At 42.7% G+C, this 114,002-nt stretch overlaps 1 protein-coding gene across 1 annotated transcript; it reads right to left on the reverse strand.

The window, feature by feature from the left end:
• Positions 1-13,869: 13,869 nt before the first annotated feature.
• On the reverse strand, positions 13,870-87,116 carry MKX (mohawk homeobox). Its single transcript, XM_054991663.1, has 6 exons — positions 86,886-87,116; positions 80,689-80,848; positions 70,632-70,785; positions 69,164-69,499; positions 17,770-17,803; positions 13,870-16,889 (listed from the first exon to the last, which is right to left on the reverse strand). Exons 1-6 carry the CDS (start codon positions 87,068-87,070, stop codon positions 16,703-16,705), a joined length of 1,056 nt encoding a protein of 351 aa, XP_054847638.1. The 5' UTR covers positions 87,071-87,116; the 3' UTR covers positions 13,870-16,702.
• Positions 87,117-114,002: the final 26,886 nt, after the last annotated feature.

Consider the following 114,002-nt stretch of genomic DNA (forward strand, 5'->3'; position numbering starts at 1 on the left):
ACATCATTGGAGGCTCTGCCCAAATGATAATTTCTTACCCTTACCCTTTTTATTCGAGATCTGGTACATGCCCCGATGTCGTTTACTGTACTGATGGATTTTAATCTGTGGAAGGAAGTAAACAACAAGGATGCTTCTTATTACAGTACATTTCAATAAATCAGTCAGTCCAATTCCACTTTAGATTGCTTCCTTGATGTTCCACTAAAACAAGCTCAAGATATTTTACTTGGCCCATGTGGTCTATGCTACCATTTTGTTGCTGCTGCAGGAAGGCCGCTAAGGGTAACTAAGTATAAGTTTACCTAATAATGTTTCCACATGTCCTTGTTTAATGTCCAGTTGTAAATCCTGGTCCCACTATATGCCACTTTCATGCTGCTACATGTCATGATGAAACAGATACCAGAGCATATTATTCATATTATAAACTGTAGATTGAATTCCCACCTCCGCTGCCTGTGAGGAAACTTTTTTTTTAAAAGGACTTCTGCCTGCATTTTTGTTTCTAAAGTGGCCCAAGTAATGAGTCTATGAGTACTTTCTAATGTTGTGTTTTATTTATGGCTGACTGTGTGGTAAATGCTTTACATTAAACTGTTGTGGTTGAAATAGCATTAGCGGGGAGAAACTGTTTTTCTAGAAACGGAGAACATAATGGAAAGTTTTTATTCAAGAGGTGATACACTGTAAGTAAACATATCTAACAGCTTTATGTGTAACAGATCTCAAATGAAGTGATGAGAGTTTCAGTAAGGCAGAATGTTCTAGAATGACCACACAGGCCTTTCTGTGAGGAAGATCCTTTTTTTACTGAAGAAATCTTGAAGTCAAAATGTATGTGATGATGTAGACTGCTTTTTCTCTTTGCCCATATATTATCCTCTCAGGGGTGTGTGTGTATTTAAAAAGTGAGCTAATTTTTAATGTTTTCAGAATCGCAAGTGCATACTGATTTGGCTACTAAGATACAGTAGAAATGGACTGCCTTCCTTGGTCTTTGTGGTTACCAAGTATGGCAGTAACCAGGGTCAGCTCCAGGATTCTGTGGGCCCTGTGGCTCTGCATATAAGGGGACCCACATAAGTAGACCCCTTATATGCAGAGTCAATCATGCTTTTCAAATCCAGCCCTATCCAAGGCCAACACCATTTGCTTGATTGCTGCACACTGATATGCTTGTTTGCTCCTACAAGACTATTCACAACATACAACACACACACGTAAGTCAGATAAAGGACCGACTATGCTTTGTTAAATGGCATTCTACGTAGAATTTCTGGGTGCTCCCACCAGTTGATGGACTTAGTGTGCAGATGGTGGCATAGAAAGCTACTGATATCCTTGTCCCAAATTTTGATATCCCAGGAAGGTAGCAACCAAAGTGAGGCAAGCGGTAGAAGCTTCTGTGAGTTCCAGTCCATTATTACTGTCCTATGGATCAGTTATGCTCTAGCTTTTGGTTCATTTGTCTTACAGCAGAGAGAACTGATAACAAATTTCACATGAGAATAATGTTTGTTCACATGAGAATAATATTTGTTGTTTATAAATATATTTTACAAATTAAAGCATTAACTTCTGTGGAAGGGAAGAACAATACTTTATTTCTTTTTACTGCTTTTTCACAGAAGTATAACAGTACTCTTCCTTAGCACAAAAGCAAGATCCAGGCCTTTAAATAATATTTTAAATTATTTTTGTGTTGCACAGGAGCATGATGTACTTTCGAACAAAATAAAACTAACGTTTTTGGAGTGTGTGTGTGGAATAGCTGATGAACTATCTGGATTTTGACGAATTAACATATAGTTCAGTAACAGTCCAATAGTTCAGCTCAGAGAATTTAATTAAAAGGGTCCTTTCTCTTGACTAAGAGTTTTTCTGGCTGATTAAAAAATTGTGCTCAGCTTGTATTTTATACTTAGTATTTATGGCACTTATGGCATATTGCCTATGACAATAAAAGGAAAGGAGGAATTGAGAACATCAAAGCCAGCATAGTAAGACTTGGGCTGAACATTCCTCCCTCCCTTTCTGCAGGTCATTTAAAGCCTAGGCGTGGCCAAAGAAGTCATTGGCTTTTAGCCTGTGGCTCATGGCCACTGCCCTGTGTAAGCTGTCATGGAAGAAGTCGCGCAAGCCTCGAGACATATACTTACAGCTTATCACCAGCTTCAAGGGTATTCCCAGAGAGAGGTCTCTTTTGTAGTATGGCTTTGTTTAAATAGTATTTTTTGTGTTTATTTGCACCCCGCCCCCATGTTATCTCTCTACAGAGCAAAGGTTCACATTGGGGAAAAAAAAAACACTCAGTCTCGATGTATGATTGCACAAAGATTTATTTCATGCAGTGTTTTAGTATTACATATAAGTCCTCCTGCATACTGGTAAAACAGAGAACTAAAAGAAGCTTGATTCAGCCGTACAAATAAACACATCAGGATTGCTTTGTGGACTGTTTTATCAATGCAGGTCAATGGGGTAAGAAAGGCATGAAGAATTAAAGGAACAGAAAGGCTGAATCCACATTACCTCGGTGCATCCCAGTGTTGCACTAAATGTTCACTAAACACCCGGAAGTATAGTGTCTTTCTAGGGCGATTCAGAAATCGCACTTGAAAGACGCTATACTTTTGGGTGTTTAGCTAACATTTAGTGCAACACTGGGACGTGCCGAGGTAATGTGGATTCAGCCAAAGCTGCAGCAAATTGTTTGGATACAGTGTTCTGTACAAAATTCAGAAATAAAAATATAGCATAGAGGATTCCTACTGAACTATTTCTACTTTGGAACCCTACAACGTTGGCACTCCTAAAATCCAGGGAGAAACTTGGATTCAAGGGATTTTGGAGGCATCCTTAGATTTTAACTTTTTTACCCTCACCCCCAGCCCCCATATATCTTTTATGCCATATCAGAAACAGTTGCTCTTGTATCAAGTCCAGATTTCCAGGCAGTATGGGGAGATGCTTTTTAGGTTTAGGTTTGGTTTAGGTTTATTTGATTTTTAGCCTGCCCTCCTTGCGAGCGGGCTCAGGGCAGGTTACAGTACTAAGAAAAATACATAATAAAACAATAAAATCACAATCACAAAAACATAATTTCCAGAATTAAACTTTCACCATAATTTACGACATCAATACGACATCCCAAGATGTCATATCGAGAAGTCGTTACTGAGAAATAAAAGCCCCAAACCCCTCAGATGTACAGAATTAGTTGAATGGTTTTTATGTTACTGATGTTGCTTTATTGTAATTTTAACACAGTAACTTTAAGGCACCGATTTTCAGTCCAGGGATCGTGGTCGGGTGGATCAGAGAATCCCACCTTCTGGGTAGGAAACTCCTACAGAGTTGCCACTGTTATGCTGCTTTTGTAAGACATGCTGATTGTGTCCATAGATAAAAAACAAGAGCTCTGCACCTCCTGAGTCTCTCCAGGCCCACAGTTAGAGGAGCAGGAGGGTGACAAGGTGAGGTCACCTAGGTTGTTGGCTCCAGGTTAGGAAATTCCTGGAGATTTAAGAGGTGCCGCCTAGAGAGGGTGGGGTTTAGGGAGCAGAGTGACCTCAGTAGGATGTAATACCATAGAGTCTACCTTCCAAAGCAACCATTTTCTCCAGGGGAACTGACCTCTATAGCCTGGGAGATCTCCAGCCACCATCTGGAGGCCAGCAACCCTGTAATGGAGTTGATTCCATTTTAGTATAGGCACATTCAAAGGCTGCCTCCTCCTCTTCCTGTCACATGTGTTACCAAGCAGCCCCTCCCTCCTGCCTTGAGGCCAGCCACGAACTGTGTCTGAGTTCTACACTAAAAGATTGCCTCCACGTGTGCCTCTAATACACATGTCAGTTTCATATCTGGTGCTGCAACAGACTGTGTCAGTTTCCTGGACAATTGCTTTCAGGTCCCTTGTGTGGCACAGCCCTGCTCAAGCTTATATTTAGACTTTTCTTTGTGATTTTACCCTGCTACCAACCACGGACTGTGTCTTAAACGCTGCTCCCTCACCTGCCATGAGAGCTTGCCTCACCCTGGGCCCCAGCCACGCTGCTAGCAGTCAGGTGCCAGCCAGGGAAAATCTTCAGCGAGCCTGACTAGGCACCCCCTTGGCCAGTCCCCGCCTGGAGCCTTCCACAGGCTGAATGCCAAGCTTGCCCTTGCTACCGGGCAGCCTGCTAGTAAGCCCTAGCTGTGCCCAATTGGCAATCATGTTTCCAGGCAGCCAGGAGACCCAGAGGAATTGCCTGCTTTGGGAAGCCATTTCGAAGAAGCGAGCTGACCACGTACACAGCGACAGAACTCCGCTCTCCTCTGCATATCTTGACAGCTATCCAGAATGGAGATTGAGCACCGGTCAGCCAGAGAAATCAACAAGCGCACATCAAAGCAGCCTCCGCATGCCGGACTTGATGGCACCAGGATGAGCGCTGTTAATGTGCAAACTGCCCGGATCCCCTTCCTTCCCCCGTCCCCTCTCCCAAAAGGTGTCATGATATCAATCAGACTTCAAACAGTGTCCGATCAAGGCTATTCCGATAGCCCCAAATCCTTTGATTTAAGTCATGAGAACCACTGAACGGGGCACCAGCCCCCGGGCACTTTGAAAGTATATAAGCTGGTCTCCCAGCCCACATGGTGCGCGCACCATTCCTGTCCCAACCCCCTTGCTGTCTCTCCGTGGTTCTGGTGCTGGCACTGGACCACGTCGCTGCCATATCTCTGACCTGCCTCGGGATTGTAAGTATGCCCTTGTCATCGTGGGGTTCCTGCTCATGCATCCGTCTCTAATTTTCCTACTCTCTATTTCTTAGCTCTTGTATGTAATCTTGTATGTGTGTGTAAGTTCAGGCATACGCCACACTATTAGAAAATACACTTTATTGATTGAATAATTGTAGTCTGCTTCTTTATCACGTGAGTTTCTGAAGAAAGGACCTTGGTATAGCTGGCTAGATCCACGCTAAATTTAGTTCTGGACTGCTAAGCTAATTCCCCATTCAAATAAAAGGCAGTTCCAGTAACACATGATGGTGATATATGTGACTTGCTACCATGTCCTTCAGTGCAGCAGGTCCTCTGCAGCCATCTGGGATTAAAGGTGGATCCTAGGACTGAAAAGGTTGAAGGCTACAGCTTTAGGGGCCTGGTATTCGAATACACAGCTAAGCGATACTTTAAAAATGTGTCATTATTTTTAACCCCCTCCCCCCAAAAAACCTAACCTGGAAATATTTGTATGAACCTCAAGTAACAGGGTTCCTGTTAGTTCCCAAACTGAGCAGAAGCCGCAATCCTATACATAATTACTTGGAAATAATGAAAAAAGGGGATGGAATCTTAAGATCAAGCTGTTTACATTTTTCATTTCTGTTTTCTACTAGTTCATTTTTCTACTACAAGTATTAATAAAGAACAGTGCTAGAATCAATACAGACTGCATTTCCTTCCAGTCTCCCCACCTCCCACCAGCCCAGCAGTGGTCACTGAGAAATTTAATCTTGTCTTGGAGAAACAGCGACCACCAACAATACTCCATTCAAGCACCTGCAGGAGGGATGAATATGTATTTTTTGAAATTCTTCATGCATGATCAGAAAGACTATTTTCCTCCTGCCTGTTTTGTTTGACAAATTTCCCATTTCCCCCCCCCTTTCATAGTATTTTGTTACAATTTTCATGCCATTTATACCCCACCTAGATGCAAAACCGGGTATCACTATCAAATGACATCAGTAGGATATGAGTCTGGTGGCACCTTAGAGACCTTAGAGATTCTCAGAGTGGAATCTTTTGGAGAAGTATGGAACTTTGACTCTTGAAATGTCATCAGTGTTTGGGGAAGAAGGATTACTGTAGTTTTGTCACAAGGGTGGAAAAACCATAAAGGAAACAAATATTTGAATCAAACGGGTCGCCACAAAATTCATTAACATATCAATGGGGTAAATGATACCCGATGGTATACATGGGTACTGAATTTCCATGATAGATTTGCTGTTAAACAAATCCCAGCAAAATCCAAGTTAGACTTGCAAATAATCCATAAATAATAGAACTCAGATAGGAAATGGCCCCAAGGCCACTGCTACTCTTGACAGCAAAGAACTGTAATAATAACTCCTCCTTGCGACTTGGATAAAAACAGGCCATTGCCAAGTCTTCCAGGGCAGTACTCGCCCCTCAATCCACTTTTCAGGATGAATGTTTAGATTTCGGCACATGTGTCACGGCCAGGCCACTGTCCCAAGCAGAGTTGTGAAACATGCATGAATGGAATATGGGGGCTTTCTAATGCAAGTGGTGGTCTCATTTACATTTACTACATGAGCATCCTCTGTTCTGCCAAGCATTGACCTCTTTTGTAAGCTCACATGGATACTTTGCAAACTTCATAATATAATGTTTGGCATTCAGGCAGTTCCTGAAGGTCAACTAAATGGCCAGGGATGGGCATTTGACCACATTAAATGAAGATCCAGGTTTTTCTTTGTCATTCTGCTGGAAACAGCTACTATGCTTTTGAAAAAGCACCAAGGCTGCTCCGTTTTTGTATAGTCTGTTTTCTACATTACTATCCTTGGCACATTTATGAACACTGCTAATAAGAGAGATGTTGGAAGAAAAGGGGGGAAACTATGCGCAGAGCTGAGAGCCACTCAACTCTCAGGCCTTGATGCAGTCTATTTAGTAGGCAGTGATACTGCTGTTGTTGAATAAGGTTGCTGTTGATGACTAACACACAGGGACACTTTTTTGGGTAGCCCAACAAGAAAGATCATGACTAACATATGAATTGACTCCTCCCCAAATATTCTTCCCAAATTCTTCCATTGTGGGTGATAAAATGCAGAATGTTGCCTTTGAGTTGGCAATGTACCATTTTATACTGTGAGACAGCCATTGTATGGTATACAATGAGAGAGCCAATATAGTATAGAGCTAGAGTGATGGATTAGGATCTGAATGCCCCAGGTTTAATTCCCCATTCTGCCATGGAAGCTTGTTGGGTGACCTTGGGCCAGTCACATGCTCTCAGCCTAACTTACCTCACAAGCTTGTTGTGAGGACAAAATGGAACAGAGGAGAATGATGTAAGCCACTTTGGATGAGACCCTGTTGGGAAGAAAAGTGGGACATAAATGGAATAAAATAAGTAAATAAATTCGAATGGCTTTCATGCTGCCAAAGTAATTTCACAGCAGCCTGACCACCATCAACGTATTTCTAATGCTCCCCCAGCATCTCTGATTCTCATGTGTGCCCCCAGGGCTTTTTTTTCTGCCGGAATGCTCCGGAATGGCAGGGAGGCGAATGGACTCGAATCACCAGAGCTCTCCCAGAGGTGGCCACACCCTGCACGATGACATCACTTCCCGGAAGTGACATTATCACACGGTCCCGGGAGCGCGCACGCATATGGTATCACTGAGTTCCACCATCTCTTTTCTCAGGAAAAGCACTGTTTATGTGCTGGTCATCAGGAAAATACTTGAATAGATTTCTGTTGAGGGCAGGGACTCAAGGGCATTTATATACTATAGATTCATGGCTAGATAGCTGAATAGGAAAACTTTTGACATTTGGCCAGCTGCAAAGTCAGCTGGAGAAGCCAAAACAGAGGCCAACATTTTAGGTTCATTGACTCCACAACATTTCAGACTTGTCTTATTTCTTAGGAACACAGACAACTAAGGAACACAGACAACTAAGGACCCCAGACTTCACTGCATACCACAAACACAGGAGCTATTTCTTTTAAAAAAAATAATAAAGAGCCTTACATAGCCACACTGAAAACTCATAGTAGAAGTGAGAATAGACTCAGAACTTAATGAGAAACCTATCCTTCCACCCTCCCTCCAAATAATGTAACATTTTCTTACCATAAAGGAAAGAGATGTCCCTTATTTGTGGTTATTTGCGGCATCATAAATCAAGCACGTACCATCAAGTGCCAATGAAAATTGCTTAAAAATCAGCCTTAAATAGCTAAACTCTCAGCGGCAGCTCATAAAATGAATCTTGGCAGGTCCTAGGTAGTTATGGTTAGAATGACAGTCCTTTAGGGAGTTAAGATAGCCAAAAGCAGTAGTAGTTAAGTACAGAGTGATAGATGAGGGAGTCTGCTGGTTGAGGCAATCTTGCAGTACGCACTTGAGGTTTTAGCACCTTGAGAGTTGAGTTGTGTTTGTTAACTTCTGCAGCAAGAGAGCTTGACATGGGAGCAGGGAGAAATAATGACAGTCACCTCTTATAACCCTCTCTTTTGCTCCAAAGGAACAGCTGTAGGCCTTGACCTAGGTAAAAGCAGAACTCCCAAAGAAGTAACCGAGTAGGATACTTGCAGTGAGAATGAAGACAAGATACAACATTTTAACAGTAATTGTAACGACAATTTCCAAATGGAAATTTGCAATTTGCTTTTCACACATGTATATTAGCATGGCAACTCCTGGGCCGATTCCAGATGACTAACCTTAAGGCGTTTCATGCCGCCCTCTTCCGGATCGCGACGGGGAAAATGCGAAATATCGCCTTTCCTCGCGCGAGTTTTGCGCGACGACGCGCAAAACTCGCGCGAGGAAACGCAATATTTCGCATTTTCCCCGTCGCGATCCGGAAGAGGGCGGCATGAAACGCCTTAAGGGTTAGTCATCTGGAATCGGCCCTTGTTGAGCGATCAGGTATGCTTCAGGGAGGTTGTGAGCCTTATACAGGTAGTATTTATAGACATATATTTAGGTAAATAAAAGTTTGTCCTCTAATTTAGTAGACATTTTGCAAAAGCAGCTGGACATCTGTTCTAGTTGGTGGGAAGTTGATGACATGGACATTAAACAATAGGCCTTTACAACCCATTTTCCCTTCATCCAACTTGAACCACTCCGAAAAAGGTTCACTACTGGTTTGTCTGAGCTGATTCTGAGATGAAAGAGAAATACATTTGAACTGAATAAAGATATTCTTTCTTTTTTTTATTCTTTAAAAAAAGAAAAAGAATAAGAAACTATTAGCCCTAGAGGGATATAAAAAAATTTTTGGATGGCACGCATACCTATGGCATGACAAAGTAAAGGTCAACTCGATGTTCCTGCATCATTTTGTAAGGAGAAGTCTATTTACAATCTGGAAGAAGTATAGAACTTACCTACAAGAAGGAACCCCCTTGTGGGTGGTTCCATATGAGGTGATAGATCCGAGAGCTGTGGATAATGAACAACAATGTTTAACGTACAAAGAAATAACTAAGATTGAAGTATCTAAACTTAGAATAAAGACGCAAGAGGAACTATCACCTAACTATGATTGGTTTCAGTATAGACAGATTAGAGACTTATACAACTCAGACTTTGCAAAAGGGGGCATACGAACAGAGAACTCGGAACTAGAGCAGACCCTTCTTAAAGAAGACAAGAAAAGAATATCCAAGGTATACCAAGTATTGCTGAAATGGTATACTGAGGATGAGATAGTTAAAACACAGATGGTGAAATGGGCTATAAATTTCAATAAAGAAATAACAATGGAGGCATGGGAATACTTGTGGAAAACTACAATGAAGACAACGACATGTATCAATATTAAAGAGAACATTTTCAAAATGATCTATCGTTGGTACATGACACCAAAGAAGATTGCGCTAGGGAATTTGAATACTTCTAATAAATGCTGGAAATGTAAGAAACATGAGGGCTCCCTCTATCATATGTGGTGGTCGTGTGAGGTAGCCAGGCAGTTCTGGGGGGAAATAATAAGAGAAATGAGTGAAATTTTACAGTTTCAAATAAATAAGAACCCAGAACTCCTGCTGCTAAACTTGGGAATGGAGGGAATCCCAGCCCATCATAGGACGTTGATTTTTTATATGACTGCAGCAGCTAGACTTTTGTATGCGCAGAAATGGAAAGTACAAGAAGTACCAACTATTGAAGATTGGATCTACAAATTGCTGTATATGGCTGAAATGGACAAGATGACAAGAAAACTGAGAGATCTGGACTCAGGGCAGTTCAACACAGACTGGGAGAAGCTGAAACAATACCTGGAGAAGAAATGGGAGGTGGGAGGAAAACTGTGGCAGTTTGAGAACTACTGAAATATAACAAAAGTATAAAAGAGAGGGGTGACTTTACCGGGGGAGGAAGAGAAATGTGAATTTATAAGCAGTTAGATTAATTGATTGAGATATATATAGATATGTATAGGTCAACTGATAGAGAATAATTAATGATAAGGTTTAAACATGAGGATTGACTAACTAACAATATTTTCTTTCTTTGACAAGATTTATATGCACCAAACTGAATGTATAGAAGAGTTAAATTGATTGAGTATCTGAGGAGTTATATAGAATTACCATAAAAAGTTGAAATGAGTAATATATAGAGAACAAATCAAATTGTTTGATTTAAATGTGGGAAATTTTTATGGTTTATGATATATAGGTTTATATAGAATTATTCAAAACTGGAAAATGGGATAAATTGTTTATCTAAAGACGTATAGTTTGGGTGTATAATAATTAAAGGAGTTAATGATGCACTGCTTAATATAACGGAGAATGTATATCTGTTTTAGACAGAGGAATTTAATAGAAGTAAGGGAAAAGGGACAGAGGGTGGGAAAGCTGTTGGAAGTCAACAAAAGGGGGGGAAAGGGAGGGGGTTAGAAACGAAAAATTAGGGGAAAATTGATTGTAATGTAAAAATAAAAATGTTCTAACCCAATAAAAATTTTTCAAAAAAAAAAAAATGAACTGAATAAAGATATTCTCTCAAACCAATACCCGCTGTTCTTGAAAATGTATTTTTGCATTCACACTCAGAGAAAGAAAAATAATCACTTGACAGGAGAAACTATTCAGTGTAATCCTAAGCAGAGTTACGCTCTTCTAAGTTAATCAACATCAATGGGCATTGGGTATAACTCTTCTAGGGTTGCACCATTATAGTCTTATGTGGTCCTGTGATAAAACTGGACAGAATGATATTTGGCCTAAAAGAAATTATATGTCATAAAATGAGGAAGGAAGATGGAGGGGAGTGCAGAAATTCCAGCCAAAAGACTCCAAATGGGAAAGTAAAACTATCTGAAAAAGGGACCAACAAGACAAATAAAAGAGAACATCCATTAAGAAGCCAGAGCCCAGCTGCTTAAAAAGTCAGGTGTGTGAGTTATAGCTCTCTTAACCCAGCCTAACATCCACTGCCAATGAGCACTTCCATTGCCAATAGCCCAAGCTGACATAACAGTTGCTTGCATTAATATACTTTAGAGAGGAGATTGAGGGAGGGGAGTCTATGGCTATTTGCGCCCCCTTCCCTCCCATGTAATCAAGTCCCCCCCCTTTATTTTTCATTATTTCTTCCTTTCCCCATTCTTATTTAGCAAAACCTGTTTAATGATGGGCCCAAATTTGTTTGTTTTAAATTGGCCTTATGGGTGCTGAAGTCTGGGGAAGATCAAAAGTTCACTCCACATCTAAATTTTCCAGTTTTCTACAGACCCCAATCTTGACAATCATCCTTGGCTCAGAGACTTTAATTTATGGAGAAACATCTCCAACCTGAACGTTCAGGGTCAAACCGACTCTGGCAAGTGAATTCATAGCTGCATCTATATATTTCAGCTGATCTTTTCATTCTAGATCTGGCCAGGAATGGGTTGCCAACATCCAGGGCCTGGAGATCTCCTAGAATGACAATTGATTTCCAGACTACAGAAATCAATTCTCTGGAGAAAATGGCTGCTCTGGAGGGGGGTGAACTCTATGGCATTATACTCCTCTGATGTCCCCCCCAACCTTATACTCCCCAGGCTCTGACCTCAAATCTCCAGGAATTTCCCAACCTGGATTTGGCCACCCTACAATTTAGACAAGGTCAAGAAATCTTCGAGTCATCTGAAAAAAGTTGGCTAAAATGTTGTCAGTGCATCGATACCGATTTTATATCATCCTTCACTTAGGTCAGGATGGCTATTACCTCCAGAATGAGACAAGGCCAGGAATGCATCTTGTTCTAAAACTGGTTTTCATCTGCTGCAAGAAGAGCTCTGGGATTCCTCTTTTCAGCCCTGGGAGTTTGGTGCAGGTGCAGTTTTAGCACTGGGGTACTCTGTTTTGCACTCCAGGTTTTTGGAACACAATGAAATATGAACATTTGAAGACGAAGAGAATATTATCTGGCCAGAACCAAAGATATTCAGCTTACAGATCATATGGGCTTTTGAGCAGCCAAGAGATCTGGCATAATATTCCTATACAACAACACAGACTTTTCTCTGTGTTTTTGAACTGTAGACACTTCAGCACAAATCAGATGTGATCTTGCTATGCCTCTGTTATCACAACATTGCAATCAGTGCCAGGTTTCTGCAGCGAGGCCCCCCTCACTGTTCCATCGACACAATTCTGTATTGGCTTCTGCATACACTCCCGAATGACAATCCAAAGCAAAGTTTAGTGTGCTTAAGCCCATTGAAACCAATTGGGTTAAAAGTGCTTAACACTGTTTTGGACTGTAGCCCTGATATTGAGCAACACCAAAGGAACAGAGCATGCGACTGAAAGCTACAGCCTGAGGAATGGATGTTTATGTCCAAAACGGCAAGAATATTTTTTTTAAATCCCACTTACTTATTTTATTAAAATGGTTACATATGTTGAAACAAAGACCAGCAATTCTAATGATGTTTGGTTTTCTACATCATAAAGAACTGAGACTCCATTAGTTGTTGGCTCAACATTGATCATGCTTCTTTTACTGTTTCGAAAACATTAAAATCTGTGTTTCCAGAAACTATTAAAGCAGCAACAAGGAGGATAAATTAGAGAGGGAAAACATAACATGAAACAATAGCGAGTGTTTGTGAAGTTTAAAACCTGACCATTTAATTTGTGTTGCTTTTGTGTGACAGTTGAGCATTTGTCAGAGACTCCAGAAACCTAAAATTGAGGGCCAAGCTAGAAGTGACAAGTTACACTTGAATGGCAAGTGAACAGATTCACGTCACGTGTATTCCTCCCTGTTCACTTGTGCTCCTCCAAGGCACAGAAGGAAACGGACATTTGCAGCATCACATAACCTCTGTGATAATAAACAGGCACTCGCAGCATTGCTTGCTGTAGTTGCAGGGCACTATAGACTGCTCAAGCTTAATATAAATATTAAGAGTCTGGTCTTCTGCCTTTACATGGTCAACTGAGTAGTACACTCTCTATAGTGACTGGCGGACATGCACATATACCCTTCGTTACTAGAAAAAATATTGAGTTGGCAAAATTTGTCCGGAGGTTTGACAATATAATTCAGATTCTGAATTTGGTACATGCTGGATCCGTTCCTCACATCTAATGGCTACTGGGTTTTCCCCTTTTCTTTCCCAAATGGACATAGTAATGTTGATGGAGGAGTTCATGGTGTGTAGCACAGTGGAGGCTCCTTTAAGCTCTACTGCTGTGAACTTGGGCAACACCATCCAGGGCTGTGGGAAGCAAAGGAAACAACTTCCCATTGTTCTCAGAGTACAATCCTGCTGACACACATTCCCATCAGGAGTATAATGGATGCCTTTCCTCCTTCCTCTGCCCTGCTGCTGAATCCATATCCTTGAATCAGGCTCTAGGGATCCTGGGCATCACATTTCCTGGGCTCCCGTTCAGCCTTCGGTGCTGCTCTGTGCGCTTGAAATAGCATCTAACATCTGTAATTCCTTGAAAGAGCACTCGCTGGTTCTCCGGCACCCCTAAAACTCTGCAAACCCCAGTGGCTGCTTAGATCTTTACTCCATGGGACCCTCCCGGAGTTTTGTTATTCACAATTTTGTTATCATTCACTCAAATAAAAACATACGGAAAAAGTTTGGCAGGACAGTTTATTGTCACAAAATAGTTAATAACAGAATAACTTATATAGTATGAACTAGAATGAAGTGTTTACTCTGTCTTTTTTTTAATTTTTAAAAACTCATATTGTTATGACAAAATCCCGTAGCTTGGGTCTCAAAAGTCACTGATGTAGGGAGGTCATTCACATAATGATGCAAATCGATATAAAGTATACTTCAACTGTTCATACAGTCATAACATATATTTCCAGCTTTTATGTCAATGCAAAACAGCCATTTTAAAAAAGTAAAAATATATATATTTATGTACAAAATATTTTTTTCGTATCAAATCATTTTAATTGTACACTTAAAAAAAAACAACCATTGCAAAATGCTATGTTACATCAAGACACATCCTACAAGTTACATTAAGGTTGCTACCTACTACGCGTCTAGATTATATTAGTGCAACTGGAACTGGCTATGCTTGAAGAGCTGTTTGCATACCTGAAAGTCAGCTTCACGAAGGGTTGGGTCCTCATTGCATTATATGGGGAACTGCCATAAATGGGCTAGGAAAGTGGGAAGGTCAGGTTATGGATGCAAAGAAACATATTGAAAGTAGAAAGTTATGAATAAAAATCTAGCAGGTTATCCATTCAAAGAACCAGTTAATGGAAACCTGCTTTATTTTAATCCAGTTGTGTTTTCTAAACTCAGTCTGTGTAAGGCAAACATATGAGCAAACCAGCAAATGTACAAGCATATTAAATTCAGTCTCATGCTGTTCTGAGTATAGAGCTCCCCTGCCACAAACTTCTAATTGGCAACCAAACAATAAAAGAATTCTTTTGCCAACCATTGAGAAAATTCAAAAGATTTGTGTATATCCAAAGGCATGCATAGGAATTGGGCTGCATTGGGTCGCAGGCTTTTTTCTTGATGAGTGAAGTTACACCAATCCTGTACAGTTGTACTTTGCCCTTCTCAAAAAGTCCTCATACAAAAATAAAAGTGGAATGAAGCAGGATTAGCAGCTTTTCTGAACCAAGAACCATTTACAGACCAGATTTAATCCATTTACTGTAATTTTTTAGACACAACATTCAATCCAGTTTAAGGAAAATAAACCAAGTTTCAACTTTGCTCTGAACTGAACTATGGACAACCACCTCTTTCCTTCCTCCAAATTCAATATACATTTCATTTGGATTTATTGCTTATTCAAGAGGTGAACTTGATTATAATATTTTTGCATGATTAAATGAAAATGCAGTCTATCTCCCCCAACCCCCTGATTGCATGCAATGAGCTTCTCTCAATGGCAGCCAACTGTAAAGATTTAACATGTTGTTTAGCACCCCCCTTTGACTTCAAATTGCTTCAGTGTGACACATTTGTTCAGTATTTCCAACCTAGTTCAGGCTTTTCACTCAAATCTATATATTATATAGGATTATATAGATTTCCACTATGCCTTTTTATAAAGTGAGAATTGTCTGATACATTCTGTACCAAAATAAAAACATCTTGGATGCATTTGGGCAATAAAAGTTTCTGTCATGTGAAGTTATTGAGATCTAGTCCCAGAATAAATAATAAACGGATGCACAAGTTCATTTGGTACCAGAAACAGAGATCTGCTTTGTTTACTTACGAAACAGTTTCAAATAAATCAAAATGAGCCTTGAGAAGAAAGAAATCCCTAACTGGATTTTACCAATGGCTTTTTTGCAGTCAGGACTCAGGAGTTCAACAGGTACTTATAATATTTAAACATTTGAATTACATAACAGTTAGGAAATGGAGCATTTTTCATCTGTGAGGCTTCAATATCCTTTGAGCTGCTCTCTTGTAATTTATTGAAGCCTCTGATAGCACAGAAAAAGTAATGTGAACAATTATTTTGGCCAATGTAAATTTTTACAGTAATTGCAAAGCATTTGAAGCAAGAACTGCTTTCAATCTCAGGTGAAACACTCCTTAATATAAATAAGCAGGATGTTCCTTAAATTATTTTAGTTCTTTTCTACAGTATTGCACTTATCAAAGTCGATTATGTTGGTGTTTTTTAAAAAAAATTGCAAATGCAGGCAAAAAACCCAATACATGCATAGCAACTTTTTATTCACGTGAGAGACCTGTGTGCATTGTGGGTGACACGGTGGACTTTTCCTTAATCAGATGTAGTGACTTAATTGCAAAGATGTACTAGCCTCTAATTCATACAAGGCAAATTATGCATCAAACAGTCAAGGGTTTGTTTCTCGCTCCCCTTTCAGAGGTCATCTTTAAACTGATCAGGATGCACTTTGAATTACATGCAAAGGTGAAGCATTATGGCATTGACACTTTGAGGCACAGCTGTCTTGGGCTGAGCCCACGTTCTAGCTTATTGTAAGAAAGCAAGGCACTTAACGTGTTATAGCAATACAGACGCTTAATGTGCAGTTTGATTAATACTATAAAATAAGTTAATAGTTTGGGTTTAAAAAAAATGTGGGGGAGTTCCTCCCCCCCATAATTTACATGCCCTTTATAGAACTGATTTTATACTTGACAAAACAAAACTTGAGCCTGAGGGAGCATTTCTTTATGACCATGATTTGGCAAAATTCCTTAGGAAGCTGTCTAGCCCAAGTGCCACCAAAATGAATGGGAGCCATGCGAGATTGCAGCTCCCATTCATATCAGTGGTGCTTGGGCTGGAGAGCTTCTCATGGGACTGTGCACTTGGATTTTTTCGCTGACCATGAGACAAAAGGAACACTCACTTCAGGTTCCGAATTCTGAGTTTAGGGTGGAAAAAGCTACAGCGTGAAAGAAGTCCTCTTGCAGTAAGAAGAAAAGTGACAGCTCTCTAAAACGGCGGTCCTAGTGGCACTTTGACAGTCTTTACTTCTGATATATGAGACGATTTCTGAATGATGCAGCTAGTTGTCCCCTGCAGTTTGTCTTTCCCTTGTGCAAGGTTTGTTAGGGCCATTGCTGCGTTGATCTCTTTCCAGTATGTTTCATCCCCGTTTGATCTCTTTCCATTAGCTGCACTAGAACCAAGCAACAAGAAACAGTGATCTGTACACATCATTATCCATTATGAAAATTATTATTCACTTGTTTATTATATTGAAAGGAAGGGAAGGTGGCATGGTATAGCCCGATATCAGATTTTGGAAGCTACACAAGGTTGGTACTAATTCGTGACTTGAGGCACTATGTGCACATTATATTGAAAAGCATTAAGTGTGATATCACATGCAACATAAAAAAACAGTATCTAACAAAACCAGATGAAAGAGGATAATGGAAGTCAGAGATAAGGCAAGACCAGACATCCTAAACAATTGGGCTGTTAAAATATGCCCCAAACCAACTTTTCTAGATTCACATATGTTCCTTCCTTCTTCTCCCTTCCTTCTCACATGGAGATGTAGTTAAGTTTGCTATCTGAATGCAGCCCTAATTTTTCAATTTTAACTTTCCAGAAAGAAAAGCAGGAAAAAAGAGTTATTTATTTGCTACAATTGGCTACAGTTTGTGGGGAGGGGGCACACATTTTTAAAACATTGATAAAACAATACCCTGCTTGTTAATTTACCAGGAAAGGGCACTGCAACCAACACTGACACACTTTCCCAAAAAAGTAGCAAAGATGTACATTGTCTAAAGGCAAAGTAGTAAAGTTGGGCAAAAGAAAATGGTACATGAAGGACAGATTGAGCACTCCTTTGTCTGTACCTGAATTAAGCAAGAACCAATTACTTTACAGAGCAAGTGGAACCCAATTGGATACATTTATCACATGATCCCTATTGATCCTGTTCTGTGCTCATCTGCACAGGTTGCAAACAAAGCACCAGGTTGCGTCTTCTAGCTCTTACATTAGTTTCTTGGGATATACAAGTGGCAAAGGCAACATTTACTCACCTTTCACACTTGTTAGAGCCATTCTCCAGAGTTTCTGAAAGGAGAGAATAAACCTGTTAATGTTCTTAAAAATCTTTTAAAAGCAATGTTGGATCATGCTAAACCAGGAATGTATATTCGATGGATGATAGGCTTAATTTATTTTGAATTGCTTTTACATAGGTTTTTAGACGAAAGACCTTAATAAATACCTAGGAATGATCCATTAAAACAGTGTTTACCAATGTGTCAGCCACAGGTATCCTTTTTTAATTTTATTTTTTATTTTTATTTTGAAAATTTTTAAATTATTTTTTATTTATACACACACACACACACACACACACGCACGCACGCACGCACACGCATATTAATTATAATAAAAAGTCATTAGTATCCTGACACTCATTTGCTTCTTCAGCAAAGGCAACGAGCCATTCCTGGCTTTCCTCCACAAAGAAATAGGAGGTATTTCAGAAGAAACCAGGAGGCGTCACTTTCATGTACACAGGAAATTCCCATTCCAAAATACCTGCTGCCATCACAGGAGGATACTTGGCTTACAGCTTCCTAACATGTTGTGATTGGCCCCAACAGGCTATGGCAGCCATTTTGTGGTGACACCCACTCCCCATTCTCAGGTTTCTGAAAATGCCCACTGGGGACCCTGGTATCAAACTTCCGTGGATGTGATACTGTCCTAAAGAAATCAGTTGTGTTTGTTCAGCCCCAAAATGTTAATTTTGAAACATATGAATGCGTGATTCAGGCAGCAGTCCTCAGCACTTAAGTCAATGGGATTTACTTTTTAGTATACATGATTGCTAGGTGCATATTGCCTAGTTTTGTTTGGCTTCCCACAGCCAAGCAATTTCTTCTCCCGCCTGAAAGCTGAGCTACAATCACAGATGAGCTGTAGCCCAGCTGTTTAAAAAAGCCCCGTTAAAGGGCAAATAGATGAGCTGAGTGAACCTCAGTACTGCTACTCTGAAGGTTCATCCCACTCTGTGGACTGGCTCCCCGTAGAGCTTTCAGACGGAGGCCCTGCCTGCAGCTGCCACACCGGCTCCTCTTTTAATCACAGCAAAGAAGGGTTTTTTTGCTCATTCTAAACAGAAAAGCCCTGAGTGCCCCAAGAGTTGTGCTCAGAATGAAAATGAAATTGTGGGCAGTCTCATTTTTTAAAAAAGCATGCTGTTTTCTACCCAGGGAAAAATCCCCATGTGGAAGCTGCCTATACTACACAGGAAAATCTACTTGTGAATAACTCTTGGAACACAGTGCTAGCTAGGTACCCAACAATTTGTGGATGTGGTGGCCCTGTTTTGGAGATTCCATGTTATTGGCTTAAAGACTCTCTGGGCTCTGCAGCACTGGAGAAGGGAATGCACAGTCCTGAATTAATGTTTTTATAAGAGGGCAAATGGAGACCAGGTAAGCTTGTTGATGGGGCTGGGGAGATAAAGCTGAAGAAAGGCAGCTGTGTCCTCCATTCATCAACATGTTCAGTGTAAGCAAACCCAGCTAGGAGGTGGGCAAGAAGGAGCATTAAGGAGCTGCAGCTCAGAGCTCCACCCAACGTCCCACATGTTCTGAGCAGCTGGATGTGACAATAACCCTTGATTCTCACTGACTTCACCACACAAATTAAGTTTCACAGTGTCATGCAAAGCGATTAACAGAGCAAGGCGCATATGGTAACTTAGAGGAATTTCTTCTTTAGTTATTCTGCAGAATGCTACAGTTTAAAGCTAAAAAATATCTACAGAGCTTACGGGGGTCCTTTTTTTAAATATTTTTTTTAAAAAAAGCCATTTTCCTCTCCCTCAAAAAATATGGTTATGCCAACGTTTTCCAAATTTCTGATAGTTAAGCAGCACTTATTTTTTCGTGAATTGAAATCAGAGGGTTCTCTAGCTAGAACTTTCTACATTTCTTTCGGAATGTTGCCATCAGGAGCATTTTCATTTCACCCTCATTCAGTTCATTCATTCAATTCCTTTTCCATCATCTTCACGCCATTTGCACCTTTTGCATCATATACACAACATTTATACACAATTGACGCAAAATTAACATTCAACCCTATATTACTGTAAAGAAGTTTCTTTGTAAGAGATGAACAATAATGAGAAAGAATATTTTATTGAAATACATGTGCTTCAATTCAGATATTTCCTTAATCAAGAACATCGGAGCTGGGTCCTGCCTAAGATTACCACTTGAGCAAGGGTCAGCGATTTTCATTGATCCCCCAGTAGACCTCCAACTCCCTCCCCAAACAATTTGTGGAGGGTCCCCCATCTCCCAGAAGCAACATTGGGGAGGCATTTTAACTCCAGGGGGATGGAAGAATGAAGTTGTACTTTTGGAGATGGAGCTCCTTGCAGAAATTTTAGATGGGATTCTCACCCTGGATGTTACTCATATTTGGCTGTACATCTAAGTTATGGCACTAAACTAGATTGGGGCAATTGAGACTGAAAGAATCGATCTGATACCAGATTTCCAAGACATGCTTCTCTCTGTAGGCCTGTGCATGCATGTTAACCAAATGCAACAATGTGGCTGGGAATCCAGATGTACTGATCACCAAGGTGTTAGAGCGGAACTACAAGTGACAAAAGGGACAGGTTGGACACTTGTCAGCTTCCCTCAAGTTTTGATGGGAAATGTAGGCAGCTTGGCGGAATGTTGGACAAGTGACAGTTGAAAAGCCCATTGGACAGCAGTCAGAGAGTCAAGCTGCAAGACCAGGATGCCTACATTTCCCATCAAAACTTGAGGGAAGCTGACAAGTGTCCAACCTGTGCCTTTTGTCACTTGTAGTTCCGCTCTTAGATTAGTTTTTTTAAGCAAGACAAATTCAGCTTGTAATTCATTGTCATACTCACAGGTTGCTTATTCATTTCAAGAAAAATAAAGGACCTATAAAGGAAAGGCAACCAGTGGGGGGGGGACCCAAAACCACACAACAAATTGCAGCACCAGAAAGGCTTTTCAGGAGGTATAGGGAGGGGTACTACAGATGAAGGGAAAGTAGTAACTATACTACATGTGAGCATGCAATAGGATCTTTGGATCCAACATGTCTGCATTGTAAGTAACCGTTGTGGCCATAAGAAGCCAAATAGGAATAGTCAATATGGGCACCATATTATTATTGGAGAGGCAGCCTTGCAGGATGCAGCCACTTTGAAAGACAGAGAGACCATTCTCTCAGGGTGGTGCCATTCATCCCCAAAGGAGGAAGTGATCTTTTTCTAGAGGCCCTGAGGATCAAAGAACCTGTTATGCAGCAACTGAAAAATGTTGTTGGCTGCAGCATCTCCCTCTCTCCTTGGCTCCAAGAACCTCACTGTTTCATTAACACCAGGGGAGTGCTATTTTTTCCTTGGTTAGGAAGGCCTCATCCTGTTTCCACCATTCACCTAATAAGACTAGAATGCCTGTTCCCTGTTGCTTCCAAGAGGATTATAAATCTCGTACTATTGGAATTCTACACACTATTAATAGAAGTTTGCAGCGTACAACAATATTAAAACTGTAGCATTCAGAGCCAAGACATTAGTCATTGGTCAATGGTAGCTTTAAGTCACCTCATGTCATTTTTCAGTGCCGCATATTTATTATATGCCAATCTCCACTTCAAATGCTGCATAGACACATTAATGTTGCAATGCTACTCTCATATCCAGCGTTTACAAACCAGGAAAATCCTACCAAGGACACCAGAAGAACTTAATTCCTTGTCTTTACAGAGGATGAGTCCAGTTTGGAATAATGCAAGCTTACATGCTTTTTCCTTAGATGTCTGATGGATGTCTGGAAATAATTTTGTAAATCCAGATTGTTTCTGGATCAGGGCTGGTCCACATTAGGCCCATGCTGACGTTTATGACATAGACTTGCCTGTCTTTTTGGGGTGGGGGGTGGAGTTAGGTTGGCCTTGCTTGGACCTTTTTGAAATCCATTCGGTCCCCTGAGAAGCTTGTCCTGATTTGTAGAATCTGCTTCTGGAATTTAGATTGTTCCAGATTTCAGCAGCATCTCTACTTATATGCAGCACTGCAAACGATGCCCCGCTGAACCGTCTCTTTATCATTCTTTATGACTTGCCGTTTCATGTTTCACATTTTAAAAACACTCTTCCCTTCCTGGTTATGGTGAGAAGATTCTCCCAAAGAGAGGGAAATGATCAGCTCGGCTGCACACATAACAGCCTCTTTGTGTGCTGTGTGTACAAAATACAGCAGAAAGGGACAGAGAGAGCACTCTTTTTTTCCTGATGACTTTCCAATATATTTCCTTGAGTAAATAGCACTGCGCAGACTTATCATTCACACTGCCTCCTGGGGACACAGCACCACACTCTCCTTTTGAGAGTTTATGCATTGCACACCACTCCAAGGAATATTAATTGTGCACAAAGAAACAGTGGAATTTTGCAAAAAATTAAACAATGGAATAATGCTGTTTTGAATTATGCCACAGCTGGGTTAAATAATGTAAGTGTTAAATAAGTCACTCATCCACCAATTGTACATCTCTGTGTTAGCCTTGCCAGATGTGTCTTGTTGTTTCTTTCTGTGAAGGGCAGTCCTTTGTAACAGAACAGGATACCCCTTGGTGGGATGCTCTGTCTGGCTCACTGTACCTTTTAAAAAGAGCACTGCAGCTGTATAGAACATTTTTGCTTATTCTGAAATGCGAATCTGCCGGTCTGAAGACTGCATGGTTATTTCAAACTGGCAGAAAAAAATGTGTGTATGATACCCACCATCTGTGGGCACCTTAAGCCTTTTCTATATGGGTGTTCAAAGACTACCTACCATATCAGAACCAAACTTTCACTGAGCTTAAGATTACTCTGGTAAAGCTATTGCTTGAAAATCATTTTTAAAAACTAAAAGCAAGGGTGGGAGGAGTCAGGGACTTGCTCTGTTTATGCTCTGGCTTTAAGGATGCAATCCTATACATGTTTAGCTGGAAGGACGCCTCAGTGAATACAATCTATTGAATCTAGGGATGTGTGTTTGTATAGTTACAGTCTGAATATATATCCAAAAATACCTTATCAATTTTTAAAATATATTTGGGTATATGGATAGAATTCAGGATTTTTAGGGATAATGGTAAATGGATCCCCCAAAATTCTAGAATATTTGGGAATATGTGGGAATATTTAAGGGCAGGATGTTAAAGTGTCCAGGTCTGGTTTTCTTCAGTTTTACAGTGACACAGTGTCTGTGTCAGTGTCTTCTTCCTAGATCTTGGTATCGGCCTGCCAGGTTGGTTTGGCTTGGATTCTCTCATTTGACATTGGCTGCGTTAGGCTTGCCATATTGGTCCATGGCTCTGTTGGGATCCTCTGGTTTGACATTGGTTCTGTTGGTGTTATTGGCTCTGTTTGTATTTGGAAGCTTTGGGCCAGTGGTTGCTCTTGTGTCTTTGGTTATTGGCTTCTTTGTCCTGGAGAAAATATGAAATATTTTCTCCATAGGAAAGAATGAAGAAATCAGATGGCTGGGGGCGTCTTGTTCATGGGTCCATAGATTTGGATCCCTTGCTCTAATCTACTTGAAACCGGGGTGGGGGGGTCTTTAGTGGATAGGTGCCCGGCAATTTTTGTACTATTTGCTTGAAAAGATGCCACTCCAGCACCCCAGAAATATTCCCCCATAGGGAGAATAACCAAATAACTTGGAATATCAGTATTTATACCCAGGGCTTTTTTTTTCTGGGAAGAGAGGTGGTGGAACTCAGTGGGTTGCCCTTGGAGAAAATGGTCACATGGCTGGTGGCTCCACCCCCTTATCTCCAGACAGAGGGGAGTTTAGATTGTGTGGAGGGCAATCTAAACTCCCCTGTGTCTGGAGATCAGGGGGTGGGGCCACCAGTCATGTGACCATTTTCAAGATGTTCCAGAACTCCGTTCCACCATGTTCCAGCTGAAAAAAGCCCTGTGTATACCCTTCCTGAAATAAAAAATAGTACACATTCCTATTTGTGTCTTCCCACTCCTCTCAGATAAACATAAGGCCCTCCTCAAGCAGGAGTCTTTCTTCTGCTGGAGAAAGGCTCTGCATTTAGCTGAGGAGAATAGCAGGATACAACCCAGTCTTACTTCCGAATAAACACGCATAGGATTGGGCTTTATATCATGCCGGGTAGCACAGAATATAGATTCCAGTGGTTGTTTTTTTTTAACAAAACATCAACCTCCATGTTAATTATGTAGTTTTTGGCACTATTTTCCAGAAAATGCAAGTTTCTGTGGCATTCCAAAAAAATGGAGACTGTTGACAATCAGAAGAAAACGTTGACAATTCCGCATGCATCTCATGATGACTGCTGGACATTATGGAATAACTGCTTTGTTGATTTGTGTAAATAACATTGCTACTGTGCTAACAGAGTTCTTCACTGTGTTTATTTGGTTTATTTTCTTCATCCCCTCACGTGTAGTTCACTACCATTTGTGTTGTCTGTTTTCCTGTGAGGGTGCCTCTTTGTTTGTTTGGACATTATGGAATTGTCAGGAAGCCCAACAGGCAGCAGGTGCTAACTTTTTCATACAGGGACAGACACAAACACACAGAGGGAGCTGTGACATCCTTAGGGCCAAGCTACAAGTGACGAATGACACTTGAACGGCAAGGGAACAGACTCACGTGTATTCCTCCCTGTTCACTTGCACTCCACTTGTGCTCCACTTGATCACGTGAGTCTGTTCACTTGCTGTTCAAGTGTCATTCATCACTTGTAGCTTGGCTCTCAGAGAGCTGGAAGCTGGCTTTTCTATCAGGTGTACCACATCTCAGTTCTCCATTTCAGCACTTGCTCATTTCAGAACTGGAGAAGAAACTATTCACCCCTCATTTCTTTTGCCAGGGTTTCCCTAGCCCCTTTTATATCTTCTCCATATCTTCAACAGTGAGAAATAACAGGCTTTACTGCAAGGGCACAGGTTGCTCCATGCTGTCACCTGGTTTCTTCCAGGTCCTCCATCCTGCCATTCCTTGCTTCAGTCTTCTTCAGCTCCACAAAAGTTGTACATACAACACAACCATTTACAATTTTGAAAGCAGCAATGACTTCCTCTGTGATTCCTCTGCAAGCATTTCATGAGAGGCTTGGAACAGCAAGAAGTGGGGCAGTAAAACATGGGTGGAGAACAAACCCCAGACAGGATGATGTTTTATAAGCTTCATGAACATATGAACATATGGCATTAGTCCATGTATCTAAGTATTGATAAATGGACCAATGGCATAAGGCAGCTTCAAATGTTAAAGAGCAATCTTAGCAATTCTGGGGCCCCAGGCAAAAGCCCAGGTTGGAACCCTGCAATCCCTCCTGGACCACCCCAGAATCAAGCAAGGGGCAGCCCTTGCCTATCACAAGGCAGGCACATGGTAGGGTTGCCAGGTCCCCCTGCTCCCCCAGCAGGAGATCAGGGGCCCGGCACTTACTTTGCTGTGTTCCTGTTCACGTGCACACACTCCCGGCTTGCACAATGGCAACACTTCCAGCAAATGCCATCATCATGCAGGTCAAAGGGCAGCCTGGGAGTGCTTCTGCACTCACCAGGGGGCCAAATCGGGCCCACTGCGGGGCGCGATTCAGCTGAATCGGGCTGCTGTGGGCACGGGAGCGCGCTGTGCCACCCAGGGGCATGCTGTGTCAACCAGGGGTGCCCCCCCAGTGCCTTCCCTCTGACCAGGTAAGCAGGGGTAGGGGTGGATGGTGGGAGCAGGGGATCCCTCCTGGGCAGGGGAACGGCACCTCGAGCACATGGTGGTTGCTAAGCTGCCTTCCCCCCAAGCCCTAGAGAGGTTGAAGGTGGGCACATGGCAGCCAGCTGCTTCTTTCCCCCTTTACTGGGCCTGCGCTTGGGGGCCTGCCCAGCCTGGGGCCTCGGGCAGCTGCTCCAGATGTCATGTGGCTATAACTCTCTCTGTTTAGGAAACGTACAGAATGCCACCATGTTTGCAGTTTCTCTTCTACCCATTTTTACCTGCTCCACTCCTGTCTACATTAAGTGGAAACATCTCTCCAGGATTTCAGGTGGGGCCAGGTCTTAGCCCAAACCTGCTACCCTTTAGCTGGAGATTCCAGAGATGGACCTTGGAACCTTCTGCATGCAAAGCATACGTTCGGCTTCCGAGCTGTGTCCACTCCCTTGTGGGCACTCCAGAGCTCATACAAAAATTTCTATTGGCTTCTTCAAGAAGTAAGAGGCTTAAAAGGGAAGTACATCCCAGAAGAAAGAGAATGTAAAGTACATATTGTGTCAGATGTTTGGCAGCTCACTGAGTGGTTCAGATTTTCATATCAAATCTGGCACAAAGTCTCACGACTGTTTCTCTTCCCATCTCGTGTGAACTGGATTTTGTTGCTTTTGGAAATCACTATGTTGACCCAAAGTTTCTAAATAATCTAAAGGAGGAAAAAGAGTGGAAAGAAGAAAACAGTAGGACGTGGCTGAATGACACACAGAATTTACATTGATGATTTAGTGGCGATTTAGTGCAATTTGCTGGGTTACTCACAGTTCTTCCAAACCACAGTTTACAGGCACGCACAAGGTATGCAGTATATCGCTTCATAAAGAGACAGTGAAGGGCAACGTTGAATTAACTTGAGCTCATGCAGTCTTATTGTTTGAATAGAACTGACACAAGGAAAATATGTGTCTGCGGGCTCAAAACACATAGCCCACAGAAAAGGTACAAAAAAGGGCTTTAAAAATAAAACGTTTGAATGAAGGATATGCATTCATTTGTTTTTTTTTATTCAGCCTCAATCCTACCCTCCTGCTGTCTTACCCTGGGCGGCTAAAAGCCAGCCTGAACTTCTAGGACCCTCCAAGAACACAATGTTCTGCATTCAAGGTGGAGCCACTGAGAATTTGCCCCAACACAACTTTTTTGTGGCCCTAATTGGGTAATGAATTTAAGAAGACATTCTTACAGAATGTGATGAGATAGACATTCAGAATAGAAATGAATGACAGAGCATGGTAACCTCCCTGGAATTCAATAATAAATATTGCAGTACTTCAGCCAGTTTCAAAGGGAAGGTCCAGAGAGAAGATGCTGACTTGGAAACTATACATGGATCTGTAGCATAGTGGTTAAGTGGTTGGGCCATGAATTGGCACTCTGCTGGTTTGAATCTCACTGTTGCCATGAACTCAGCAGGTAGTCTTGGGTAAGCCAGTCTTCTCAGTCCCAGCTCCCCCGCTGTATTGTGGGGATAATAATAATAATAATAATAATGTTGTTCAGTGGTGCACTAATCTGTCTAGAAGAGTGGTATATAAATGCACTGATGTTGTAGTTGTTGTAGTTTTTGTTGTTATACTATCATACCAGGACTCAACAGAGACTGGGGTTGGTTAACGCCCTACAAAACTTAAATGTCACTTTTTACAGGTTTATGCAAACTATTCCTATTCATCATATTTTGCTAATTTGGCAACAGTTGGAATTGGTCTTCAAACATTCTGACTGGATCATGTATTCTTTTAACTGGATCATCTGCACCCTCCAACATCATGCAACGGTAACGGAGGGCCTAATGGAGGATCTCACCCACGTCTTCCAGGTTCCTGTCAAGTGATGCATGTTGGGAGTTCCCTGCTGAAACTTTGATCTTCAGGCTTAACAGAGGGATCTAATTGGCCATTGTGGGAAACAGGTTGCTGGACTTGATGGACTTCCGGTCTAATCTATCAGCTCTCTTCTCATGTTATTACAATTGTTTTTGTGACCTGCCCCAACGTATGAAATGGAGCTTTGGTCACTTAAGGTCCTCTCGAAGGGCAGGAACCCTATTTACACTGCCTTGATTTCTCTGATGGAAAAACGGTAAGTTCAAAATGCAACCAACAGAAAAAGCAGCAGGTCCTCAATACAGACTGTACAAAAAACAAGAAAAAGACCAAAGGAAAAACGTAAACATGTCATGCAGCTATTGTTTGGTAAATACCATATACAGAAATATATTAAAACTTCACAAGATTTTTGTATTGTGTACTTGTTCCAGACTTTTATTGGATTTATACCAAAGAACTTTCCAGTTAAGGCAACACAGCATCACAAGACATGGAATTGCCAAGGGAAGCAGATGAACACCAATCCAAGGCCTGAATAGGATGTATAGTAGCCAGAATAATGGATAATTAGATCTTCAAAGATATAAATTTAGCATTGAACCTGCAAGAGGATCAAACTCGGATAATTACAGATTAGAATGTGAAGCAAATCACTCTCTTTTTGCACATGGTATTCATCACAGAGTTTGTACCTTTCTTTTAAATACAGGCTAAACAGGCAACACATAAATAAATATGCCCTCCCTGTATGCACTAACAGATAGGGGAAGACAACTGGAGCCAACATGTCCCATAAGCACAACAGAAACATTAAAAAACAAATATAAATATGAGACAGTCATACTTTGACTCCAAAGAATCCAGCCAAGAGTCACATTCCCTCTTCTGTCTTATTTTAGAAAATGGTGAGAACTTTTACAATCTAAAATAGGCTCTTAAAGAGTATAAAGAGGCAGGATAAGTATGACTATAGGTTCCAATTGTGTTTAGTTTTTTAAAGAATGAGGAGAGAAGGGAGTAGATTTCTTAGCCATATTTTATTGCTAATGCTGACATTATAGCAGTAAACATGATTTACTTCTATCAGCTGGATGTGGGAGCAGATCCTATATTATGCTGAGAACCAGACGATTTAAAAACTTCTTCACACAAAATGTTTCAGAACAAGAGAAACTGCTGCAGTTTTCCTATCCTCCTCCTGCCCCCCCATCCCCATACATCAATAAAATGAAAAACTCGCACTTGCATCTTTCAAATATCAGGGCGACAATCCAGAAGAAAGTTAGGCACATTTTAAACCACCAATATGATTAACTTTCTTTATGCTCAACTCTGTGTTGGATGACAGCCCAGATGTAAAAGTGACTTAAACAAAAAACAGAATGAAATGCAATTTGCAAAGCACTGTGCACATTTAGAGTGTCCATTAAAAAGTACAATATAATGATAATTACAGATGGGGTTCCAGGGGGAGGCAGAGTGCAGGACAGGACAGAGAAGGGAAAAAGACAGCGACATATTTTCTTCCAAAATGTTGCTTTAGAGGTCCGGTTGCCACCATGCATCTTTGTAACTCCATTTTTCAAAAATTGCCACATTTTGTGGTCTAGACAGCTCCCTTTGCAAGCACCTGATGCAATTCTAGTATGTAAACTTCTTTATTCATCTACTAGTCTGATGCTGGGCGAGTAATTTAAAAATGTAGATTTCAGAGGAAGATAATACATGGCATTTGTTATCACCGGGAATCAAGGAATCTGTACACTGTAAATGCTAAATAAGTATATGAGTATCCTGCCTTGGAATCCCTTTTTCACTGTAACGGATGAAAATACTTGCTATAGATGCACAATTCATTTGAATGGTAGAAAATAGGCAAAAGCCCATAACTAAGTGGAATTGAAGGATTTCTCCTTTGGCAAAGTATGTGAAACTGAACACAAATACAGTGCAAATGAGAATCAGAATCACTGAACAAATATTTGCATGGAATGCCTTGTCAGAACTGGCACACCACTGTTAATTTGATCTTCGCTTTTAACGTTAGTCTTTCTGACAAGCAAACAGACTTTGCAGATGTCAGTCAGCTACTCCATCATTCTTTAACAAATGCTGGCGCAAGTCCATATGCCTGAAGAGTCTAATGGAAATGGGCTTTCCTCTCTGTTATAGACCACATTTCTCAGAGACATTCGCTTCTGAAGAGGCAGTGCCTTTGAGGAAGAAGAGTGTGGTGAAACAGGGCAACAGTGGCAAAGGAGAAAGAACCATTCACACACGCTGGGGGTATGTGTAAAATAAAACTAAGATTGTGTGATGATGATGAGTGAAATACTTCTCAGGTCCTTTGTAAAAATATTCAGAATTTTTGAGGTCAAAAGAGCACCACGTTTGTTTTATGAAACATGGACCCTTTTCATCCAAATTTATATTCAACAAGTGGGGAGCCACTCATTCCCCCCTCCCTCATTATCTCCTCTTTCCCTTCCTTGAAAAGCCCCCATAGCCTTTTCCTGCTTCTTTCTCACCTTCCCACTCACTCATAAACCTACCTTTTATCTGCCCCCATCTTCAGCTATATTATTTAATTTATACCCCACCTTTCTCCACAATGGGAACTCAAAGCAGATTATACCATTCTCTTTTCCACTATTTTATCCCCCAACAACCCCATGAGAAGGTTCCATTGAAAGTGAGTGACTGGTCCAGCGTCACCCATTCATGGCAAAGTAGGGGTCCATACCTGGGTCTCCCAGATCCTAGTCTGAAATTCTAACCACTACACCAAATTGGCTTTCGTGAGGTGAATGTTGTTGAACGGTAGCAAGCAGCTAGGCTTCAGTGAATCATGCCAGTCACATGGTAACGAGCTGCCCAGTGGTTCCACAGTGGTTCCTGGCCACAATGAGTCCTCTCTCAAAGGCTAAACTTCCCTAGAAAGGAACCTACCCCATCCCCCTACCTTTTACTAACAGAAACTAAGTCTTGAAGGCTGAGGACATTCGTTTCTTAAAGCTACAGGTGCTGCTTCCATGATGAGGAGGGGAGTTAGTCCCCAGTTTTGTTTTGTTTTTCATTTTTCAGATTTTTCTGTATACCTGGGACATTTTTCAGGTTTGTAGAAAGCTATGTCTTGTCTTTTCATGGCCCAGTGTCTGGATTATGTATCCACAAATCTGGCCGTGTTTGGAATGAGAGAGAGAGAGAGAGAGAGAGAGAGAGAGAGAGAGAGAGAGAGAGAGAGAGAGAGAGAGAGAGAGAGAGAGAGAGAATATATATGTCTCAATATATGACAATATATATATGCAGGGCTTTTTTTCTGGGAAAAGAGGAGGTGGAACTCAGTGGGTTGCCCTTGGAGAAAATGGTCACATGGCTGGTGGTCCCACCCCCTGATCTCCAGACAGAGGGGAGTTGAGATTGCCCTCTGCGCCGCCAAGCGGCGCAGAGGTCAATCTAAACTCCCCTCTGTCTAGAGATCGGGGCAGGGCCACCAGCCATGTGACCATTTTCAAGAGGTTCCGGAACTCCGTTCCCCTGTGTTCCCCCTGAAAAAAGCCCTGTATATATGACAATATATATGTCTCAATATTTGACATGATACAAATATTTGTTCTGGAGAAAATTGGAAACCTTTCCATTTAGACAGATTGTTTTATTTTTATTTTTTTCTATATTATGTATGTTTTGTTATTAATAATAATATAATAATAACATTCGATTTATATACCGCCCTTCAGGACAACTTAATGCCCACTCAGAGCAGTTTACAAAGTATGCCATTATTATCCCCACAACAACACACCCTGTGAGGTGGGTGGGGCTAAGAGAGCTCCAGAGAGCCGTGACCCAAGGTCACCCAGCTGGCTTCAAGTGGAGGAGTGGGGAATCAAACATGGTTCTCCACATTAGAGTCCCGCGCTCTTAACCACTACACCAAACTGGCTCTCATTTGTTGATTAGTTGTTTTTGTTTTATTAGTATGTATGTAATTGTAGTCTTCTTAGGTTTGTTCTTTAATGATATAAAACTCTCAGTTAAAAAAAGAGAATGAGATATACTGATCACACAGATGTTGAGCCCCCATCTAAGTGTGTGAAAATCAGTTGAATAGCAGCAAGTGTTCCAAAACAGGTTGCCCTGATTTAGAATTAAAAATACAGATTTTTCAGGACTTCCTTGATCATTCCTGCTAAGAATGTGCAAGTTTTGCATTTCTAATCCATTTAGAAGATGGTTTCAATTTAGGTTAATCATCAAAATTGTCAAATCCAACGAACAAGTCCCAAACACTTTGGGGGGAGGGGGGGTTGGGGGAGAATGGGAACCCTTTTCGGAGGCTAAGGAATCTATCACCATGACATAGGTGCCATTTCAGAAATAAAATGCATTTTTTTCTTCTGCCATGGTTCACAGGATGGTATCATGGGATGGGATTGTATGTGCATATGGAGTGGCACTTCACTAGTCTGTATAGAGATCACAGAAATAATATTTCCTGGATAAAAGAAGCAGCTAAGTTCCCTGTCATATGAACAGCTGTACAGGAAAAAGAATGGCACATCTTGAGATTCCAAGAGTGATCCTAGAAACATTTTAAAGAACAAACCAAAACAAGTGAATTCATAGGTTAGAATACATGGACAAACTCACACAATGCAAACTTACATCTTTCTAAGTCCACTGACTTAAATGGACTTAAACGGATGTAACTCTGTTTACGATTGCACTGCTAACCATGGATTGGAGTAGGGAAAATGAGCTTGGAGAGACTCTTAGCCAACTACTCAAGCCTTCATAAAAGACAGTCTAAAATACCTGTGGTTCGAGTCATGGGATAGAATCAATATAAGGCAACTTCTTAAATGCTTTTGGTACAGCTAACGAAAAATACTCCAATATCTTCCAGCATGCTTCGATTCAGCGCTGTTGACGTAGTTGTAACTTGACAAAGTCTGCCTCTAATTATACATAGCAGTCATCTGACCACAGATAAATAGATATTACACAAATCTTTGGAGGGAATAATATTTGGCTACTATAACTTTTGGAATTATTCACTCCACATCCTGACCTTAGAACACCAAAAAATGATTCATAATGTTTTTGGATTTGAGCATAAATATTTTTACTGAACAAAGAGATTGGCTTCTTTGACCTCTGTGGATTTTTATGCTGCATGCATTACTGTGAATAATAATGTCTTTATTTTGGGGACATTATACATTTGTTAAAGACCTTGGTAGAAAAAACAACCTCAGATTAACGACTATCAATGGCCGTTTTCCACTGGCTTTCATGGTAACAAGCTCAAAATTTATACAGCAAACAGAATGGAATGTCATAAGGGTGACAACTTCTTAAAAGAAAGTTTCCATATCATACAGGCCCTTGTAACTATAAATGACTTGGCTATCTCTAGAGAACAGAACCTAGAGTAAAATCTATGATCGTGATAAGAGCTGAAGCAACTGCACCTTGTCATGGTTCATAGATGTGTATTTTAAGAACTTATTTACAGTGGAAAAATGTTATTTCTCTTGTACTCTTGGATGATACAACAGAAACCTGACAAAGGGAGCCCGAGTCTCAAAAGCTTATAACATGGGAACCTTTTTTGTCTTTAAGGTGTTACCAGACCCAAATCTTGCTTCTCTTCACACCAAGCAAATGCTGATTCGAAGGCACAATGACATGCATGTTTGCTAGATGCTTCGTCAATGGAAACAGTTCAGTGTTAATTCTTCATACTTTAATTCACAGCAAATACTTATGAGAATGGTAGTATTCTAATACTGCAACTTTCTGAATTTGCAATCCCAGTGGAAAATGGTGGCAGTGACAACCTGATGGGGGGAAATCCACATATGCTGAAATCAAAACCAAGGCTGCCACTGAATGTTGTGGTTCTGGAGTGTACCCAAAGCTCTTTTCCATTTAAAATAATATCTTGATTCTCCAGGATTGGTAAAACACACATACTGAAAGGCAATACAGTTGATTTTGGTCTTGCCTAATTAATTTTTTCTTAGTAACCCCATGACCCACCAATGTGTTTTAAATTTATTTATTTATTTATTTATTTATTTATTTATTAAACTTCTATCCCACCCTCCCCGCAAGCAGGCTCAGGGCAGGCTACAACAGTCAAACAAAAATTTACATTAAAAACTTCAATAAAACCAAAGAATTAAAACCACGTCCAGACAGCGACCTTACACCCCATCCCTGCCAATAATTCACAAAGGGGTGGGCAAAAAGGAGGGGGAACAGGTGTTTCAGTCAGCTGTAACTCATATGGGGGGGCAGATGATCATACGGCCCCCTGACAGGAGGCCAGTTGGGAGGCTTTCCGATGACTATTGGACCCGCCTCAACTATATGCCTGGTGGAACATCTCAGTCTTGCAGACCTGCCGGAATGATAGAAGATCCTGGCGGATCTACGTAAGCAAGAGTGTACACTCAGAACCTATTAAAATGTAAGGCAAGGAATCTTGATCTGGAGCATGCACACTTAAGAAAATATGAAGCGCCAAGGCATACCCACAGTTCAGCATTCTGAGCAAGAATACCAGCAACCAGCAAGTACTAGATGGTCTACCAGAAATGAGACCATGGCCCCTTGGCACACCACAAGCTACATTCCCCTTTGTACAACCATCAGCCACCAACTGCCAGTGTTCACTGGATGAAACTAAGGTCCCTTCTCACCTAGCATTTTGTCTCCAACAAATCCTCACAAGCAGGTTATGACAGGAGATAGCCACCATCTTCAGTCAGAAGCATACTACGAGCCAAGCTACAAGTGATGAATTACACTTGAATGGCAAGTGAACAGACCATGTATTTCTCCCTGTTCACTTACCATTCACTTGCGCTCCACTTGATCACTATGCAATCAAGTGGAGCGCAAGTGAATGGCAAGTAAACAGGGAGGAATAAACGTGAGTCTGTTCACTTGCCATTCAAGTGTAATTCGTCACTTGTAGCTTGGCTGTAAGAGAATTACACTTGTCTGGCAAGTGAACAGACTCACGTTTATTCCTCCCTGTTTACTTGCCATTCACTTGCTCTCCACTTGATCAAGTGGAGCACAAGTGGAGGGCAAGTGAACAGGGAGGAATACATGTGAGTCTGTTCACTTGCCAGGCAAGTGTAATTCGTCACTTGTAGCTTGGCTATAAGTCTCTACAGGGAGAGTGTTCTTCATTATTATAGCTAGCAGATGTATTTTCCATGAATCTACTGGGGGTGGTGGTGGTGGTTTGCCATCAGCGAATCCCTTGGCAATCAGTTCCAAAAGTTGCTTGTTAGTTCTGTGAACTACCATCTTTTCTTTGTTAATAAACTAGTGTCAATCAATTTCATAGGATATTTCACGTTCCAGTGCTTTGCCAAAGAGAAAACAATTTCTCTCTTTCTGTTCACCCTTTGGCCCATTTATAAATTTATACCTTTCTGTCATCTCCCTACAGAATTCACATTTTCCCCACAATCTTTTTAAAAAACAACACTTTTGCATCTTCCACTTCCACTGAGGGCAAGGGACAAGATCCCTCCAGAATTACAGTTCTGTGAATTTTAACACAATTGATAGCCCAACAGAAGTGATCCAATGGAAATGTTCAAACCTCCTGTTTTAAAGTGATCTCAGAGCAATTCCTTAGACTTAAAACAGAAATGAAACGGGTTGTACAGTGCAGTGTAGTAAACAGTAAACTGAGTATAGCCTTGTTTAAAGCAGATTAAAATAATACAGACATGAAACAACCAATACAGTAACGACACAGGAAACATTTTATATGCAGGGCTAAGACTTTCACACACACAAGATAGGCAACCACCCTTTGCCACCAAACTCTGCTCAATGTCTGCTCAGCAGTTACCTATTCCATTCTGAATACCACCTCCCAGTCACTTAGTGTACTCAGAGATACTAATCTCCACTTGACAGGGATCATTATCTAATCTTCAGTAGCTGGGCAACCTGCTGATCAGGTGAATGCTGATCAGCATGGAGGTCTTTCCTTTAAAACTCTTGGCCTATTTGTTTACAGAGTCTATTGGCTCGATCATCATTCACTTCTGTAGCACCTGAGCAGCAAACATTTCCCACAGATGGAAAAACAGCCTTATTAAATCTTTACAGCCGCTCATTTATGTATGGAAAGAATGTCCCACGTCTGTGTCATGAGTCAAAACAGTACGCGATATAGCAAAAGGCCCTAAAATGAAAGAAAGATCCTCATTTTGCTAAGGCGACTACATGACATTCATTTCGTATCTAAGCTTAACACTCCAGATGCCCTGAAAAAAACGCATGTTGCAGTTGGTTTTAAAAGAAATAGATTCATCCACATAAAAAGTTCTTCACAGCCAGGGCCAGCACGCCCACTGAGGCCAGGTAGGCAGTGGCCTCAGGCGCGGGGTGCCGGAGGAGGCGTGGGAGGTGGGAGCGCGCGCCACAGAGCTGCAGCCTCCTATCCCTCCCGCCCCGCGCCGCCGCCGCCATCAGCACACGCCCCCGGCCAGGTGCAGCCGCTGCGGGCAGGCATCTGCGGCGGCGCAGGCAACTGAGTGGGAGAGCTTGGAGGCCACCCGCGCACCGTCACAGCTGCCCGCCATAGCGCTCCCGTGAGGACGTGATGTCATCATGCAGGTCAGTGCGTGTGCGCTTGAGCGTATGTGGGGGGCGCCCAGCCAGCCGGCTGCGAGTGCCGAAAACCCTTGTGCCGCCCCTGTTCACAGCCTTGGTCCAGCATATCTATAAGGTCTCCTCTCTCCTTATGTTCTGCCACAGCAGCTTCATTCATCCGAACAGCGCTTTTTGTAGGAGTCACAATGCACAAGGGCAAAATCGACAGCTGCTCATGCATTATCATTCTCTGTAGTGTCCTCCCCCCGCCCCCACGCTCTTAAAGAATGGCCTACCTGAAGAGGTCAGGAAAGCTCCCACTCTCCTGGCTTTCTACAAATGAGGCAAAACTGAATTATTGAAGAGGGTGTTTTACTCAGATATGAGGGCTGTACTGTAAGGAAGTGGCCTCAGAGAGATGTATCAGTATAGAGATATTACGGATCATAGACTTTACTACTATGTACAGCTATGTACTATTTGTTGCTTGAAGGATGATACTACCAGGTAGTTCTTTGTTTGCTTAATATGTCAGTCTTAGAATTACTTATACTCTCTTTCAACATTTCCTCAACTCTGTATTGGATTTTTGCTGATTTTAAATCTCTGTAAATTTGTATTTATAGACACTATTACATTGTTTATTGAAATTTCCTCGAAACTGACTGTATTAACTCACACTGTGTGATCCATTTAGTCTCAGTGAGAAAGATGGCTTATAAATAATGCAAATAAATAAACGCAATTAATAAAGTTGCCCAGCTATATCCTATCCTTTATGGCTGTAATGAGATTAAGTTCCATTATGAAACATTAAACATAAATAGCAGTGGTCACTGCACGGCCGTATGTTATGAATACAAATTGGATTGAAGCAGGAATTTTTCTATTAGCGCTTTGCAATCAGAGGACTGTGAATATTCTTGAACTGGCAACAATTAATGAGAAGATGAATAGGGGATGTCAAATACGGTTGCAATATTTTATCAGAACTAACATGCAATACAACCCATCATGGCCCATTTTTGGAAGCATTTGTTTAAGGGAAGAAAAACAATTTGGAGAGAGAAAATTGTTTGCACAGTATTGCTTCTCAGTTTTTGCTCAGGCTTAATTCTAAGATGCCAAGATCTTCGTAATCAGGAAAATATTTATAGCCAGGCTTTGACCATGAAGTTCTGGAAATAGGTAAGTATTCACTTTTCTTTACATTTCCAAACTAAAGGCAAGATGGAGAGTGAGCCGGGGGTGGATGGGGAGGAATTATAAAATGGATTAAATCTGTTCCCAAGTGTTTAGAAAAGGGGGAGAAAATTCGATTGAATCTTTTTGAAGTATATAAGTATATGTACATTATATAAGTACATATTATTATATTATAATCTTATATTAATAATACATTTCTATACATTACTATATATGTATTATAAAGAAAGAGTGCAATCCTAAGCAGAGTTACACCCTTCTAAAGTCATTGATTTCAATGGACTCAGAAATGGACTTCTTAGGATTGTACTGCAAGGAAACAAAAATAATGCCAAGAGCATTGGATGAACACAACCATGAACGAAAGGAGGAGGTAAAAAACAGGTTAAAAAAGGAGCATCCCGGTCCTCGTTTCCTTCTATGGCCAGTCCACATGGTTCAGGCAAGTTTTATTTGTCTAGAGATTATTCCAAATTATTCAGTCCTTTTTTCCATCTTTGGCTTTTGGGGGGACATTTTTATCTTTACCCTATTTTTATTTTTATCCTATTTTTCTCTGCTCCCTTCCCATCTTTGCCTTTCACATGTTAATTGTTATTCATTGCCTCTCAAAAGCAAACCTAGCGGAGAGAACCTCTGCATAATTATTTTATGAGCATGACATTTGATCATACACAGGGTTTAAGTAATTCTCGAATAGGACCCAAGGGGAGGAACAACGCCAGAAAAACAACCTTGCTTGTTTGGTTGACTGGCATTCAGAAACTCATTCACTATTGCCCACAGTAACAATTTGCAGTCTGTTTGGCTGAGCAAGGAATCTAACTGCAGTCTCCGTGATTTAAAGAAAATGTATCTAGAGCAGCTTGGACCAGAGTTTGAAAAAAAAAATATTCCATGTTATTTTAGTCCATGTCAAGCCTTTTAAAATTAAAAGAAAACTTTGGTTTTAATTACAGATTATGAAATAAAAAGCCTTTTTAAAAGAATGTGCCATTCTCACACAAAGCTGAACAGTTAACAGAAACTATTTGAAATTTAAAATCCATTCTCGTCTCGCCAGGGACAGACATCTTCCACTCCCTCACTTCTCTCTCTCTCTCTTTTTTCTGAATGCTTTAGAGAAGAATATGTGAAAATCATTCATTTGTGGAACAATATTTTGGATGCTTTTGCCATTGCCGTTGTGGATACTTGGCACAACCAGACATTTTCCAATATTTTAGTAGCAAGGCTGGAATGAAAAGGTGGGGCATCGATACACATTATGCTCTGCTAAGCGCAAGCTCCAGCCGGAAAATTTACTCCATTTGCTGGAGTCAAATGATTCCCCGTAAGGTATGTGCAACGTAGCACATTTCACCACTATGCAAATGAAAATATGGGGCTTGCTCCAGACCCCTACTTTGGCAAGGTGGTGAGGTGCTACAGTAGAAGAAGCGGCTGCTTGTGGGATGATTTTCAGCAGCAATGGGGCCATCTGAAAACCATTATTGCATAGCAGTGGATTTTCCACGTGTTCATGGGCTGGGCAAGCAGGTTGCCCTTGAAGAATTGTTCCCAGGGGGGTGGTGGAGAAGGAAAACCCAAAAGAGAAGTATTCTAATGTCAGATCACTATTTAGCTTAAGCCAGACAAAAATAGGACCAAGCGGACTTTTGGCCAAACTTTACACAGAACTATACAGTGAAAGGAACAGGGGCAACCTCTGAAGCACCAAGCTCTTTAGTGAAGGCAGAAATGGCAAAGGGAAGGAGGGGAGATCCTTCTTTTTTAAAAAACTGCAACAGATAGAACTAACCATAGATATCTCATCTTTTATAGCTTCCAAAGAACTCATGCCCCACTTTTACTTCTTCAAGCTCTCGTTTAGCTAGTGGCAGTTGTTTTGGAAGAAATTATTGGTGAGGGGGAACCTTATTTGAAAAGAAAACACATGCATGACATTTACTAATTGTGCATTGACTGACAATTTGGTTCAAAGAAGGTGAAAAAGGTTTTCAGAAATAAGTGACACAATGGCTTTTTCCAGGATTTTTAAAAAAGGAAATAAAAAATAATTCCTTACAGGAATCACTTATTCAGAAACGCTTTGATTTCAAACGGAAAGGGGGAAAGAAATAGATCTACCGTACTTAACAAAACAGCACGATATAGTGTTTACTTGATTTCCACACATTTTGAGTGGAGAATTTGCTAGATACTCAATTGTCAAGCTACGTTATTATATTATTAATTTATTTATTATTAACAGCTAAGCAGTATTTTCACAAATGTGATGTTGTGTTTTAAACTTGGCTTTGTAGTCCTCTGGATACTGTAATAATATAATGTAATTGTACTGGGCATCACAAAAATCTGATTACAGTGGTTTCTTTTTCCTTGAACTGGGAGAATGTTGTTCTCAAACAATTTACACTGAAGTAAATGATACCATTACCAATGTTTGCCACTTGCAAATAGCAATGTGATGAGATCACAGAGCTAACCATGCTCTTTTAAATAGAAGTAAGAGTAAAACCCTTTTATCATACTGAAATAAGCAAGGACGCTAGTTTAAAAATGAAGATAAAGATGGTATACTTTACAGATTGTCCAATTTCCTTGTGAATCTCAACTTATAAATGAGTTCCCTGCATGATATATGCATCCTTCAGGGAAATGTTCCATCTGTATGAATGTATATGGACAGTGGCTTGGATCCTAAGAATCTCTTCAGGCAATGGAGAAGAAGAAGTGCTTAGTCTTTCTCGTCTCTGTATCTGAGCACTTCTTTTGTCATGGAATCACAGAACTGTAAGTGGTGTATGTACTTCACAAAAGATAGAGCCATGCTATAGAGTTTTGCCATCTCCTGGTCATGGAGTAGGGGGTCACTGGGGATGTGGGGGGAGATAGTTGTGAATGTCCTCCATCGTGTAGGGGGTTGGACTAGATGACCCTGAAGTCCCCTTCCAAACCTATGATTCTATTAGAGTATAAATTACCTACACATCAAAACACAACCCTTCCACGGCAAAGCATAAAATATCAAACCTGTCTTTCTTTTTTGGTAACCTCCCAGGGCCAAACCAGAAGTTATAGCAGCCACAGATCTTACCTATGGCTGTTGACGCCATTTTAGGCACAGATGTAGCCATTTAAAAATGTCAATCCTACAGCGCAGAGGGAACAGGGGGTCTTGTCCCCCTCTCCATGCCTCTTCAAGTGCTAAAACCAAGAGACCAACTAGGTTTCCAAGGTAAGCTCACACCTTGGAAATCTAGTTGGTCTTTAAGGTGCTATTAGGACTCACATCTTGCTCTCAGATGGCAAGTGTCTAATAATGAATGAAAGAAAATAATCCACTAAAGTAATATTCTTCAAACAGCAATCTGGGAAATCCTAGAAGTCTTCAGAAGCTTATGAAGGCTGAAAAGTGCTGAGTATCTGAAAGACATGTTTTCGACTATCATTAAGCTTCCCCAGCAATGTGCAATTTTAGGGCAATGTTCTAAGAGTTATAGGTCTCTTCCACATCTTCCTTTTTTTCAGGCTTTCTCTGTCCCAAAGTCAAGTTTACCTTCCACATTCAGTGTCCTCATGCATATCTTGTGCGTGTTCATAGCGGGGGGGGGGGGGAGGTCCCAAAACAGAAAGCGCGTTCTTTCTGTGCCTCATCACAAGTTACATTGGTGCATTCCTGCCCAACTTTCCTTTCCTTTCTTTCTTTTCTTTTTGAGCACATGCAGGGTTGCGCTATATCGTGCCCTGTTTTTCAGCTTCTGTAGAAACTGGGCATGTGTAGTACTCCGTTTTCTACAGTTGATTCCCCCACAAAGTTTTAAATGCAAAAGTGTTTAATAAATATGCAAACTGTAGAATAGCGCAAACGCATGATTTCATATTCTACTATATAAAAGGTAAACTATGTTCCCTAGCACTCACTCCTTAACCCTGAGGAGGTGCAGTATGCAGGGATAAGAAGTGAGTGAGGGGCAAAATGGTTTGCCTCTCCGCTGCCTCCTGGGGGCCTCCAGAGGCCCAGAAGAGCTCAGCGCGAGCTGCAGGAAGGCTCAGCGTGGCGGCAAGGCCCTCCCAACATCCCACAGCAGTGGGGGTGGTGCTCCCTGCTGCCTCCGTGGGGCCTTGGATGTAGAGGTGGGCACGAATCCAATTACAACCCAAAAAAATGCACAGACCAGGCCAGTTCATGGTCTGCAAACCACGGATCATGGAAGCTCCTTTCTATGAACTTCCATAAACTGGTTACTGGTTCGGGTTCGTTTGGGTCATATTGGGAAAGGGACAGTTTAAATGGACATTTTCCCTGAGGAAATGGCCATTTAAACTTTTCCTGCTGCTTGCAAGCGGCAGGTCCCTTTAAACTATCAGCTGGCAGGCGAGGGGGGATACCCCCCACCTGCCAGCTGATAGTTTAAAGAGACCTGCTGTTTGCAAGGCAGGAAAGGGCCCTTTAAACTGTTAAATGCCCCTTTCCTTGCCACTGCTAAGCAGCAGGAAAGGGGTATTTAAACAAGCAAAGCAAATATTCTACCACTGAGCCCGGCCTCTCCCCAGGGTTCCATGAAGGAAGCAAACTTGAAAACCACTGCACTATTGCTTAAAGAAGAAAAACAAGAACACTTAACTCCAGACTCAGTAGACAATGGCTTTCAAAACCTGTCAATAACTACCAGTTCATATGAGCTAATCTAAGGGCAAATTCCCATATTTAGTTTAGGCCATTATTTTGTGGTTGATGGCCAGTCAGGGATAAGAGGTTCAGGTTAAGAAACAGTCATTAGTCGGTGGTTGATATCCAGTGATGATAAACTTATCACCTCTCCGCTTGGCTCCCATTCTTGGATAATTCTCTGAAGCATTAAGAGGCAATCATCTGGGATGATTCATCATCTGATCATGAAGGAGAGCAGCTTCATGTGTATTGCTGATAGATGTACTTGGTGACCAATACATTTGTCCTTTTCTCCTTTAAATGCTGTTAAGATTCCTGGTGTGGTACCTGCACACTGTAACAAGGAAGAATTAGGGGCTACTGCCAGTTTTTATTTAAAGTAAGCTGTATTTTTAATTTGTGTGCTGTTTTTGCAGCTACACGTTCGCCAGTATATACTGAGCATCTGACCAGTAGCTGAACTTAGTGCATGCTGGAAATCACTGTGATGCACGCACAGGACACAGGACATGATACATTCCCTTGCTTGAAATTTCCAAGCAGAAGTGCAAGAAAACACATCTGCAAAGTATTTGCCATCCAAATCAGGACACTTGATAAAAGTGAGTGGTTTTTTTTCAGAGTTCAAGGATGCTGCTAACATTGTAAGCCAGGCAGATAAGAATTTGCACAGATCTAATTTTCTGTATGTACCAATAGCTCAAGTAAGCTTCATCTTGTCAGATCTTAGCTGCTAAGCAGGATTGGCCTTGGTTAGTAATTGGATGGGACTCCTCTAATGAAGACCAGGGTTGCAGATCCAGGCAATGGCAAAACACCTGTGTTAGTCTTTTGCCATGAAAACCCCACCAGGGTCACCATAAGTCCACTATGACTTGAGAGCACTCTCCTCCACTACCACTGACATCACAGCACACAATAATGTGTAAAGCTTCCAGTCATCTACACTTAGAAAGTTGGTGTGGTTAATGTCACACTAGTTTTTAGGAGACAGGTTCAAAACCCCACTCTGTCATGGAATCTCTCAGGGTAACCTTAGGCCAATTACTTTCACTCAGCCTAACCTACCTCACAGGGTTGTTGTTGTGAGTCCTCATTGAGAAGAAAAGCAGGATGTAAATAAATAAATAAATAAATAATTACATCTGAAAATAGGTTATTCAACTGCATTGCTGGGCAACCATCAATATTAGAGAATGTTGTGCTCTCCTCACACATATAAGTAGAGAGGAATCAGTTTTACACCACATTGGTTATAAAAAGAGTGTGAAATGGTGGCCACTGGTACCAGCTGGAAACGTATTTCTGTTTGAATACATCAATATCACTAATGATTGGTAGATAGATCTGGATGACCCATATGCCTGTCTGTCTCTGGATTCATAAGAGGCACATTTTTAACAGAATGACAGTTTTACTGGTTGATTCTGCACATGCTCAGAAAATATCTAGTAATAAAGTTTAGAAATAAATATTTCTATATTTTTAGTTAATGATATTATTAACTTTTTGGGTGCATGATTCCATTTTACCACCTTCTGTAAAGACAGAATTCTCTCGAGCTCTTTCCATCTAGGTGGAAGAGATCATGTTTTACAGCTTTGGCAATTATTTTGGTTAGAACACAAAGCAGAAGGTAAATAGGGCTAGGACTGCAGGCTTACGGTACAATCCTGATGTATTAAAACCAAGGAGAATTCCATGTCGGCTTCAATGGAATGTAGCTTCTGCCATGAACTCTCCTGTGAAGGTTTACTGATACAACACAATAAAAATGCTATTTTCTGCCAAATGCTTCCATCACCAAGTCTCTCTACTGTTCAAATTATGGACAAATGACTGATTTCAGCAGAACATATAAATCAGGGTTTTTTTAATTATGAGAAGTCAGTCACAAACCACAAACTATAAAGAGAAATGGGATTTGCTGAAACAGAGAAGGCTATTGGTTCATCTGATCTGGCACCATGTAAAACCTTCTGTTTCAGAGAAAAAGTAGACGGAATCCAAAACAGACAGTCATATATTAGTATAACTGCCACGAGGATGAGGAAAATATCATTTCTGAGTCACTGCAAGAATTTTCAAAAGCAGTTTAGGAGGATATATTTCTCAGAAAAGCCTTACTCCATGAAGGAAGATGTTTTAACCACTCACCACAGCCTTTTTCATTAAAAGTGAAATGTGACAAAATGTTTCTTAGGATAAACTACAAAGGTTCAGAATAGTGACTAAACCTTGTAAGAGCACATGTTCCAACAGCCCCCAGAGCTGATCCTGCCACACAGGGGAGATGAGGCTTCAATCAGTGCTTGGAACACAGAGGGTCCCCGTTTCAATCCTTGGCTCCTCCATTTAAAAAAGACCTCACTCATTTTCGGCCATTTCCACACGTCTTTACCATTGCACAAAACCGTGAAAACCTCACGGAACGACGTCATCTTCATGGTGTGATTTCCTGTCATTACTCCGTTTCATGGCACGATGATGTCAGAAATCACGCCATGAAGACGCCATCATTCCATGAGTTTTTCGCAATTTTGCGCAACAGTAAAGACGTGTGGAAACAGCCTTTATCTCGCTTCAAGGATTTCAGGGCAGCATCCTTGTTCTCCCCTTCATTTTATCTTCACAACTACATGAGGTAAGTTGGACTCAGAGTGACTGGGGTCGCACGACAAGTGACAAATGACACTTGCCTGGCAAGTGAGCAGACTCACGTGTATTCCTCCCTGTTCACTTGCCATTCACTTGCTCTCCACTTGATCAAATGGAGCCCAAGTGAATGGCAAGTGAACAGGGAGGAATACACGTGAGTCTGTTCACTTGCCAGGCAAGTGTCATTCGTCACTTGTAGTGTGACCCGGGGACATTTATTTTATTTACAAGTGGGGGATCTGCAAGGACTTTTGAGGGGCATCTTATGTTCCCCTCCTGCACCATGTCCTATTTCCCTTCCCTGTCCCCCGTAGCCTCTCCCCCCTTTCCTGTTTCCTTTTCTCCTTCCCACCTGCTTTTGTCTGTCCCCCTCCTCCCCTGCAGCCTCTACCCTATGGCCCAGTTGCAAGGTACCATCTGAGCCAGGCCCAATTCCGTGGTGGGGAAACTGCAAGGATTTGTGGTGGGGGGAGATACTTCACTTTCCCCTGTATCCTCTTTCTCACGTTATTTTTCCTTTCCCTCCTCCTGGCAACCCCCATAAGCTCACCTTCCCCTACATCCTTCTCTCCTTCAAACCCACTAAACAACTTAGCTTTTACCTGTCCCCCATCCTCATCTATATTTATTAATTTGCTTCATTTACATACTGCCTTTCTCCACAATGGGGACCCAACGCAGCTTACATCATTCTCCTTGCCTCCATATTATCCTCACAACAACCCTGAGAGGTAGGTTAGACTGGGAGTGACTGGATCAAAGTTACCCAGTGAACTTCCACAGCAGAATGGGGAATCCTACCTGGGTCTCCCACATCCTACTCTGAAACTCTAACCACTACACTACACTGGATTGGGGGGGGGCGCTCCTGTTGAACAGTAGCAAGCAGCCAGGCCTGGGTGAGTCATGCAAGTTGTGTGTTACCAAGTTGTCTGTTGTTTGCTTCTGGGCCTAGCTCCAATAAGTCCTCGAAGGCCCAAACAGCACTAGAAAGGGCCCTGCCCATCTCCCTGCCTTTTACTGACAGAAACCAAGCCTGGAATACTGTTATGGTTGCCTAGCAACAGCCACTGAACGCATCTGATTCTTAAAGCTACAGGGACTCCTTTTATAATTTTGGGTTTTTAAACGCCCCCCCCCTACACACACACACACACACACTCCTCCAGGATCTCTTTTTTAGATTTCAGGTTTTCCTGCAAGCCTGGGGCATTTTTCATGTGTGTAGGAAGATTTGTCTTGTCTGTTCATGGCTCCAGTCTCCAGATATAAGTATCCATAGATCAGGGCCACTTGGCTATTAGTATAAAAGATACTTTGTCCCAAAGAAGAACAAAGTGGCTCACATCATTCTCTTCTTCTCCCTTTTATCTTCACAACAGTCCTGTGAGGTAGGTTAAACTGAGAGGGTGTGATTTGCCAAAGATCATTCAGCAAGCATCTATGGCAGATTGGGGATTCAAACCTGAGATTCTCAGATACTAGTCTGACACTCTAACCACTATGCCACACTGGTTTTCATAATAGTTGTCATAAAAGGTCATGGCTGAACAGGAGACTGAAACTTGGATCCCCCCCCAGTCCTACTCTGACAAAACAGCTTCCTTCCAAAAAGCTCAGGTAACAGGTGTTGAGAACAGACTCAGAGGACCTCTGCAGATCAGCACAGACAGCAGACAGACCAGTGGAGTTGGTATAATGTACATGCACAGAGCCAGAGATCTTCCACCAGCACCAGCAGTGGCACAACTAGTTGATGCCTTAAAGGTGCTTTTTCATGGTACACATCTTGATTATGGTGGGTACACACTGGCAAAAAATATTCTTAGCAATCTTTGTATCCACTTAGAAACCTCAAGACAGCAGTTTTTTAAAAAGCTAATACAAATCAATCGTAAAAACAGTGCGCATGTTTAAACCAAACATTAAAGAGTTGGATTGTGATATTTGTTGGATTAAATATGTTGCATCCAAGATGCAAGTCATTGTTTAAAAAACTGAGTGATGGATTTCTCAATATTAAAAATGTTTTTTGCCCCTTTTATTAGCTAAGTTATGGCTCCTTTGATCCAGTGTTAAGTGGTACAATTAAGTTAAGATCTTCAGTATATTAAGAAAGCTCTACTGCTTAAGCATTTTGGATGGGTATGGATTGGTATCCTCATTACCAGTAATGAGAGTGGAGAAACTTTTCTGCAGATCAAGTCTCCTTCAGAAAAATAATTGCATTGCTTTTACTGGCTACCACAGGCAGAGAATAGATGCCTGGAACGAACCCTGATGCTCTCTCATCCTCCTAGCAGATATGCACAGTTGTTTTATAAACCAGATGCACAGTGGAGTTTTTCAGATGAAATACAGGGACAAGAGCCTTGCTAAAAGGGAAAAAGCAAGCACTGTTCAGCATTTCTGACGAGGAAAAAGATAGCAAGCCTAGACATGGAGAGGGTGGTGGTGGCAGGAGTAAGAACAACAACAACAAAGGAGGAGACTGTCGCCCCTTCTGCACTGGGGACATAACTCCTCACTTTCCCTGAGGTCAAGCTGAAAGGCATGGATGAGCTTGTATTGTGGCCGTTCACACCTCTCATCGGAGCAGGGATGAATCGCTGGAAAAGCTCCATTCCTGCCTCCTTCTCCGTTGCCCCAAGCACCTGTTTCTCCACCATGGGACAAAAAGAGAATCTAAAACTCAATTATTTTGGATACCCAGATATTAAGCCCTTATACAATATATATTTTTTAAAGTCATGGTATAAACGCTCCCAGGAAGACCAGGGAAAAGCCGCATCGTGGACAGAGTGACTACTCATGGTGGCAAACTGGTGCAGATGGTCACACAAAAAAATGCTGCAGTATGGAAACTGAACTGGTGAAATAGACCCATGCAGACTCGGCTTTAGTTGGAAGAGCCAGGATTTTGCTTTCATTGAAGATTACAGAAAAACCTGAATTGTTTTAACTGGTTGCTAAGGCTGTACTTTTTTTTTTAAAGCTTTTTAAAAAATTCAATTTTATAGTAAGTTTGCAAGGGAAGTTTTTTTTAAGGTACTTGTAGCCCTTGTAAAGTTCCCCTGGCTTTATTTTCCCTTCAAAGAGGAGATTTGCAAGTACATTAATGCACAGACTGATAGCACTGAGATGTACCTGCTTAAATCCGTTAAGCACAGGCAGGAGACTAAGCTTGTTGCTTTGCCAAGTTTCAACCCAGACTGAATTTTTACAGCTGGGTAATAAAAGCTTGATTTTTTTTTTAAAAAAGGATTTAGTGGAAATAGTGATACAACTTTAAATGCAATGGTATGAACAGCATTGTGATGGCCTAATATTACACCAGGGATGCAGGTTGATCCGACAGTGAGGCAGGCAAAGTTTACCAGATTGTTAGCTGTAGTTGTTTTATTTACATCAAGCAGTGGAAATTGACTGGAACACACAAGAACGCCATTCCAGGTATGAGGTTTCAAGTCAGACATTTTTCCAGAAAGAAATGAAGTTTTTATGGGATCCCCATAACTTTAGCTTCACTGCCAAGAAATACAGTCCCCCCACGTTCCCCTCCTTGCTACTGTAGAATTGACATTCTGGTCTTGCGTTAATCATATTCATGCTTCCTCTTGCACATGGGTGTGCTCGGCTTCAGTTTAACTGAGCACCAATGTTAAAGTGTTAACATATGCTCATGCAGCGCAACTGGTAATCGACTAGGTGACAAAGTTGTCCAGTCCAAAATTCTTTGGTTAAAATGAGTCTGCTAATGACAACTCTATGAGCTGCATGCCAAGTCATCAGAGAGCTGAAACTCATGTACCAAATTATACCTATACAGCTAGAGTTGGATATCACAGCCAAGCTCATCTATAATAACAATTGATTACATGCTGATAGACCTAATACAAGCAGTGATTTCTTATGTGTCTGCTATAAGCAATTCACAACTGCTTAGTTATTTTGAGAAGCTGTGTTCAGTTACATTGAGTACCGAAGGCAAGAATTCAGAGCTTTGTCTCAGAAGATAACAGTACAGGCTAACGTTGTGTGTTTGCCAGATACATCCTGACAGAAAGGAATTCTTGAAAGGTAACATATTCAGACAATAGCTTATTCTGCAGGATTACACGTGCGCAATGTGATATGAGCTGACTTTGCGTGCATACTGAAATTTCTAACTGTGACATAAACCATGAACCAATCATATTGTAATTAGGTACAATGATGTTGTGATGTTAAATTGCTATAAAAACTCTGCTGCTCCTATAACTGCAATTAAAGATCTATAGACCACTCACTCCACTCCAACCCTTTGTGTCTAATTGGGAAGGGTGCAGAGGGTTAGCTGTTTTCAAGCATAACAAGTTCAAAATCACTGCAATTTTAAGAAACTGAAACATCATAAAGCAGCAGGATTGTTAATTTTTAAGTGTTATTGATAGACAAATAAATAATAGTTTAGTTGAGAAAAAGTTTAATATTTTCCATTCATACGCAAAGTTAGAAATATGGGGATTTTTAAGTGTACAATTTCCAGGTTTCTCAAAAAGTCAGACATAAGAAGCTGCTTAACCCTGAATCTGACTAGTTCATGTTGGAAGAAGCAATGTCTGGTGCACAAGGGGCAGCAAGGGCTAGTCAGATAGGAATGCGAGGACAGCACCTAAGACCAATTAAGGGCCTTTCCTGCCATCTGAGAAGGTGGGGAATGACTGCATGCACAGCTTATGTCCTACCATCCAACCACAACTCCTCCCATATAAATTAACCCATGTCTACATGCCTGTTTCTAAGCACACTCCATGCTACTACACATTTTATGCTGCAACCCATTGCTACAGTAAGTTAATAGGGTTGCCTGGTGTCTGATTTTCACTGGGACAGTCTGGTATTTTCTTGGACTTCCAGGCTGAAATTGAGTAAAAATACTGGACCATCTGGCTCTTCCTTTGCAATGATCTGAGGAGGCAGAAGAGGGGCATTACTGTAGAAGAAAAGCAGACAGTTTGCAAAGACCTGAAGAGTTGCAGACCTAGGCTTTCCCCACATCTTAAAAATAGTGCCCCACTCATAGAATGCTGGTGGCTTTTCCGCAAGATTTTTGATGTCACCGTTTCCAAAATGGATGCAGGTAGTTATGATCATAATTGCCTGCATCCGTTCTGGAAACGGTGACATCGGAAATCGTGCGGAAAAGCCACCAGCATTCTATGAGTGGGCCGCTATTTTTAAGATGTGGGGCAATGGCCCTAATCAAGTGCAAGAAAGTAATTTACAAGCCCCATAGTGGTTGTGAGGCAAACAGCTCTCTGTCATGAATCAACCTTCTGCAAAGCATATCTTAGCCATCATAAAGCATGGCTCAGCTCAGCAAGCTCAATTACAACCCATGCAAGCAAGGGGCTCAGGGCTGAAAGAGAAGCCTGTTCAGAAGGGACATTTAAATTCTAGGAGCACCCGAGCAAGTCAAGGCTTTTCTAATTTACAGGGGGTGGGGGGAATGAAGGGGAAAAGAAGGGGGGAGAATGGCAGCTGTCTGCAGTTTGAATTGGCTGAGAGTGGTCTTTGCTCCTTCCTTGCAAGGGTTTGATTGGAAGGGAGAAATGCTATTTCCAGGAAATAATACCAAGAAAAAAAAGTGCTCATGTTGCATGCCTGGTAAGCATTGGAACTTGAAGAGAAAAAAATGGATTTTTTCAGAGGAAGAGGTCCTTATTACAAGTATCTTGAATTTGTGTTACATTCCAGATAATCAAGATGATAATTTGAAACAGCTATTTCTGTATATAGGCCTAAAAATAGCATTCTGCAGACAGACAAGGAAAAGCCCCTTTTGAAAGAAGGTACTCCCCCTATAGGCCAGTCTAGCTAGAGCTTGCTGCCCCCCTGCAAGATCTTTTTCCACTTCTTCTTTGTATATGAGACATTGCTTACTCCAGCATTTCCTTTCACATATGTAAACTGAAAATGTTTTCATTTCAACACAGTTGAGATGAACAATTGTGAACTGTATTGCAGCTTTTGCTCGTAGCAACCACTCCACTGCTAATGTGCAAATGTCTGAAGAGGTGGGGAATGCTGCCATGCAACACCAGGGCAGTGGTATGTATTGTGAAGTAAGTGGGCTAAGTACACACTCATTAGACTCTTTCAAAGTTCTCTCTATAGGGCTGTGCAATTAAAGAGGGGCCTGCTGGGGACTTCCTGTTTGGGATCTATGGAGGTCTAACGCAGCTCCACTTGCGGAGCTGACCGGACTGCCGTTTTAACCGGCCGGCGGGGTGAAAATAGCCCGCGGCCGACTGCTCTCAGGCGGGGAGCAGGCAAAGAACGCTCAAGACCCTAGGGTGAGCTAGATCTCGGACGAGGGGGGGCTTTACACAACGAGTCTCCCCCCGATCCTTGAGGTCCCACCTTGCGACGGGTCGGCTATAATCTCTGCGGCAGTTTTGGGGCCAATTCGGCTGGCATAAGACCTACATACCCAAGCATCGATTGGGGGAAGAAGCTGAGAGGAGAACTTAAAATCGAAACAGCGATTACAACCCGAAAAAAGTGAAGAGAAGGTAAAGATCATTATCTTCTGAGATGGGACAGATTGATAAAAACAGAGAGGAAAAAAAGTAGATTTTTAAACTGCAACAGACTAGTGAAAAGGAGGGGAAGACTCGGCAGGAATCGAATTTAAAAAGAGACTAAGTTTAAAGAAGTTATTAAAGAAATGGGACTATTGTTTTGAATACCTGTGGCTTTGGAGCTGTGAGAAAAAGACACCATCGCGAGATCTGCTGTGGGAAGACGGGAGACAGGAAGTGCGTAATAACAATAGAGTGGCTGGAGAGAAGCGGCCCTTGCTGGAGGGCAGGAAGTAGGGAATCGCCATTTTTGAAAGGGGAAGGGTCGCGGCTTCAGCGGAAGAGGAAGTAGGCCATCTTGGATTACAAAATCATAGAGAAACCATAGAGAAAAGACGCCCGACATTTTGGACTCTTTAAAACTTAATTTCTATAAGAAGACCGGGACATTTAAAATAGAAAAACGTTAAATTTTACGCCACGGAGTTAAGGAAGAGAGCGGATTCGTGGGAGCGAGCTAAAGCAAGCCCCACGATGTCAAAAAAAGAGTGGCAATCGGCAATAGAAAACCTGGATAAAAACCTGGACAAAAAACTTTTAGATATGATTAAAGAACTTAAGGACACGAAATTGGAGCTGATAAAAGAGGTTAAAGAGGTTACACAGACAGTAAAATCGGAGCTGTCAGAAGTGAAAAAAGGTATGGAAACAATACGAAATGAATTACAAGGAACGCAGCAGAGAGTTAAAACAGTAGAAGACGCGATGGAGAATTTAGCAGACACGCAACAAACAGAGATGAGATTGGTGAAGGGGAGAATGTCAGTTGCAGAAACTAAACATATGGAGAAGCAGCTACGTTTTCGTGGCTTGCCAGAAGTGGAAGGAAAGTCAGCGCAAGAACAGATGACTGAGGTGTTGGCTGAGTACCTGGGGAAGGAGGAGGAGGAAGTTGTGGCTACCCTAGATGTGGCATATCGTGTGAATTCGAGAATAGCAACCCAGAGGAAACTACCAAGAGATGTGATTGTGCAGTTTACAACACGAAATATGAAAGAGAGGATTGTGACAAAACAGTTTCAAGATCCATTGGAGATTGATGGCAAGACGATTATTATAATGAAGGAACTGCCCAGATCAGTGTTACTGGACCGGAAAAAATATAAAGTGCTAATTCAGATTTTGAAGGACATGAAAATCAGGTACAGATGGGAGTTACTGGAAGGAGTGTCCTTTGAGTTTGGAGGGGCCAAAAAACGCATCAGATCTGAGCGAGAGATGGAGCGATTTATTAAGGACAATGAAAAAGACTTACCAACAAGATCATGAGTATGGAGTGTAAAGTATTATCTTGGAATGTAAATGGACTAAACTCACCGAATAAGAGGAAAAATACTTTTCACTGGCTACTAAAACAAAAATGTGACATTGTTTGTTTGCAAGAGACCCATATCAGAAAGCAGGATGTAAAATATTTAAAATCTGGAAAATTGGGCAAAGAATATGTAGCGGCCTCCAACAAGAAAAAAAGAGGAGTGGTGTTGTACATAAAAGAGGAGCTACAGCCAAAATTTGTTATGAGAGATGTGGAAGCTAGATTTGTAGCAGTGGAATGTATTTGGAATTTAAAGAGAGTGTTGGTAGTCGGACTTTATGCACCTAACGGTGCAAAAGAAAGCTTCTTTGAGGATTTAAGGAAGCATTTAGACGATCTTGCATACGACCAGATAATTCTTGCTGGAGACTTCAATGGAGTGACAGACTTGGAACTAGACAAAAAGACTACAACGGCACAAAAGAAAAGAGGACTATTACCAAAGCTTTTTTTTGAGTTGATTCAACAAGAGACTCTTGAAGATGTATGGAGGAGAGAATATCCTAAAGGCAGACAGTTTACCTTTTATTCTGCAAGGCATTCTACATTATCAAGAATTGATATGATCTGGGCCTCAAAAGACTTAGCATTATGGACTAAGGAGGTAGAAATAATGCCTATGGTAGGCTCAGATCACAACCCAATTATGTGGAAATTTGGAAAAAAGAGAAAAAGGAAAGCATGGAGAATAAATGAGGACTTGTTACAGGAAAGAGAGAATATGGAAATACTGAGAAGAGAGACAAAGTTTTTTATACAGTACAACGTGAATAAAGAAGTACCAACCAATAAAGTTTGGGATGCTTACAAGGCGGTTGTAAGGGGCATACTAATGGACTTAAATGGTAGAGCAAGAAAGAAGAAAGAGGAGAAAAGACAAGAGATTGAGGAGAAAATAAAAGCCAAAGAAATACAGCTAAAAAAGAGACCAGGGAAAAAGAAGGTATACCAGGAAATTAAAATACTTCAAGAACAGCTAACAGCAATGAGCAATAAAGAATTGGAGTGGAATCTCAAAAGACTGAATCAAAAAGCGTTTGAGGGTGCTAATAAACCTGGGAAGTACCTGGCATGGCAATTGAAGAAGAAAAGGGAAAAGAAGATAATAAATAAAATTTGCGAAGATAACAAAACGTATTTGGAGCAGGCTACCATTAGTAGAGCCTTTTATAAATTTTACGCTAAGCTGTATAATAAAAAAGAAGTAAACAAAGAATCAATAGCGTCATATTTGGAGAAAACCAAACTTCCAGAAATCTCGGAAGCTTGGAGAAATAAGTTGAATAGTGAAGTAACTGACGAGGAAATAAGTAAGGCAATACAATCTGCAAATCTAGGAAAGGCGCCAGGGCCAGATGGACTTACGGCTAAATTCTATAAGACAATGGCTAATGAACTGGCACCATTCCTAAAAGAGGTGATGAATGGGGTTTTAAGGGATCAAAGGATTCCAGAAACTTGGAGTGAAGCGAATATATCATTGATCCCAAAAGAGGGCCAAGACCTGACTAATGTGAAAAATTATAGACCTATATCGCTACTCAACAATGACTACAAAATTTTTGCGAAGATATTGGCGGAGAGATTGAAGGGGTGGCTCTCGGAAGTCATAGAGGAGGAACAAGCAGGCTTTTTGCCAGACAGACAAATAAGAGACAACTTAAGGACAGTGATCAATGCTATTGAATATTATGACAAGCGTTGTGACAAAGAGGTTGGTTTCTTCTTTGTTGACGCTGAAAAAGCGTTTGACAATTTAAACTGGGACTTTATGTTTGCCACTATGGAAAAGCTACAATTGGGAGAAAGATTCATCAGAGCAATTAAGGAAATTTATAGAGACCAGACTGCAGCAATTGTGGTGAATGATGAATTGACCAAGAAATTGACGATAAGTAAAGGAACAAGACAAGGTTGCCTGTTATCTCCATTGTTGTTCATTTTAGTATTGGAGATTCTGATGATACAAATACGTCAAGATGATGAAATTCGTGGAATAAAAATAAAGGACTATTCATACAAGGTCAGAGCATTTGCGGATGACATAATGTTAATTGTAGAGGACCCATTGGAGAACATGCCAAGAGTGATAGATAAGATTAAGGAGTTTGGAGACTTGGCAGGTTTCTTCATTAACAAAAAGAAGTCAAAGATATTATGCAAAAATATGACTAAGCAGAAACAACAATTGTTAATGGAAACAACGGATTGTGAAGTAACAAGTAAAGTGAAATATTTGGGAGTCGAATTAACTGCAAAGAACATAGATCTATTCAAAAACAATTATGAAAAACTATGGACTCAGATAGAGAGAGACTTGATTAAATGGAATAGATTGAATTTGTCATGGTTGGGCAGGATTGCAGCAGTTAAGATGAATGTGTTACCAAGAGTAATGTTTTTGCTACAGACAATACCAATCATCAGAGACTCCAAACAATTTGAAAAATGGCAGAGGAAAATATCAGATTTTGTTTGGGCAGGCAAGAAGCCTCGAGTGAAAGTGAAAGTTTTACAAGATGCAAAGGAAAGAGGCGGAATGCAACTGCCCAATCTGAGACTTTATCATGATGCAATCTGCCTAGTTTGGTTGAAAGAATGGATGACATTAAAGAACAAGAAACTATTAGCCCTAGAGGGATATAAAAAAATATTTGGATGGCACGCATATTTATGGCATGACAAAGTAAAGGTCAACTCGATGTTCCTGCATCACTTTGTTCGGAGAAGTCTATACATAATCTGGAAGAAGTACAGAATTTATCTACAAGAAGGAACCCCTTTGTGGGTGGTTCCATATGAGGTAATAGACCCGAGAGCTGTTGATAATGAACAACAATGTTTAACGTATAAAGAAATAACTAAAACTGAAGCATCCAAACTTAGAATAAAGACACAAGAGGAACTATCACCTAACTACGATTGGTTCCAGTATAGACAGATCAGAGACTTATATAATTCGGACTCTGTAAAGGGAGGTATACGAATAGAGAATTCGGAACTAGAGCAGACCCTTCTTAAAGAAGATAAGAAAAGAATATCCAAGGTATACCAAGTACTGTTGAAGTGGTATACCGAGGATGAGATAGTTAAAACACAAATGGTGAAATGGGCTATAAACTTTAATAAAGAAATAACAATGGAGGCATGGGAATACTTGTGGAAAACTACAATAAAGACAACGACATGTATTAATATCAAAGAGAACATTTATAAAATGATCTATCGTTGGTACATGACACCAAAGAAGATTGCGCTAGGGAATTCGAATACTTCTAATAAATGCTGGAAATGTAAGAAGCATGAGGGCTCCCTCTATCATATGTGGTGGTCGTGTGAGGTAGCCAGGCAGTACTGGGGGGAAATAATAAGAGAAATGAGTGAAATTTTACAATTTCAAACTAATAAGAACCCAGAACTCCTGCTACTGAACTTGGGAATGGAGGGAATTCCAGCCCAACACAGGACGTTGATATTTTATATGACAGCAGCAGCTAGACTTTTGTATGCGCAAAAATGGAAAGTACAAGAAGTGCCAACTATTGAAGATTGGACTTACAAATTGCTGTATATGGCTGAAATGGACAAGATGACAAGAAAATTGAGAGATCTGGACTCAGGGCAGTTCAACACAGACTGGGAGAAGCTGAAACAATACCTGGAGAAGAAATGGGAGGTGGGAGGAAAACTGTGGCAGTTTGAGAACTACTGAAGTATTGAAGTAGAGGGGGGAGACTTTACCGGGGGGAGAAGAGATAAATGTGAATTAATAAGCAGTCAGATTAATAGATTGACATATATATAGATATATATAGGTTAACAAACAGAACATAGAGAAAATAATTAATTATAAGGACTAAATATAAGGAGCGATTAACTAACAATATTTTCTTTTTTTTTCTGACAAGTTTTGTACCAAACTGAATATCTGAAGATATAGATGGGTCAAATTGATTGACTACGTGAGGAGAGATATATAGAACTATTATAAAAAGATAGAATGAGTAATATATATAGAGAATAAGTCAAATTGTTTGATATAAACGAATGTATGATCTATATGGTTTATGATATATAGAAATACCTGAAATTGAAAAATTGGGATAAATTGTTTATCTAAGATGGAAACAAAGGCTTACAGTTTGGGCATATAATGTTAAAAATAGTTAAGGATGTACTGCTTAGAATAATGGAGAATATATATTTGTTTTAGATAGAGGAAGCTAATAAAAGTAAGGGAAAGGGGACAAAGGGTTGGAAAGCTGTTGGAAGTCAACAAAAAGGGGGGGGAAAGGGAGGGGGTTAGAGATGAAAAAATTGGGGAAAATTGAATGTAAATGTGGAAATAATGGATTCTAACCCAATAAAAAATTTTCAAAAAAAAAAAAAAAAGAGGGGCCTGCTGGGTGAACAGCACTGCGTAGAACTGGATTATAACTAGAGATGGGCACGAACAGGAAAAAAAACGAACACGATGTTCATTGTTTATTGCCATCCACAAACAGGGATTCACGAACATCGATGGACATGACATGTTCACAAACATGTTCATAGTTGGAGGTTTGTGGGAGCCAGAATGGTCCCCTTGGGACTTAGCTGAACTTGAGCTGGGGAAAGGAGAGTCCCTGGGTCTCCCCCTTTCATGTCATTTTCTCTTTACAGTGGCAAAAACTGGACTATCTGCTGGAAGCTAATTTGAGGGGTTACAAACTGACCTTCCCAATGTCCAATACCCACCAAATTTGCAGGGGACATAGTCTTCACTTCCTCTGAAGACCCCCCAAGTTTCAGAGAGATTGGACCCTGGGAAAGCCATGATCCATGGGTCCAATCCCTTTCCTGTCATTTTTTTTTCACAGTGGAAAAACTGGACTGTCTGCTGGTAGCTACTTTGAGGGGTTACAAGCCAGAAGGAAAGCCAGAAGGAGTTCAGACAGAGTCCAGACAGTCCATGCCTACGTTGCCAGGGGAATTGATTGAAAGGCGCCAGACTGTCTGGCTTTATGAATGGCTGACGAACGCCACGAAGAGGGCTTGGAACGAACACATGTTCGCCGGGAATGGGGCCTCACGAATACCTTGCTTGTGAACAGCAGATTGGGCTGTTCATGGCTTTTTTTGTTCGTATTGCTGTTCGTGCCCATCTCTAATTGCAACACCAGTTCTCAATGCGTTTAGGATCTAGGGAGAATTTTTAAAAGCCTGCAAAAGCAGGTGCACATTTGCACATTTTTAAAGGCTGCAAAAGCAGGTGTACATTTGTTATCCTATGACACTGAGATATGTGATACCAGACTTAAAAAAAAAATAATGTCCACCTAAGGAGAATGAACCATTTTAACTCAGCCAATCTTCAAACAGCTTAACAATTAAATGAGTGATGCTTGTTGTTAATACGTCTCGTTTTCTTTTCCAGTTTTCGCACTCTTTTAAATGGTCTATTTTTAAATTGCCAATTTTCTTACTAATTTAATGGTTGCAGTCTTAACAGTGGTCTAGGTGTTGGAAAGACCTCACAGAAGTAAGCATGGCCATAGGAGTACTTGGGTGAAATTGTCCAAGATAATTAATTACTACCAGGTCTGCAGCGTGAATCTCTCCAGCTTGGAACACTCAGCAGCGTCACTAATCAAGAGCCATTTCCCCAAGTAGGTCTTCCCCAGCTCAAAACAGTAAGGGTACTTCTATTTGGGTCAGCAAAACCGAGATCCTACAACATGTAGTTTTTCTGGACACCTGTCAGGATATCAGGAACCGCCGAAACGACATAATGTCACAGGGCTCCTGGGGCCTGAGACATTGTTGAGAACAGGAAAAGGAGCCTTCCATTTTTTGTCCTATTGAAGAAGATCCATGTATAAACCCAAGGATTTGAGCTACCACTTTTTCCTCTCTCAGCAAGGCCCATGAGTTTCAATGGGACATATGAGAAGAACTATACATAGTGTAGCTGCCTCTTTGAGTAGTCACCAAATAGCAGTCAAAGGGGTGGATATTTCTAACAGAGAAACCACAAGAGAGAGGGAGGCGTGACCCTTCATCAACCAGACCTGGTCCAGCCTTTGATTCGCCAGGAGAATGAGCAGGAGAAAGACTTAATAACCTTCCTTCTTGTGCTACATGCAGCGCAGGGGAGGGGGGAATCCCCCATTTTATTCTCACTGCCATTGCAAATGCCTCTGCATTCACAACAATGGATCTTCCTCACAGAGTTTTTCATGGTGCTTTCCCCTTGCTATTGCCATTTCCTGCCCTCTCTTGCTTCCAACAAGCTTTTTGCTGTTTGTTTTTTTTAAATCAGAAGCAGGGATGCTGTTATTGTATTACGGCACTATAGCAATATATCCATAACCCATTTTTAAAATATATTGCAGAATCCTACCAGTGGTAGGGAAAAGAAATGGTATTGAACAGGGCAGCAGGTGTGATCGAGGAAGTGCAGAAATCCACATCTTCCTGCCTCCACTTTCCCCAAACCCACTTTGGGTACAAAGTTCTCAGAAAGTTCATACCAAAGGAGGTGTGGGGACCTGCCTTGAAAAAACAGGAATTGAGTGCAACCATGATGACAACATGCAGAAACCCAAATAAAAGATACTGTATGGGAGGGGGGGGTACAGAGCAAGAGCAGTTGGCAGCCAACTGATGCTCCCCCCGCAGGAAGTCATCTCCCCTCTCATTTCATTGCCGTTTGATGGGGGCAGCCGAGGTTTGTAGATACAGATCTGCTGCTGTATCATCCTCAATTTTAGCTTATGACAGAGAAGACAAGGATGGAGGCACAGTGATCTGGGAAAAAAAGAAGAGGCAGGGCACAATATTGGCAATGTCTACAATATTGTAGCTCAGTGCTCAGTAGGTATAGTGCAGTGGGGGGGGGGAATACAAATAAGAAAAACTCAGCACTGCTTTGGATGCTTCGACGTGTGCTGTAAAGGTGACCCACATCCGCTTTGCAAGCAGAAGGTCCCAGATTCAGTTTCCAGCATCTCCAGTTACAACGATCAAGCAGTGCGTGATGTGAAAGATCTCCACCTGAGACCCTGGAGAGCGGCTGTCTGTCAGAGTAGACAACTATGACCTTGACAGATAAATTGTCTGACTCAGCATAAGGCAAGTGTTTGTATCACTTTCATATTTTGCTGCTAAATATATGCCTGGCAATACTTCAGGTTCTAAACTGAACCGTTCAGTTAGGAAAGATGTTAATTCTACTGTTCTAAGGATGTGCAGCATTTAATTCAACTGAGGCAGCTATAATGTTATTTGCTGATGCTACTTGTTCAAAAGCAATAATGAACCTTATTAAATAGCATAAACTACCAGCTTTTAGGGGTGTTAAGATTTTACAGCTGAACATGAAAGGTATTTGTTATTTTGAGCAACAGCTTTTTTTTAAAAAGATCACTTAAAAATACTTTTTAAACAGCTGACACCGCAACCTTTTTAATACATGCCCTAAAAATATCAGGAGCATGCACTTTTATGTTGTGCTTGGTGTTCCATTTCTCATTTCCATGTAGTATAAGTGTAGCTTTGTACTTTACTGTGGCAGATATTTATCTTCATTACCCTTTTACTTGAAAGCAATCTGCAACACATCTTACACACACAAAAAATGCAAGTCAAATATTCACATAAGAAGTTTTGCCAAAGGTTTTTTTAAGAGTTCCAGAAGACAAGTACAGTTTTATAGCTCTACTTTAAAGTACATGTTTTTTAAAAGTTAACTGGAAAAAAAGTCAGCAAGAATAGATAACACACCTATATCTAGCTTTTATTGAAATAAAATTGTAAAGTGTAGCCTGTCTTCCAGTTAGAAGAAGAGCTCTCCAACCTTTTAAGCATGACTGCTGGGAATTGTGGTACTTGCATTGCTGGTACTGAAAATATCCAAGGTCAGACCCCATAAATTTAGGAGCATCCCATGGCCACAGAGGAATGAAATAGAGTGGAAATAAGAAAGTGAGAACAATACTAGAAGCCACAAAACTCTTAAGAGTATAAACACCTAAAATAAACCAAGTATATTATTCAAGATATGTCTGGGATTCATTTTAAGAGCTGCTTCTTCTAGGCTACAATCTTAAGAACACTTCCCTGGAAGTAAGCACCTCTGAGTAAAATAGATGCAGAGGAGTTAGCCGTGTTAGTCTGTAATAGCAAAATCAAAAAGAGTCCAGTAGCACCTTTAGGACTAACCAACTTTATTGTAGCATAAACTTTCGAGAATCACAGTTCTGACGAAGAGTTCTGATGTACATCTGACAAAGAGAACTGTGATTCTCGAAAGCTTATGCTACAATATAGTTGGTTAGTCTTAAAGGTGCTACTGGACTCTTTTTGATTCTGAGTAAAATGGGACTTACTTCTGAGTAGACCTGCTTAGATGTGCTTTCTATTTTGCCTTGTTTCTATTTGCTCTGACCCCCTTGCCCTACTAAGTTAATCAAACTGAAATGGACCAAACTTCTCAGTACCAAAGAGATTTTATGGCTTTGTAAACCCTCTGAGTGGGCATTAAGTTGTCCTGAAGGGCGGTATATAAATCGAATGTTGTTGCTGTTGTTGTTAGCTCTCCTTTGCTTCTGTTGGCTGTTGCTTTGCATGTTTAAATGAGTATCAGATCAGGGTGTTCACAAGTACTTTGAAAGGGAATAAATGTATTTTGGTGCTTCATGTCCAGCAAAAAGAAAAGGAAGATAAAGGAGCTCAGCAGAATCAGGACTCCACATCTTCTGAACAAAAAACTCTTCCCACTCTCTTTAGTTACTTTCAGAATTGAGAGAAATACACCTTTCTGGGGGGCATATGTTTATTATTCTCTTATTTATTTCCTGGCACAAATTAAATCCCAAATACATGGAAATAAGTACTATTGAAATTGGTGGGACTCTCAAAGAATGTGAGCCATGGGGAGGGGGGGGAGGGATATTATCTACATCTAGCAAGCAAAAGCCCCCTGCAGGGAAAACATCCACACAAAGCATTTGACAAGGCAAAGTTCTCAGGGATGTGCACTGTAAAATTGCCATCCACGAGTTTTACAGCATTTCCAGAAACTAAGCAAAATTTCCTCATTTCCAGGAGGAAGTAATTCCACAGTTTTTATGCTCATGTAGGTGTTATGGGAAGAATTCCAAGCATAAGAAATTACCAACAGAGAATCTGCTGATCGTATGTGGCACTGAATCTTCTTAGGCCCGAGGTGTGTGTGTGAGAGAGGGAAAGGATTAAGATACTTCTCTCATGTTTTGTCCTAAGCTGACATCTCTAGTCACATGATGAGAAAGCATTTTTAATGCATTACTAGTACCCCAGAATGTGGATGGAGTCCATATGAGGATATGAATCTAGATGACACCTCAGGTCCTGATCTACTAAATAATATTTGCACAGAAACCATCTTGTCTGCATAGATCTTGCAGGATGGATCAGAACATTATAATTAAGAAACACACTTTACAGGTTCCATGATTAATCCAAGAAATTGCAGCGAAAAAACAGTCCATTCAGTTGTCCTTACAAAACTGTTTTATTTTCATCACTAGGTGTATCTCCAAGTTGTGCAATGCAAACCCCAAGTAAAACGCTAGAACAATCCATTGATATAAATGTTTAGCAGCACAATGTCTCTCTAGAAAGCTACAACCGTTTGATCCAATGTATAATTTATGGTTAGAATGAATCATCATTCTATCGATACAATATAATCAAGACAAGTCACTTATTCTCAAGGAAGATGCCATAGCTACAGCGATCCAAAATATCTTGGAGTTGCAATTTTTACCACTTATGTGCATTTATTTTGTTATCCAAAATATAAAGTCAATGACCAAATGAATATCACTTTTGAATGTACACACCCCCTTTTCTCATACAAAAATTCTGAAAAATTCTAATATGCCAGAAAATGTCTGTAGAGGGTTTTACAAAGACAAACATCATTTTCATGATGCACTGTGGAACAGAATTACCTAAATTGGCCAAGTTATTTATGAAGCTAGTGGTAATACCGCTTCTGAAATCCAATCTGTTTGGGGAAGGGTTTTTAACTTTAATAGATCATCAATTGTATTTAAAATGGATTCTGATCTTGCTATTTAAATTACGCTTAAAATGTCTGGGTTATTTATAGCCACAAACCCCTTTCCCCCTCCTACCAGTGTATTATTCTAATGCCCCTTTTCACATGGTAAGAGCTCGTTGAATAAAAGTAGCTTCATTTTCCAAATTAAGCTTGTTATATTCTAAGAAAAGCTTCATGTACGCTAAATAGGAGGTGTTCTCAGCACATAAAAAAGGGAGATTAGAATGATCATGTAACAATTTGCAGCCTGTATTCCATAAGCTCAGCCTGTTAGTGCTGCAGCAGTTATCATACAGCTGCCTTGGCCTAATGAAAAGCCCCCTTTCCCCACTCAAATCTAAAATGCTGGTTGGCAAAGGACAGAATCCAGTAACAATTGTATTACTCAAGATTATGCTCCATTTCTGAATTCCAGTTGTATAAGTACAGAAAACCAGAAGTTTACATGTCTTAAGTTACCGTATGCTCACTTGAACAACGCTCATTTTAAAAACTAGAATTTGGCAGGCGATTATCACATAATGTAGACCAAATGCACTTGGAATGCTGAAAAATAGTATTCAAAAACCAAGAGATTTCACTTGAAAAAAACCCCACTAACTGTGCAACCACAGCTCCTATTCTACGCAAGGCTTTTAAAAGAAACTTTAAATATATACACAGTACCCAGGCTGAGGCCCCAAGACTTGCATGAAAGGTGTGGTGGTTTTGTCTCCAAATGGAAGACCCTCTCCAGGCCTTGATTCTTGGATGTTAGACCAAATAGAGAATTCCTGGTGCTTCTTTGGCTAATCAACCTGAAAACCTCCATAAAGCCCTTTGAAATACCTCCCATGAGTTTAAAAATAAATGAGGAGATTGATCTCTACTTGGAGATTCTAACAGTGAGAATATACGTGTGTGGAGGACCTATAGCCAATGCAGAGTCATGGCATAAAGAAAGAAAAATAACATGAAAACATCCTTTTCACAAGGACAGAGAAAGGAGGACAATCTGTTCTCATTCTAGTCTGAGAGATTCCCAAAGGGGACTCCAAAGTCATTCAGACAGTTGACAGTTAATGATGGGCTGAGATAATAGCCAGTGTGGAGCACTGGCTAGAGTGACAGATTAGAAAGGGAAGCCATAGGTTCAAATTTCCCCTCAGATATGAAACTCACTGGGTGACGCTGAGCCACTCATATTCTCTCCAGGGGTGGCGGCAGGGTTTCTGGTGCCCGTGGCTGCCCCTACGTGCGTGTGCACGTAGTGCACGTGCATGCTCCCCAGACTCCATGATGATGTCACCACGTGATGACATCATCATGCAGCAAGCCAGCCCCATTGGCTGGCGGGTGGTTGGGACGGGGCGCGGAGACTGCCCACGCTCCACACACCGCCCCAGACACCTGCGGTGCCTGGCCCATGGCTGCTGCACCCGGCTGGGGGCGTGTGGTGGTGGCAGCGGTGGTGGCGGGTGGCGGCGCAGGGCTGGCCAGCTGCAGTAGCTGCGGGCCAGGCATGCCAGCTGAGTGGCACATGCCTCCGCCCCCGGAACCCCCTCCGGCACCCGCAGCACCCGCCTCACTGCCTCAATGGTGGCGCTGGCCCTGATTTTCTCTCACTTTGAGCTTAACCTACCTTACAGAATTGTTATGAGATTAAAATGGAAGGAAGAACCAGGAACACTTTCGAGCTTTGTTAAAGAAGAGCAGAACAACAGGTCAGAACACAGTAAAATGGTAGTTCCACATAAAACAGCTAACAGCTGACAATTACAGACTAAAGCAAAACAGAATTCTTCAGAAAGCCTGAGAACCACTTGTCTAGGAACCCACTGTTCTTTGCACACTTATTAAACGTGTAACAAAAGCCAGTCCCACATGAGGCACTCAGAAGCGGACAGATGGTTATTAAAACACAATATAATGAAATAGTTAATGGACTCTGAACAATACCTATAATCTGGAATTGGGTTTCTTGCCAATGCTTATTATGCAAACAAGGTAAGGCCAAGAGCTGTACTTAGCCCACAAATGATTTTCTTTTGTTCTTGCTGCATCCCTCAATGGCTGGTGTACATGTGAATCATAAGGAGAAAGTCTTGGTGGGCCTGTATAGCCTTGTAACCTTGTATGATAATCATCAATACAGGCCAACAAGATGGTTTGAATTATCTGGGCAAAATCTGAAATTGACACAGTATGAGAGAGAGATTCATGGAGAAAGACTGCAGAAGTCCTTGGATTGGAGGAAGGAGAGAGAGACAGGAGAGACACCAAGGGTTGGAATATATTCACTGAGGGATTTCACAGATAGAGGTCTTTCTTTGTTTAGTGATCTCAGTCCTAGATGAAACACATACAAATAATTATTATACGGATTGCCACTGCTATCCTGGATCCACATTTCTGGTGGCCACTGGAAGAGGTGAACATTCTACAACATGATAGTGGCATTCCATGTGATAAATACTTTCCCCCATTATGGCTAGGAGAGAAAGCATTTGCTATGGAGAATTTCTGACAGCATCCCTGAGTCAGTCACGTGCTTTGAGGATGCCTGTGTAGTTAATGACCCAACTCAAGGGAGCCAGAAAAGGCAAAAGCTTCCTCTAAAAAGTGAAAAGTTTTCCCAAGTGGGGTGAACAGAAAAGAGCACAGGTTCTGGCAAGTTAACAATAAGGCTGGCAAAAAGAGAATTTGAAGAACAGATCGCTAGAAACGTTTAGACAAACATTTATTCAACTAGAACAGCTATCTGGCTTTCAGTTGACAAAAGGAATGAAAGGATTGCCAAAAGAAGATAGAGAGATGGTTGAGAAAGTGAATGAATTCTTTGTGTCTATTTTCACTGTGGAAAATGGAGAGAGCATGTACTCATGTCGGAGCTGCTGAGTTTTGGAAGTGTATCTGAAGAACCAAGTCAACCTGAGGGGAAGATCGATGTTCTAGGACTACTAGACAAACCGAAAACTAACCAGTCTCCAGGTCCAGATGACATACACCTAAGGGTTCTTAAGGAAATGTGAAACTGCTGATCTACTAAATCAGTATATATAACTTGTCACTAAAATCAGCCTCTCTGCTGGACAACTGGAAAGTAGCAAATGCCACACATTTTTAAGAAGAGATCCAGAGGGGATCCCAGATATTACAGCCCAGTTAGTCTAACATCTGTTCCATTGTAAAACAAAGCCTTCTGAAAGATAATCAGCACGGCTTCTGCAAAGGGAAATCCTGTCTCACCAACTTTTTGGAGTTCTTGGAGCAAGTTAACAAACAAGCAGGTAATGGCAATCCGGTAGATATTATATACTTGGGCTTCCAAAAGGCTTTTGATAAGGAACCTCATCAAAGCCTCCTAAGTAAGCTTAGCAGTGACGGGATAAGAGGATGGGTCATCTTCAAGATTAAAAATTGATAAAGGACAGGAAGCAGCAGCAGCGTAGTGTGGGTTTGGAGTGCCGGGGACAATTCCTGGGCTCAACACTGGAAATAACACCATTGCGCAGGGCATGGGAGTGCTCCCATGATTCGGGCCGCTCGCTCCCTGCGCCCATCAGGCAGCCCTCCACAGGAGCCACTTGTGCCACCGCTGACAACTCGGCACACTCCTCAGCTACAGGACAGCCGCCCCGTCAGCACAGCAGGCGGCCAGGGTGCCGCAGGTGGCCTCCTGCGGAGTGCAGGCTGTCCTCAGCATGGCACCCCATAGCGCCCCCTCCAAATTATGCACCCAGGGCTACCACCCCTCTTGCCCCCCCCCACACTACACCGCTGGGAAGCAGTAAGTAGGAATAAAAGGACAGTTCTTACAACAGAGGAAAGCGACCAGTGAATCCCATAAGAATTAGTATTAGGACTGATGCTATTTAATTTGATCATACATTATTTGGAATTGGGAGCGAATGGTGTACTGGCCAAGCTTACAGTTGATACTGAATAAGTCCAGATAGTGAAAATAAAGGCAGATTGTGAAGAGATATAGGAGGATCTCTCTAAATTGCATGAGTGGGCAAAAACATGGCAAATGACATTTAAATGTTGCTAAGTGTAAAATGGCCCTGACCTGGATAGCCCTGGCAAGTCTGATATCATCAGACCTCAGAAGCTAAGCAGAGTCGGCCTTAGTTAGTAATTGGATGGGAGACCTCCAAAGAAGACCTGCAGACCAGCATTGTCTGCAGAGGCAGACAATGACAAACCACTTCTGTTCATCTCTTGCCTTGGAAACCTCAACAGGGATCACTGTAAATCAGCTACGACTTGGCAGCGCTTTGCACCACCACCAAGTGCAAGATGATGCATGCTGGAACAAAAATTCCTAATTTTACATATTTATTTATTTTATTTTATTCAACTTATACCCTGCCCTTCCCGCTAGCCCATAAAGATGAGTTCTGGACTGGCTGAAAATTGTAAGGGGAAAAGATCTTGAGGTGGTACTGGGTGGCTCAATGAAAAAAAATCAACTCAGTGTACAACAGCAGTGAAAAAGACAGACGGCATATTAGGAATTATTAGGAAAAGGATTGAAAATAAAATGTCCAGTATTGTAATGCCCTTGTAGACAGCCATAGTGCAGCCCCATTTGGGATACTGTGTCCAGTTCCGGTCACTGTATCTCAGAAAGGATAGTACAGAGCTGGAAAAAAGACACCTGTGAGGAAAGGCAAAGAGTCTGAGAATTTTTCAGAAAAAAAAGGGGACCAAAAGGGCACATGATACAGGTTTATAAAATTATGCAATGGGCAGAGAAAGTGGACAGATAGCTTTTCTTCCTCTCCCACAATACTAGAATGCAGGGTCATCCCATGAAGTGTGTTGTTTGTTTCAGGAAATAGGAAAGAAAGGAAATACTTCTGTACTCTATAAGTGATTAAACTGTGGGATTCAACACCAGTGACGGCCGCTGACGTAGATGGCTTTAAGAGAGAATTAGATACGTGGAGAAGAGGTCCATCTGTGGCTACTGGCCATGGTGAGTACAGGGAACCTTCAAATACAGAGGCAGCTGACCTCTAGATACTACTACCAGGAGGCAGCATCGGAAAGGCCTTGACCTTTACGCCCTGTCTGTTGACCCTTCGGGGCAACTGTCTTGGCTGCTGTGTGAAACAGACTGCTGGACTAGCTGGACCTCTAGTCTGATCCAGCAGGGCTCTTCTCACAACCTTAACATGAAGGAGGGGCAATATAAAGCAGAATGAGTGACCCAGTTCACAGTGTTGTGAAAGAATCGGCCCCATAAAGAGAAGAAAAGACTCTCTGTTTATTAAACAATTATGGAGATTATGCTTTCTCTATTCTATAGACCTCTTGTTCTGGGACAGGTTGACGCAAAGAGGAGACTAGTCTGGCTGTAACTCTTATCCTGTAATATTTGGAGTTATGGTCAGCAGGTCTTCCATTCTGCTCCAAAAAAGATGGGATTGGTGGATCAAGGAATAATCAGACATGTCACCTTTTGCTTCTGTGGTTAGCAATTGAGGAGAGCAGATAAACACCATTCGGGTGGTTATATTTGGTCCAAATCTGCAAGTTGCTGACATCTGATTTCAAGCCTTCCACAACTTTAAAACTAAAACGAGTCCAAATAAAATGTTGAATGAAACTAGTATTGCTCCAGAAATTGGACATCTTGAGGGCGAACCTTCAACCACCAGCATAATGCACTAAGGCCAAAAAAGACTATATTTAGCGCTGCATTTCATTAACTCATGTAAACTGTATATATTGCAGGATAAACAAAAGTACGCCCTAAATTACAACATTCAGTGCAATTTGAAGCAGAGTTATTCTATTCTCAATGCACTGAAATCAACAGGCTGAGGCTCAAGTAACTCTGTATAGGATTGCCCTGATCATCTGGTAACTTCAATTATCCCCCAAAGCCTGCAGTTCACCAACCCACTATCCTCTCCCCTTTCATGGCTAAGATGATGAATGTCATAACAGATTTTCTACCCCAAGACTGCCACCAACATCTACATTATTCCACCTAAAAACACATGTACTGGCTCATTTCAGCATCTTTAGTGTTTGTTATAATCCTGGTCTCTCACATTCTGCAGCATATACCAGCAATAGCTAATTTTGGTTACACATATACTTTTGTGACTTCCTTGAAGGAAGAAATGGCTGTGGAAGATAGTTGCACTAGTAATGCTGAAATACATTCTTTCTTCATTTGTTAATCACATAACCCTCCAGATCAGAGCATGCAAAAACAGTTTCTCCTCACATGAGCCCTGATCATTCATAAAGTCATTGTATTTCAACCAAATCAGTATACTTCAGTGAACAACATGCTAAACTTTAGAACCTGGATAATGGTTTTCACACTTGCACTATGATAAAAGTCATTCTATTCTCATAGTCACTCATTCTCATTTCCATTTTACAAATAGGTGTTTGGGGGGATGACTACCTACCTGATTGGGCTGCTGAACCGGCAAGTGCATTTTCAAGTACTTAGTACACTTAAGAAGTGGCATATAACAGCTGTGAGAAGCCAGACTGGCACCCCTGGGAGCCATAACATTCATTTCCAAATTAGATGAACACACAAAAAGCAACTGCTGTTGAAACGATATCCTACCTGTCCGGTAGACAAAATTGCCTTCAGTCTCAGAGGATGATGGAGACACTAGTTCCTCTTCAAATTCATTGGAGCTAAACGAACCCGAGTGGTTCCTTTGCCTTGTTTTTTCCATCATGGCTGCATTTGTGGCCATGACATGCCTCAACGAGTCATTCAGGTAGCGATTCAACAAGCTGTTTTTGTATTTGGGGGGTGACACGTAATCCTCATTAGCACTCCCTTCTGGTCTAACTCCAGACTTCATTACTGAGCTTTCAGTTTTAATCACAGTGTGATGAACTGGTGTGCTGTATCCCCCTTCGTTCATATGGCTTCTTGGAGGATTTTCACCATCTGAAGAAAGAAGACTCATCAGAAGGTAGCATTACCTAGGTATTTTTTTTAATTTTTAAAGTATCCATAATTAAACCATTGTAGGAAAAACTAAATCAGACTAGATTATCATCATAGTCATTTGTAAAATCTATTTAGCTTGTTTGCCAATGGCACAATTTTTCCTATTCAAAAATAGTTTGCAAGCCCATCATATTTTCCTCTTCAAATTCAGAGGGGGAGAATTATTCTTAAGTCCCTTTTCTGTTCTTCAATAAGGAGCACAGAAAATTATTTACAGACAGCATATGTTTGGGATGCTGAACAGTTCTAGCAGATAAGTCTGCAGTTTCATAAACAGTTTACTCAAATATACTGTGTGGTGTGCAGTTTGATTTCAGTGGCTGAGCTCCAAAGAACAGCACAACTGGTTCCACATGCCCAAGGGTGTTTGGAGCTTATATTTCTCTAACAGCAGCCCTCATCCCCAAACCATGCCACATGGCAACCCACATTTGAAACTAAGGGAACTTTTAAAAGGCAGATTCTGAGCTGGCATGAAGTCTGCTGTTTAAAGACAAAAGGCCGTGGGGCATTTTGAGGTCCCAATCAGTGATTCTCAAAGTGTTGGTTGGGACCCACCTATTCAAGGCAAGAGTCAGCACTGTAGACTGATAGCAATTTACAATGAAGAATGACCTAGCAGAAGAAATTAAATGGACCCATGTCCTAGGCGAGTGAGCACTATGACACCTTGAAAAATACCACAGTTTGTGGTGACCTTGCTGTGGTTTTTATGTAATGTGCAAAACAAAGAATTCTTAGACCAGGACCTCTTGTGGCCTACAGAGATCAGATTGATGAGAAGGTTCCTCAAAATCCCCATGTGGGTGCACCTTGAATTTTCACTAACATATGTGAGTGAGTGTAAGAGAATTACAGTGCACTCCTGAGCAGAGTTACCCCACCATTCTAAACTACTGACATCAATGGGCTGAGAATTATGTAATTCTGCTAAGGACTGCACTGCCAGGGTCAGCTCAGTATAAAACTCTGCATGCATGAATGACAGTTTCACCAGATTAGCCATTTGCAATAACCTGCAAATTCAGATAGCTTTGTATGGACAACATTACAAAAATATTAAACAAACCTTCTGAACATGAATCATCGCTGCTTACACTGAGTCTTTCAGCATTTCCTTGAACATACTTGTTGTACAGCTTTATCCGTAAAGCCCAGCTGAGGTCCGGCTGCCGGACAGTATTTTTAAGGCGACGTCTTGCATTGGCAAACCAGTTTGATACCTAAATAAAAAACAAATGCATCAGCTTTCCTTCCCTTCCAAGACAAAGGAGAGAGAGCACTCCGAACTTGCATGTAGGGGACACAGAAGAGAACCAAACAACCTGTTCATTCTTCTTTTTTACATCACGCTAGCTAGATAAAAGTTCTTTCTTTAAAATGAGTCGCATACCACAAATAATGAATGGGTACGCAGAACAAATCTTTTTCCTTTCTACAGACTCCTGCATCCCCAAGGATCCAGGGACTCTTGGAGACAGGGCACAGATTGATGAGAAAAGAGCAGAAATCATTCCTCCTCTCTTGCTCCAGCTTTTCCCATGTAACAGATGAGGAAGCTAATTCCCTCTTCTTGATGCAGCTTTTCCAGTTATCCCCTCCTAGATACCACCCAACACATCCCTCCTCATTCTCTTCTGGATGCTCTACAAATTTTGTATTGCGACATTTTTTGAGGAGTGCAAGTGAAAGGGAGAGATCCCTTCTGTGAACACAGAAAGTTGGGCCCCACACACCTGGGAACAGAGTTCCCAGCAAGGACCTCATACACACATGTGGATCATGCAGATACATGGAGGACCGGGAGAAAAATGAAACCTGTGAGCTGCAGTTCCGGAGGTTTGGTGTGTTTGGTTCAGTGGTATGGTCTGCTCTGACTGGCAGTGGCTGTCCTGGGTCTTAGGAAAAGGCTACTTGATGCCAGGAATTGAAGCTGGGGCCTTTTTTTGTGCAAAGCAGGCACTCTCCAGAGCCACAGCCCCATCCTGAAGTACACAAACGAAAGGGCCTTGTGCCAGACCTTTGGCCTATCAAACTCAGTATTGGCTCCTCAGACTGGGAGCCACTTTCCAGGGCCAGGGATTGAACCTAGGACCTTCTGTATGTAACCCAGATGCTTTAGCATTGAACTGCAGCCCCTTTCCTGTGTTTGCTCTGATTTACAAGATAAAATAATAATCACAAGAACAACAAGAACAATCTTGTGCTTATATACCGCTCTTCAAGCCAACTTAACGACACACTCAGAGGTTTACAAAGTCAATGTCATTATTATCCCTATAAACAGGCACCCAGTGAGGTAGGTGGGGTTGAGAGAACTCTGAAAGAGCCATGAGTGACCCAAAATCACCCAGCCGGCTTCTCCAGATTAGAGTCCTACAGCTCTTAACCACTACACTAAATTGGCTCTAGAAAAGTAACACAGCTTTCCTAGTCCTTGATAGTGTTGTTGGTAAGGTAGTTTTTCATATTCTGTATTAAGAATCTGCGCTTCTTTTTGTTTTTGTTTCTGATTGTGTACAAGACAACTTCATACATCCAGCTTCCCAGCTGAATACTTCAGTGATTCCAGCAGTGTAAGTTTCCAAAGAGCAGTATGGAAGCATACCTTGGCATTATTAGACCACATTGTGCAACAGAACGCGGGGTTCTATCCACATAACTCTTTATATGAGCAATAAAACTTGTATGATTTATAAGTGTGCGCTACTATTTTGTTGAAAAGGCCAATAGCAAACACTGTGTGTTCAACTTTTCCATGTCAACTGCAAACATTATTCATTATTATGAATTATTCTTATTTAAAGTAATCCAGAAGGCAAAGAAAATACAGCTCTTAATGATGAAATAAGATTGTTATAACAAAGGAATGCATCCCTAAACACTTGTATTCTGGGTGCTCCTTTGTCCTCATGGAAAAAAAATACAGAAACTTTATATATAAATTTGACAGTTTTGGGGGAAATCTTTCCTTTGGGTTCAACGAGAAGTTCATCATAGTTCAACGCAAGATTTTGAAAAGAACAAAAGGAACAGTTGTCCACCCTCCCACCTGTGGAGAGGACAAGGATGAATGATTTTAAATTATAGGGGGAAAGTTCATTTAGGCAAAACAATAGGAAAACCATGAAACCTAATGAAATAGAGGTTCATCTATTATGAGATGGCAAAACTACAGGAACACGGGATCCATCTTGTAGGGTTCCACACGATTCAGTCTTTGTATTCATGCTGCTTAACTAATATGTAAAACCTTTGAAAGAGATTGTGCAAAGCTTTGGAGCTGGGTATTAATCATTATCCCAACAACTGACCACACATAACCCTATGACCATGCCAATTTTGTTTACGTTGTAATTGAATTCGACCTCCTCTATAAGAGCTTATTACTGGATCCCATACTAAATACCAGTTCAGGGGTGGGTGGGTTGCAAGGGATATCCCAGTTCCCACCACTATGCACCACTGAAGGAAGAAAGAGGAGACAAGTGGATCTACTGGCAAACAACATCAATGGAGCTGATGAGACCACACATGCAGGCATGCAGCTAGTGAGGACCTAAGCATATGTTTCAAAATTCTTGTGCTCCCCCTCCCCTGCACATGTCTGTCCAGGTACGGTCAAATAGACATGATTAGGGAGTTCCCTGCTTAGAATGTCATTCCAAGGCACACACAGGCCCATTCCAGACTGGGGCCAAGGCACACAAGGAGGAGCTTAAGTCTTTTCCACAAACCTGCCGAACTGGAGAAACTTAAATGTAGCCCCCGTAGTACACATATGCTTCTCTATCAGGGCAAAGAGCATCTCACTTAGGCCATTTCAGGTCACGAAAGTGGCACGAGAGATACCATTGTCGCAATCCATATTGCACCTATGTTCACCTGGGAGTTAAATTCCAAGCACGGAACTCCCAGACTGTATCGGTTCAACAGAACTGGGATGAACATGCAGAGGACACAAGGGCTTTGTAAGGTACAACAGAGCATAGCTTTGAATGGCTAGTGCACTCAGGTGCCAGCAAGTAACTTCATCACCCCGTGCTCACATTAGGTTCCACTAGCCACTCAGAAGCTGCCTGTCTGAACCCTTCTGCTGACCTCTGCTGACACTGATTTTCAGCAGCATTCAGTGGCGAGGGCTGGGATATCCCCTGTAACCCACTCCATGGACCACGATGGGGAAATTAACTCCCTTCCTGAGCTTTGCAGACCTAGCCAAATTGATCCATGCTTTTTAACCTTTGGTATACTACTGCAATGTGCTCTATGTAGAGTTATCCTTGAACGCTACCCAGAAGCCACCATTAGTGCAGAATAGGGCAGCTGACCTATTGGTTAGACTGCTCCGATAGGAAGATATTACTCTCATCTTGAAATTGCTGCAACAGCTACCTAAGAGTTCCAATATAAAGTGGTAGTTTGTGCCATATACAATCTGGGGCCAGTCTACCAGGAGGGCCCTGGTCACAAGCAGCACTCCTTTTATTTCCACTCACAAAGAGCATCAGGCGTTCTCTACTTCTAACAACATCAACAATAATACCAACAACATTCAATTTATATACCGCCCTTCAGGGCAACTTAACACCCTCTCAGAGCAGTTTACAAAGTATGTTATTATTATCTCCACAACAAACACCCTGTGAGGTGGGTGGGGCTGAGAGAGCTCTGGGAAGCTGTGACTGACCCTTGGTCCCCCAGCTGGCTTCAAGCAGAGGAGTGGGGAATCAAACCCGGTTCTCCAGATTAGAGTCCTGCCACTCTTAACCACCACACCAAATTGGTTTTTCCTAGGCTTATACCTTGAGAATACCCTTCCTTTGGGGTTTGAATCCTATTGATAACCCACCTGTGGCATTTTGCCCTGTTTGTGTGACCTATATATTGCTTAATTCCAAAAGGTTTTCGCTGCTACTAAATTTCTTCAGTTTAACTGGTATTTTAGGAAGGTTATGTTATTGATAGTAATATGACAGAATGGTCAGCACATAGGGGTGGCTTTGAGGTTAAAAAAAAGAATGTTTTTTTGCTTAATCAGAAGTAGAATTTATTTTTAAGTACATAAACTTGATGGTTGCAGTTTTGAAAATCATATTGATTTCAAAATAGTTCATAAACTTACAGTGATCTCCTAAGCAGAATTACCATTGATTTCAATGGGCTTAGACTAGAGTAACTCTGCTTAAGATTTCATTGTTAGTGGTTTCGAAATAGTTATATATTCTTAAAGTATATTCACAGACCCAATCACAAAGACTGATTTTCCACACAGATCTTTAATCACAAAATAATTCTTTCATCCACACAGATATAGATTCACCCAGGCTTTTCTTCACAGCTTGCCTGATCTAGTTAGAATAACCTCTCTCTGAACTATTCACAGACTGAAGCCAGGTTCTTATACAGTTTGCCTGACTAGACAGATTTTCTCAGAACTCCACACAGATTCACTGAATGTGACAGAATGAATACTTCCCCCCAGCATTCTGACCAAAAACAGCAGTTTATGTGCCCTCTAGGGTACAGCTACCATCTAATCTCAGTATATTTCACCCATCCAGTGCCCCGCCTCTTTTCTTCAGAGATTGCATTTAAACCCACAGTAAGCAATGGTTAAAAATCCAATATTAATACACACAAACTTAGGTCTATGTGCTTAGGCTCCTGGAAAATGAACAGAGTATTTGCTTTCACACGTGATTCCCTATGCAGCTAGTGACACAAATTAGTGTTGGTGTATAGTTGCAGCTAGACTGGGGTGACTAAGCCAAGGAAATGCCTGATAGTCACAGATACTTTTCTCAGTTTACATCTCTTGCCACTTACTGTTGTAATTGCATTTAAAATTTCTGTGCTACAACAGTGCTTCCACCAATGTGCTTCTCTGGGATTTTGTTTCATAGCCATTTCGCTATTTCTCCAAACATTGATATTTAAAAAATCAAACTGATGAAAAGCATAAAATCAAAAACAGAAGGCCTGGATCCAGTGAGCCATAGATGGAACGTGTTCACAAAATGCACTTCCCGCCCTCCCCCCGAAAAGACAGCAGTCCTGGAGACAGCCCCTAACTTGCCTACTCCCCTTCCCCAGTTAACTATAGCCTACATCTGCCTGTGAACTTCAATACTGCAAGAACCTCAGCAGCCCAAAACCAGTAGATTAGTCATACCATGGCAAATAACCTCACATTCAACAATAAAGCTATTCATATTTCCCCTTCTGGAAAGAATGTACAGTCCCCCTTTTTTATTTCACAGGAATAGTTAAACCTAAATTTAAAATAAAATAAATCCACCCCTACAGGAATATTGCAAATGAAAACATGACATGTTCATTGCAAATTAGCAGGACAAATTGCTAGCCTCCAAATTGGAGACTAATTGGTGAGATAAATATAGGCTGTGGCTTTCAGACAGAGATGGCTTCCTGTTCTAGTTCTGTAGTTTCAGGAGTATAAAGTTTCTGAGTCCAGAGCAAACAGGCCTCACTCGCTGTTCCTTCGGCATTCTGAGGATTGCATGAATATAATCAAGTACAGAATTCAAACTTCTAAGTTTGGGCCGAGTTCTCCTGCTCTCAAAAAGCCTGAAGGCCTTATGAATTTCCCTTTACCTCTGTCAACAATCTGCATTACCTGCAAAGGCAACATTTATTCCCCAGAAGGAGCATCCAACCAGCTCATGCACCAAATGCTATTTGCCCTGACTTTACCCGGGTGGAGATTGTGTGCTATAGTGGTTAGAAGATTGCACTGGGATCCAGGACACTGGGGTTCCAGTTCCCCAATTTGCTGTGAAGTATACTGGGTGATCTCAGGCCCATCACTCATTCAGTCTAACTTATGACTCAGGGTTGTTGTTAGGAGTGTGCACCAAGAAAATTTCTTTTTCAGTTTCACTTCCCAGGGATTCTGGAAAAATTGTTTCATTACTAGTTTGTTCTAGGTCAGCCAATGCAGGCTTGGAACTGACCCATTTAGGTTTTGTTGTTGTTGTTGTTGTTTTTGTTTTCATGAGTTTTGGTCTGTTGTGCACACATTGGCCACATATGAGCAAATGCATACTGTTATTTTTAAGGGGTGGGTGGGGAAATGGGGCTGAAGGCAGCTGTTTTCATGCTTAACCAAAAACAGCATCAACCATCAGTCCCCTCCTCAGTTTAAACCATTCATCTACTGAGTTTTTCCTCAAGCACAGTAACACAGATACACAACAACAGCAGACCTGTAGAAGCCGAGTGTTTGTGGATGGAGCAGCAGCAGCATTCCCAAGTAGGAGAGCACTCCAATCAGTGCAATGCAGCAACATTAAAAACAATCCTGCTTCATGTGCAGTTTTTCCTTTTTCTATAGTGTCAGTATTCTATACTGTCAGTGTTGCATTCTACTGTTGCCTGTTGGTTTCATATTGCCTTGCTCTTTGTAGTTTTTTTCCCACAATGAGGGGTGAATCCAAATCCTTCATTTTGATGCTCAGCATTCTGCTGCAAAATGGGGCTTTCTCATTGCCAGTCTTCTCCACTGCCCAAGTGCAGGCAGAACGATTGGCTGAATTCCACCCTCACCATGCCCCAACAGACCTATGTATTTCCCATAAGTTTTCTTTTTGCTTTGGAGGCAGGCAGGATGGTTTTTGAAAATTTCATTTGACTCAGAAAAAGAGAAAGTCTACTCAGAGAAGGTCTACTCAGATGTAAGTCCCATGTTATTCAATAGTGCTTACTTCCAGGAAAGTGTCTTTCGAATTGCAACCTATGATTGAAGTCTCCCAAATGTTTTCAAAGCTGATAGGAGGGGAGGGGGGGTCTCCCCTTGCAAGAATCGGATTGGCAAGGAGACAGAGAATGCCATTTTCTGGGTAGCTGTGGGGTGGGGGTCGGGAGATGCACTCACATGCATTGACTTCATTTCCCCTTTCTGCCAACAGCATCAATTAATAATATAAGGGCACTCTCTCCTTGAGATCTGATTGGTGCTGTTCAGTAAAACAAGCCCATTGCTTGCTTGCTTCTGGAAGATATGGACCGAAACAAAACAGGCAAACTTTTTGGCAGGAGGGACTCGTTACAACTTTCCCAGATTTGGTTTAGTGTTCTGGAGGCTGCTTTAACGAGCAAAACCAGCAAATTCTGTGTGTATTTTTGGCTCATTTTTTCCCATTGTACTCACCCCAGTTGTGAGAAGAAAATGAGGAAGGGATAACCATGTATGCTCTCTGAGTTCTTTGGAGGAAAGGGGGGAAGAAAGTATACTGGTCAGATACCAAACCCTGTACCACAGGCCACTTTCTTTTCTTGGAGCCTCTTCATTTATTTAAAAAAAAAATGTACACTGCCTCTCCAGACAGCTGTCAGTCCAGCACCTCTCTACCTTCTATCTCAATGTTCTCTTTCCCCCATCTGTTACATTCTGCCATCTTCATGTTTCTGCAGAAAAGCCACTGACTTGCTTTTGACTGTTCTCCCCCAACAACCAGGGACATATGATTTCTCTTCAGCAAGCTTCTACACCTGATTAAGTGGAACAGACTTTATCTTGTATGGCTGGCAGCTACGTGGCTTACTCCAGCAACTTGAAAAAGTGTTAATAGAAACATTTTGGGAACTTGGGTGTAGCCAGCAGAGACTTTTACAACTGTTTGCAAAGAAGGAACCCTGCAGGGCAGGGGAGCAAAGGGTTTATTGTTAATTTTTTAGTACTGATGCTGTTCTTCAGACTCTCTCATGCATGAATGCTTGCTTACTTCTCCACGCCTGCTTCCCCATTTGTAACTGAACAGGCATGACAAATACACCTACCCGTACTCTCTCTTTGTAATGAAAATAGATCCTGTGGAAGGCTTAAACTTCCTACTGCTCAGAGGAATGGAAAGTGCACAGAGTTTTAGCTTTCTGTAGGACTTTGGTTGATGCAACAAGAACTGGTCTCATATATGTACTCGCATGGATGGAATTTAGCTAAAGAATTTTTTTTTAAGTATATGAGAAATATTCAGGAACAAGCTATATCCAATTATGGGGCGGCGAGGGATAGAAATCCTGGTGCATTTATACTTCTACACCCCCATTCCTCATCCAAATCATAGGGTCTATTTCTTTCAAACAAAAACACAGAGTTCATGGACGAGGAAAGCTAAACTCTACTCCCACCCCCACAAGTGACCTCATTGTGCCCCCTTGCTTTCAGCACTTTTATTCCACTCTGCCTAAATTATATTAGAATGGGGCTGGAAGAAAAGTGCTGAAAACTACTGAGTACAGTGAGGTAAGATGGGGGAGGAGTGCAGGGATTAATCTCCCTCATCCATATGCTTCACTCTTATTTTTTAAAAACCTACACCACCCAGGTGAACAAGGGACTTGTGTATGTGCGCGCGCACACGCACACACACGGAGGTCACATTTGTTTGGTCCTCAGTGATGCAGGGGGAAATACAGACAGAGGAAATTTCCAGGAAGCATCTCAGTGCAACAGTGAGAAAAGCAGAAGAAACAAACATGGCTAACTTTTAAAAAAAATCTAAGTTACCCCTCTGTCAAAACAGGGCATGCAAGTCTACTTATGTAAATTCATGAACAATTGAGGGGAAAAAAACACAAGTTCAAAACAACAAAAACAGCAGCCAATAAAACCAGTTTAACAGGAGCACAATTGTCCAAAGGAAACACTGAGAACCAAAAGCAGCTACTGAAACTTAGCTCAATATAAGCAGCAAAGCAATTTTTCAGGTCATAGGCGCTGTCTTCCCTCTCTCTCTCTCTCCCTCTCTCTCACACACACACACACAGGCTTTTCTTTCTATGCCTCTAGAATAACTGCTGTTAGCAAACACCTCTTGAAATGGTATGTGCTAAATATACATATCAGCTATAACAGAACATTTTTGACAGAGAACAAAATGAAAGGAGACAGAGATTCAATGCAAGGACAGTAACTGCATAAGAACAACATTGCCAGGCATAAAAGGACTTGGACAGAGGAGAGGAAGAGAAGGAGGCCAATCTAGGCTTCAGGAATGCAGGGCTAGGAAATACAAATCAGGAAAACACATTTTTATTTTGGTCTCCTCCAGAAAGTGTCCTGGCACTTTCTGATGCTAGATTAACGCCAGTCAGGCAAAATTGTTTGATGATCTGGAACAAGCCGCTTTGGGAATGAGAAACATTTTCAAATGGATGTGAAAACATGACCTGGTTCTCACAGTTCCATCAAAGTCAGTTTGAATCAGTTGGGCTTTGGTGAAATTATTCCACATTTGGGCAGGTATGATTGGAGAGTGGGCCCTGACTATTTGCTGGATCCAAATAATCTACACGAGAGCTTCATTCTTGCCTTCTCCCGAAGGAAATGTTTTCATACAATTGTGACAGTATTTCTGGACAAAGGGGAAGGAGCATCTGGATTGGAGGGGGGCAGATTTCATGCCTCTGTCAATGAAGACAGATTACAGATAAAAAGGAAACATTCTTTTACCAAACATGCACTTTTCTTTATTTCTGTGGGAGATCGAGGACAACAGAAGAATGAATTTTAGAAAGGGGATAAAGCCCTGTAGGCTAGGTGCTTGGAGCCAAAGTCATCAAAGAAGGCTACTTTCAGTCTCCTTCAGCTTCAAGAAGCTGTTTTGGAAAGAAAAAGAACATTCCAGTTCTTTTTGTGTGGCTCCTCATAGGCTTAAGAGCATCCTGTGTTTGCCTCCATTGAAGACAAGCTATGGGGCTAGTTAAACTCTTGGTATGATCTTTACGTCTGATACGCTGGCATTCAAAAGTGCAGAGGCAGCCCAACTGTTAAGTGGTAGAGCTGGAATTTTTCAGTTTTGCCAAATGAGAATCAGTTTCTTTTTTTAAAAAAATTGCTGCAGCATAGGGATCGACCGCTCTCACTAAAACTCCTTCTTACTCTTCACATGATATGCACCCGCCTTCTTTTAATGAGAGAAGGGCCGAGCCGGGTTTAAATACAGAGATCGCAGTGCAATCCTATGAGTGCTTCCCTGGGAGTAATCCCCACTGAGTAGACCTGAATGGAATTCTGAGCAGACTTGCTCAGTATCGACACAAACCATGCAAGCCAGTCTTCACAGAAAGAGCAGGTCCAGAAGCATACAGCTCATGCTTACCTGCACTAGTGTCATTTGGGAGCCAAGAGCCAGCAAGATCTTCTCTGTCTTAGTGGGGTACGGGTTGTCTCGGTGTTTGTACAACCACTGCTTCAGTGGCCGTGCCATGTCTTGCAGGGCCTGGCGCTTGTGCCTCACCTTCCCACTGTTCTGCCGGGTGCTGTAGAGAAAGGAGGCAGAAGATTGACAAAAGGAAAAGCTGAGAAGATTGGCTGGTCAACAGTTAACTTGAGAAGGACTTCGGCCTTCCCTCCCTTCCTATTTCCAAATGCCATAGGGCAAAAAACTTGTGCTATTAAAGCAGATCCAAATCCATGCCACGTAGCACAGAATACATCCAGGGAACGGTGAAACTGAAGTCCAAAGACTCCTGGTAGAGAAGATCATGGTGTGTGGCTTTATATACCCTATGCTGAATAGCAGATATGCATCTATCTGAAGAAAAAGAGAACAGGTTTCTTTCATGCCTTGAAACTATAAGCATTCTGGACTGCAGAGAACAACCAGCTGCTATTGCTTGGAGTCATACCGTTCATGCTCTGCTCAAAGTTTTAAATCTACATTATATAATGAACATAAAGAGATAAGGATATCTATAGATAACAGATACAGGTATATAATATGAAGATGTTTTATAAGAATGTTGCAGCTGCTCAGTGGGGAATTCTCCATTTCCCTCTTATTGCTACCATGAATGCAAAGGCATTTGCGTTGGCAACAAAGAACCCAGACAGAAGCATCCACCATTTCCCCTTCATTTTTCCCCTGTACAACACAGGAGGGCTTTTTTAAAAATCCCAGTACTTGCTAGATTGCTATAGTGCAGTAATGACAGTCTATGGATTCCGCTGAATTCTCAGTTTACACTTTATAAAGTCTCTAGCTCTTTCCATGTTTTCTCTTTATACCTCCAAGACAAAATGTTCTAAAGATTTCCTTAAAAACAAGAAAGCTGGGAATTCATATAACCTAGTCAATTGTAGAAATAGATTATTGTAACGTTATTGTGCTATAGCTATCTAGCAAATACTAACTTAATAAAAATGCAGGGGGGGCACAAAGGTTGTCCACAGGGGGGCTAAGATAACGAAAATGGCACCAATGTGAGTAGGAACTTTTTTTTAAAATGAGGATCTTCCCGTTCACAGAGTGTGCAAAATGCAAATTGGTGCACATCAACTGTGATCTTTCCCAAAAGACTGTATCAAATCAAAGAATCCTGAAAAATTGGACTATTGGGGGACAATGTCACATGGATGCTCCAAAAACAACATTTCAGTTTGGATGCCAAACCAGAGCAAAATTTCTACACGAAAGCAACCAAAGTCTGATCATTGTCCCATCAAGCTCAATGCAATCTACTCCGGCTGTTAGCAGCTCTCTCAGTCTCAGGCAGAGGAAAATCTTTCCCCAAGACCTAGTGTTGGAGACACCAGAGATTAAACCTGGGACCATCGTATGTAAAGCATGTACTCTACTACCAACTCATAGCTTCAAATGAAAAAAAACACCTTAACCAATTCAACATTCTTTGAATTGCTTATTCTCCTCTTCTCATTCTCCCTTGAGTTCAGTCCAATCTCACCTTCATTCAGTTGGAAATATGAAAACATAGATAGACATACTTAACACTACAGCCATGTGTCAGAAGATGACAATAAATATCATTATGAATATCTACTCTAAATTTCTATTCTACACAAACAATGTGCTATGAATTAGGAAAGATGTAACTCATGATATGCGCATATACATCACACATACATGCTAAGGTTATCTGCAGATTTTTAGTTTGAACACATCTTCCTTTTTAACAATCAGATGCATTCGCTAGCCAGCCTAAAGTGTTGGGCTAGGATCTGGGAGACTCTGCCATGGAAGCTTGCTGGGTGACCTTGGGCCAGTCATACTCTCTCAGCCGAACCTTCCTCAAAGGTTTGTTATTGTTAAGATAAAACGGAGGAAAGCCCCACTGAACACAGTGTAAAAAGCACTGAACACAGTGAGACTTACTTGCAAGTAAACATGCAAGGGTGGATGTCATTTGCATTGGGCCCTAAGCCCTCATAATGGAACAATTTTGATGAATATGTCATGTTGTTTTTAACAGAACACAGACTGATCAACTAGAGCCCCAATCCAACCATAGTTAGTCATGATTACCAATGAATGTCCTAATACATTCGTATCACCGTACAATAACACCAACGAGATTTCTCTAAACAAAGATGGAAAAGAATAGTTGAAAAGGGCCTATATGTACTTTTCAACTATTCCTTTGTAGGTATGTATTTATGTTAGTAAATTGCAGTCTGTAGGTGCATGCACATCTGGAAGCGCAATCTACTTTTCCAGGTTTTGCAGCAAAATAGAATTTGCTCCATCTCTTTCTAGGCTGCACGAAATTCACTCCAATGAACCACTCCAACATCAATGAAAGTCTACATATTCATCAGTACAACACTGCTAGACAACAAGCACACAAACAAAACTCTTGCCCAAAGCTTAGGGGTGCAAAGCAAACAGCCAACCAGGCAGCTGTGTGCTTCGAGAACCTGAACTGAACTGCAGTTCTGAAGGCTGAGCATGGTCTTTTAACTTCTTCTGAAAAGGAAGAGCCTTCCCTGAGCTGAGGAGCTGCTTAAACACAGACCGGCCTTGGAATGGGGGATGTTTTTAAAGCAGACAAAACAGCATTTGCTAACAGAAAACATTTGGTGCTTAACATGACTCTTTAGCCTCTGTTCATGTCAGACAGGCCAGCTGACAAGCAGAGCAATTCCCTAGCGAGCCATTCTGAAAAGCTGCTCAGGTAGGTCTACAACCCGAGGAAAGGAGTACAGGACAGCTGCTGAACACCACACACACAGTCTTTTTTACTCTGCCGTTTTACTAGAAGTTTCAATTAGCACCATGTGGTATAAGACCACCTGTACTATTCCTGTCAGGACCTCCTACCCTGGGATACGAGGAAATAGTTCCACAGCTACAGAGTCTGTCACAATACCAGAGGCAATGGAAAAGAACCAAACACACACAGTGATAGTAAACACTCTGTATTAGACTACTCCCGGTATTTATTCACAGAATTTACCCCTCACCGTTCTTTCAAGAACTCTAGAGCAGCCCATCCGTTCAGGGACAAATCCTCTCTGTTTTAGCTGATCCACCAAATCACGTACCATCCAACCACCCTCTAGGGCATAGTTATTCCAGAGCCAATACTTCCAATTGTCATGAGCTGTTGCATCACTAGTAAAATCTTTACTATTCTGGGCTTGGATGAATTTTAGCACTATCTCAGTTATATGCGTTTGCGGCAACATGGTAGACCCGAGCTGTGATCTCGCAGAGCCTGGGACTGAGAGCATACAGTTGTCTGTAGGGTCCGATTTAACACAGAGCAGTTGTGAACATGATCCAGATAAAGAATTAAAGAAGGAATTATTTTGGGCTCCTAGAAGGCCTTGACAGGCCCCCTGCAATTAACCTCCTCACATATGGACTTGAACTTCCCCAGCAAGCCCTACAGTTCCAGCTTGACCTCACTCCTGCTTTTATATGAGGGAGTGAGCAAGGAGACTTCTGTGTCACAGAAACTGCAAAGGCACTTGCCGAATTGCAGAAGAAAAATTCCAAATAGTTGCACTGCCACAAACTGTCCCTGTGGAATTTTTTCCCCTCCCTAGCCATCTGCAAATAATATCAGGCCAAATGTTTGAGCAAGTCTTTTTAGACAGGATAATACGATCCAACATCTTGTTTTGTGTCAAGCAGTCTGAACACTTGACTATTCAAAATGCTTCAGCCAATCACATTCCACTCCTCCTCGCCACTGCTCCAAAACTCACATCTGCTTATGGTCTCGTCGCCACGAGAGCACCACCCTTTTGCATGTGTCAGGAATTTACACATCAAAATCTAAGCCACCCTCTTAAATGGATTTAATTTGGCATTATGTGTTATTAATATTTTAGCTCCCTGCTAAGGCTCACAAAAGAGGTGCTACGTTGTTATTATTATTTTACTGAACAGCTCTTCACCTCATGGAGTAAACCTCCTCTGTGCATGAAGGACTCTGTTTATATAGAATAATTTTATATTCTTACACTAAAGGAAGTCTACCCAGTTAATGATAACTGAATAGCCTACTTGCATCTTTAGGCATGTGCTATTTTATGCTGCAGCATAGTGGCACCGCGCTGAGTGAGAGACTCATTTATCCAGAAGAGCAGTATATGAGCGCACTGTTATTATTATTATCATACACTTCCTATTTAGTAGATATGCACAGTTACTCAGTTCTATGAACATTTTGCTCATCTTTGACTGGCACTTGTTTCCAGATACATATGCGTAACAGAGGAGCCGCCCGTGGTGCCCTGAATAGCTAGAAGCACAAGGATGCAGTGCAAAGTGCTTAAAAAGAGGGGAAAGCCCGCACAGAACAAGACCTATTTTCCTCTAAATAAATACCCCACTCACAAATTAACATGGGGCCCAATCCACTGAGAGGTTCTCCTGCAATCTCAGTGAAGTGTATGAATGTTGTTTGAGAGCACAGCTGTTGCACAGAGCTAATTTCAGTGGGGCTTGATTCTATGCTATAATAAAATTGGTTAGTCTTAAAGGTGCTACTGGACTCTTTTTGATTTTGCTACTACAGACTAACACGGCTAACTCCTCAGGATCTATGTCAAAAGATAGGCATCCCTCCATCTGCCTCCCATAGTTAAGGGCCTACAAAAATCAGCTCACCTCTGAAATAAGACCAGCTCTGTCCTCGCATTATAAGGCTTTGCTAGAAAGGATCATGTGTTGGAATTGTAATACCACATCTTTTCAGAAGGGGCTGCTCTCGGGCCACATCTGCCACTGCTTCTACCGCCCCCCCCCCCAATTCTTGTCTTTATTCTAGCTTCTTGGGCTTTTTGCCTTCTAATATTTTATTTGAAATCTAAATCTGCCTGAATCAGCTGGTAATAATATCTTGATGAAATGCAGCCACTGTCTTGCCAACCAGAGATGCTATTAGTGGTATGAGCAAATGCCATTTTTAAATTGGCAATTCAGCAATAAAAGTATATTTTCAATTTTTTTTTATTTTTTGCATTTGGGGCATCTGTTAAGCACCTTGTCACAGCCCTATCAATTAAGAAGACAGATGTACAGCCTGGTCTTATGTGTGGTAATAGTCCAACTTTGTTCTGTTGGACTTCATTCCAAATAGGCATACACAGAACTGTAGTTTTAACTCTGTCAAATGGGAGCAATGTCCCCTCCTTCCGGCCTAGTTCCAAACACGTTAAGCAAAACTGATTTATTCTGAGTATATAATTTATCATAGATTAATAAGAGCTATAAAGCATTTGGTTCTCAATTAACACATTGCTGTCTGGCAGAGACAAGAGCAAATTTTACTGGACTTGCAATTTACGCTAAACAATCTAATTTAGAAATACATTTACATTTTAAAAAACAGATCTGAACTATAACCTCCTTATTCCAAACTGTCAGTATGTCCTTAACCTGAGGATTCTCCATTGTTTACAGTTTCAGGTGGGTAGCCCTGTTGGTTGGTAGCTGAACAGCAAGATTTGGGTCCAGCAGCACCTTAAAGACCAACTACATTCCCAGGGTCTGCGCTTTCAAGAGAATCAAGAGGAAGGGAGCTTTGACTCTTGAAAGCTCATATCCTGGAAACCTGGTCAGTCTTTAAGGTGCTGCAGGAGCCCAGTCTTGCTCTCCATTGTTTACATAGTCGATTCACATCTCTCTTGATTTGCCTCCCATGTAAATATCAGCCTTCACTTTTAAGACAATCAATATCTTGCAGAGCAGTTTTTATTTTATTTAAGCTATCCTTTCCAGACAGCTGTCTCTCTCAGAGAGCTAGCAAGCCCTGCTCCTTTTACAATAACCAACCGATTTCAGATCTAGCAACAAACTCTGATACTGTATTGACTGAAATTAGCTCCAGAATTTGCAATGCTGTAATCCTACCTATACTCTTTTGCTTGAAGTACATCGGATTTTGCTTGTTGAGTATAGGTGCTTAAGGCTGAAAAGCTAAAGCAGCTACATTGTTAAGAATTGACAACATTCTTCAAAAAATAGTCTGAGCTACTCCCCAGGGCTCCAAGGACTCAAGGCTGCTGCCCGGTCCCCAGCCAAGCACGGGTGAAGCAGCCTCCTACCCGCTCCTCCTGTGGCGCAGGCTGAGGTTGTCCTTCATGGAGGGGCTGTCGGGCATGAGCACCTCCGGGTGGGGCGAGACGTCGAGGACCCCCGCGTAGGGCCGCCCGCCGGCGCGCTCCCTCTCCTGGGCGCCGTCCTCGAAGAGCACTTGGGTGCCGAGCTTGTTGAAGACGATGGCGTTCATGGCGCTGCTGGCCGGGAGGGAGCTTCAGGCGAAGGCAGCCCCGGCGGGCCGGACCGATCCGCGCTGCTCCGGAGACGCCCCGCGGGTGGCTGGAAAGGAAAGCGGCAGGTTGGTTACTCGACGAGAGCCGGGCAGAGCCCAGCCCAGCGGCGGACAACAGCGGAGATGGAGGCGGCGACCCTGGCGGGGGAGGCGCGCCTGGCGGCTCTTCCGTCGCTCCCGCCGAACTGAGCGCGCCGCGCTGAAGCCCTCCGGGGCAGGGCGGGGGGGGGGGCTGCTGGGGGGGGAGGCGCGCGCCAGCTGCGGGTCTCCCGGTGTGGAGTTTCGGCCTGTGACTGCCCGATCCCGCGCGCGTTTACAGGCGAGTAAGGATCGCCAAGCACTTTGCGTCCCCTCCCAAGGATGCTTCGGGAGAGGTTCGGCGGCCATCGATGCCGCCGGTGTGTGGCATGCATGGGGCGGGGGGGGGGGCGCTGTTTGTTTCGCACCGGTCCAAGGCTCTCTCGCCAGGGATGCTGGCCTGGAATGGGTGTCTGGAGCTCTGGCTGGGGAAAGCTCCTGCCCTGAAAACCTGAAAACCTGGCTGGGCTCTCAGGGGCCACCGGACTCCACTGCAGACCAACGTGGCTGCCCACCTGAAACTATCCCGAACGGCCCTTTGGCCGCGGAGCGCTCCAGGTTGAATGTCGCTCGAATCCGGGAGACTCCTTGGTAAAAACTGCCTGGTTTCTATTAGGGGGTCGCGGGCTTCGTTTTGACGACCGGCGCCTAATCATGACCCAGGACGGATCGGGTGAGGAGCCTAAGGGGGCTCAAGGTCTGGGTCGACCTGGCTTCTCTGTCCCCCCAAACTCCTGTGCGATCGGTCACCCTGAAAGCCACAGGCGATTCGATTTCGACGGGCAGCGAGCATCCTTCCCAGCCCTGGAGGTGCGAGTGGTCCCGTCCCCTCCAGTGTACTTGAATATCTAGGGAAAGGGGGGGGGGGTTAAAGTCACCTAAACAGAAGAAGTATCTGAAGAAGTGGGCTATGACTCACGAAAGCTCATACCCCACCTCAAATTTTGTTAGGCTTATACGTGCTTCTGGGCTCTTGCTCTTTTCTCCTAAACAGACGGCATCTGGAGAAGGGAGCTCGGGCTCTCGAAAGCTCATACCCTGAAAATCTCATTGATCTCTACGGGGCCACCTTATTCAGTCCTGCTAAACGCACGGCTGTTTATATCGCCTTGTTTTTATGCGATTACACGTTCACAGACGTTAAGGCAGGCCGGAGGGGCTTGACACGGGCATGGCAGAGCAAAAAATGAGGGCAAGCCATTGCGGGTCTTTTCGTGACGCCTGGAGTTCGCACCGCGCAAGCTTTCCACCGGCTTTTCCTGAAGCGCTCCTCTAACGCGAACGTTGAAGCTTTTCTCTTGCAGCCGAGGGTTTAAACTAACCGGGGACACTAGCGACGCCAGCCCGGTTTAAAGGCACATCGTCGCTTTAACCAGTGTTCGATTTCTCATCCGTGTCAAAAGTATTTTCCGCATCACGTTAACCTTCACGGAGATTCAAAGGAGGATTTGGGTCTGGAGAGCGAAAACATGTTTAGCCTCATTTTTGCTTCTTTAAGCATTCTCGTGTTTGGGTTTTAGGGCAAAACGTCCCGGGGCCCCTTCGTGTCAATTTCCAGATAGGCGGCTTTTGGCTCAGGCTGCAGCAAGAAAAGAGAGGGGCTCTGTGTAAGTTCAGAGGCACTCTTGTTCTTCTCTTCTCTTTTGGTTCCGAGCCCCATTTCTAATCAAACGAAGGTAAAACGTGTTGCGTGTCGTCTCTCGATCTCAGGGGGTCTGTTTGTGGTGGCCGCGAAGGCCATCAAAATGGAGGTGTGGGAGAGAGGCAGTGAGCCCTCATTTGGCAGATTCACCAAGAGAACCGAAACGCGCACAGTCGCCTCGGCCGGTTGCATGAGAGGAAGGCCTTGCGCCTCCTGCCCGATTTGTAAAAATGGGCACAAACAGCGAAGGGCCCCATTGGGAAGGTTAACGTAAAAAAAGGAAAAAAGTGCTTTTGAACATAGCAATAGTAGCTCTGGAAAACAGTTGCAGGGAGGGTGTGTGTAAAACTGTGGGGTGTATGAGGAGGAGGGAGCTTCCCAAATCGAGCTACGGAAGCTGCTGGGTGTCTTTGGGCCAGTCTCAGCCTAACCTACCTCACAGGGTTGTTGTGAGGGTAAAATGGAGGAGCAGAGAATGATGTAAGCCGCCTTAGGTCCCCATTGGAAAGAAAGGTGAGGTACACATGAAGAAAAATCAATTAATAAAAAAATCCCCCTTGCTTCTCACCCCTTCGTTCTTCAGTGCTTTTGCAAAGGCCAGTCAAGACAGCGGGGGACGCAGTTTTCCCACCCGTTATAACTTCAGCGGCGGGAGACAGCCTCCGCTCTGGCTCCAACTAGGGGTCCCTCTCGTCCACCATTCCGTTCCCTAGAGTGACCCCCCAGATGCCCCCGAAGACCCCCAGCAGAGACACAAAAGCACACACACACCCGCGACCGTCTCCAGCCCCGGCGGCCCCTTTGCAGGCGGATGTCTCGAATCCCCTCTCCAAGTTCAAGGCCCTCAACCGCCTCTGGCAGCCGCCAACCCTGCGAGTGAAAACCCCGAACCGAGCAGCACCCCCGGTTAAAAACCTTCGTCCCCCGTCCTCGGAGGAGATGCCACTTTTGCTCACTCGGCTGCTTCGCTTAGTTTTGTTTTCTGAGGGGAAATTTTTCGTCTTCTCTTAACATAACCAAACGCGGTCCCCCCAAGAACCTTCCACCACGCCAGCCCCATAGGGGGAGCCCCCCCCCCGCTTTGCTCTCCTCCCTCTCCCGCTGCGTGGAGGCAGCTTGTCCTTGGCCGCCTTCCAGCCTCTCCATCAGAGTCCCTTCTTGCCTCTTGGCTGAGGCTTTAGGTAGCCCCGGGATCCCATCAGCCAGCGGCGGCGAGCTCAGCATCATCTGCATGCTCGGGCACTTTCTTCCCTTTACAGTTGTCAACCTCCAGGTGGGGCCTGGAGAGCCCCCAGAAGTACAGCAGATCTGCGGACTACAGAGATTAGTTTCCCCGTAGAGAAAGGCATCTGCGGACCAAAGGGCAAACCACAGATTCTAGGGGGAAATCTCTCTCTAAATTCTCCCCTCGCGCCAAAATCTCCAGGGATTTCCCAGGCTGGAGTTGGCAGCCCTCCTTCCCCCCACCCTTGCTCCTGGAGCTCAGCTCCACCGGCCTGCTGGCACTCCCGCTCTTCCTCATTACCCAAACCGAGAACCGAGCAGCTGGCCACTGCCAATATTTGCAAGGACGGAGCCGAGACAGGATCGGGCCCGCCCCCCCAGCACACACTTACTCGGGAAGGAAGCGCGCCTGGATCCGCCGGGGCTTTCGCCTCCCGCCGGTGCGTTTCGGCGCGGCGATGCCCCTCTTGGAATGGCCGGCCCCGGGACACGTGGTGCGCGCGCGCGTGTCCCCGCCGAGCGTGCGCTCCACAAGAGGCTCTTTGTGCTGCCTCGCGAAGGCTTGTTTGAAAAGCTGTCAGTCTTTGGAGCCCATCCCGCCAAAGGCTTTGAAGAGGACTCTTCATTCCTGCTTGGCAAGAAGGCCCGCGGCCCGCTTGGGACACCCCCGGCGCTTCGCTCCTGGACCCACCACGGGAGCTCCAACCTCGCAGAGCACCCAGGGCAAGAACACGTTTAATTAAGCCGAAGTATCTGCCCCAGTTCCCTTGGTCTCCTTCTTTGCTCGGAAAGAGCTGAAGTCAGAGATGAGATGATAGATAGATAGATAGATAGATAGATAGATAGATAGATAGATAGATAGATAGATAGATAGATAGATAGATAGATAGATAGATAGATAGATAGATAGGGGAAGAGTTCAAAGCAATGAGGGGCCCCAAAGAGAGAGACCCGCAGCCACGTCTGGGCAGGGTGGGAAACATACCCGGCGTCAGTAGCGCCCGGGCATTCAAAGGCAGGCCACAGTGGCGCTTCCAACACGTGCCTGTCCCAGCTGGGCCTCTGCAGAAGCGGTCCGGCTTCCTAACCAGAGGACGAACCGAAAGCGCGGGGGGGGGGGAGCCAGACCAGCGCCCCACAGCAAGGCCGGAGAAGGACGCCGGAGACGCCCCCGCACAACCGACCGCGGCGGGTCAAACAAGCGCGGAGGAGAAGGGGCGACGCTCTGGCCGCAGCACGCGCCGCTGCCCCCGGGGCCCTCAGGCGGCGCCCGCCGATTCCGCCACGACTCGCCAGCCTCCAGCCGGCACGCGACTGTGCTCTGCCCCGGCGCGCATCCTCAGCCCCCGCTGCGTCCACCCCGACCCCTGCCGGCGGGTATGGCGGGGACTCCGCGTGCAGCGTGCCTGTGCCTTGCGGAGGCGCGCGAAGGTTGCGAGGTCTGAGCCCCCCACCCACAAGAAACAAGGACGAAATCCTGCCCGCCCGTTTCGTATAGTCGAAGTGCCACTTTCGGAAAAGAGAGATGTCACGAACATGGACCCTTTTTAAAAAGGGGGGGTACTGGAGTGACGCCGTTGCCATTTTATTGGAAACTTTTTCCTCACATACAAATGCGCGCGAGTTCCCTTCGCAAGCATGCCCGCGATACTGGTGCCCACAAATCGCGCTAGCGGACGGGGCAGGCGAGGTCCGCTGAACAGCCACCCCTCCTCCCAGCACGCCCTCCCCTGCCTCGGGCGCTCCAGACAAGCGCGACCCCGCGACCCCCCCCCCCCCTGGCGCAAGCGCTCCCCTGCCTCGCGGCGACGCTTTAAAGAGCGGGACCGAACCACTGGCGGGCGGGGGAGAACCAGAATCGGGTGCGAAACAAGCGCGACTGCGCAGCAGGACCTGCAGGGGCGCCTCGCATGGTGCGCTCAAGAAGGGGGCAAGAAGTCGCGTTCCGCCCCCCGCCCCATTCCTCAGCCGCAGCCGGGCTCAGACGGCGCCCCCGGAGAGCCGCTTTAGCCCTACCTGGTGCCTCAGGCGCGCCCGTGCCGCGGGCTCTTCTCCGCTCCGCTGCTCCTATTGGCGTCCCAGTTCCCGCCACATGCCGCGGGGCTTTTCCTTCCCCTGCCGCTCGCGCAGCCCCTGCTCTGACGCGGCCGCCTCTCGCCTTTATCGCCCGGGCAGCAGCTCCCGCGCCCGGGAACGTGAATAGCCGCGCCTCCTCATGTTTCCCAGCTGGCCCGCTCAGCCCGCGAACATCCTCCCCTTGCCGTATCCAGCTTCCCGGGCCCGCTCCGGGCTGGACGGCCGCGCAGCCGTCGGTGGGGACGTCGAGGGGGAGCGGAGGGGGAGGGGGCGTCACGGGATCAGGGCCAGGCGCGCGGGGAGAGGAGGGGCCGCGTTGTGAGGGCCGGGAAGGGCCCGAAGGGGCGCCTGAAGCGCATCTAGTCCGCAGTCCTGCGCGGGGAGGGCGCCTGGGATCTGGCTGCCGAGACCCTGCGATAGGCAAGCCAAGAGGCCAGGGGGGTCGGACTGGGCTGCTTCCGCCTGGGTTGCGGGACGCTCCTGGCCGACACTAGGAAAGCCACCGCGATAATAATGATAATAATGATACTGATATTTTCCGGCCCAGTCCACCATAGAGTCCATGATTCGGAAGTCACCCATTCTGCAACCTTCCTTCCTTGCCTGCTCCCATCTCCGTACAGATTGCGAGCTGAGATAGCGGTCGGTGCCCCCGTTCGTAACATTTACCTTCGCGGTGCTGTACGCATCAGGGGGCAGAGCATGCGCAAGAAAGCGCCTCTGCACCTGCCGCGGCGACTTAGCACCGCCGAGCAGGGGGGGAAGGGTGCGTCTGCCACAAAACCCCAGTGTTGAGAAATCGCTATTGCTAAGAGCAACTTGAGACCCCAAAAGGTACTATTGTTGTTGTTATTAAGCACAGTTCGCATTACGACTACTATTAGTAGTACGACTGCTACTACTAGTAGTCGCAGTAGTAGTAGTAATGCAAAGTGTGCTTATTGATGATGGTGGTGGTGATGATGATAATAGTAGTAGTAGTAATAAAATAGGTTTACTCCCAAGTACCTCTAAGGGGCATTTCAGATCTGAATTTTTGCTGAAGAAATGCGCTTCACATCAAACGGAATCAAACGTAAAGTTTCCGTCGGATTTCTTAGGAGTAGGACATGGTCAGTAAATGCTGCAGCGCGGTGGGACAATACCGGAGCCAAGACGCTAGAGAGCTGCGTAAACAAGCCCCACGCGGAATCATAAAACGAAACCCTCCTCGGAATTTCGGTTTCACAGCCTTATCATGCCTAATAAAACAAGCCAGAGGCAGGAGGAGGCAGAGGAGAGGCCGCTGCCGCACCCACAGTTATTCGGGAGGAAGCCTGATCGACAGCTACTTCTGAGAAAAGAGGAATAGGTCCGAACCGCAGATCAGTTCTCTGAGCTCTCTAGCATTTAGAAATGCACAGAAACAAGGGGCCTGGGTGGTGTTTAGAAAGAATAGGGATGGCATGGTAAAGTGGGTGGGTGGGTGGGGGATTAACTGGAGTTTGGGTGGTAGGTGGAGTATGTGAACATAACCTGCACGCTTGGAAATCCTCCTTGTGGGGGGAAGAAAATCCTGAGCTTTGTTCAGAAAGGTTCTCCCAAGGGTTAAAAAACTCAGCAAAACAGCAGGACAATTTTTAATAGACAAATACTTCCGATTGTATTGCATTTATATCCTGACCATTTGGAGCACTGTTTCATATTCAGCCTTTTGGTTCTTGTGAGGCACCATCATTCAACGTGGTTAACCAGATTTGTTGTACGTGTCCTGTGTTTCATGGAACAAGAACATCATGGCTAGAGAGAGTCCCATTCAATATAAATACCTGCACCTGCTCTAAAATTGTTGGGAATATTCTAGCCAACTCACAGTGTAATCCTATGCAGGGTTACTGCAGTCTAAGACCACTAATTTCAATGGCAAACTCTTCATAGGCTTGTACTGCCAGTCTACCCAGAGAGAGAGAGAGAGAGAGAGAGAGAGAGAGAGATTTCCTATGAGATTATATAGTATAACACTATTACAAATTGTAACAGATAGTGTTACAAATATAGATACAGTGAATCACTCACCCTGCCTGGATACAAAAGGGAAGGAAATCTGCATTTCAAAACCAGAGCAGAAATTACAGTGTTCTTAGATATTGTAAATCATTTGACTTTTATTACACTGTAGATTAGAACAGTCGGCGTGTGTGAGTTTCTTAAAGAGAAAAATAATTAAAACTACTTTTTAAAAGCATAGGCAGTAATGCTGGACTAGAAGGTGGGGGGAAGAATTGAGTGACTGCTTATTGGTGGTGGTATGGGCACTGACCAATAGGTGCTTGTGACAATCATGCAGCTGTCTTTCACAGTGCCATGACATTACTTCTCGGGGATAAGAAGTTACACTTCTATTTTTCCAATGGGATTTATACTCATTTGTAAGGAAATGCAGGAGTGCAGCGCTTGAGATCTGAGTATTTGGAAAATACGATTCCCTACCAACAGAAGTACTTTCTGGGAGAACATCACCTGGATTGTGCCCAACAGTAAGTAACCATTACCCATTCCTTGCACAAAAAACCCATATCGTTTCTGCCTTAGTTTGAATTCTTCTTAGATGACAGGAATTTCTATAAATCCAAATATATAAATGTTCTGAACAGTTAAATTTTTGTTATATTAAGCAATCATTAGACATACTTTTGTCTTACGCAGGACAAACGAAGCTCTCTTTTTTGTTGTCTAAAAAGGCTTCTGACTACAATAATATTTTTAACAAGGTACATTAAGTACCATGGCCCCTTCTTCCCACACAGTGTTTCCCCTGCCAGTATTTAAGTTATTGGACAGTTATTGCTTTCAGTCCTAATTAATACCTTAGGGCCTATTGGCAGTAGTCAGGTATTTTAGCATTGCATACAGCCTGAAGCTTTGCTAAAGTAAGCCCAAGTGAACATGTGAGATCCAAGATGGAAGATGCAAGATCAGAAAGTGAGATTAAAGATGAGCTCCCCGCTCAAGGCAAAACTCCTCAGAGCTGCCCATTGAACAGGGCATTATCTAAACAAGGTTTCTGGCTAGCTTTAAACCAACCAGTAGCCTGGATCATACCGCTCTGCTCAGCAAAGTTCGAAGCCTCTCTCTAGCCCAAAGAGCCTTCTCTAACTCTTCCGCCAGAGAAAGAGCCACTTCAGACGAAAGAAGGCTCTTTAGGGTGAAGGGAGACTTCAAACTTTGCTAAATGGAACGGTAGGACAGAGGCCAGTGAGAGATAAAACTGATTTAATAAGGATTTTGTGCTGTTTATACTGGCAGTGTATACATTTTCAAAGTAAATAAATGAAACAGTTCTCCTTTGTTCCATCTGACTAATGGCTTTGGATGAGGGTCACATCTCCATTATGTGTGATGGGGGGACCAGATTCATGTCCAATCAGCTGCACTTTGCTGGATCACAATGGGTGCCTTTTCTCAGCTCTGTTGCTCTTCCGGAGTATGGACTGGCCACCCGCTGAAGAGGGATTTTGTTCACTTGTTCTGTTTTCCAGTTCTATGATCTAGGGCCTGATCAACAACCATGGCACATTGCACATCAGAAGACTATGCCCCACAGCTGCGCAAGTCTCAGTCATAGAATCCTTCTAAACCAGGAGCTCTTTAACTTTTTGGTGTTGGGGTCTCCTTATCCAGTCCTCTGTTACCTTGATGGTCACTACTAGGCTTCTAGCAATAATCAATGAATAGAATAGAATAGAATAGAATAGAATAGAATAGAATAGAATAGAATAGAATAGAAGTCACAACAAATAAGTGGGTACTAGATCAAATCAAGCCTGAATTCTCCCTAGAGGCTAAATTGACAAAACTTAGGCTATTGTACTTTGGTCACATCATGTGTAGACAAGATTCTCTGGAAAAGTCAATAATGCTAAGAAAACTGGAAGGCAGGAGGAAAACCTGTAATGAGGTGGCTTGATTCAATAAAAGAAGCCACGTCTTTCACTTTGCAAGATCTGAGCAAGTCTGTTAATGATAGGACATTCTGGAGGTCTCTCATTCATAGGATTGCCATAGATCAGAGGTGACGATGGTTCATAATACACATAGGGAGCTTTGACTCATGAAAGCTCATATCTTGGAAAGCTGGTTGGTTAAGGTGCTATTGGATTTGGATCTTGCCTATTATCTTCATTATAAAGTAACTGGAGGAATCCTGGCCCCCGCCCTCATGCACCAGGGTCCCAGCTTGGCTTAAGTGCCTTCCCACGGCCTGAGACAGAGCGGTGGGGGTTGGATCCCACCTTGGTCCACCTCCTCTCCTCTGGCTCTACTCCCTTCTGATCTGGGAGCCAGACCTCATCTATCCTCCTTGGTGTCTTCCTCAAGCCTTAGAATTAGAAATTAGAAAGTAGCTTTTAAGGGCATCACTAGATTCTGCTCTTTCCTGATCTTTCCTTGCTCCTTGTCACATTCCCGTTTCTTGCTTTCTCCACTGCACTTTCTCCTTGCTTCCTACTCGGATCCACTCTCACCCAGTTTCTCTTACCACCTTTGCATCTGCCTTCCCATCTTCTCTGCACCTTCATCCGACTTCCTGGCTTTCCCTACTCTTTGACTGAGCAGGGGCCCTAAGCCCAGCATTGCCAATATCTTTCATCACCTCCTAGCCCCATGTGGCGGTGGCTGCCTTGATCCAAGCTGCGTCCCTGAGGCACTGGCAATCCTGTTGAAGTTCAGCATGCTCTTGGCTGGCAGCAGCATGGCAAGAACAAGTGATGGAGTCTGCCTCCCCAACTGATGCTACTGCCCACGGACCACAGTTTACACACCACTGGGTTATCTTGAGCTTGCATCTTAGGAGATGTTTAGGAGGCAATATCTGGGGAAGCCCCTGTGCCTTGTTTGTTGGACCTCTACTGTGTGAAACGGGATGCTGGACTAGATGGACTTCTGGTCTGAGCCAGCAGGGTTCTTCTTACATTCTCACGGACCTCTGTTGAACTTGCTGCCTCCAGGCACAGCAGCATTACCAGAAACAGCACGGCAGAAGGGCTGGATCCCCTCATGTTCCAACATACGGCTATTTATAAGCCATCTCAACAACATGGTGGATAGAAGTATGTGCAGCTTTTTTAAAAAAAGATCAGTTAAGTTAATGAAGAACAAGTCTGACAATGACTCCTAGACTTGGTTAGGCATAATAGCTAATAATGGCACTTCCAGGTACAGGTGCAATAGATCTCTTCTTGATATATGCTAAGGACAAGGAATGAGAGCCCACATGGTGTAGCAGATAGAGTGTTGGGTACCCAGGTTCTCCACTCAGTCATAAAAATCACTGCGTTATCTTGGGTCAGCCACCTTTCTCTCAAACTATCCTACTTCACAGGGGTGTTGTGAGGGTAAAATGAGAACTATATAAGCCACCCTGAGTTCCTTGAGATTTTTTTAAAAAATGTGATAGAAAGGGACAAATAAATCCCATGTTGCAGTAACTATTAGCACCTTGGCATGATCGTCTGCTGCTGGAGATGACTGGTAGACTAGGCTGGCCTGTGCTCTAAGCCTCTTCCCCCCAGTTCTTCATGATTCTAAAAGAGAGAAACTTGTCAACCAAAGTGCCTTTCCACTCCCCAGGAGACAGGTTCCTGCCACCACAATTGGACAAGGAACATGTTAAACTGTAAGCCACCCTTCCAGCCTGGCTGCAAAACTGAAAGGGAGGAGAAGGGGGGGGGGTTAGCATTTGGAGACCAGAGCTGGAAAAAACAAAAAATGGTGTAAGAAAGCCCTGCCAGAGATTGGGAAGGAAGGGCAGGAGCCACTGGCACCAGGGCAGTAATCACACATCTCCGTTTCTCACACACACACTCTCCTCCCTTCCGTCCTCTACTCCTTACATCACAATTGTTGGGGGAGGGGAGCTGTTAATGAAAACAAGGTTAACTCTTGTTTCTATTTTCAGAGCTTGTTTAACATTTGGAATGGGATGGAGAACGCAGGCTTTTGTGTTTTCGATTAAAGGTTCCTTACCCAAAACTGCACTGAAAAGTAAATCAGTTGGTCTTAGCCAGAAAGCCAGCTCTGAACTCTGGTCCAGTCAGTCACACCTCATCCTCTCTCCAAGGGGGGAAAAGATGACAACAGGCAGCCATGGCCTCCAAATCTAGAAGAGGTTACCGGCAACCAAAGCATTATTCAAATATCAGTTGAGCTGAGATCATGTAAAAAGGGAAGGATTTGTTAGCTGCAGTTTTGGAGTCAAAACTGAATCCTATTAAAGCAAGCACAAAGTGAAGATGCGCAGAGCTATTGGGGGATGGGGGGATGACAGAGGCAAAATTCCAAGGGCCCAGGTTTAGCAGGTTCTTTGAATCTCCACTTTTCATTTTTTAAAAAAAACAACTAAGTCTTTAGCCCTTTCCATTGCAAGGATAATCCCTTTCCCCTTATATCTCCGCAATAGAAGGAGCTAGAGACTTACTTTTTGATAGTGAGAGCTGGGAACTCAGAGAATCTGGTTCACATATTTATTATAACAATACATTGATATAATGCTGTTCTAGTGCCAATTAAAAATTTAAAGCCTCCTATGGTGGGGGAGAGGAAATGGCCATTGCAGGGACAGTGTCAGGGAAAATGAGTGGGAGAAATCCACATTTTCTTACCCTCCCAGCAGCCATCCAGGCTTTATTGTGACCTTCCCCAAGAGCAAAGCAGGTTTGAGAAAGATCAGAGAAAATCCAGGGAAACCCTGGCAGGTGTGCAAATGCACCAGGATTATTGGGACATGAAGTTTTTGTGAACTACAGCCTGCCTCATCCAATATAAGAAGTGTATCCTATACAGGAAGACATATACATGTATGTAAATATAAAATCACAAAATTAGACACATGGCTAGCGACAGAAATATTGAGAGGCACAGGCTGAGCAAATATAATTTATTTAAATAGAATTTATTGGGAATTTATTGGGGAAATCATCAGGGACCGGTACAAAGAAAAGAGGCTTTTCCAGCATCTTTCATAGATAGGAGGGCATTTTTGGCAGGATCTACTTGACTGGAAACAGGTGAAGAAAGCCGCTCGTACTTCTTTTATTTAATAATAAAGGCTTATATAGGCAGTGAAGCTATGTGATTCTAGAGCTTTAGAAACTAACTGCTGATGTGAAGAAAATGAAGAGTGATTTTTTTCTTCTTCTTTGCTGCTATATAGTGAACATGATTGCCAGTAGGTTCAAGGTTGGCCAAAAGAAGCTGCATAATTAATTTACTGAATAAACCACTATTTAAAGCTCAGAGAAAGTTTAAAAGGGTATTAGACAGATTCATGTAAGTAGGCAGATCCATCAGTGGCCATTAGCTATGATGGTTAAATAGAACCTCCATGTTTAGAGGTAGAATAAGTATCAATGCCAGTTGTTGATGGCAAATGTGAGGGTGTGGCTTTTGCCTTTATTCCCTCCTTGTGGGATTCCTGGAAAAACACACTGAGTGAACATCAACAGTAGTAGAGACAGATCCTAGAGGGGTAGTCACCTGTGTCTGTTGTGGCAAAACCAAAATGGAATCTCATGCCACCATGAAAAATAACACTCCCATCTGTGGTGGACTTGGCTAACGTGCTTCCTGCCACATTTACTCTGTTCTTCCAGGCTGAGTCCTGGAAGAAAAATACTTCTGGGCATGCACAAAATACCTTCCCCTCAACAGTGTAAAACTGCAGTCTCCTTTCTTCCCGCATACTTTAGTAATTCGGTAGGATGTTTAAAGGTCAGTTACGTTTCCACCAATATTTAGCAGACAGTAGCTTGTACTTTTTGCATAAATTCCAGTGCAGTCTTACAGTTACTTTATTATGGTGCTTTTTACAGTCAGTTTGTATGATCTTACTGCACCTGCTAATGAGACGGTCAACCTTTTCATCCACTTTGTTACATAATTTACACATGCTGTCTTTTCAATTTTTGCTTTCATACGGTTCATTCTTAATGTCTGTTCTTGGTGCAATTAATGTAAGTTCTTCTGTCTCTTTTTTCAACATCCCTTGTGTTAGCTATTAAACATTGTTACTCTTGTTGACTTTACCCTCAGTATTCTTAATGTATTGACCATGCAGTGGTTTTCAACATTTCTTTTCTACATTCATCTTTTGTACCCTTACCTTTCATTATTCCTTCTTTGTATGTGTCAGCCAGCATCTTCTCTTTCTTGCTCTTGATGTAATCATTCAATGCCCTTTTTTCATCTCCTACTGTTTGTTTTACTTGTAACAATCCTAGGCCATGATTACTTAACAGCCAATAAAATTGATCCATGTCACATCGAGGTTGTCAAGTGTGATTGGTATTCATGATTTTTCTTGTTTTTCAGTCTAGTGCATCCAATTCGGCTCGTGACCAATCTGCAATTCCAGCACAGTATCGAATCACTGGGAAGGTTCAGGTGTTTATAGCACGAATTATATTTCCACTGTTTAATTTCAGCTTGGGTATTTTTTGAACTTTTTAATGTATTCAGCAAAGACTTGATTTCCTCTTCATTGACTGTATAGTTTAAGGTTGTCCATATAGAGCAAATGAGGTATTTTTCCTACTCCCTTTGAAATCTCATATCCGCAGTGTGTTTTATATAGTACCACCATTAGTGGTACCATAGCAATGACAAACAATAAAGATGGCAGGAAATCACTTTGAAATAGTCTATTCCCACATCCCAATTCCTCTCCATTAGCTGTCAATGTTGTGCTCCATTTTCTCATTGTTGCTGACAAGAACTTTCTAATATGGCTGCTGCCTCTGAATGTCTCTAATGTTTTTTCAGTCCATGAATGCAGCAGAGAGTTGAACGCCTTTTTGTAACCAATCCTAGCTATGTGCAAATCCCATTTCCTCCTTTTGCAATTTTTAGATACCATTTTATCAATCAGTAATTGATATTTTGTTCCATGAGAATTTCGGCTGTTTTCTTTCTGTTCCTTTAGTAAAAGGTCTTTATGCTGCTTGTGAATCAGCACTCTGCTAGTTTGATCCCCACTACTGCCTGGAACTCTGCAGGTGGCCTTGGGTAAGCCATTCTTCTCAGCCCCAGCTCCTCAGCTATTTTGTGAGGCTAATAGTAACACTGAGTTTGTTCACCGTTCTGAGTGTGGCACTAATCTGTCCAGAAGGGCAGTATAAGAGCACACTCTTATTATCATTTTGATGCTGTTGAACTACATCAGCAAGTATTCCAGTTAACAGTTTAAACATTGTTGGCGGGTGAATAATTGGTCTATAATTATTAGGGATTGCCCGTTTGCCTTTATAATTAGTAATTAACACTGTTTTGCCAGTTGTCATCCACTTGTCAATTGTAGCTGATTGCAGCATGGTGTTAAACTGCTGTGCTAACCTCCAGTATAAATTAGTTAATTTTCTTAAAACCTATGTAATTCATCTTTTCCCTGGGCTATCCAGTCTTTAACTTTCTTTGCTTGCTTTGCCACAATTTCTGTGGTAATGATCAAATCCTGCATATTCCTAGGCTTTAAGTCTTTCTGAACTTGATCAATCTATGTTGCTTCTCTGTAAAGCTTCTTTGGATTGTTCCAGTCGCTTGGCAAAAATGCAATGGTTTCTTATTTATTAGGAAGCATATTGTTACTACTACATTTACTACTATTATTGTTGTTATTATTATGTCAGTTATAGAGGAGGAAGCAATGTCACTTTGCAAAATGCAACACTACAAATCATGTCTGTTTCCCTCCCTTCCAATTGTCCAGTTCTGTCGGATTGGTGAAAGAAGGAAGCTTATGTGCCCCATATTTCCTTAACAGGAACCATAAGTGCCAATTACTGAGATGCAAACACATATAAAAACTTCACATTTCCGTCAATATATCCCAACTTTGTTGTGACGGGGGTTTATGAGCAAACTCTCTGGTCTTAGCAAAGAACAGAGGAGTCTATTAAGGGCTCTGCAGAGCTTGCAATGCCAAAGACAGTTGCTGGCTGATGTCATTTGATGTATGGCATCAGCTTCCTGGTGCTGCATGGCATTCCATCTCTGACACACGGAGTGTTGCTTGCCATCTCTTCCTCATTTCCTGTGGTTTGTTTGACTTTCCTCTCTGTTTTGCTTTTCATTCCAACTCCCCCATCTAAAGCATATTAATGCATTTGGCATTATATGGTCTAGTGGTGGCCAGTTCAGGTGCAGTCCGAAAGGATGAGCGTGTGTTACTCCACTAAGCACTGTTGCATATGTGTGGCCCCCCCCCCCCCATTTCTTGGTATACCCCAGCCTGAAGAGAAAGAACCACATGAGTCCTTTGGTGGTACTAAACCACCTGTACTGGAAATATGAGCTACCTGCTGTCCTCCCCAGGCGTGCAGTCACCATTTCGGCTGTAATGGGCACTGTGCATATTTTCTGCTTCAGTATACACAACCCCGAACTCTGGGTGTTGTGAAGCAGAAAATATGCACAATGCCCATTTCAGATGAAATGTTGACTGCGCATATCAGGAGGATCACGAGTAGCACACATCCCCAGTATACAGTTCCCAGTGCATACCCTTATAATGTCTGAAAGGGGCTTCAGACCCAACTACATGTTTTATCTTTTCATTTCCAGCATCTTTGTAAAAGTTTTTCAGGAATTCAGTTTAAAAGATTCTCTCAGAGTGTACATGTTTGGAGACTGTGAGCCGGAAGTCTCTTCTAACAGCACCTGCTGGAGGCTGTGATTGTACTTGACACACCCACACACAGTCACATGGCGGGGGGGGGGGAATCCAGGATTAGGATATGCAGCCATATAAACTGATTGACTTGATTCCTATGTCAATATTGAATGGCATAGGGCCAAAGTGGTATAGTTGTTAGAGTGCTAGATGAGTAATGGAGAAGCCTGAGTTTTCATTCCCCACAGCCTCAAAGCTTACAAGGTAGGCCTGGCCTAGTCACTCTCTCTTGGCCTCGCTTACCTCACAGGTCCTGGGACGTTGTGCAAAACTCGTGCGAGAAAACGCAATATTTCGCGTTTTCCCCGCAACGTGGTGCGATGTTCCGGGTGCAGGTAAGCCATCTGGAAACGGCCCTTGTGAGGATAAAATAGGGGCAGGGAGAGCTGTGTATGCTGAGTCCCTTGAAGGGACAGGATAAAAATGAGATAAAATGGAATAAGAAAGTAGGAATATGTGATGTTGGGTGGAAGAGCCACGATCGTTCTTTACCTTAAAAGACAGCTGCTGCTGATAGCAATTTGGGTTGGGGTCATACTGCTGGCAGAGAGGGAGTTGATTTGCCCTGTGGCATTTTTGTGATGTCTCTTAAGCTGCTATTAGTCACAACAGGGGAAAAGGCAGGTGCAGTATGAGTACCTGTCTCCGCCCCCCCCCCACACACACTGTAGTCAATAGAAGCTTCAGGGTTACTTTGCTGGGGAAATAATGTGCAAGGGGAGAGTTAATTTTTTTTTCTCCTGCGTGTTCCAGCCTGATCTAAGTCCCCCTTCTCCACTTACGGCTGCTTTCTAATGTGAAATAAAACACCAGGAGATCCAGTTCTAGATCTCTCCTGTGATGTGTACTGTGGCCCCTTCAGCTGAACAAAGTACCACAAAGATTTTGGGACCAAGAAAGATGCTCTGACTTCCTTTCAGATCTCCAGGTTGCCCAAGTAAAGAAAATGATCTACTTTTTTGCAATGGTGGTGTGGGGGAGTGCAGAAGTTTGAGGCAGATTTTCAAAAACATCAGCCTTCTTTTTAACATATAGAGTTGTATAAACTTTGGTTGCAGTGACGTGTATCCAACCATGCAGTTCCTCTGACGGAACGGCATTTCCATTTGCAGAAGGCAGGGCACAGATTTCCTTTCCACCCATTTCCCCTCTGCTGACCCCCAGGAATAAAATGGGCGGCGGGGGGGGGGGGCGCTCAGCAGGATGGGAAAGCTGGAAACTCACACTCTGCAAAGTCCAAGGATGTTCAGATGTCTACTAGTATCTACTAAATTACTTTCGCTAGTAGAATGGGCCCATCTCATCTTTTGAAGGGTTAATGAAAGGCTTTGTTAATAGTTTGCTAGAAATTGGAACATAACATCTGAGCTCAGAGTGGGAAGAAGTGAACTATTAGCAGGCAGTTCTTCAAATTACACCCCACAGACTGCTAAAGCAGTACCTAAAGTGCACAACTTTTTTTCCCTTTTGAACATTGTTCTTTTGTACGTATTGGTAAAAGTAACTTGAGAAGCATCACTTAGAAACTGTGAGCGCCACCTATTGATAACACTGGGGAACTACAGGTAGATCTCGCAGAGTCAAATGTCAAGGCAGGAAACAGGTGACTAATCTGTCCCTTCTGTGCTCCGAGACAGTTTGAGGGCCGCAATTCTTGTAACATGCCTTGAAATTAATCAGAACCATAACCGCACGATGTCTCAGCAAAGGGTGCTCATTAAGTCACACCTAGCCACAGCTTGCATCCATTCTCTTGGGGGGACTGAATACTTCATCCAAACAGGTGGGTTAAATTCTGAAGTGGTTATTTATCTCATGATATGGTTTCTCATTAAAATGTTTTTGAGGTGTAGCAAAGGGTTGAAAATAGCTTAGAACCACCACCTCAATATTATACCTCATAATTACTTAAGAACATAAGAGCCCTGCTGGGTCAGACCAGCGGTCCATCTACATCAGAGTCCTGTTTCACACGGAGGCTAACCAGTTACCCTGGAGGGCCAAGACAGGGCCTAGAGGCTGAGGCCTTCCTCTGAGGCTGCCTTCTATAATAATAATAACATTCAATTTATATACCGCCTTTCAGGACAACTTCTTGCCAACTTAGAGTGGTTTACAAAGTATGTTGTTATTATCCCCACAACAATCACCCTGTGAGGTGGATGGGGCTGAGAGAGCTCTGATAAAGCTGTGATTGACCCAAGGTCACCTGGCTGCCTTCAAGTGGAGGAGTGGGGAATCAAGCCTGGCTCTCCAGGTTAGAGTCCTGCCACTCTTAACTAGTACACCAAACTGGCTCTAGCGCTGGTATTTGGAGGTTTGCTGCTTCTGAATACAGAGTTCCCTTTAGTCACCATGGCTGGTAGCTACACATAGACCTAGCCTTCATGCATTTGTCTGATCCTCTTTAAAAGCCATCTATGCCTGAGGCCATCACGACATCCTCTGGCAGTGAATTCCACATTTTAATCACTCGTTGAGTAAAGAAGAAATTCTTTTTTTCTGTTCTGAATCTATTGCCCCTCAACTTCATTGGTTCCTCTCAATGCTTGTATTACAGCAGAAGGAGAAAAAGCTCTATCTACTTGCTCCATCCCATGCATGATTTCATAAACCTCTCTCATGTCCTCCTTTATATATATAAAGTATGCCAGTATATTGATGTGCTAGTGCAGCAGCTTAACCAACCTCACAGGGCTGATGCAGGAATAAAACGGTCAGGGTAGACATTATGTAAGTGTCCCTAAGCTCCTTGGAGCAAAGACAAAAGAAGAGTATACGATAGATGGGTGTCCCTGCAGAATAATCACCTGTGGTCTGAAACATTATGTGTACTTGGTACCCCTCCAATAGCACCCTGTGAATCCAACCAAACCAAAGCAAGTTGCCTGAACTTGAGTTCCAAGGCTGGGACATTTAATCCTCCCCCCTCAGTTTCACTGTGTATGCCTCTGGCTTCAGACGCTTTGTTCCAGAGCAGAAGGAAGGCATCATTGCAACCTAACATCTAAGTGCTTCCAAAATTCTTAGTGTGACTCTTTGTACCAAGATGACTGATCCTATTTCCTCAAAGCTCCCTTATGAGGTCCGAAGCCAGGCTCCTATGTAAATACCTCAAATATACACAAACAACATTGTTTCCTTCTACCCTCTCCTGCATTTGTGTATTCCAAACACCATGAGGATAACACAAAAGCAAATTGTTCTTTGAAGGATCAAATGGAAATGATGCCATATAGGAACTTAAGAGAACTCACAAGGAAGGGGATATTGGACTGATTGTACCAGACAATGAACACATTCTCTGCAACGTTTCTATTACAGGCACAAGGAGCAGGGGCAGCCCAAAGGTCCATTCATTATGTATATACTTTTGCAGTCAAATCATTTCCACTCCTGTGAAAGAATACTGCAGAGCTAATTGTTCCCATGCCATCCCATCTGCTGACTAGGAACCTGATTTAACATTCCTTTTAGGAACAGGACAGGCAATTAACCAACAAGAGGCCAGTTCTAGACCTCTACTCAACATTTTACAGAATACAACAGAGAGGATATGAAAGATGCCCAAAGTCACAGGCAGGTAACTAAAAAACAGAACACACCATTCTTACAATCTTCATAAAGGTTAATTGATAGCTGCTGCTGCTGCAGGAAGGTGCATCAATAGACATGGACTGGACAAACAGTGTGATCCTATACAGAGGAAGTCTGTAGAAGTCTGGCTTACAAGCAGGGCTTTTTTTCAGCGGGAACGAGGTGCAACGGAATTCCGGCACCTCTTGAAAATGGTCACATGGTCAGTGGCCCCGCCCCCTGATCCCCAGACAGAGGGGAGTTTAGATTGCCCTCCGCGCCGCTGGAGTGGCGCGAAGGGCAATCTAAACTCCCCTCTGTCTGGAGATCAGGGGGCGGGGCCACCAACCATGTGACCATTTTCGCCAAGGGCGATTTAAACTTTTAAAAACTCCCCCCTTGTTCCAGCTGACCCAAAGTGACCTCATTGTACAGTCCTGAGTTCCACCACCTCTTTTCCCAGAAAAAAAAGCCCTGCTTACAAGGGTGTAACTCTGCTTTGGAATCACTGTTGGAATCCCAGGCTCAGAGCAGAAAGGCCTGGAGGTGTCTGCCCTGCATAAGGGTTCAGGCTGTGATCCTAGGTTTCCTTCGCCAGTGAGCAGCAGCAAAGGGGGAAGAGAATCCAATCCATACAGCAGAACCACCACCATGCAGTGCACAGGCACAGATACTGAACTGATACTGGCTGATATTATCAGTACTACTAGAGGTACTCCACACAAGCACAACTTTCAACCTTGTGATATGAAATTCTGCATAGTCTCAATTACTGTTGTGGCCAAATACTGTAGTATGCATCACTAGACAGGGTGACGATGAGCACTGGGTCTAGGAAATCCTATCAGCAACTCTCACTGAAGTGGAATTAAGTTGTAAAGTATGACACCTCCCCCCCTCTCAAAAAAGAAAAAGGCCATGGGATTGGCACTGGTACTGAGTGTCTGATACACCTTTATTATAGTTTTAGAAGAGCATAGGGAGCTGACCTTGCAGGTACAATCTGCTAACTTGGTGGGATTCCTACATTTTACTTTTAAAAAACCAAAAACCTTTCTTCTGATATTGTATTTATGGCTACTTATTTTCTCTCTGGATTAAATTCCCGAGACAATGTTATCATTTTACACTCTGAGGATGGCTAGTACCTTGGAATTTGTCTAAATTAGCATTTTTAGAAAACCCATTGAGGAAAAATAGGAAAATATAGAGCTTGCAGAACAGAGAGTAATTGTGACCACCCTTGCCTAGAAAGAGAGAAAACTTAAAAGGGTAATACATGTGTATTGGTTAAAAGATTCAATGGGGTAGAGAAACATGGACACCCCTCTTCAGTGAGGCTTGGCTCAATGAAAATAAAATGTCTTGCCTTGCCTTGGTATGCCAGCTATGTCTGACAGTGTGACTTTCTCTGGGCCAGCGGCCATTAACCATTGGAAATGGTTAAAAAGCAGTACCTGTTTGCCATTCTTCTAGCCACCTGGGGGCAAAAGACGGTCTGGTTTTCCAAGATGGCTGCTTGGACCTAAAGCTTTTTGAAAGAGAGAGGACACAGACTGAAAAAGCTATATGCCAATAAAGGCTAACTTGACTTGACTTGACTGAAAAAGCATTGAGCCAGAAAGGGAGAGGAACTGTGGAAAGAGGTTTCTGGCTGTTTAAGATCTAGGCTGTCCTTTTTATTTGCCTTCTGCTGCAGGTACTTAAAGCCTGGGGTGTGAGCCTTTCAGCAAGAGTCAAAGGGCTCTTGTCCCATGGTTCCCAGGTTGTGGCCTTGATGGACCACCCCAGTGGATTTCAGACCAGTCAAGGATTGTTTTAGTATACCTTTTGGGTTGTCCCCCCCCCCCGATTATTTATTTACATTGCATTAGCATTTTTGTAAGCCATGTACAATCCCCCCTCCTGTTTAAAATCCCATGGAAAAATTTGCAAAAGTTGTTGGCTGAATGACTCTTTCCCCCAGCTTTTCCTTTCCTTATCCAAAAAATCCTTTCTGAAGGTTTGGAGACCCTCCCAAACAAAATGCACCACAGTACAAAGGGCTGCAGTGAGGAAGGGAAACTGGGTGGCAATGTTTTAGAACTTACACCTGTGCATTTTGCTTATGATGACGCAAAGGGAACATTGTGAAAATTGAGATGATTTTGTTCAAATAGGTTAAAATCTTGTGAAATTGCAAATGGCTTGGTAGGAAACACAGATGCCAGAAGAATAGTTAGCACCCCTTTATGGAGTGGAGAACCCATACATCAGGGAACGTGATGCCAGCATGCCTAAGTCCCATCTTCAGGCCCTGGCCTGTCCAACTTAAGGATTCCCATTAGTTGGGCTGCAAAAGACCCCCTCAGCTTGAGACATCTCTCTTCTGCCAGCAGTAAGAGGTAATATTGATTCATGGTCAGAAATGGTACGTTAACAGAACCATTCCTAAGTAGACTGGTTGAAGGCTCAAGGATTTTTGAACAGCTCCCTGAATTTTCTGATTAGGATTCAAAAATCACAGGACTACACAAAATTCTCTCCCCACCCCTTTTAACATTTATCAGCCAGTCCAACGCTAAAAACACACAGGGCAACACAAGTCACTACAAAACCTAAAACAGAAGATTCTCTATGAGGAACTTTTGCTTCAAGATGTTGTTTTCTAGAACAAAGTTAACTTAAAAAGAGTCCAGTAGTACCTTTAAGACTAACCAACTTTATTGTAGCATAAGCTTTCGAGAATCACAGTTCTTTTCCCTCTGTGATTCTCGAAAGCTTATGCTACAATAAAGTTGGTTAGTCTTAAAGGTGCTACTGGACTCTTTTTGATTTTGCTACTACAGACTAACACGGCTAACTCCTCTGCAAAGGATGTTTTTCACAAGGCCACCCTCCCAGTTAGATACTGACTCACCCTGCAGTGACCGTCACATATCAAAAACCCTTGTGTGGGTAGCATCCACCTCAATTACACTTCCTCGGGTCTGCAACATTTTCTTCATGATGCCCTGCCAGGATCAACCCAACATTAGGCAATCCGATAGCTGATTCAGACTCTTGTATGTGAGATTTATGAGCCCTTGGGAGGAGAAGCAGATTTGTAGCTGTAATACAATTGACTACAGTCTTTAGGTTTTTTTTTTTTAAAAAAAAAGATGAAACACATGGGTTACTTGTATTCCATGTAAATTTGGATAAAACATCAGAGTTGCCAAAAGAAACATCAGGAACTGGCAAGGAACTGACCGGCAACGGGGGTGTCTGGCACAGAACAAAGAAATAAAATGAGAAGAAATAGTAACACAAAGCCATCTTGTCCCCCCAAACTCCTCACTTACATAAAAGCAGGGGCCTTTTCCGATTTGTCAGCAGGGAGATAGGGGCTTGAATGTAAAACGAGGGTGACCCGAAACACATTTATGAAGTCTCCCTGATTAAAATCGAGTGGATTCCTCCATGAGAAGTGCGAGTTTGCTAGCTTCAGCATCTTGATAAGAACAGCAAAGTGCTGAGCGGTAGAGAACATTATAGCCTAGCCAGAGTAGTAAAATATAATTGGGAAGTCTTTATCTTTTTCTTGCTGAGAAATTCTATATAGCACAAGCAGTAAGGACAACAGAAACGGTTCCCGTTAGCCTGCAAATTGTGGGCCAAAAATCTCTCCTGGCGTAATTCCACAGGTTAACCTAGGGTTTGGCCCTCAGAAGGTAAAAGGCAGGTCACCAAGGCCCTAGAGAGGGCTGGGCTGTCTGAGTGTAAGTGTGACTGAGGCGTACAATCGCCCTCCCCTTTCCCTTTTCCTGAATCCAGGGGAATGTGCGAAAAGCTTATGAGTTGACAGACAAGGAGACCACAGCTTTCAGCTGGGGAGCAGTTTGCTTTCCAACCTTGGAAGTCAGCTTTGAAAACAGGCAAGCGGCCTAACGTGGAATGTTGAACTGTGCGGCAGCAAGAGGTTTCAGGACTGCCACAGCTGCTGGCAAGAGACGTGACACCATGTCATTTTAACGGCACTTCTGCTGTTATTTCAATGACAAAGAGCTTAATTGAAGTGAATAAGGTTCGCGCCAGCTGAGCACTTTTCCGGATCAATGGAAGATTACATTGGTAGGAGTACAAACATCAGTGGATTAAACTCCAGCAAACAGGGATGGCAGCAGCAAAACATGCCCTGACTGGTGGTGCAAGACAGGAAGAAAAAGAGTGGAGGAAATAGCTGGGACAGTATTGGAGCAGCCAGAGTAAAAGGGGTTGGCTGTATGGGGAAGGAGCACAAAAAAATAGTGTACTGCTTTGGCCTATCCAGTTGTTAGGAGATAAAGTATTTGTCTGAGTGAAGAGGAGTTCACATATACACATCCATCATTCAGTGACTGCAGTGGCGAGTGATGGCTTATTAAAGGAAGCATTTCTCAAAAGTATGGCTGAATGATTTGCAAGCATATGAGAATCATGTGGTCCTCACCTGCTGCAGCTCATCATTTTATATAATCAAGAAACAACAGGAAAATGGCAGTTAAAAATATTAATGCCTATTAGGGCTTTTAAAAGCATCACACCAGTCTGAAATCCCACACCTTGAATTTCTAAACAAGGACAAGAAGGCAAGGGGCAAGGTGGGGTAGGAACAGTTTATACCTCCATCCTGAATACAGACTTTATTGATTGTATTTATATCCATGTTTTTTCTATCATGAAGCTCAAAGCAGCTAACAAAGAGCTTACCATGTCCTCCCAGGAGGTCTCTATCCAGGTACAATTTAAACCTAGCCCTGCTTAGCTGCATCAGTTACTTTAGCCTGTGCCCTCCAGCCATATTTGATCTCTCCTTAACAAGTGAAAGATAAAACAGTATGTAAGTGGGTCATAACATATATTTTCATATGCTTGAACTTTAAGAGGAAATGAATATAAAAGCTCACATTTCAGTGCTTACTTGAGCATCCTGGGACAATTGATTAGTTGATAATGAGTGTCTGTCATCAAGTAATAAATCATACAGGCAGGAAGTGATAAAAGAAAGGCTTTTTCCTTGTCTGCTGACAGACATTTGTAATGAAAGCTCAAGTATTTCTCTTCAGTTCAAAGGAGGGAAGGTCCTCTCCATTACTCTTCCTAGAGTGCTATAGTATTTCTCCAGGAGAATGGTTTTGTGAATTGTTAAGATATTCCCCCCCTGAACATGTTAATGAAAGGCAAGCTTAGTGATTTTGACATCTGCTAGAGTTCTGTTGATTTACAATGCGATGAACAACTGACCCAAACAAATTGGAAAAGATACCCTAATGTATTTTTTGAAAGCCTCAGTTTTTGGAGTGAAACAAATGCTCCCAGTTTCCCAGCCAACTGAAAGCACTAGAGGCTAATACTGTGGGTGGGTGAGTGGGAATGAAAGAAACCCTAGAGAGATAGAGACCCCCCCCATTATAATAACTACGCTTATATACCACACTTCTAGACAGATTAGTGCCTCACCCAGAGTGGTGAACAGAGTCAGTGTTATTCTTATCCCACAATGCAGCTGGGGAGCTGGGGCTGAGAGGAGTGGCTTACCCAAGGCCACCTACTGAGCTCATGGCAGTAGTGGGATTCAAACCAGGAGACTGCTGATTTGCAGCAGAACCACTTAACTAAATAACTGAGGATTTGCTGCTTTGTAATGGGAAGTCAAAATCTCCTACCTGAAACAGCATAAATGAAAAGGCCAGCCCTGGAGACAGAATGTGGTATTTTGTGAGAAATTTCCTCAAGGAGTCTTTTTGGATACATTATGAAACAGAAATACCAAAATAGTATGCATAGATAGAAGTGAAAAAATGGAAGCCCAGGTAACTTTAAAAATGGCAGAGAAGCCATATTCAAGGAAAATCAAGTAATGTGGAAAACGGAAACCAAGTGAATGAGATGGAAGCATAGATGATCAGAGCAAGTGGTGAAGAGATGGTGCAAAAGATGGGGGGGGAGTACCTGCTACAGCACCTTGGGCCTAGGGATGTTTGTTAACAATTAACATTATACCTTCTGACAGACGCTTTGGATTTGTCAGTAATGCCTTTCTGACCAGAAATATTTCAATATGTTAACATGACCCTATGAACAGTGTTCTCTTTTGACTCCTGTTACATAATCTGGAAATGTTTTCCAAATGTTTTCCAAACCTTAAAGAAAAAAGCCAATCGATAACTAAATGGAAAGCTCTGAGACACTAAGAATCCCAAAAGCCTCTTGATATTTATAGGTTGGGTAGAGAAGTTCTGTATGCTGTCTATTAAAAATTAAATGAGGGGAAAATATACATGATTTGCATGTTTATTGCTTTCTTATTGGCATCTAAATAACATGAGGGGGACAGGTTAAAAGAGAAAGTGAGGACAGTTCACTCAAGAGTATTACAGAATTTCATAGTGCTTTTGTATATAGAATGCTTTTGCTGGATCCTGCAAAGTACAACCTCATAGCTTGCTATTTTCCTGAACATGGATACTTTCCTAAGGATCAGGACTTTTTTTCTAGGAGAATAGGTGGTGGAACTCAGTGGGTTGCCCTCAGAGAAAATGGTCACATTGCCCTCCGGATGGCAATCTAAACTCCCCTCTGTCTGGAGATCAGGGGACAGAGCCACCAGCCATGTGACCATTTTCAAGAGGTTGCGGAAGTCCGTTTCACCACGTTCCAGCTGAAAAAAAGCCCTGCCAAGGATTATATACATTAATTGCCACTGTATTTAAATAGCGTCATGCTGCAGAGCAAGATCTGGATCCAACAGTCAGGCTTCTGACAAAGGGACCTTTGACTCTATAAAGCTCATAGCTTGGAAATCTAGTTAGCCTTTAAGATGCTATTGGGCCTGGATCTTGCTCTTTGATTGCACACCAACATTGCTACTCACCTGAAACTAGTCTTGCTGCCGAAAACAACCCTTTTTTCTTTTTGCGATGGAAAGAGAAACCAAAGGGCATGAACTAATTTAGAACAAAGGGCCTTCGTATTTCAGTTTCAAGGCTTTTTTTGATTTTTAATTGTTTAGCTAAGGCAGAAACTCTTCCTTGACACCCAAAAGACCTATCCGGTAAATAACTTTCTAGATTTTGTGTGTGATGAATTTGATTAGGCTGAAGTATATTGTGGCCCCACTGCCCACTGCTAATGCAGGTTGCTGAACTGGAAAGATCAGCCCTGGAAGCAATACAGAATCAATAGGATTTGTATCAGTATACGCCCTAACAGTAGAAAAGTGAGCTATGGGCCTATTCACACCAGAGGTGTGAACCAATTGGGTAACAGCCATTTCTTGTCTCTTTGATTCTGTGAGGGGCACTAGGGACAGAGCCCTGGCAGAGAATTCCAAGTACTTTTGCCAGATTGGAATTTCCAGGATTCTTTGGGGGAAGCCATGCAAGTTAGATTGGTGTAAGCCCATAGTAAGTTTGTAGCTGTCCTCTGAGTAAGAAATGGCAATGAGATAATACTAACAGAGATGCATAAAATGCTTGTTTCTTTTATTTTCATTCTAGTTGTCTGGCTGTGAATTTGCACACTTGATTTTCTAACCATGTACATTACATCTTATTAATCTTAATGGAAATCTTTAATACTGATGATACTAA

The sequence above is a fragment of the Eublepharis macularius genome, chromosome 11 (assembly GCF_028583425.1).
Source record: "Eublepharis macularius isolate TG4126 chromosome 11, MPM_Emac_v1.0, whole genome shotgun sequence".
NCBI lineage: Eukaryota > Metazoa > Chordata > Lepidosauria > Squamata > Eublepharidae > Eublepharis > Eublepharis macularius.

Excerpts from the sequence above, each read along its gene's own strand:
- MKX (XM_054991663.1), bottom strand. The coding sequence starts at position 87,070 with ATGAACGCCATCGTCTTCAACAAGCTCGGCACCCAAGTGCTCTTCGAG. Across the intron at positions 69,500-70,631 it reads CGATGATTCATGTTCAGAAG|ATGGTGAAAATCCTCCAAGA; the intron begins GTTTGTTTAATA and ends TTCTTTCTTCAG. Across the intron at positions 17,804-69,163 it reads CAATTTTGTCTACCGGACAG|AAACTCTGGAGAATGGCTCT; the intron begins GTAGGATATCGT and ends CTCTCCTTTCAG.